The sequence below is a fragment of the Trichoplusia ni genome, chromosome 10 (genome assembly GCF_003590095.1).
Source record: "Trichoplusia ni isolate ovarian cell line Hi5 chromosome 10, tn1, whole genome shotgun sequence".
Lineage (NCBI taxonomy): Eukaryota > Metazoa > Arthropoda > Insecta > Lepidoptera > Noctuidae > Trichoplusia > Trichoplusia ni.
This window is the reverse complement of record NC_039487.1, coordinates 9,869,992-9,998,374: the sequence shown is the minus strand read 5'-3', so window position 1 is coordinate 9,998,374 and position 128,383 is coordinate 9,869,992. Positions and strand designations below refer to the sequence as shown.

General features: G+C 34.5%; 7 protein-coding genes across 8 annotated transcripts; 3 read left to right on the top strand and 4 right to left on the bottom strand.

Moving 5' to 3' along the window:
- The first annotated feature begins 7,092 nt into the window (after positions 1-7,092).
- Positions 7,093-42,546, top strand: LOC113498214 (endoribonuclease Dicer). Its single transcript, XM_026878152.1, has 32 exons — positions 7,093-8,700; positions 10,663-10,776; positions 11,836-12,013; positions 12,306-12,429; positions 12,834-13,026; positions 13,756-13,934; positions 14,425-14,561; positions 14,934-15,174; positions 15,674-15,792; positions 16,291-16,403; positions 16,570-16,675; positions 17,227-17,411; positions 17,926-18,041; positions 18,388-18,520; positions 19,024-19,298; positions 19,872-20,049; positions 20,559-20,638; positions 21,050-21,188; positions 21,569-21,786; positions 22,130-22,212; positions 22,415-22,511; positions 22,877-22,988; positions 23,403-23,587; positions 23,989-24,225; positions 24,578-24,713; positions 33,367-33,558; positions 34,962-35,066; positions 35,676-35,831; positions 38,219-38,430; positions 39,057-39,210; positions 39,716-39,900; positions 40,553-42,546. Exons 1-32 carry the CDS (start codon positions 7,285-7,287, stop codon positions 40,707-40,709), a joined length of 6,255 nt encoding a protein of 2,084 aa, XP_026733953.1. The 5' UTR covers positions 7,093-7,284; the 3' UTR covers positions 40,710-42,546.
- On the bottom strand, positions 25,046-30,415 carry LOC113498265 (juvenile hormone epoxide hydrolase-like). Of its 2 annotated transcripts, none has more exons than XM_026878216.1 (7): positions 30,235-30,415; positions 29,199-29,378; positions 28,592-28,984; positions 27,867-28,024; positions 27,372-27,559; positions 26,970-27,198; positions 25,046-26,212 (listed from the first exon to the last, which is right to left on the bottom strand). In XM_026878216.1, the coding sequence occupies exons 2-7, from the start codon at positions 29,376-29,378 to the stop codon at positions 25,996-25,998; spliced, it is 1,365 nt and encodes a 454-aa protein (XP_026734017.1). In that variant the 5' UTR covers positions 30,235-30,415; the 3' UTR covers positions 25,046-25,995. The 2 variants fall into 2 exon arrangements, with proteins under 2 accessions (XP_026734017.1, XP_026734018.1); XM_026878217.1 differs by lacking the exon at positions 30,235-30,415 and adding an exon at positions 29,620-29,694.
- Positions 42,547-43,604: 1,058 nt separating the features above from the next.
- LOC113498267 (60S ribosomal protein L18a) lies at positions 43,605-45,908 on the bottom strand. Its single transcript, XM_026878219.1, has 4 exons — positions 45,806-45,908; positions 45,109-45,285; positions 44,338-44,517; positions 43,605-43,818 (listed from the first exon to the last, which is right to left on the bottom strand). The coding sequence occupies exons 1-4, from the start codon at positions 45,821-45,823 to the stop codon at positions 43,660-43,662; spliced, it is 534 nt and encodes a 177-aa protein (XP_026734020.1). The 5' UTR covers positions 45,824-45,908; the 3' UTR covers positions 43,605-43,659.
- A 1,484-nt stretch (positions 45,909-47,392) lies between these two features.
- On the top strand, positions 47,393-51,502 carry LOC113497928 (uncharacterized aarF domain-containing protein kinase 1). Its single transcript, XM_026877742.1, has 6 exons — positions 47,393-47,977; positions 48,121-48,531; positions 48,857-49,030; positions 49,212-49,412; positions 50,097-50,303; positions 50,590-51,502. The coding sequence occupies exons 1-6, from the start codon at positions 47,540-47,542 to the stop codon at positions 50,704-50,706; spliced, it is 1,548 nt and encodes a 515-aa protein (XP_026733543.1). The 5' UTR covers positions 47,393-47,539; the 3' UTR covers positions 50,707-51,502.
- Positions 51,503-51,751: 249 nt separating this feature from the next.
- Positions 51,752-54,301, bottom strand: LOC113497929. Its single transcript, XM_026877744.1, has 4 exons — positions 54,053-54,301; positions 53,377-53,601; positions 52,959-53,099; positions 51,752-52,183 (listed from the first exon to the last, which is right to left on the bottom strand). Exons 1-4 carry the CDS (start codon positions 54,141-54,143, stop codon positions 51,951-51,953), a joined length of 690 nt encoding a protein of 229 aa, XP_026733545.1. The 5' UTR covers positions 54,144-54,301; the 3' UTR covers positions 51,752-51,950.
- A 201-nt stretch (positions 54,302-54,502) lies between these two features.
- Positions 54,503-57,776, bottom strand: LOC113497927 (ubiquinone biosynthesis O-methyltransferase, mitochondrial). The gene is made up of 6 exons (XM_026877741.1): positions 57,639-57,776; positions 57,350-57,532; positions 56,838-56,946; positions 56,351-56,485; positions 55,387-55,657; positions 54,503-54,886 (listed from the first exon to the last, which is right to left on the bottom strand). The coding sequence occupies exons 1-6, from the start codon at positions 57,680-57,682 to the stop codon at positions 54,771-54,773; spliced, it is 858 nt and encodes a 285-aa protein (XP_026733542.1). The 5' UTR covers positions 57,683-57,776; the 3' UTR covers positions 54,503-54,770.
- Positions 57,777-59,088: 1,312 nt separating this feature from the next.
- LOC113497926 lies at positions 59,089-65,067 on the top strand. The gene is made up of 10 exons (XM_026877740.1): positions 59,089-59,415; positions 59,518-59,681; positions 60,005-60,201; positions 60,527-60,727; positions 61,543-61,714; positions 62,113-62,290; positions 62,712-63,369; positions 63,436-63,551; positions 63,848-64,010; positions 64,180-65,067. The coding sequence occupies exons 1-10, from the start codon at positions 59,182-59,184 to the stop codon at positions 64,254-64,256; spliced, it is 2,160 nt and encodes a 719-aa protein (XP_026733541.1). The 5' UTR covers positions 59,089-59,181; the 3' UTR covers positions 64,257-65,067.
- The last annotated feature ends 63,316 nt before the right edge of the window (positions 65,068-128,383 follow it).

Below are 128,383 nucleotides of genomic sequence, written 5' to 3'. Positions count from 1 at the left end.
AAAGTTATATGAATTTTAAATTGTAATTGTTAAGGTAAATGTGTTCGATGAAAGACAAGACTAAGGATCAATCATCGATCCTCGTTAGGCTTTGTTGATCATATGTTTTTATTATTGAAATTGATGTTACATTTCTTGTAAATCAATGATGTTACTAATTATTGTTACGACATATATTGTTGAATGCGATTTATTTATTAGCATGGAAGCAAACAAGTGTGAAATGTTAATTTTCATTTTGACGTTTTGTTTTTCAAGCAAATTATGTTTCAAATGACTGATAGATTAGGCTGATTCTGTGACGAGTATATCTATTATTTCAATGAATAATTCGCTTACCCACCCTTTCTCATTTCCCTGTATAGTTCTGTTTATTGTTCTCTAACTAGATTATTTTTATTTTCGCTAATATTTTGACATCGCGAGTCCTGAAATGTAATATAATATTATTTATGACAAGTTACGTTTTTCATGTTAATATGAAGATAATGCAAAAACTACTATTGTTGTTTTATTTACTCTAAAAGTGCTTTACGCACTCACCTATACAAAAAGGCCATCGGCAGAGTACCTATCCATTTTCAGAAAAATCATTCAGAATTAAAAAATATTAAAATACAGGTTACTTTGATGAAAGTTAGAGACATCCATTAAAACCCTATAAATATTGTTAAAACGTAACTAAAACACCAACGATAACCCCTATTCCAAAACAACATCACTTAACTATACAAAGCCCCCACCCTACAATAACATACACTTGCATTATCCTTTATCGACTGACCACAGACTAAAAGACGCGGGAAAACAGAAAACATGTTTCCATTTTCCCGCCATTCGATAATTGAGCGTTGCAAGGAGGCCAACGTCACGTAGTTCTATCTATTGACCGAACCCACGTAAATTACCGTGCACGCACAGGTTACCCCACTCTATTTATTTAATGCTCGCACGTAAATACGCTCGGCTTGTTACTTTGTTTATTTTCCCGTCAACCCCTGTTTCCTTGGAATGTGAATTAGATATTTCTTTACAATCAGGAATTATGTAATTGGGTTTGTGATTGCGATGCTGCCTTTATGAGTTGGGTAATATTTGTACAGTGTTTAATGCATTCATAAATCGGTATTTACGTGGTGTACATTCGATAGATGAGAATTAACAGACATGTAACTTATTACTAAAGTACAAGTTTATGACAGATTGAGTGACTAGGCAAAAAACTAATAGAAGATTTAAAAAATTGTTCGTTTTGACAATAGCTGCAACAAAAAATCTGTAAATTCAATACCATTCAGTAAAACAGACTTTATTGATTACTTTTAAAGTAAAACTTGGTATCGGGGCTTAAAGTTTTGCTGCTTTTGTTCACTAATGGAAATGAAAAAGTTAGTTTTACTTTTTTCAGTTTTGTTCAGCTGTAGGTATAACTGGAACATATTAATTGGTTTTCTGGATAGAGAGGTGTTCGTTTAGAAAGTCAGTGAAACGCGCAAAAAGTTTAATTAGAGATTTCACTGAATTCAGTTTTCTGAGGGCTGCCTTGGAGTTTTATCTAAGTTTACGGGTTGAAGGTTTTAATTGAAAGGGGCTTTCGTAGTCTGATATTCCTCGGTGTGTTAATAAGTCGTCTATTCCTAATCTGTCTGGCATAATACGTACCAGCAATTGTTATTGCAAACAAAGGTTTATTTTTTATTATCTTAGGTTGGAAGTTACACTGCATACGTGTATAATATTGTTTTCCCTGGAATAATGATTCAAGACAGTCATCTACAAGTATTTTAACTTTGAATCCTTAACTTATTAATTATATTAATCGAGTCTTCATGCAGCTTTGTCAATTTTGTAGAGGGAGAACGGTACCTTTCGGTCTAAGCTCTGAATAGAAGTAGGTAGGTAATCTATAAATAAGGCCCAAATCTTCACAGACCCAAGGCCGCGATCTCAAGCATAGTCCTTAACCTTAACTATAAGCCCTCTAGACAAACATCTTAACCTTTAGACTTTTGGCAAAGACTAGAGGAATAGACAATAGACACGTTTTCTGATTGTTGTCTAGTCGATGCAGCATATCGAGAGCTCTGCACTATCTTGACCTTCCGATAAATATAGGAAGAAGAAACTAGCTATGTCCGCAGTTTTGTTAGACACAAGCGGCCTTTACATCATCAGATCCCACTTGACCCTATTAAACTGATAATTTGTTTAACAGACTTGAAGTATAGCTTCATAGGCCGATCAAGAGATGAGCTTAAGCTTGTATCTTAGAACTTTTTTTCTTGAAACGGTCAAAAATATCATGATTCTATACATATATACCTCATACTCATATCATAAAGCTATAGAGTCTATTTCTTCGTTTGCTTGTTCGCGCTCATCTCAGGAAGAACTGGTCCGATTTGTTTAATAGGACTAGAGCAGTGCAATGTTTCGTTACATTATTATTCCACACCGAACATACCAAGAGCAAACTAAAAGTATTAATACGAACAGCCATCAATCATTTATCTCCTTATGCTCATAGTTTGAAACAAACGACGAGCGATCTATATTTGATAGTTCAAGTTTCTAAGTTCTAAGTTTATAGAGTAAGCGTTGTTGAATTCAATACTATGTAAGACTAGATTGTTAAACGAGTTCAATAACTTGGTATTTGAAGAGGAAAATTCTGGAGATAGCTTCGAAGTTTAGGAGAAACTTCAAACGTTTGGAGGAGTTATCACACGAGGAGTTGTACTACTTAAGTATTATAAATGCAGAAGGAACTGTCTGTCTGTGTATCTACCTACCTACACGTTTAGTAGCTGTTGAACTTTGAATGGAACTCGATGTCATGATATTGATAAAGACTTTTTATATTCCTATATAATAGAATATGATGATTCATGATCATTGACGCGTGAGTTTCTCGTAGTAGCTGTTGCCCGCAGACCCGTTTGAAAGAGTAACAAATATCCATACATCCAAACATAAAAACTTTCGCGATTATAATATTCGACTGCAAGTAAACACGAGTGGTAAAACGTAGAGATGGTCTCCACATCAAACCAACTTTGCGCGATGTGAAACAGGATCGACCTCTCCTAGTAGGTACAAGCATTTTGTGATCCTTGAATGCTTGTTTTGAGTCTGGGTGTCTTGTACATGTGAATCTTTCAGGGACCCTCGCGATATGAGAATTAAATTCGGGAAATTAAGTGCGGGAGACGTTTAAAGAAAAACATATTTGGTTTCAGAAAATCCTCTCTGAGACTCTTCTATATTACTATATTATTGCTGTGGATAAATTTTGTTGAAACTAGATGTATGTAATGAAAATCATATAAAAGCAAATTTAACGTCGTTGCAGAGAAGTGAATCTAACGGAAATGTGAGTTCCTTTGCCTTTGACAACATGATGCATAGCTTCACAGACTGCCGTACGAAATGTAGTTTATCCTGAATATGTTGGATATATATACGAGGCTATCAAAGGACATGTAACATGCAACGAAATGATTTCTGGAGTAATAATTTTAGACAATATTAAGATGATTTTATTCAACAATATAAGAATCTACTTTGAAAATTAGAATTGGTCCTTCCATTCTGCGATAAGTCTGGTTTTCTTCGATAATTTTTTTCATATCCAAACAGTCTTCTTCATAAAGATAAAAGATAAAAGATAAAAGATAAAAGATATTTATTTGCAAATATGGGTATTTCATTAGTGGTGACATAAAAGTAACATTCGTTCAGCCATATTTTGCCAGTAGGCATGCAAATGTATACAATTAAAATATTCTAAACATACCATACATCTTATTACAAATTAACAGTATAGTTAAATATTTTAAACTTAAAGATAATCAACAAAATTATTCGTGCCTTATGTAACTGCATCTTACCTAATTAACACAGATATGCTTTTCCAGTAAATAATCAGAGACACTGTAAAAAGCTTTATCTACTAAAAAGTTTCGCAATTTCTTTTTAAAGAGAACCATATTCAAATCCTTTAAAGTTTTTGGTAATTTATTGTATATTTCCGGTGCCATGCAACAGACACTTTTGCGCATTAGTGTAGTATTGGCACTGCGAAGACATAACCTACTGTTATCACGTCTATTCCGAGGTACTACGTCATTTATTCGTGTGAACTTTTGGGGATTTGATTTGACAAATACTGCTATTTCTAAGATATATATACAAGGTAATGTTAAGATTTTATATTTTCTGAAATAAGGTTGACAGCTATCAGTTGATTTTACATTAAACATAGACCGAAGACATCTTTTCTGGGCCTTAAATGCTGTCTCCTTTTCGGTCGAGTTACCCCAAAATATAACGCCGTATCGTAGGTGGGATTCGACTATGCCATAATAGGCTGTTAGAAGTGCTTCAGTGGCAACTACTGGTGCAAGTGTGTGTAAGGCATATGCGGATTTGCTTAACTTTTTACATAACATTTCAATTTGGGATTTCCAATTTAATCTTTTGTCTATTTCCAGCCCTAAAAATTTTGTGCTATTGACTTCATTAATAATGTTTTTATCGTAATGGATGTTTAGGTTACTATCACCAAGTGTGCGTTGACTGAAATGTATTATTTTTGTTTTGCTGAGGTTTATTTTTAAGTTATTTTGATCTAGCCATGTTATCATTGAATTGAGAGATGTATTTATATCATTTTCGTATGTATCTTTATTTTTACAAGGGACTGATATGGTGCTATCATCGGCAAACAATGTTAAGGGTTGGTCTACGAATTTCGGCAGGTCATTAATATAAAGTATAAACAGTAAAGGGCCCAGTACGCTACCCTGCGGTACTCCAAATTTAACCTCACGTACCGATGATTCATAAATCTCTTCGTGTTTATTGACTTCATTGAGTCTATTAATCACAGTTATCTGTTTTCTGTTGCATAGATAAGATTCAATTAATTTTTGGATATTGCCTCGGATACCGTATGCATCAAGTTTATTTAATAGGGATTTATAGTGTACATAATCGAAGGCCTGCGTCATATCACAGAATATGGCGCAGATGGGTGTACGTTTATCGACTTTTTCTATTACATTATTTAAAAAATCATATATTGCCATATTAATTGTTCTACACTGTCTAAATCCCTTCTGTTCCTCACACAATATATTATTTTTTTCTAAGTATTTATATATTTCTGTATACATGTATTTTTCAAATATTTTAGAGATGATTGGTATGAGAGCTATGGGTCTATAGAAATCCACGATCTCCCTGTTCTCTTTTTTAAATAATGGTTTTATTATTGAAGTTTTCAACGCATCTGGATAGATGCCAGCACTTATGCAAAGGTTTAAAATGTAGCTAAGATGTAAGCATATATCATTTGCAACTGACTTAAGAACCTTTGTAGAAATACCATCGTACCCTACGCTATTAGTGTTTTTAAGGGACATTATTATTTTAAATATATTATACGGTTCACTAGGTGCTAAAAATATTGAATTTGGTTGTGTGCTTATTCTATGAGGCTTAGGATTGCTTCCGACGTCGATTTTCGGCTGTATTTTGTCAACAAAGTGATTGTTAAAAGCATTACATATATCTAAAGGATCTGAAATCTTAAAGCTCCCCAGGTTAATGTTATTGATCGGGTTTTTAGGAATGTTTAATTTTGTTTGATTAATTATTTGCCATGTTGTTTTTGACTTATTTTTAGATTGTTTAATGTTATAATTGTTTTGTGACTTTTGAGTTAGTTTTATAATTTTTTTGTATAATTTGGAGTAATTACTAAAGGTTACTTTGTTGACTTGGTTAGGATTTAATCTTAGTTGCCATAGAAGTAATCTTTTCTTTTTACTACATAATTTTACTCCTCTGGACAGCCATTTAGGTTTTTTAATAATATTTATTTTAATTGTGTAAAAAGGAAAACATAAATCATAAAACATCTTAAAAGTATCTATAAATTTGTTATAAGCTATATTTGGATCATGGGTTTCATAGATCTCCGAAAAGGTTAAACTATTCATACAATCCTTGAACTTAATTATGTTTTCATTGGCATAGTCTCTTCTGGTCGAGTACCAGAACTTATTAGTAAATACTTTAGGAACTGGACATTGAAGCAGCTGTGCGGTGTGGTCTGACATCGCAAAATCTAGTACGTTGGCCCTACATGCTTTCTTATAATTATGCGCAAAATTGTCGATGCATGTCAGGCTAGACAAACGAGTCGGTTGTTTCAATGCTAGTTTAAAATTAAAATTTAGTAGTAGGCACTCAAATGATATAGATTGTCTAGTTGATTTAAGCATATCAATATTAAAATCTCCAGCAATTACAATTTTCTTTTGACGTGCATTGGATACATCTTTTAGGATAAACTCAAGTTTTGCCAGACAGTCATTTAAATTATTGATATTTGGTACTCTATAGATACATATTACTATAATCTTATAATCAATTAGTTCGATTCCGCAGCATTCAAAAACTCCTGGTGAAGATATATTAGCAATTTTTGGCAATTCCTTAAATCGATGTCCGTTTTTTACAAGGATACAGGCTCCGCCTCTTTTTTTTTCCTTTCTGCTATAACATGCCGCTAGACAGTAGTTTGGTACATTTAACTGATTTTCGTAGCCTTTCATTACAAAATGTTCGGTTATACATATAATGTCTACATTTATTTGTTTTTCAAAGAGATCGTCTAAACAAACAGCTAAAACATCTGACTTTTTTAATAATCCAGCAATATTTTGGTGTAATATATTTAAATATTTATTCGAGAAAAAACATGTCATTCATTTTGTTACAAGAAGTAGAATGAGGGTACCCATTCTGGGTATCTGTACATACCATTGTGCTTTTCTTGGGTGTAAAGGGCGATTTATAATCATAAAAATTAATATACTGTTTTAAACTTTTATACAAACATAGAAACCCTCTTTTATTAAGTTTGCCAGTATTGTATGAAAACATGTCAAGAGAGACAGGAACATTTGTATCAAAGAAATATGCATATGTACAGTTCTTAAGTTCTAATTGTAATAGTTGATTAAATATTTCAACCTTATATATATCTGTTAGTATAAAACTATATATTATTATATAATTCTGGCTTCACATCATTCTAAAAATGATTTTCGTGGTTTCTGGAAACACACTAACAAACTTAAGGTTAGGCCGCCAATACCTGTGAGCGTTGGCGGTGTGAGTGAACCAGAACACATAGCTAACCTTTTTAAAGAAAAGTTCTTTGTTTCCTCGCCATTAGGACCATCAAGGTCGGTGCTCGATGTTGAGCCCGGCATGAAAATTGGAGTAACATTTAAGTCTAAAGATGTTGAAAAGACAATAAGATGTATGTCGCGAGGTAAGTCTCCGGGTCATGACGGGCTCAGCATCGAGCACTTGCGATATGCAGGCGCTCACATGTCTAGAGTCCTCTCAATGTTATACAATATATGTGTAGGACATAGTTACTTACCGAGTGATATGATGCGAACAGTAGTAGTTCCTATTGTGAAAAATAAGACTGGAGATCTAGCAGATAAGGATAACTACAGGCCTATCTCCTTAGCCACAGTAATCTCGAAGGTATTGGACAGCATGCTTAATACTCAGTTAAATAAATATTTATGTCTGTATGACAATCAATTCGGATTTCGTGCAGGATTGTCTACAGAGAGTGCAATTTTGGGTCTTAAGCATGCTGTAAAATACTACACGCAGCGCGCGACATCTGTTTACGCATGTTTTCTCGACCTATCCAGGGCATTTGATATGGTTTCCTACGACTACTTGTGGAAAAAGTTGCAAAATATCAAAATGCCCACTGAAATAGTTAACATCTTCAAGTATTGGTATGGGAACCAGATCAACAATGTTCGATGGGCTGGGGCTTTATCTCTTCCGTATAGGTTGGAGTGCGGGGTGAGACAAGGGGGGTTGAGTTCGCCTACGCTCTTCAACCTGTATGTGAATGAGCTGATTGGCGAGCTCAGCGGGACCAGGGTCGGTTGTTTCATAGACGGGGTTTGTGTTAATAATATCAGTTACGCAGACGACATGGTTCTGCTGAGTGCGTCAATCTGTGGCCTGAGGAAACTTGTGTCTTTGTGTGAGGAGTACGCCAAATCCCATGGGTTGGTGTATAACTGCAAAAAGTCTGAGATCATGGTTTTTGAGACTAGGGGTAGGACACATGATAATATACCACCTCTAATACTCAACGGAACAGCATTGAGAAGAGTATTCAGATTTAAATATCTTGGTCATGTGTTAACGCCTAGTCTCAAGGACGATGAAGACATTGAGCGGGAGCGGAGAGCGTTGTCAGTTCGAGCAAACATGATAGCTCGCAGGTTTGCACGGTGCTCACTTAAGGTCAAGCTCACCCTCTTTAGAGCTTACTGCACTAACTTCTACACATGTAGCCTGTGGGCAGGATATACGCAAAGAACATACAACGCTCTCCGCGTCCAGTATAATAATGCGTTTAGAGTGCTGGTGGGGCTGCCTCGCTTTTGTAGCGCATCTGGGATGTTTGCAGATGCACAAGTAGATTGTTTTTATGCAACAATGCGTAAGAGGTGCGCATCCCTGGTGAGCAGAGTGCGGGCCAGCTCCAACAGTATTCTGAACATGATAGCAAGCAGGCTTGACTGTGTGTACTTGGGTCGCTGCTGTGCCATTTCTCACGGGCTGTTATGGCGTACACAGATCTAAGCCCAAAATGTAACTACTAACATAGGTGTAAGTGTTACTAACAAGTTTTTGTGTTTTTGTGTTTACTGATATTTTTTGTATATTATGAGTCAAAGTTACTTTAAATAAATGTTATTATATATATATTAAAAAAAAAAAAAACGTTGCCGATTTTTTGAAGTTTAATTGGAAGTCATAAAACAAGGGTGGTCGTTTTTAAGGGCGTAAAAGGGGTTGCGGAGTGGGTGTTAAAGTCCTCTGATATTCAAAGTTATTTAAATTAAATCTTATATTTGTGTTACCTATAATCACGCGGACGAAGTCGCGGGCAGCATTTAATATTATCTAGTTAAGCATGATATTAAATGATTAGAAATGTCAGTGCTCTATAAATACTAGACAAATACTCCTTAGAGCTTAACTAATCCAACTAAAAGCCTCTTTTTTGTGTTTTTAACCCAAGACTGATCGAAAAAACGAAATTTCTTATCACGGTAACGTATTTTTAGCTATTTAGCTACAAACACTTTTAGAATTTTAGTTAATAAGAGGTTAACCAGGGAAATAATTACGTGGTTCTACAAGGTGAAGAAAAATGGAGACTCGCTCATCACGAACTGATATTTATTTGTCATCGGCGTCATAAGCATCAATTCGTAGTTAGTTTTCCTTCATCTTTATATAAACGTATTTATCTATTAATATCATTATGCTATTTTTAATTGACAAATAATTTGTGCTATTATTGAACCCATTTCATTAGAATTAACCTTGCTTTTAACATTCTATACTTTTGCCACCTGTGGAACACTAACATTGGTCGGCGGCTTGGCGCTAAATGCACTGAGGTAGGTGTAAATTAAAATTCGTTAAGAAAGTTAAGAGTGTCGCATGAATTGTGCTTTAAACGTAAAACACGGTATGAATTGAAAAGTGACTCATTTAAATTGTCGACAAACGTTAAGCCAACAGAACTCTGTTGTTATGGAGTTTATATTTCTGATAAGTCATAGGAACCTTATCTTATTTGAAATTTTATTGACTTCAACTCTGTGTTTGTACTATTTTAGGCTATTTTCAGAGAATTTTAACTTAAAAGAAAGTAGGTAACTTGGTTGTAAGTAATTGACAATTTTTATACAAATGAGTATCAACAAAATCAAATTAATGTTTGGCCTTGGTGTTTGCTAATTATCTAATGTGATGGAATTTTGCTAACAAATTATTTAACAAATATATCGATTGTTTACCACACCTCATGTTCCATTTCTAAAACTTACGGAATGCTTTTACTTTTTTAAGAACATTCTTGAGCCCTTATAATGCTATCATAACTCATTCGCTTACGCAGACCGTTCAAATAAGGGAGATGAAAGTATTTTGCTTCTCAACTTCATCGTTATTAGCCGGAATTTGCATGTTTTTGAAATTTCATTACACAACCGCTGATCACCATTTGTTCTCATGTTTGGAACTGCGATTGTTAGACTAGCTCATAACACAACAACAATGAAGGATTCTGGAGAAAAAACACTTTTTAACAAAAAAGCTAAAGAAAACTCAGAATTTTCGACTAACTAAAATCTCTTGTGAGAATCCTGGCGTAAAAATGGTAATGAAAAAAAGGTACTCAATTCCAGTTACATATATTCAGTTTGACGATGTTCTTGTAATGATTAGGGTTTCCTTTTTTTCTGTTAAAAGGTGTTTGTTATGTGTATTGTGTCATGGATCTGTGCTACTGATTTATAGATATATTATGCCATTTTTTTCTGCCTTGATTGTGTGCACTGAATATATCGAATTCTAGAAGGCTCAACTTCATAAGATTTTAAAATATTTACCACAACCATTCATGCACACACAAATCCGTTATACGTTGCTTGTTTTCTGAGTTTCGTAAAATAGGTTTATTACAATTGGTAATAAATCTAAGGAAACTAATCACGATTGTTAACTGAACTATTTCTGTTATTGTAGAAGAATGTAATAGAGAAGCTGTGTGCTGTATCTGGAGTAGGGGCCTACAGCAGCGAAAATGGCGTCGATTATTGGGATAAGGCGAAATGGGATGCTGAACTTGAGAAGAACCAGGTATGATATATATTCAAAGCATATATGCTTATATATATATACAGTTGCAGGCAGGTAGGTACTTAGTTAAAATCTTTTGTTAAATAAGGTCTACCATAATCCTTTTATTTCAACTAGCTTGCTATCACGGTACATAAAATAAAGCGTCGTGTCAGACATACTGCACACTGGGCAGACAGTTAGACATGGTACCTTAGTCCCACTTAGGGTTTGAATACAAGAAAAAAATATTACGTTATGTGCTTCGAATGATGTAGTTTTGTAATATTAATGAAAACGATTAATTAACTCGGATACAATGCTTATTAGTTAGTCAACTTTGCAGACGCAGAGCGCTTATCACATCACACTTATACCTAACATAATATATCTATACCAATTTATGACATTGGAGCTAAAGAAATGACTCACTGCAGTCCAGACTGACTGACTTGTTACGACATGTAATTACGTGTCCATACATCGACCTATTTAGTGCGAAACCCAAGTCCTTCTTGAGAATAATACTTCAATTGCTTTTGACGATTATTTCACTGAAAACATGTGATCTTTGTGTCTTACTTGTAATAGCTATAGTTGTAATAAAATATGATTAATACGTACTACTGATAAGCACCTTTATGGCTGAGACTTAAGGGTCTGTCTCCTATACCTTTTTTATTTTAAAAACAAAGCGTCTATGTTCATACAAAGACGCCTTTTAATAATCTTACGGGACTCGGTCACCTAACACGACCTCTTGGAGCCATACTCCTCTTGTGTGCGTACTAAAAAAAAGTAAACAATCTTATAAAAGAGATCTTGGTTAGTACTTATGTCATTTTAAAAAATAGACTGACCGATTGAAGTACTTAGATTGATTTATTTCAGTGGTAGGTATATTACATTTGGTAATTTTTAGACGCGCTTTTTATTATTACCTGATCAAGTGGATTGAGACTGTTGCAGTTGTGGAAGTACCTACCGATCAGCGTAGTGCTATGTTTAACTTCCTTGATCTAAGCACCTATTTTAAGTCTGGAAAAAATATTTTGTTTTCTAATAAGCATTTATTTACAGGTCATCGTGATGACGAGTCAGATTCTAAATGACATGTTGACCCATCAGTACATTAGAATAGAAGATATAAATCTTCTGATATTTGATGAATGTCACCATGCCGTTGAAGATCATCCTATGCGGGTCATCATGAAACATTTCGAAGGATGCCCGAAACATAGCCAGCCTCGAGTTTTAGGTAACGAAACAATTGACGATTGCCTGTGGATGGTAATCCTTATTCTATTATAATTATTTCAGAAAAAACGCACATACTATAGCCGTCCTGTTTTGTCTTACTGCAATGTAATAATAATATTGCTTACCTGCTGTTTACCGTGGCGGTAGTCGAAGGTTCCGAACCACCACCTATTAAGTTAATTTCAATGTATTAAAATATGGCGTTGGTCAAATAAGCCTACAGAAGTTATCGTATTATTAAATGATAATGTAAAAGAAAAATGTTTTCCATTAACCATTTTTGTTTTTAGGTCTGACTGCAACTCTGCTAAATGCTAATGTGAAATCAAGGAAGGTCGAGGACACGTTACACGACCTGGAAATAACATTCCACGCGACTATCGCTACAGTCGATGAACTCGGGAAAGTCTTGAAGTGTGTACCAAATAAAAGTAAAATTTACGTTAGTAATAAATTGATGGGTTTTTAGAGAGCCTTTGTGAGATTTTTGAATCTGGGTGTTGCGCAAAGCTCTCGCGACACAAGTATTACATAACTTTGTTCGGGGTCGCTTTTTGTTTAACTATATATTTTGTATGTTCAGTAGTTGGTCTCAATTGTTGACAAAATTTGGGTTGTTTGAAGTCTTGCTTAAAATCACGGCGGTTCGGGCACTACACCAAAGCCTTAGTACCGAACTCTTGAAAAAGTTATAACAAGCTTGTCCAATGTCTTGAATAGTGTTTTTGCATTAATGCCCATTTTTTTCCCTTCATTACTTCGTGTTCTATATAACCTTTTTCGATTACGTTTCGATTCGCTCCACTTTATTATTCCAGTTATTCAACGAATCCAAATGAAATGGTTCAGTTCTACAGAAGTTCGCCACCATCGGCGGTTACGAACGAAGTTATAAAACTCTTATCGGTCAGGCAAGAGCTTATTGCAAGTGTAAAACTACCCCGCTCTTCAACGAAGCAGACAATTACATTGAAACAACACCAAGAAGATATCAGCAACAACCCTAAAAAGGTAATCCAAAAGGCTTATTAGGATTTTTGGATCACAATCGTTTAATTCGATTAATTGTGCGCAAATATCGATATAACAGAAATTAGGGACAAAATCGAACTTTTTAGAATGCATCTATGCAGTTGTAAAATTTAATTAATCATTTCGCATGCGCAAGGGCACAAATAGACGCATACATGTCCTAAATTCTTTATGCATCTAACTTATTTCATTTTAAACTTTATAAGATACTAGCTGTTGCCCGCGACTTCGTCCGCGTGGTTAGAAGATATAAGATATGATTTATATCTACCCTGTTTTTTCCACATTTTCCATTGCATCTGCGCTCCTATTAGTCGCAGCGTGATGGTTTATAGCCTAAAACCTTCCTAGATGAATGATCTATTGAACACAAAAAGGATTTTTCGATTTGCACCAGTAGTTCCTGAGATTAGCGCGTTCAAATAAACAAACAAACTCTTCAGCTTTATATATTAGTATAGATTAAATTAAATTAACCCTTTTCTCTTACTACCTCCGTTGTCGGAAAATTGTTGATAGGGCAACAATTTCCCGAAAGCGGGATTTTCTCTTATCACCTGGTAAGAGAAAATCATTCCAAAAACAGAGTTGCCTTTAGAAAAGCAGAAAATTTTCTTGGTTCCTCTTGTCTAACATAAATAATCAAGCTATAATACAACAACAAGCAAACAAGCAACACCAGACTTTTCAATCAATTCAAATTTTTAGATCGTGAAAGCTGTTAAGAACATGATAAGCTCAATGATACTGTTTTTAAATGAGCTCGGCATGTACGGCGGTTCTTTAGGTATACTGGCTTATATAATATTGTTGGAACGACTGCGTCGTCGGGCTTCGTCGAAGGAAGAGGATATTCTTTACCAAAATGTCATTACATGCTGTATTGAGTAAGTTTTTTTGTTAAATTAATTATTAAAGTACTTAAAAGCAACCGGGCACCTTAATCGCCTCATGATTAAGGACTCCAGTTGGGTCTGGGTTGGAAAAATACGCCTGAATAAATAGTTGTTTATTTATTTATTTATTTGAATAGACGGTACAACACCAATTACACTATTCAATAAAAACAATGACAAAATTACAAAAAGAAAAAATGCTTTCAAATAAAGAAAGTAAAAAATATATGTTTAAAAAAAATTAATAACAAAATAACAAAACATATAAACGTTCAAATGAAAAATAAAAATCATAACAGAAATAACTACTTCCAAAATTATAACATCAACCTCTCAGCAATCAGCTCTCTCACAAAACTTTAAGCATTCAGACAAAAATAGCATCTTTTCACTCGCAAACACGTCACAGTCAGGTGTTGAGTCCAGCAATTGGTTGTTAAATTATTAATCACATAAAATGTTCTCGATTCAATCATTACAGTGCTCGAGCCAGACTTCTGAAAGCAATGAGCGATGTTCACGGCTATGAAAGGATTATTAAGTATTCTTCAGAAAAGGTTTTGCTAACTTTAAATATTTTAAAGGAATATAATCCTGCTTATCAAGATACTCCTGGAGGTAAGTTCAACTTTTTTCAATAGTAAAACTATTTTTTGTCGAGTGGTCTTAGGACCGCCTCAGAGTAAAAGAACTTGTTTATGATACTAGCAAATAGATTCTACAGCTAAGAAAATAAAGATCAAAATTGTTTGAGTATTGAAGGGTCAAAAAGGCGGGAGTATTTGTTTCAAGATTTAACTTTCGACCAGTACATTTAGGGTCTATTTTTGATTGCCTTGAATAAATTCACTGCTCGACTAGACAGCTAGGAAATGTTGGCTCCCTGAAGCTAAATACTTGTTAACTATATAATACAAAGTCTTTTTTATAGTTACAGAACAAACTATACATATTTCCTTTGAAGATAACCGACATACTTTTTGTTTACAGTTTTATTAAAAGTTAATCGCTCAAGAAAACCACTCTCGGCTATCATATTCACGAAACAGAGATTCACTGCAAAAGTGTTGTATAATTTACTAAAAGATGTTCGGGACTCCAATCCCGCGGAGTTCGATTTTCTCAAACACGATTTCGTTGTTGGTTTCAATGTGAATCCCTTGAAAAGTACTAGAGAAGAATATTATATTAAGAAGACTGGACAGCAAGCTCTCTTAAAGTTCGGAAATAAGTGAGTATAGCGAGTACTAACACTTGCTTCCGAATCGGTAACTAAAATATTAATGTTTCAGTAAAATAGGAAGGAAACAATTTATTTTATATTATTTTTTGGGAAGACCAGGACACGTCAAGACTTTTTGCTTTGTAACTTGCGACGTCAAACGTCGTGAAAGGCATTTATGTGTGTGTCTCTGTAAACCCTCCCTTTTTTGTTTACGAAATAACAGAAAAAATACGTATCCAATATTTTTGGACATCAGTCTTTGTGAATAAAAAAAACGCATTTTTTTTACTTTAAAATTAAAAATACATTCTCATTGCCAACTACCCTGTTATAATTGTCAGTGTGTCAATCTTATATGTTAATCAATCGAAACACTAAAGCAGAATGCTTTCTGGGACACCTTTCTTTTTTACTTTCAAAGCACTTCAAAATCTAAATTTTTTACGCTTACGTTCAGTCCATGGAAATCCACGTCAGACGTATTATAAACTGCGTTTATTTTCAGTGATCTAAATTGCTTAATATCAACAAGCGTCATAGAAGAAGGCATAGATATTCCGCAGTGTTTATTGGTGCTGCGCTATGATCAGCCTTTGGAATACCGATCGTACATACAGAGCAAAGGTTTGTATTTCATTCATTTTTTCTCTTTAATCAAACATCTTATGTGAAATTAAGACTTGCTACCTTCGTAATACAGTAGGTTTTGTTTTGATGACGCATGACTGGACTGTTGGTTTAATAGTTAGTGGTCTAGTCTGTTCTAGTCTGTTACACTTACACCAGAGGCCGTGGGTTCGATACCTATCTGGAACAAATGTTTGTGTGATAAACTCGTGAAGTTTTTGTGTGTCTGGGCATAATTTATTTGTTAAAAACTGTCGTATGTATTTATAAATATGTAAGTATGTTTATTCGTTGTTAAGTACTCATAATAAAAGTTTTGCTTAGTTCGAGACTAGATGGCGTTGTGTAGAATTTGTGGAATATTTGTATATTATCGATTCGGAATTAGTTTTTTTTTTATCAAGAGCAGTTATATAACTTCAATTCAATAATAGTCTTTAAGAATGATTCTATTAAGTCTATTTTAATAATAATCAATATATTTGCTAATTACAGGCCGTGCCCGAAGCTCCGAATCCAGTTACGTCATCTTAGTTAATAGGGAGGACGAAAAGAAATTCATGACTCTTTATAAGGAATTTCAAGAAACAGAACAACTCATTCAGCGTGTATGTAAATCAAACAACCTTTCAACCTATCATCTTAAGCTTAAAAATGTTTAAAATCTTTAGCCCAGTTCTATTTATATAAAAAAAAGATAAACCAAGTAGTAGGTACATTTCTGTTCCACAAGTAGTGTCATAAATAATAATAATATTTTTTTGTCAAAAACAGATATTAGTTGGCAACACTGATGATCGTGATGAACCAGCTCAAGAGAATATCGACAAGAACCTGTATCAAGATGAAGATGTACCACCATTTATATCACCGTATGGAGGTATGTTAAGGAAATCAAACTGCTTGAAACAAGTAGTGTACGGTATGACTAAAAATATCCTTGATGATTTCGAAGCAGTGCTTCAGCTGGCTTTATAACATGTTATATGAACAAAAACCTTAAAAGCATTTAAATTTCCATTCATTTCTTTAAAAAGTCATGATTTTGGTGAGACTTACAGACCATTGTAATTTTATATGTGGAAAATATCAGTTCATTCAAAAAAAAAATGAATGGCTGCACTAAATAAATAAAGTAACGACTGTCGAATATGTATAAACAACAGCCGGAACGCAAAAATTGACTTACCTTCAGAAACACAAAGCAATTCAAACTCATACACAAAGCACAAAAATCAATTCAACCCATCCACGAAACGACCACGACGTATCAAGCATAGCTTACCCTTTGATCGAAAAACTTGTACATTTATAGCTAAGCCGATCTCCCCCTTCTTTTAAAATACTGGAAACTAAAAAGTCAATAATAAATAAACTGCAAAAAAATCAAAATTATCCTTTTTTTATAATTCGTACTCATTTGTTTAACAGGTCGCCTAACAGCCACATCAGCTATAAGCTTACTCAACCGCTACTGTTCGATGTTGCCACACGATCATTTTACTATTATAACGCCTATGTGGATAAAGGAAACTGTAACCAATAAGCATGGATTTGATTGCAATCTCGTTACTATCGTATTGCCCATCGCTTGCCCTATTAAGGAGGAAATAAAGGTAATTTTTATGGATGGATTATACTTAGTAAATCTAAATACATATAACAGCTTTGACATTACTATAAGTAAAGAATAATCTTCTCGTCTTGAAAAATTCCGCCCTCGCTAAGGACTAAGACATTCCTGGATAACGCGGATTTGGCGTGATGACCTTTACCACTCGGCTGTCTGTGACCGATTTTCGTTGATAGATGACTTTATCAGACCTTGCAGTTTAGTCTCTTGTTAAGAGCCCCTCTCTTTAACCACTTGACTAATAATATATATAATATAAATAATTTTAAACCTATCCAGTTACATATAAGGCATGTCAAAGTATAGAATAAGAGAGACAGTCTAACCTGTGACGTGCCAATTGGTGAAGTGGGGGTACGTCTGCTTGGAATGTCATTGGCAACTACATTTCTACTGTGATGTCTTTGTCATTCATTATGGTATGCTGTACGGGGAAATATCCCTTCCACTGGCGCCTCAGAGTTTGAATATGATTGTAACTATTTTATTTATTTCAGGGAATGCCCATGTACAATTTAAAGTCAGCGAAACGGTCAGCTGCTCTCAATGCTTGCGTGAAACTGTATGAGGCGGGAGAGTTGGACCCCTTGACGATGCTGCCAATGCGTTACACGTATGTATCAATCAGTTATATTTGGTCAAGTTACTATTATGTCGACTAGTCATGAAGCGGTACTAGTCGGCTTGCTTTCGACTGAATTGAGTTATCTTTTAATCGAATCAAAATCAAAGAACGATTCAAACCAGTTTCGGGTATGGAAGCAGAAAGTCCGCAGAACCTTTTTACTTCAATATTCGATCTGCGTGTTGACAAAAAATTAAATTAACAGGCTTACAACGAAAGAGGTTATCCAAAAAAAAACTCTACTTTGTATTTTTGCTTGCTATTTTCTTAGACTTAAACTATACACCCAAATCAATATATCAATCAATCCCATTTAATAACAATAACATTACAGGGCAGTTGACTTCGATGATGCTGATGTGCAGTCATGCTTTTTAAATTGGCGCAACGATGACATGAAGCGGGTGGACGACCCCGACTACCCGGCGCCCGGGACTAAGGGAAGAGTGCGCAAGCATAGGATACAGGTATGTAGTACTATGAAACTGAGTTATGAAATTATTCTTATTAATAGCCACGATATGATAACTAATTATAAAATTATAATCATCATAAATATTGTTCTGACTTCAGAGTAAATTCACAATATTGTTCTTTGGTTTTTCTTACTTTTCTGCTAGGAAATGTATTTCTGCTATACAATAGTACAAAAATAAGTCAGTTTGAACAACTTAAACTCCTAACGACGAAAGTCAACTTTATTTGTTTGGAATAAGGTATATTTATAAATTATGCCATCAAACAATAAATTATCTACCGTCAGGTGGATTAATATTTATTTAATAAAGGATGATGAAAACATGATGACCATCATGATCACATCCTCAATCATTAGCTATAGCTTCGTTGGGCGAACGAGTCGATGTCGGTTTGACTCATGACCTCGCCGCTGCACAAACCTTTATGAAATAAACTTAAAAAATGCGTCAAATTTATAATTTTAGTGTTATTAATACAATATACTTTCCAGTTCCCCGCAGTATTAGACAGCGTTCCCGATGAAAGCGAATACTACCTACATATAATAAAGACTACAACAGCATTCGCGGAGCCCAAAGATACGCGGGAAAAAGCGCTGTACGACCTCCTTCATAGACCTGAAGGATTCGGGTTTATGACACAGAAACCTTTGCCGGCAATATGTGACTTTCCAATGTTCATGACTGTTGGTGAAGTATCAACGTCGTTGGATGTAAATTATGCGGTTATAAAGTTAGATGCCAAGCTTCTTCAGTTGGTTAAACAGTGAGTGCTTTTTACATTCTTGTACAAAATCATCATCGGCCTAGCCTTTTTCCAACTATGTTGGGTTCAGCTTCCCGTCTAAAAGGATTCAGCTAAGTTAGCTAAGTACCAGTGTTTTACAAGGAGTGAATGCCTATCTGACCTCCTCAACCCGGTTGGTTACCTGGGCAACACGATACCCCTTGGTTGGACTGGTTGTCAGACTTTTCAAGCTTCTGACTACTTGTAACGACTGTCAAACGTGTATGAATAATAGCCGGGACCCACAAATTAATGTGTCTTCCAAAAAGCCTTCCTTCATATACAAAATCAAAAAGTTTTTCTTTCCAATGGACCGTTTTCTAGGCCCTTTTAAAACGTTGTAGTAATGACTCTAGTTGTTCGTGTTCGCTTCTGAATTTCTATGTATGTCTTTATGTGCCAGACTAATACTAAGGCAAGTAAAGAAAACGGATTGTGGACTAAAATTATAAAATAACTGTATTGGTCAAAACTGTATTTATCATACCATTTTACACCCTGTGTGAGAGTTACATACAAAAATCAACCTTATCTACTTGTCATAACTTTCAGATTCCATTTCTTCATTTTCGAGCAAGTTTTAGCCATTGCAAAGAAATTTATTGTTTTCGAGGGTAAAGTTAACTGCTTGTATGTTGTGCCTGTGAAGGAAGATAATGGATACAATATTGATTGGGATGTAATGGCCACACATGATCAAATACAACCTGTAACGCCGCCGCCGTATGAGGTATATCTAGAACTTTAGATATTTGCACATTATCTATTGGCTAGGGCTGCGTCTTAGTACTTTATTTAGTTAGATTATATGTTATATTTCACAGTTGCAGTTGTACTTATGATCATTTTTTTTTTTGGTATCATACTTAAAATATTAGTGTCTATATCTTGGTGTGTCTATAAAATAAATTACTGATATTTTCATTGGATATTTGATTTGGTAATCTTTATTGTTGCTTTACATTTAATTTTTAATTTAATTCATTGTATGGATTTATTTAAGCTGAGTATATAGACAAAAAGACACACCAATATTGTTTGCTTACTAAATGTTGTTTATAAATTACTTAACAAATTGAATACAGGAGAGGCAGAGTTGAAAAGTCAGTGATAATTACCAAACAAACTATTTAGGAATGCATCTTGCGAATGTTATACATTACATCATCAATATATATACAAAACAATCAATAATAATTGATTAAATATAAAATATTTTTTTTTTATTTATGTGTTTAGGACAGGATTAATTTAAAGGTGACCCCGGAAAATTACAAGGATTGCGTTGTCACTCCGTGGTACCGAGTTCTACCGGATAGGTAAGTCTGCTATTCATATGCTTCTGTCATTCAGGACCATCATTTAATGGAGCAAGAAAGAGCATGGCTACTATCTAATTCGAAAACACTGGCTACATCGGTCAACCCGACGTTGATGCATAGTATTTCACATGACGTCACAATTAAGTTATTTTGTGCTTTATTGACGCGATATCATTAACCCTCATTTGTCTTTCCTTGTTTATCGTGTTCGTGTTATCAACTGTTGGAAATAAAAGCCTATGATCACATATGATCTTGCTTGTTAATAGGCTCCACAAAAATGAACCCTATTATTTGAGCCATAAGAATTAATCTCCAAAAGCTATAATTTATTTCTTCTATGCTATTATCCTGCTCTGCCATAGTTTGTTCACCTTACTGTATAATGACTAAGGTGATATTTTTCAGGTATATTGTGTCACGAGTACTTGAATTCATGACTCCTCAGTCTCATTTCGATTCAGATTCATACGTAACGTTTGCTGATTATTATGCAGATAAATATAAGTTAGAAATTATCGGTGATAAGTCTCAAGCTCTGTTGGAGGTAAGATTTATATTAATTTAGGTTTTTCTATTAGTTTTTATACCTAATCAAGCCCTATCACCACCTCTTAAAACCTCCACCTCCACATCGTCTTGTCGCTGTGGAAAAGAGATAGCTGAGAAGCTACGTACAGTGTAATGCGCCATCTCGCTTTATTTCACAAAAACAATAAACCTTCTTTATGAGGTAGTGGCAGGGCCTCTCGTTAAACATTTACAATCATGAATATTCAGCAATCGCAAGTAAATAAATGCACTCAGTACTTTATTATAATTAATAACAGAATCCTTGTTGATTTTTTTTAAGTTGCAGCCTCGTAGATTTTCGACCGTAACGCAATTAGTATACAGTTCATTTTCAATAACCAAAATTTTTTGTAGGTACGAAATATAAGCTCTAGGATGAATTGCCTGTTGCCTAGAGCGGCAACAATAAATTCCTTTACGGATAAGCAGAAGAAGCTAGTGTCCGCATCACAGGGCGATGATAAAACCAATAGAGGTTTTGCTGAAGTATTTGTAGCAGAGTTCTGTATCAAGTACGACTTTCCAGGAGTTCTGTGGTACAAAGCTATTATGCTGCCAAGTATAGTGCACAGGTAAGCTCACATAATATTACGTTCTTTGCTATGATTTCGACTTATGTAAGCTTGTACTTGTAATTTATATTTGCATCTCTTTTCATTCACGGGATAACTTCATGGAAATTGACATAGGACATGATGGACATAGGGCCAAGATCCATATTATAATTATTACTTTAATCGTACACTTTTATAATCGGTAGTTGCTAATTTAACCTTGACTTCCACTAGTACTTTTAATTTTGAATAGCGTACGCGTAAAAGCGTTGATTTAAGTAGTATTTTACGTTAATGTCACTCGAGATAGAGTGTATACAACATGTTAAAGTTAAAATTATATTATTAAATTTGTTTGCAGAGTATTCATGCTATTGGTTGCACATGAACTACTGACTGAAATTTCAGAAAGCACAAAGTACGGAAATCCGAAACGCAGAAAAGGCAAGTTTTTTTATCATTATGTAAATTAAATTTCTTATAGATAGAAATTATGAGCGAATTTGAATTTATTTTATAATTTTACTTGGTGTAATTAGAACAAAAAAATCTATACATAAAAACTTGTAAAAAAATAGTGACACAAGTATGAGATATATTTACACTGAAGTAAAGTGAACCAAAATAATCACTTTTTCAATTTTAGGCGAAGAATGGCGACCGGTTAGTTCGAATATGCAGATAGCTACATTGTCGCTACTGGCTCAAGTTGAAGAACCCACTCCCATCACATCTGTGGACAGGTAAATATAAAGAGGCTGAAGTACTTCAGGATCCAACCCAGAGCCTCCCTTTTATCTCGCTTTGTGGTGATTTGGGGTCAGTTCAGCTCAAAAGAGTTAAGTTCGTTCCAGACATCAACTTAAAATTCGTTGACTTAAAATGGGCTACTATCCTTTAGGGTTAACAAGGGTAAAGTAAATTAATTTTATCAATTTATAACTTTTTTTAATAACTCTCGTGAGACTAATTCATTCTTAAATGAGGCAACTGTTTACTGACGCGTATTTATCGGTATTGGCCAACTAACATTTATTCACTAATATTTATTCGGTTTCTCTGTCCGTTTATCTATAATCAATGTCCAATTATGCTGATTTTTTTTTAGAATTAACAACCCGACTGACGATGAAAACCCGCGTCGACCAAACATAATGTCGATAAAGCAAAGCTTGTATCAACTGCAGCAGAAGAAACTCAGCAAGGATTACCCTTGGGATGTAAGTTGAACTTTATTGCTATTGGTATAAGTATTCAATTTTATTAAATATATCATATAGAGATGTGTACTAATTACCGATGATTTTAATACGACTGTTATAGAAAATATTTTTACATTTTAAACAAAGTTGCTGCCGATATCTAATTAATTTTTGTTAGAATATTCCATCATAAGTAATTTTAGTGAGTAAGCCTAACCTAAAACAAATATTTAAAACTACATAGAAAGTCAGAGAAAAATTTGATCGCAATAATACAACGCCCAAGTCGGCCCATTGTGCGTCGGGTGGCTTTGGGAGGCCGTCAGTCCAGCCAACCCAACTCCCTCCAGAAGCCATCTTTTTATAAATAGGAAATAAAACCTGGCCCCAATAATTTGTATTTGGAGCAATATTTTACCTTTTCATTTGCAGGAAAAAATGGAGCCAATAGACATCGAGCGCAACCTATCGACAGTGACAGTGATGGACATCGAGTGTTACGACGAGTTCGTGTCGTCGCCGCTAGTACCCATCATGTCGCCCACGCGCGTACTGTCCCCGCCGCGAGTAGTAGTGGGCAGCAAGATATCTGCGGCTATCTCCGCGCCGCCTGCCAAGTATGTATGCGATATTAAGGAAAAAGCATAATCGGTATTTGTCTTTTAGGGGTTCACGAAACCTCTGCACATCATAAACAAATCGTCGGTCGCTTAACAGATACATTTTTGTTCCTCGTTTCGATGCAGATTTGCTGTCGTCGTACAACTGCTGCCTACGGAAACCGAAAAATATTTTTTGTCACTTTTTTTTTATAATTCATCGCCCCAATCTGAGTCCTTAGTCATAAGCTGTCGCAGAAGAGTCGTCCATTACCAAACCGAAACATCAAAAAATTACTAAAATAATATATACCGTAACGCTAGTAGCGCCATCTAGTTTCGATTAAACAAACCAGACTGACTTCTCGCATTTGTATAGCCTCTCAAACGCCGATACTAATATACATTTTCTTACACAGGTATAACGACAAGCTCAATATATTAAAAATGACTGCTACCGGTAACGGGCCTGAGTTACGTGATATACTGACTGCGCTAACAACCATCAAGTCACACGATACCTTCAATTTGGAGCGAGTGGAGACACTGGGCGATGCCTTCTTGAAGTTCGCTGCGAGCCTCTACTTATTCCACAAGTTCCCTAAATTCAATGAGGGGCAGTTGACAAACATCAAAGGAAGATTAATTAGCAACAGGTAAGTTTATAAACGCCGTATAAATGCCGTATTTTAGATCGTCTTTGAGTTTAAGTTTTAAGTGTCGTACTGCCTTTGTAAAAAAAAAATATTATAACTAAACCACGCCACCCAAATCACAAAAAATATTCTAATCAGTCGGCCGTTTATCAGTTCAGCGACTTACACACGTACAATAGAATTATGTGTATATGGATGTGTAATTTTAATGCAAATAATTTGAATCTTATGACAGATCATTACATCTCACATTCATCTAATTCGGTGAGCTTAATTTTTTATAAACGATGCCCGAAATGAACATAATAGGGAAAAGACAAGATAATATAAAGCTTATTTTTGTATTCTAAAGGAATCTATACTACGCTGGAGAGCGCTTCAACTTGGCTGGACGTATGAAGGTCGAACAATTTAGTCCTAGAAAAGACTTTATGGTGCCTGGATACTTCGCACCACCAGAAGTTGAAAAATTCATTGCGGAGAAAAAGGTAAGTTTTTATTAATCCTAAGCTATATTTTCTCATGTTTTTATACATTAACTTTATTTGTTTGTTTTTCGTTCCGGTTGGATTTCTGCAACTCAATTTTCGAGGCACTTCCCGATAAGCTAGCAGGCTGACATTTTCAGGATAGCTTCAAACCCGATGACAATGCAATTTACAACTATAAAACGCGATGGCGATAGATGGCGTTGTTTGATGAGTATCATGTCATGACTGTCCAAAATTCTCATTATATGTTTGATGACAGAAATGCAGTATGAAGAATCTTAGATAATTCGGTCATTAACTAAATGTTTTGGAGTAAAAATAGGCAACAATTTTCTATTAAATGTTTATTATTTATTAATTAAGTATCTTTTTCGTGCACCGTGTATTTTACAACTATTGACTGACGTAAACATAGCCATGTCAATTTATTAGTATAAAAAGAACAAGTTTACATTTGAAATATAAATGTAAACGGCTAGCTATACTCGTATTACAAAATCTGGATTTGATCAATGTTTTCATATACATTTTAATAAATACATTCATACGGAAATTTTAAAACTTAAATTCATACTTGGTTTGCGATTTGTCAATAATACGCAACTCAAACAATTTATCCTTTACACTTGTTTGTTACTTAACTTCAATTATGTACTTTATCACAAACTAAATTTTAATGTACAACAATACAAAGATCACAGTTGCAAGTAAAAGGGATGACGGCTAGGTATCAAGTAAAACTGGTTTTAGCCCATTAGATAGATAATGAAAAAAATTGGATACGTATTTTGCCGTTGTATGAGCAAATAAAAATTGCCAAGGACTAGAAATTTGCACATACGTGACGTCACGCACAAGTTCCATTCATCGATAGTTGATTTAATTGAAAAGAAGAAATAAGAATCCAATATTATTCATTAAATTATCTGATGGACATTGAAAAAATATCGTCAACCCTATTATAAAAAGAAATGTAATGAATTCACACGTAATTATACATAGTATAGTAGTTTCCATACACACTTTTCTTTACTTGTTTATAATTAGCGTATAACGAACACACTGTGCAAACAAATGCTAAAAAGGCAAAATTTAAAATTATTGAATTACGGTATGTATTACTGAGGTAATATTTATTTTATTTTGATATCAATAATAGGTAACTATTTCCAGTTTAAAAATATGGTACAAAAGTGGGCAGGCAAGTTTATCACATAATTAATCCGGTATATTTTACACATCAGTTATAAAAAATTAAAGAATCTAAAAAATATAAGTCTTATTTCTTTTGACTGTGGAAATTAAGGAACGCGGCGCCTGCAGCAAAGAGATCTTCAGCGAATTCTTTAGGCGTGTGTAAGGCAGCAAAATGTCCACCAATATCGTAAGATTTGGATCGAACTAAATTGACAAACTTATCCCTCAGTATCCAATCTGGGTGGTAGACTACTTCATGTAGAAACTTGACGGCGGCAGTTGGCACCTCTGTCGGAGTACTGAAAAAATAACAGGAATTAATAACAGAGTTAATTAACACAGTGATAAAAACCAGTGGCTAACTGTAAATTATGTAGCATTTAATTAATTTCTGATTTGAAATAATTATGTATTAGAAATATTTGTCGACTGATAAGCAAAATTTCTGAATTGCTCTTTAATTATTACTTTTCTTTTAAGTTTTTTGTATTGTTATTCATTCATTTTATAGTATAATACGTTTAGGCATATTGTTTTTATTTTCAATTATCTCTCAACACTAAAAGCACTACTTATGTATATTGCATTTATTTTAAATCACATACACCGTAATTTTTTAGTCGTCTTACAAAAGCAGCCCAGTTCATGTATCCAATGACTAAAACACATTCATGATAAAAAAAAATGGTATTTATGAGATTTGAATAAATCAAAAATGCAATTTTTATTCAATATTATAATGCAGATGTAGTTTTTTAGAAACACAGCTCTGTTGCGAGCGCGGTCCGAGCCTTGTAACAATGGTGAGGGGCGCGGGCGGCGGCGTTTTTATCATTTTTAAGATTTTTCTTGTTTAATTTTTAAGAATAATCGCGCCTAGGGGTATTTTACGTCGGATACATGAATTAGGCTGCTTTTGTAAGACGACTAAAAAACCACCGTGTATATAAAAAAAAATATATGGAGTTCCTATCGGGTTCTATAAATAGTCATTCGATTTTTTAGTCTTATTTAGAAATTGAAGCATCATAGTAAAATGTATACAAATAAACTTACTCTTGGAGTGCGTAATCCTCCGCCCAACGGAAGCCTTCTGAGTACAGCCGGGTAGACGTGACAATACACTCGTTCACCCAAATAATAGTTATAGTATCCAACACATCGTCCAGATCCAAGCTTTCCAAACCACCGTGTGGGGTGTCCATTTGATCTCTATTACTCACTATGGCCATTTTTTCCATAAGATATCCTGCTAAACCGGCTGGAGAGTCTGTAAGTGCAACGCCTAGAAAAACAGAAAACATGTTCAATTAATTGCTTAGTGTTGACCTCATAAATCCGTTAATACTAATTTTTGGGCGATTTAAGTACTAATCTGTTGTCTTGGGGCTACCAAACGCGACAGTGTCTACAGAACAGTATCTATCAACAAAATTAATATAAATGATGGTAACTCACCGATTGTATCAGGTTTTGTGAATTGCAGGTGGAAGTATCCACTTTCTCTCAAGACATAGGTGAAATATTTTGTCAGTGGATATACTCTTTCTGGGTGATCTGAATCAATCCAAGTTGGGAACAGGGATCCTAAGAGTAGCTTTACGATACTTATTCTTCTGATCGATCCCGCCATATTAATATGGTACCTAGAAGTAAAAACGTTTTAAATTAGTTCGCTTGTTGAGTATCAAACAGGTTTGCCCGCTTTTCATAAATGATTATTGTACTGAATAGACTTTGTCGTAGTACACGCATCTAGGTTCATTCACGCTTGACGTGAAGACACATTGTTATCGGATAAAACAACTGACTTACAAGGTTATTCCGCTTTTCTATTTTAATCGGTTACATAATTTTTTTATTATCATAATCTCAAGTTTAGTGAAGCGATACAATAAGGTAAATAGTTTGAAAATGATATCTGTCTGATAGCAAGAATATTAAGTATCTTACCCTAAGACGTTTTCGGGGAACAGAGTTACCATGTGAGTGGAACACTGGGAGCCCCAATCTCCAGCTTGGACGTAGAATTGTTTGAAACCCAAACGCAGCATCAAGTTTCTCATCATAACACCAATTTGAACTGGGTTTAGACCTGGTTTGTTTGTGCCCTGAAACGAAAAAGCCATTAAATTAAGTACGCAATATAAAATGAAGAGTTACGCTTGTAATTCTACAAGTGTATTTTTATCGATCCTCCCAAGGATCGAGATATTAGTTCTTTACGACTATTTTGATACAGAAAATGTAATAAATGTAGTCGATTAGATCCTGTTTTTTTAAATATCTTGAAACCGGACAACCATCGCCATTACGTAATAATTTACGATTGATGGTATTGACGTCACTACCTAGCTTTACGGATGGCCAATGTTGGATAAATAAAAAAAAATACACGTGGAATAGGCAATGGATTTAAGTCCAGACAAACAAATCTCAAGGTTTTGAATCATTTCGTTTTTTCGCCAGCGGTAAACTGTCTCAAGAAAATATGAAAATTCGTGTTGTGTTACAGTGCAAACATAAGCTAAATATGTATCAAGATTTCATTGTTCGTGTCGAAAGTACCCGTTGCCGTTAAGTTTTATTTATAGAAACGCGTTTTCATGTCATATCCTTTGCTGCTTAAATTTAGATCCCGATAACTGCATGCTACATTAATAACAAATTTTATTTACCTCTGAAAAGCCGAATCCAGGCAGGTCTGCAGCAATTACTTCGAAAACGAAATCATAACCGTCTTGCGGAGTCGTTAATGTTGGAATTACTTTAACGAATTCTTTCGAAGAACTGGGCCATCCGTGCAACATGAGGAGAGGCAGCACTTTTATGTTCTTGTTAACTTTCGGCGTTACTCTTATGTAATGTAAATCTAATCCCTGTATCCTCGTTTTGTAATGAGGGAATTTATTCAACAGCTCAGCTCTCTTTTTGAAGTCGTATTTCTCGACCCAATACGTCAGAACCTTATTTAAGTAATCCGTGTTCATTCCGTATTCGGATTGTATTCCCTCTAAAGGTTTTGTGAACCTCCGTCTGTTGATTAATCTTTGCTTCAAATCTTGGATCATCTGGAATAAGTTTAAGAACGGATTAGATCGACAAGCCCTCCGGAGTAATTAACAAATAGTATAAACCTGTTATGAAAGCAAACCAGCTGTTTTCATTACATGTAGAATTGAATTATATCTTGTAAACATAAATCAAATACCAATAAATATCAGAAGCTACACAGGAGGTACTATGCCTGTAAGTTATAAAAAAAAGCTTCTGTCTTTTACGTACCGTGTCATTGAAATCAATTTTGAAGGGCCTTATTGACTCGTCTTCCTTCGCTGGTTTCGAGCCACTTCCCCACCATCTTTGCGGATCTATCTTCGGTCGTTCTGGCACACTAGTGAGGTAGTTGTAGAAGATGCGTAAAGATATCGCGATCAACACCGATGTTAAAAGTAAAAACTTCATCTGGAAATTTTAAAATACCTGCGTTTATATTTGAAATTTTATCACTAAGTGCTGGTTTGTCTATATGTATACTATTCGGTGTTTTGTATGCATATCAAACAGTATGTCGTAATATAGTGCTTTGCAGGTCATATCACAAAAGTAGAAAACCTAATACTATTATAAGTAGGTATCCTAAAATTAGTACAAAGAAAATATGTTCAAATGTTTAAGAATGCCAAGCTTTTTCAAATATGCTTACTGTCTTGAAAGTTGATTCTGCTAGATTTATTATCGTAGAAATATAAAAAATTGTGTTCTTATTTTTTTTAAACCTTTTTTTCGCGGTCACTTATTTCGATTTACCTCCAACGTTTGGCACTTTATTAACGTATAGGAATGTTTAGCACTGGAATCTTACAAACGTTATTTTATATAAACCATTCGATAAGATAAATAAATTCTCAATCTATTTATAGAAATTATAGTGTTGTAATTTAATTGTTTCTGTGGGAACCTTTGTTACACAACAAATTGGAGTCTACCTACACCCACCCCAAAATTAATTTTATCTCTTCCTAATCTTATCATTGTATCTATCTATATTTACTCAGCAAAATTCTCTAAATCTACTTTGTATATAAGAGGCCAGGTAAAGTAACTTTTCCGGCTAAACAAGGTTCTTTCGTCAGTAGAAGCTATGTAGGTACCACAAAATATTACACGTCCCAATACTCATTAGCACAAAAATTACATAGTATTTGATACAAATTCGACACCTTTTCAGAGAATAAAATCATCAATTACCAGTTACAACCATAAAAGTTACAGGAAATCATTGTACCGACGAAGGAAAAAATATTTTAAAACTACTTACGTTTATTTACTGTTTCACCTACACTATAATACAACAATTAATTCACTTTCGTTTATCACGATATATTTAGCCTATTGAATTACACTGTCGAACACGAAACTTAGCGAACGGTTATCTTTTGTTCGCACTGTGGGTAACGTGCGGTGCCGGTGACCGCCGAAATCATAATGATGTGTTCGTCACACCGGCCGGCGTGTCCCCAACCTTGACCTTATTAAGCCTACATTGAATGTACGAAGCGTTTACGTAAATATACGCTACGTTTTATGTAAAACATACAGCTAAACTTGTTACTGCTATAAACTTTATGTAATTGTATTCTACTCGCTAATATTTACTTACGTACATTGTTGTTGTCTTTATGTTTTATCGTCTCAATCGATCTCTTGATTTATTTAATATATAATTATTAATAATGAGCTTGCTGCTATGGACAAAGGTTAATAATTATGTATATTAATAGCCGACTTGTATTACGTATACAAGTCGGCTTAAGTTGAGTTTGATCGTTAATAACTTTACTGAAATTAAAATAAGCAAATTTGGACAAAAAAAAATTATCCTTTGTGTCCGTCATTTGGGTCTTAATCAATAGCTATTTTTTGTTTAACATAGTTTTCCTTCCCCTTTTTTCTGGCTTCCACGAGCTGCTTTATTATTGGATACAAATCTATTTTGCCACTTGTATCTGCAATTGCTGTGTTATAAAATTGGAGACTCTTAAACAGTGAAAAGTTTTTCTAAAACACCGATCTTAGATTCTGGCTAACAAATTCTTGCCCGAAATTATCCGAAATACCTACGGTTAAGTTTTGACAATAATCTAAAGCAAAATATGATTAAAATAACATCTCAAATATCGAATCGTGATGTTAGTATAATTCTACTAACTACCCGCCTCTATGAAAGTTATTAAATTTAAGTAAAATTTCTGTTGTTGAAAGCAATTATTAAATTATTCTATCTTATCTATCAATTTTTTTGATATAATAAGTTGCAATAATTGACTCTGAACTGTTATTTGTTGTAAGAAAATCTTTATAAATGGCCAATGAGCGCAATAATATTTGACAGACACCAGTTACATAACTCTAACTTTGCACATGATCAAAAATTTGCTTCGTTTAAGAAAAACGGTCAGTTCTCAAAAACTGACTTTTTATATAAAAATTTTATCTACTGATGAAAATATTAAAGATAAATGCGAGGATAATATGAAAGATAATATTTCGTTTTTTTTGGTCTTGGTATGTAGTATTCAAAATATTTTGATCTGTGACTGTTTTATGCACCTAATTATTAAAAAAAAAACATGCCGGGGATTCACATATTCTTTTATGGATCGAGAGTCGAACTGTGACTCTTGAACTCGCGTCGTCTTTCAGGACTCAGGCTGAGTCCAAAACTAAGATAAGATAAATATGCGCGAGGAAAGTTATAAAAGCGTTGAATATCAGTGCAATATTATTTCGCTATTTATTAACATTTCGGATATCGATAAGCCGTAACCGATATCATAATATTTATTAATCGTTATCCGAAACTTATCCACAGCAAGTCAATTATCTAGAATGAATGATTATTCCACTTTTAAGGCAATGAATTGAATGTTACTGTGTTAGATCAAACGTACAAGGACGTTTTTACGATCTGAGATAATAATCATTACTACCTAGTTGCATAACGCTATTTTAAAGATCATTAACGAAGAATAGAACTAAGATTTACACGTCATTATTTTACTACAAATAGTTTCCACGCGAAGATACATGAGTTAAAGGTGCAGAATTTAATGACCATGCATTTTCCTGGGCTCAAGTAGGTCCAGAATTATTAAAACATAATGACCGCCACAAAAAGACTCCAATCAAATATACTTACGTTTGCGAGTTATCGTTAGTAAAAAGTAGGAAGTAGGTAAACTACAGATGAGTCAGCATGTTGATAGCGCGGCGAACTCAGTCTGCCGCTAGTGTTACAATCGGACAACGCTTACTAGCAAGTGTGGGACGACATTTGTAAATTACGCCTTTCTTTCGCTATCAGTCCTTTAACATGCGGTTCGAAGCCTTTTGACGTATTTTCAGGCCTCTCACGACCGTGCAAACTTTTTAAATACACGAGTCTATATTTACATTGGGTATACGGGGTTAGCGCTAAATAACATGAACAGAGATATTTTATGTCAACATAAGTTGATATTCGATATTTATTTATATTTCCCACTCACGCGACGGTCAGTAGATATCTCGTATCGGAGGTCTTTTAAATATAAACGTTTTATTTTTAGATGAACCAATTTTTTTAATTAACAGTATCAAAAGTGCCTAAAGGGAGTGTTGGTCACCAGGTTATATATCTCGTTAACCTATATGGCTACACACATGAATTTGTTATAGATGTTGTTTTTCTAGTCGCGCTAAACAATACCATGATCTTTAGCCTATTTGTAAGAAACTCTGTCTCTTACGTCCGCTTCGCACTTGACCGGTTTTCATTTTTTTACACAGCACGGTTAGAACTTTTCGATGATTTTGCAAAGACTGGAATAGGTCACCGCTCCAAATCCTCGTGCGACACCTGTCCTGGTTTCGATCCCTGCGTATGACAATCGTTTGTGTCATTCATGAATGCTTGTTCTAAATGTGTGCTTTGTGCATATGACTTGAATATGTTAACCGTCTGCTACACGAATTGTAAACGAAACAACGGATTGAATTTTTTAGTGTGGGAGAATTCTTTTATAATAATAATGATGAAAAACAAGCTTTTTTGGAATGATTTATCAATCTGTCAATATCAGAGTAACCCGTTTGAAAGTTTAATTAACTTAATCGTGAGCACGACATACTTTTAAGACATAAGTGGTCCTTTCCGTTTGCAATTTGACACAGTCCCAGGCTATGCCAATTTATGCAATTACAATTTATGTTCAGACCTTATCCTTCTTCAACACTTACATTTACAATTTAGGACACAGAATGGAAGGTGGAAGGTGCCTGTTTAAAAAATAAACGCCAGAATATAAAAAAAAGTCACGAAAATGTTGATGACAAATCCATCTGCCTAGGATCATTGTTCCATTGCACATTACATATTGATAAACGTGACTAAATGACATTTTTGTTACAGCTTCGTCCGACATTCCTCATAGGTGTTTACTTCCCTTCATCAGAAGCTTTTGATGGCAACTTGTCAAAGGAGAGCATGGCAATGGTACGAGACCGATTTGCGGACTGCGACGGTACTGCGGAGACCGAACCGGAATGTAGAGTGCAGAATGCCATGCAGCTGTATATTCACTCACAAGCGGTGGCCGATAAGGTAAGGAAACTGAAATCTGGTTGAAAGGTTGGAAAGAATTTTGGTGCTTCACCTGTATAATCTTTTATTTGAATAGTCTTTTGGTCTAGTGGTCAGTGGCCCTGGCTGCTAAATCGGAGGTCGAGGTTTCGATCCCCACCGGATAGCGGATTTACTAAGGGTTTGCAACCGTAAACTCGGTGTCAAGCTTTCAATACCATTCCCTATGCATCGGTTAAATACTATTATCAGTCAATGTAACTCTTTATATTGGTCCACTTCTTCGTGTCGCTATCCTCAGTGCTGAAGTTCGTCACCCCCTCTCCGCTGGAAGAGTTTCCCGCATATCAAGCGAAGCCACCTGTTCCAAAGAAGGTCCAGTAACGGATTTGATAGGATGAAACAGCTGTTTAACACTATTATTTCACTACTGATCCGTCACAAATGGTACTAGATTTTCCCTATTTATTAATAATATAATTTTATATCTGTATTTGACAGACAATCAGAGGAAAAAAACGTAATTAACTCTTTTCGGAAGTTTTTGCTCGGCCCATTTTGGTAAAGTATACTAAAAAAGTGGACGTCGATAAGCTTACCTAACAATAACTGTACTAACAACTTGAGATTTTGTTATGGACCTACAAAAACTTACACGTGCCATTTGAGATAGGACACTGACATTTCGGATTGTTTGATAAATAATTCATCTTACACGTGTAAGATTTACGTAATGCACAATATAAAAAACAATTGAAGCAATATCTACTAATCTAATATACATATCTTTGTTACAAAAACAGATTAGTCATGGAGCATATTTTTTTAATTAACTCATTTTTGTTTATCGTTTACCATTATATTGATGAGTCTATTGACGCAGTCGACTATGGACCATTCTGCGTTAAGTAGCACAGGTTCAATGCCCACACCACACATGGTACATTCGTTTTACCTATTTATAGATGAATTTTACGATTGTATTTAACCAAACAATTTTATGAACTTAGTCTCTTTTGAGATGTAAGAAGAATTCGGAGTTCAACTTTACGTCGACCTATCTAAAGTGACGTCAGAAATTCTCATAGTCTAACTAAAAGAACGGAGGAAAACACTGATACAACTGGAACTCTTTATAAGCTGTAAAAAGTGAAGATAGTATGCGTTTAATATTTGCCTACCAAAAATTTCTTCCACATCTGCAAAATATGTTGTGGTAGCTTAGGCCCTATATTCATTTCTTGATCGAGCATGAAGAATTGCTACGCATTGCCATGCACCGACGTCAAAATACTGAAGACGAAGCAGTTTAATTGTATTCAGCAAAAGGCTGACACTACCCGCTTTCTTCTCCCCCCCCCCTCCTGACTGAAAAATAGCCAAAAAATTAGTACGGAATTATTTAGTGTCTGATACATTTGCAGTCTGTTGCTGATTGCGTGGAAGCACTCATCGGTACATACTTGCTAAGCGGCGGCGTTTTAGGCGCTATCAAAGTCATCGAGTGGATGAGAATCATACCCCCACAGGTACGTAAAAAACTAGCAACATACGCACATACATACTTAAAACATACCTAAGAGACTAGACATCATCAATTTCTGTCAGACATACCTATACTTAAATTGCGTCATGTTCATATTAAGCAACTATACTATAATATATGCAAATAATATGAAGGCGTCAGGAACAGACTTATATAGAACCTAAAGGTAGAAGTGGACAAAATTCCCTATACTTTAAAATTAAAATTACCTTTACCGTCACAAGTAATCTGGGTTGCCTGATTTCCGGAGGCTGACTAGCTACTTTAATTTTCTGTCTTTTATATTGACCGGGTGACGGTTACTTAAACACTAAAGACCAGACACAGCGCTTGATTTAAGACTGACAGTTACCATATTTTCGCGTTGGCCAAATTTTTGGAATCCAGGGCTCAAAAAACATTACCTGTGTGTTAAATTATGTTTATTATGGATGAACACGAAGAACTTGCACATACATTTGTTAATCCACAATAATGATTTGGTTTATTCCACGTCCACTATTATTTCTCGTGCCACAATATTAAAGTAATTTTTAACATCTTTGAAATTAATTTCAAGGAACAAAAATAAATAAGTATCGCTTTGTTCTAGGACAACTTTGCGACATATTTGCATACACGAGTCTCAACGGTTCTGTCAGAAAAGCGGGCTACAGAATCAGACATCAATTTCTTATTAAGTCATTGCAGACCAGACGTCGAGAAAATCCTTAACTACAAGTTTAAAGATCCATCACATTTGCTTGAGGTAAGTTGGAAATTCTACTCTGGCGTATAAAATTCAACGAATCACGATATACGAAATCGAACTCCTCCGGAACGGCTCGACCGGTTCTCGTAAAATTTTGTGTAGGTACATATTCGGTAGGTCTGACCTACCAACATCTTATCTTTCATACCCCCATTTTTTTCGTTCCCTAGAACTAATTTGTATTTCAAAACAACGCGACGTTTGGCAGGACAGCTAGAGGCATAATATAAACATACGTTCAAGTTTTTTTTAAACATTGTAAAGTAATACCTTTTTAGTAATTAATATTACGAAAAAAAATGTAGACCAAAAAATACGAAGTGAAACATAAACTGAATAACATCGTAGTTCAGAACTATTTTGAACTTGATCCATAGGTACGCACATAAAACTTTGAACATTTTTTTAGTGCTCTGTCGCTGAGGAGTTGTATTTTCCATAATCTGCTCATTCATGTGAAATGATGTTTATGAGACGCAAATAATTATAATCAGTGCGTAAACAAGTTTCTTCTGTTGCCCTTCCTCTATATATTACCTGACTAGCTGTTGCCCGCGACTTCGTCCCCGTGGGTAGAAGATATAAGTTATGATTTATAATTGCCGTGTTTTTTCACATTTTTAATTGTATCTTCGCTCCTATTAGTCGCAGCGTGATGGTTTATAGCCTAAAGCCTTCCTCGATGAATGGTGTATTCCACACAAAAATATTTTTTCAATTTGGACCAGAAGTTCCTGAGATTAGCGCGTTCAAACAAATAAACAAACAAACTCTTCAGCTTTATATATTAGTATAGATATAGATTATATTTATCCAAATTTAAATGTGGGTAGTTATACCCTATCCAGTTGAAAAATCAAAATATTATGTTAAAATATGCGACGACTAATGCCGGTTGCAGACCAAGAGCTAAGTTAGTTAGGAAATGGTTGAAATCAGCACCCCAAACCCACCGTGTGCGTTGTGTCGCGGGCTCGATCCCGCGATGAATGATTTGTACGTTTACTTCCCTCGACGCAAGGATTAAATTCCTTAGTGCGGAATTCGTTTTTTTTTTAAGATAAAGATAGTTCTGTTTTATGTAGCATGAGTAGCAAATGCTAAGGGCCACGCGCTTAAACGTACGACAATTTAAAAACTTTGGCAGTTGAACACATCAGGAGAATTGGACTTCTTAAAGCAAACCACAGGGCTTCGAGTTCGCCACATTTGCTACGTTCCCCTCGCTGACATATACCGGCACGGGTTAGTTTAGATTATATTGCATAGTTCACACGTTGTTCCGTACTTGTGTGCAGACCTCGGTCTAACTTAGCTTAGCTCTAGGACTGCAATTGGACTTTAGCCCTGACCAATCAGCTTCGTCATCGACGAAAAACGTCGTGCAGAGTTTTCGGGGTAATTGGGTAATTTCAACGCCACCAGCGTCTAAATAATAATAAATTACGTAAACACATTATAAAGCAAATTTATTTATCTACTGTTATATAATATTTTGACGCTATTTTACACAACATTATGCAATATATTGCTTAATAATAATTCAAACGATTGTTAAAAAAATGATTTCTCATTCAAAGATTATGAACTTTGCAAGGATATAGGATAAAGTACAATCATAACCATTATTGATTGTTCGATGTAAATATAATATTAACATGATATTTAGTTATTTAAGAATGACAAGGTGTTTCTAAGTAGGTACAGCAAGCAATTCGCTACATCATGATTTTGAAATAAATTTACAACAAAAAGTTTAAAATAGGTAATTACTAAAATTATAATAACTTGTAATGACACCACTATAAGCAGGCAAAAATTAATTGGAACTGACGTGTAATATTTTTTTTAATGATTAGCTTATTATACTTTGTACTCTTATTGACAAGTTGGATGATCTAATGTAGACAACAGATAACGATAGCTGAGTGAGTTCACCCCGCCATTCCCTCTGTGCACGAGTTCGATCCCCGCGTATGACAAACATTTTTCTGATCGAACAATGCTTGTTCCTGAGTAAAATAAATAAATGCGGACAACATCACATACATTGTTCTGAACCCAAAGTAAGTTGCTAAAGCACTTGTGTTATGGAATTCAGATACAACGAAGGTACCACAAACACCCAGACCCGAGACAATGTAGAAATATGAATACATTGACTCGACCGGGGATCGAACCCGGGACCTCAGAGCTAGCGACACGACCACGGAGGTCGTCAAAGAGTCAGGGTGTCTTTGAGTACGTAACTTGAACGTTTGTAAAACCTCCCGCAAAGTGCGTTTGGCGCGGTGACGTGTGCCTCAACCTTTCCAAAATCTTCGAAAAAAAACATAGAAGGCACACTCACCATAGTTTTATTACAAGAGTGTTTTCTATTTCAGGCTTTATCTCATCCATCATACATACGAAACCGATTGACTCGTTCTTACGAACGCTACGAGTTCCTCGGCGATGCGATACTGGACTTCCTAATAACATCCCACGTGTTCGAGAACTGTGGCGATCTGAAGCCCGGAGAAATGACGGACCTTAGGTCTGCTCTCGTCAATAACGTCACTTTCGCGTCTTACGTCGTTAAATTGGGACTGCACAAGTGAGTTGACATTTAAATTTATTATTCTATTAACTTTTGTATGATGTTCTACCAGATATGAGACATATTAGAGACTTACTAGAGTTCATTAAAAAAACATAGTATACCTATAAATACATTCATAACTGAGGGTCTTAAAGTAAATAAAAAGTATTTTTTGTCTTATGTTTGTGGAACCGTGACATCCAAATACACGGCGCAGATCGACAACTATTCTACACCCGTAATAATGTTACTCTAAGACATGGCAGAAAAACTACCCCTATTTTTCTGTCCTGCCTCTTCCTGATCAGAAAATGTCATTTCCAAAAAACATTATTTTATTCTTTAACCGTAAAGACTTGGGAAATGGGGCGTGTCTTAATCATTCAGGAACACTCTTTCACACAACAGTAATTAATCTATCAAATGCTTGATTTAATTGTAGGTCGAATATAGGTATACCATATCTGTTCGGCTTCCAAAGATCGATGTTCAAAACGTACGAGAAGACACGTGACCAAATATTTAGAACGTTTTTCACAACGCAATCTACAAAAAATATATCATACTACAAAAACTAATCGAATACCCGTTTCATGTTACCGTAGCATATACTTCTCTATCTCCATGTTCGTTGTTTTCAGATTCCTGTGCTCAGAATTAAATCCGACGCTAGACAAGGCCGTCATCACCTTCGTTGATCACCAAGTGCAACGCGAACACCAAATAGTAGAAGACGTACTCTATCTGATTGATGAGGAGGAGTGTCATATTGCTGAATATGTTGAAGTACCTAAGGTATGTACTAATTAAACCTTTATTGAAATGAAACTATGTAAACCTTCATTGTTCAAGAAATCTAGATAGCTTAAGGCAGCAAGTAATTTTTTTTACTGGGCTATATTTGTGCCGCGCTTTCTCGCTTTTATAACAGTATATCTTTTAAAAATCGTGGTTGTTTTGTTGTCGTTGTCATTGCAAGTGTACCTACGGTCAATGTGATCGAGGAAAACATTTATGTATGTCTAATGTACTCCTTATAACTGCAATTATATTATTAATAACAAATATTTTGCGATGTCGCTGCCAAATTGACTAATGGTTTTTTTTGTGTATAATACCGTATCTATATTTATTTTGGTTCGCATTTGTATGTTAATCTGTACGGCTTCTAAACAAAACTAAATTGATTAAATGTTAGATAACAGTGATACTACATTACGATGTTCAAGTACACAAGTTGGGTTAAACAACGAAATACATCTACCATCGAAAAGATGTGATTTTAAATATCATATTACAGGTACTTAGCGATATCTTTGAAGCGTTAGTTGGAGCGATATTCCTGGACAGCGGCGGTGACTTGCAGACTGTCTGGGCATTGGTCTATCGCATCATGTGCAAGGAAATTCACGCCTTCTCCAGTCGCATACCGCAACAGCCAGTGAAAGTGCTCTACGAGAAGATACATGCATGTCCTGTTTTTGAGTAAGTATTTTATGTAGGGTATATGTGGAGGTCAAATAATTTTGGTTTGGAGAGGAGGGAGGGAGGCTTTGTTAATCTTTTTGGTATTTATTTTTAACTAGAAAAGCAGAACCTGATTACAGAAAGTATGTTCACTATGTTAATATGCTAATTCCACAAAAAGGAATTTGTCAAAAAATCTATCATCGCTTTTGCTCTAAACATTATACACGGTGATTTTTTAGTGGTCTCACAAAAGCAGCCTGGTTCATGTATCCGACGTAAAATACCCCTAGGCGCGATTATTATTTTTTTATCATCAACTAAGATAATAAGTACGAAGAAAAATTAACTACTAGAGAAATCTGAACTATACATATACTCTTAAAAATGATAAAAACGCCGCCGCCCGCGCCCCTGCATTTTAAATTTATTAAAATCTCATAAATACCTATTTTTTTATCATGACCCTGTTTTAGTCATTGGATACATGAACTGGGCTGCTTTTGTAAGACGACTAAAAAATCACGGTGTATGTAACACGCAACAAAATCAATTGTTGCCTAGTGGCACAAACGGCATTAAGATAACATAAAATTTAATATATTCTATTCTTCATCAGAAGAGACTTTTGGCCCTTAAAACCAATATTAATTTCTTAATATACTTTCAGTAAATCAGTTGTGATAGATCCTGACATACCGAAAATAAAGGTTGGTGTTACTATCACGAAGAACGACTGGCAGCACACCGTGTACGGAGTCGGCAAGAACAAATCTCAAGCCAAAAGAGCCGCTGCCAAAATGGCGCTCAAAGTCTTAGGCATTTAAGTTTCGTTTCGTAATGCAGGCGCTGTCAATGTCAAAATGTTTATTACATGCGAATCAGGCCCTGAGACAAATTAGTGAGGTATCGGGCAAAACTGTCTAAAATATAAAGTACTAGCTTTTCGCCCGCGTCGAGGTCGGTTATATCGCGTTTCCAAGAGAACTCTTCAAAAGTCCGGGATAAAAACTATCCTATGTTCTTTCTCATGGTCAGCTCTATCTCTGTACCAAATTTCATTAAAATCAGTTCAGTGTTTTAGACGTGAAAGCGTAACAGACAGACAGAATTACTTTCGCATTTATAATATTAGTAGGGATACTACAGAGCTGTTTTTATACTACATTATTATGTGTTTTAGATATACAGAACACCCCCGCAGACTAAAAACTTTAACAACCTATAGTTCGAATCATAGATTTATTGGTTCATATCAAATCGGTATATTGTGCGTACTTTCTAAATGATTAATAACCTGATTAAATTATCGGTCGATTAAAAGTTTTTAATCTGAGGGGACTCTAAACATTTTAGATATCTTAAGATTTGTCATGAAATTATCAAATATATTTATAGTACAGTAAAAAAAAAATTAAGTATAATATAAGGTAATATGTCCTTTATGGGTTTCTCTATCTGAAATATTGGGTAGGTAATCTCGTAGTGTGATTAGTAGCCAACTAAGTTTTTTAAGCATTCTAAATTCTACTGCGACCGCGGTGTCACTAGATACATAAAACAAAGTCATCCCCGCTGTCTGATGATTCAAGAGGAAGGTTTATATTTATAATGTATGCATAATATAGTAAAGATTCAGATACTTTTGGAGGTTTTGTAATGTATTGATTATTTTTACATTTTCATTGCAATTACTGGCATGAATCCTACGAGATAGATTAAAATAATGTTCTACAATATTGATCACCATAAAAAGATCTACAAAAAGTCTACGACAACATCTGTAGGGGTTAATTCACTAAAACCATTTTTGGCTAACCAATTTTGTTCTTAAACAACGCTTGTTTCCAAAGTTGTTTTTGTTTCGAATATCGAAAGAAATACTTTAACCGTTACAAGTACTCAATTTTAATAAAAGTTGCCCTATAATTCATTTAATTTCATTAAATACTAGCCTTGCCCACGACTTTGTCCGCATGGTAATTAACAAAAAAGTTGATATCGTTTTTTGTGCATTTTTATTTTATTATAATTTGTCTTTTTTTTATATTAGCTTTATTGAATTTTTGTATACAACATTTTGGTGTACAATTTTATTGGCTAACAAACAACACTACTGGCATTCCCCGCAAATGGTGAAACAGTGGTGTATTTTAGGGGATTATACTCAAGTGTGTCAAAAAAAACATTTTGCAATTGAATAAGGTCCTTTATATGTATTGATGTCGCCAAACACCATATTGAAAATATTTTTTTGGATTAGGTTACTTCCTGAAAGGAATTATAGCACATTTTCGACATTGGAATTTCTGTGATATCTGCACTTTACATTTGATAACTATTTATGTAGATATTTTTTTATTGGATATAAGGTTATGCAGGATTTTATCTTTTCAAAATTATTGTCATGTAGCAAAGAAATATATACATTTTAACTAGGTAAGTATCTTTGTCTCTTACCCCCTAGTGTAGTGGATCACGTCACTGGATATAATTGAATAAGTTATTTTAATTAAAGTTGCGGACTACTTTGATCTACTGTTACTTTTTATTACATTTCGCTTTTAGATCATAACATAAATGTTAGAAAGTTTAAGTAAGAGTTGTATACCTAGTAAAGTCAAAAATATATGTATTTTACAATAAAAATTCTTATAAAATTAATACCGTTTAAATAATTGTATCCCCTTGAGTTGTCATTACTGATCCACTCAGCAAAGCTGATCATTGATGGTATAATATGCCAAAAATATGATCAATAATGCTTAATAAAGGCTGCGTAGAGATGTGTGATAGAAATGTGTCGTGTGAGGAAGTCCGCTGAGCCCTTACCACCAGAGCTGTGCTGACCGAGGCCAGGTAAATGCAGCGATTCTATTAGTTCTTTACAAACACATCCTCGCACGTCGCTGGTGTGGAAACGCCGCACTCAGTCCGTGGTTGCAATGATTTTGTATGGGTTGTTTTTTATTGAAATTCAATAGGTATTTAACTTATTACTCGTCTACGTAAAAAAAATACTCACTGCTGTCTTTACTTAAAAGCGTCAAACTAAAATACCTATATACTATCAATGAATAAGTATTTAAGACAGAATAAGACTCAGGGTTCCGAACACGCTAAAATATGCCAAACTCAGTATACACGTCGTATGGTTTGAGCCCAGCGTAGGACAAGTATATGTATGACCCACGAACTTAACTGAATTGTTGTGGTTATGTATCTTCCGCAACACTAGGATAATTAAGTTCCTTTGAGTGGGAGTAGTTATAAATAACAATTAGACATCCATTATATTATTATTTATGATCGTCGTACCCATCGCTGCCTATAACCTCAATATTTTATTTGTTGTATAGCGTCATGAGATACAGCTTTGCGACAGACGGACAGATAGCGGAGCCGAGCAGGTTCCGTTTTAACACTTTCTATAACGAATACAAGCATGATCAAGATGAAATAGTGGTATTTGTTTCATTTATCTTAGTATTTTTTAGAAATGCAGACTCGTCTAACGTCGCGTTCGCGTGAAGAATGCGGATTTCTAAGGTTCGTTCTTAAAACATCGAAAGTTGCTTTACGTTAACTTTCACTGATAACATTGACTGATAATGAATACGTACTTTTCTAATTTCCTACAAAAAGTTAATAATTTATTTTAGCCTGGTTCTATGTTAGTTCTGTAACACAACACAGACGGATACAAAATAAAAAAACAAAAATTTGTTCCCACATCAGGATGCGGATTTTATTATTATTGTTGCATACATAATAAAATTAGAGGAAGTAGGTGCTGGGCCTCTTGTATGCGAAGGTGTTGAGGCGTTTGTGGTGGTGCACGCGCTTGGGCAGCGGGAATCTGATGTTGCTGTTGTGGAACTGTTTCACCTGTGGCCGGCGGCACGCTGAGGCCTTGATAACTTCCACTTTGATGATCTGTGAAAATACATTTATTAATTTACTATTTTTTATTAAGGCATCTAATTAGAAATTAACATCAAGATGTTGAATTATCTGCTACCGTCAATCTAGTCTGCAAAACCTTGTACTACCTTACTTATTTAAATTTAAAGTTATTGACATATATTTTGAAAAAAAAATCCCTTCAACAGCACTATGTTGCACAAACAAAAAGTAATAGACCTGGTGAACATTTAAAATAGAATACGTTTATGACTCACAGCTGTACAAATAAGTCAAGAATGTATCTAGAAAATGGTTTCCTAAATACCCACAAATTGTAGGTCTTTATGAAGACATGGTTAGCAATTGATTTGTTTACAATAAATGGCTGCAAATGAAGTGGCTATTACAGATTGCTAAAATAACAAAAAATACATTAACAATTAACCAACAACATAGATTGGTTATCCAGTTGACCTAAACTTCCAGAATGCTTGCTAGAACCCAAATTGTGTGGTTGCTGGAAGATAAAGATTTAAATTGATAACATACCTGGATGGAGTGTGCACGGGCTCTGTGCCTGGCTCCCATGTCGCGGTAGCACTGAGTGACGGCGCCACCGACGCTGAGGTCGCGGTACTCGCGGTACATGTTGTGTACACCAGAGCGAGACTCGTAACGCAGCCAGATGCCGAAGTTCTTGATCTTCACCGGGCTCTTCTCTGGGATTTCCTGAAAATGATACATTTCATTTATTAGTTATTGCTACGATATGGTAAGGAAAGTAGGCGGAATGATAGTGAAAACTAATATTTAATATAGTTTGTTTTTCATTACAGATTGAAGAAACCTCATTACATGGAAGTAGAAGTCTGGATTAGTTTATGCAAAAATAATTTCTACTATTTAATTCAGAATGTTTAAAAAAGTTTTCATTATGACGAAAAAAAACCAAAATAATAAGGGCAGTGCCAGCTCTCCTTGAATTTAATCTCGCTAATCAGATTGGAGCAGTTAATCGTAAAATAAATCCATTTAAAGTTACACACTCCACTAAAAGAATGTTATAAAAACTTCTTATAGAAGCAATGGTAAGATTCAAGCACAAAAGACTTTGATAGCATAGTTGGTATACCAACTGATGAGTTAAACGAGGAGAAACATTGAAGTAATTTCTAAGGTTTAAAATTATCAATTTTAAAATAAAATAGTACAACCATAGTTTTGCAGTATCAGTGCTACATTCATTTTTACATGAGTATTTGTACCGCACAAATCAATAACAAATTGCTGCGGCATGAACATACGGTAATAGTTACTAACCTTAATGGAGACTATTTCACCAGTAGTCTTCTTGAACTTCTTCAGCTGACGCAAGAAGTACCAGAAACGGGACTTGGCCACAATTTGGTCCGGGGAGAAAATCCTCATTTTGTATAGAGGCGGCTTAGGCTCGCTCTCCGAAGGGAGCTTGCGGCCAATGACCTCATATTCCTTCAACTGCAAAAAGCAAGAGATCTATATTTAAGACTTTGAATTATTACCCAAACATTTTTCAATTATAGAAGAAATAATAAGCATGTTTGTGATGGAATATCGTTGACATAAATTGGTAATTAAGGACACAGGAGGGACACATTCTGTGAATTTCCTGACATTATTAACTAGACACATGCAGTATGAACAAACAGCATCACAACATGACATAACCTAAAAACACTTCATAGTGGACGAGCCACATCCATCATACTTTTATGTATTTATCAACATAATAAATTTGATATTAAATATAAATGAGTTTGTGTACAAAATGTGTACATTACATCTTGCGTGTTTAACAAAAGAGCGTTGAGATATTGAAAACCAAATGCACCGACAACGTGTACGGCTATCGTACCGACAATATCACTTTCAACTCACTGTTTTATATAGGTCAGTCACTGATTTTGTGTTCGTAATAAGAATAAATCATATTTATGCACTATTTTTCACTAAAACCATGCAAATTATCGAAACTTACCTCTCCCTTAGCCTTCATATTCGGAGGTTTTGATCTGAAAGAATCTGTCAACGGAAGCGGAACAGTGACGCGAAAGAAAGATGGCGCGTCGATAGTGTTGTAACACCAAAAAAATGCTGATCAAATTAAGAAAATAAATAGAAAGCTTAGCAAAAATATTGTACCAGGTTTCAGTATCAAAATTTATTAAAATAAATGTACTACAGCTTCTTTATATTTAAATATGAGCATTTGATAAACTGCATTTATGTATTAAACATAAAATAGAAACAGCAGAATATTATGTACTTATAATAATTTCATGTTACAATTATTTATTTTGTTTATTGTTAACCATTAGTATTCCACTGTAGGGCAACCTCTCGGCTTAGCCTCGCCTTTAAGATTTCAAGAATCTGTTGTTGAAGTGTGTATTCATGTGATAAAGTAGATTCCCGAAGTCCCGCGGGTGTGTCGCTAGTATCTTTGCCAATGCATAATTATTTTAGTATTGAAATATTTTAGTTCCCACAATTTTCCGCGTTCCTTCACTCGTAAGACACAGTTAACAAATAATTAAATAAAAGGCCTCCCTTTCCTCGCTCCAATTGACTCTGTCTATGGCTAAAAACGTCCAGCTTTGCGAAAGGAAATCGAGCTCGTCCGACGATCGTCTCGGCCAGCTACAAGGTCAATATTCCTACAAGTAAATCTATTCTTGATATATAAGTGTGTAGTAGAGCCCTTTGAGAATGAAGGATGATGTTTTACCCGCTCCTTTTTACATTATTTTATAATCTATCAAGACGTTCTTTTCAAACCGGATAGAGAACAGCATTTAATGACAACAGATGGTGTTAATAGCTAGTCGAAAGTTTTACGGCTTTGCTTATAAATAAGACGTTGGCGTTAGCCGCGGCGGCAGAGTGATAGATAGATCAATATATAAAATATTATTTTGCATTGTTTTATTAAACCTAATAACAATATTTTCTCGGGAGTTGTAGCTAAAAATGACGCGACAAGCGAAGTACTCAACAAATTTAATATTAATTTGAATGATATAACTTGAAACATGGATAAAAATGTCACAATTATACACAAAAATGTACCTAGCAAGTAATTTATTTCGCAGGAATATAGATAGAATAGCCGTTTTAGGTTCACAACTCCCAATCAGTCGCTAATTTTATAATTCCTGCCGAAATATGTTAAAATATTATGAACAAGCATTACATGATCTCTGTTTAATGTAACTCACGACGAATACAAGCGTTGCCTGTGCATTAATTTGTTATTGCAATATATTAATTTACCAATTTAATATTAAGAATATGTGTCTTCATGTATTTTACAATTTACAATCAATGAATTTAATTATCGCATTAATTAATTATATTATTCTGCAATATATTTCTTATGTAATTATAGTTGTGTAAGATGTTTTGTGGCCTGGCATTCAAACGTAACTCCATTTGCCTTTTATCACATGCTATAATAAAAAAAATAAAGACAGGTTTCTTGTACTCAGCACTGTAATTATTGTTATTTACTTAGAAGGTTATTTATATAGCGCTCTCATGTTGGTCGTCTCTGGTGTCATTCAAGTTGTCAACGTCAGTTTGGCAGTAGTGATAATGACATTGGTTGGTTGTTCACGTTCTATTTGCATGCGCCGTAGAGTGCTGTTACGTAGAAAATAATGATCTAAACAGTAATATGTGACTATTACATAGTTGAGAGAAGCTATCCAAAATGTTCTCTAGAAAGGTATCACGCGTGGTTAAGTACGGGCTGTACGGAAGTGTAGCCATCGGAGGTTCCGTTACTGCTGTCAAACTTCATGATGGTGATTACGACTCCTTGGCGATCGTCAGACTTACAAGAACAGCATGCACTGCTGTGGAGATTGGGAGGACATACAAGAGCATGCTATACAGCAAGGAATGGGATAGAACCTCAAAAGAATATTTGGAGGTCAAGAGTCAAGCTCATCAAATTGGGGCGGCGAAATTGCTTGAGCTATGTAAAGCCAACAAAGGTGTGTATATCAAAGTCGGACAGCATGTCGGAGCGTTGGACTACTTATTGCCGAACGAATACGTGACTACTATGCGTATTTTGCATAAGGATGCGCCGCGTAATACTTTAGATGAATTGTATAAAGTTATGAAAGAAGACCTGAAGAAGGATGTGAGTATGATGATTTATATTATTAATGTAACAATGTAAAAATTACTGTATCACCGAGATTTCTAGGTTTTTCAGTTTTTTTAATACATACAGAAGTCATTATAGCAGTATTACACAACAATTTCACATTTATATTTTTCTAGCCAAAAGAGTTGTTTGAAGAATTTGAGCCTGAACCCCTTGGGACTGCGTCATTAGCACAAGTACACAAGGCCAAGTTGAAAGATGGCACTGAAGTAGCAGTTAAGGTGCAGCACTACTTTGTCAGGGATAATGTGAAAATTGACCTTAAATGGATGGAGTTTATAATCAATACTATGTCAAAAATATTCCCTGATTTTGAAATGCAATGGCTAATTGATGAGACTAAGAGGAACATTGCTAAAGAGTTGGACTTTATACAAGAAGGTCGTAATGCTGAGAGAGTATCTAGTTTATTTAGTAATTACAAGTGGTTGAAGGTACCAAAGATTTTCTGGGAATACAGTACTGAGAGGGTTCTGGTGATGGAGTATGTGAATGGAGGGCAAGTTAATGATGTAAAATATATTGATGTAAGTAAAGTAGTTTGATATTTCACAACATAATTAGTTGTTGCTTATACATAATTAGAGATGGTTATTCATTTACTTAATAACTGCTCATTATTAAATCTAAATTATGACTAATCATCTGCAAGTTTTTCCTCTATCTTTCTCTAACAAGCTGAGGTTGTTAGCATCCCGCACAGTGTATGCTTCTTGCATACCACCATACAAATTGGTACAAAAAATATATGAGATGTAAAAATTATTGTGAGATGTTAAATGTAACAGCAGAAACTTATTTATAAGAAAAATAATATCAATTTAATAAATTATTACTATTATTCCATTTTAGGAACACAAAATCAACAGATTTGATTTATGTAAGAAGCTTGGCGATCTTTACTCCCACATGATCTTCATCAGTGGATTTGTGCATAGTGATCCACACCCGGGTAATATCCTTGTAAAGAAGGATCCTAAGGACAAAGATGTCACAGTCTACTTGCTGGACCACGGTTTGTATGCTGTAAGTTGTAGATAAGTACTCAATATGGGAGTTGATAACTGTTTTCGATTGTTTTTATAATAATTGAAAGGCAGGTACTCCATACTTTTTTAAGGAAATGCTTCCATTACACTAATACAAAAAATATTTTCTTTTCATTTAAGTTTGCTTCAATTTAATCACACTAGGATTTGTTTTTCAGCAATTGTCAGATAAATTTAGGTACCATTATTCGAAGCTGTGGCTATCAATAATTGATCGAAACAGGGAACAGATGAAAGAGCATGCGGAAGAGTTGGGAATACGCAAGGAACTTTACGGATTATTTGCGTGCATGGTGACGGGACGGCCCTGGGATTCAATAATGAAAGGCATTGGTCGGACAAGACCGACGTCAGATGAGGCAAGTACTCTTTCAGACAGTCACACATGCTCGAGCGATCACGAGATTATCGCTTATACAGTAGAAGGGGCCGGGGTCTTTTTTGTCGGTGAAAGTCCGGTATTTCTCCACGCTCTGTGCCCTCGACTTGGCTTTCACGCCGAAAAATAAATAAAAAAATTCTTCTTCTCATATTTTCCCGGGATTATCCGACAGTTATATGTACGTTATAGGAATAAATCGTGCGTAGAAGCGGTGGTAAGAGCGACAACAACTTCAACATTACTTATACAAACTGTACACCGTAGGAAAGTTACTTAAAATCCACCGCAAATTATTGACATTCCAAATTATAGACATTGCGTTAATTTTGAAACTACCTATTTTCCAAAATGTGAAATCTACACTTATTTGTTTGAATTTCGTCAGTATGTTTTATTTTTATGGTAGTTACTCAGAACTTTAGGTGAGATTTTGCGGTTTTTTTTTTATTTGACCTGAATTAGCAGCTATTTTAGAGTAAAGACTTTTTCATACAGCCTAGTAAGTTTCTAGCTAATATATTATGTGTATGACTTTTAGAGCAAATTTTTGTTGAAATAATTTATTATGGTCTAAAATGGATCAATTCCCCAGGTGTCCGGTGTAGATAATTGATCCAATATATCTTTTATCGTGAAACTATAACTAAATTTCTCTTTTCAGAAATCAACATTCCAAAATGAGTTACCAAACATTTTGCACTATGTTACACAATGTCTGGAGCATGTAGACAGGCAGTGTTTGCTTGTTCTCAAAACGAACGATCTTATCCGTAGCATAGAGTACGCGCTCGGAATGCAAGACCGTATGTGCGGCTTTGTGGTCATGAGCCAGTGTTGTGTTCAAAGTGTATACAACCTTGAATACAGCGTAAGTATTTTCTTTTAATATTCTGATCATGTTAAAGGCATTGGCATTGATTTTTTTTTTAATATTCATTGATATTCGTTTTATCTCATTGAAGGTCACTAATATTCTTTAGTTCGTTAATGTGAAAAATTTATTTACAACACTCTCAAAAGCAGAAAATTTTGCTTATTTTTGCTATTACTTAATCTGAATTAATTAATTCTATCACTTCTAAAGGTTAAAAAACGTAAAATCCAATATTATTGTCTAGTAAAAACAAATTATCTAAGTATTTTTTTTGTTTCAGAATTCCACCTCGATATTGAAGAAGTCATTATTAAAGTTGAAGTTCAGATGGTCATTAGTACTGTTATATATGTATAGTTTCTATTTAAATTTACATTTTAAATTTTCATTGAAATAGTAAAATTTATTTATTTATTGAAATGGTAAAGGGGTTGCAAGTCTGAAAATAGTCACAAGAAGCTTAGGCTATGTTGTACCTTCTTAAATATTTAGACAATTAGCTTTCTTACTTTTTACGTTGAAATTAAAATATATACGTTATTATTTATCGTTAAGATTGCATTAGGAACAGAATATTTGACAGAGTCGAGAATTTTTAGACCAGAGACAAACTAACTTACATAAATTGCGACTAAGACGAGAAACTTACGTTTTGTATAGTCCGCTGTTGCTGGAAGATATGAAATAGAAGAACAGACGACACAATGAATGAAAGCATAATAAACTTAAATTAATTCTGCACAAGTCTACAGGTATATAATATTGAACCTCATGTTGTGCCTTTTTATAGACGCTAGAATCCCATCAATGTCTTAGTTTTATATTTACACCAACGACTTTTACTAGTCCTATGTGTTTTAATTGAATGAGCTTGTTTCATTTGCTTAGATTTTTTATTCTTTGAAATGTATGTTCATCAAAGTATATTTAAATGAAGAAAAGGATTTCGATAATAGGTAGGCACGAAAAAAATATGCTTTGATACCCGACTAGACAATTTAATGGCCTTATATTGTGACTACCTAAATAGAATGACATTCATCATATTACCGATAGCATATGTTTAGATACACTAGTCCAAATAGTACCTCGAATGAACAGGTATTTGTACATAACCTATGTAAAACTGACAATTGTAAATAATAATCAAATACCATGTATAATAAAAAGGTTGTTAAACTCTATTTTTAAAATATACGTATTTTATTTATTAGAAAATTAGTTTCATTGTAGGCCTTGGACTTATGAAAGAGTATTCAAATACAAATATTCTTGTTTTGACGTATGAAGTCTGGAAACGAGCGTTTCGTTCAACTGTCAAGTTTGGAAGCATGTTTTGATAATTTTGATGCATCCTTATATTTTTAGTATGTGTACCTTGTATATTAGGGATTAAAGAGGAGTAAGTCTGGGTCCTGGGAGGAGAAAAGGAAGAAAACAAATTGAAAACGCACTTTTTAATTGTTAAGTCAACCCATGACTGCAGAACCATTTGAAAGACATCATTAAGCCAAGTCTTTACAACACAACATTCTCTCGTAATAATTTAAAGTAAGTACGATATTCGTAGCTTTGCTCGCATTTCTCTTTTGACTTAACAGGTTGATTGACAAAAGATTTTGTCGAATATCCATCCACGAACTAAGAATATGTTTTCTCCACTTTCATTAATAAACTGTCGAGTTTATTACCTAACATGTTCAAATCATTTTGTATTCTTATCAGAATATCGGCGAAATTCTCGCGACTCTTCTTACCGCTGAGTTTATTATCCCACTTTCTGAAGTCAGTTATAAATGTGGTTGCAGGTTTTTGGTGTTGAGACACGTGGAGTTTGTTCATAGCCAGGGTTTCATTAGATAACGTAGATTGGGCTGAAAAATTGAAATTATTGTTGGTAACTTGCTCTCGCACATTAAGAGCTCCGTATCTATAATAACAGCAAAAATCATATTTTTTTGTACAGTTTAAATATTTTTATAGTTGATACAATTTCAACGGACGGGTCGACAGGGTAGTGCTAGAAAAAAAAAAACTAAAAAAGTTATTTGCCAAGATTGTTAACAAACTTCTCAATCTACTTTATGAGTTCTTGCAGCAAGTACTATGTATCATAAACAGACGTTTGTGCAAAGTGTGTTGAATGTTAAGGCCCTTTCCAATATGATAATTAGCGGATAGTTTGTTGGAAAGCGCATAAATATTTAATGTCTTGCTGGCTCACTAAGAATCATTTTACTTTCATTTGACATACAAGGACGAAATCAGGTAAGACTTTCAACGTTGCAACAATATTTTACTTCTGCGATGTTCACAACACAATATATTTTCGAATAGGTAAGTCTGTATCTACTTATACAGTATGTATTAATAGATAAGTTACTAGTCTAGATTAGATACGAAATCAATTTGATGGAGCCTAGTATCTGATGACAATTTTAAGGTCTATGCACACTTATTCAGCTCCATTCGCGTTCGCTAAACGCTTTTGGTCGTACTTATTCAGCGTAGGGCGTCGTAGGAATGAGAATAGCCGTCATAACGTCATTATATCTCCGCTGAAACGCTTCTGTCGGCAGAATGGGCGTGTAAACGTCTCCATACAGAATTGTTAACCCTAAACCCTCGGTAAATTGTTAAGAAACTTACAAAAGCAGTTTCCATAGATGTCGCCCTCAGCTTCTAGATTGCCGTCGCATATCGTGTTAGTAGAAGAACCTGTGTTACAACTCGGTATCCGGTCTTCCCCATTGCCGATAGTTAATAGTTTATTGTGTATAAACGTTGATGCTGTTAAAAGAAAAATAAATATAATTTTAGAATGTTATGCTTTTCCAATATTTTTTGGTTTCATTAAATCTAGATAGGTGAATACCTTACCAAGCAAATATTAAGTTTATATTAATTTTGGAATATAAATTTTGGTCTAAGTACCTTTAAAATTTTGAGACATGGCGACAATTTGTAAATAGTGTAAAACTCTGCACTCGTCATCTATATACTTACTAGTCTTACTACAGAGAGCAGTAGAAGGATATAAAGGTATAAACTGAAACGAAGATCTTACATGGTTTCCGCTTCCCGGGCAACCATACTTCAAGTATGAATGGATGATGTGGATCATTGCCGTGCCGCAGCTCAGCCAATGGTACCACAGTGTCAGAATTTGATTTAAGAACGATTATTTCTTCACAATAGTCTGGCAAGTCGAGTATGTGCCATACTTTTTGCCTTAGAACTGACATGGACGCGGATGGCTTTACAGCTATGTATCGGAGTCTATCTTCAAATACTAAAAAAATAATTTGCGAAGATTATTATAACTTGCTGTAGATAATAGTTATCTAGTCTGCTTTAGTAAACGATAAATTGCAACAAGCATGTTAGTGATCGGAATAGACTCACTACATTGCTAATTGTCTTGGCAATCAAATTAGAGGTACCTAAATATTACCATTTAGGAAACTTTTCAACGTGTTTCATACAAGGCTATGCTGTTATAATCGCGGTAATTAAGGTAAATTACTATTCAGTCGGTCGGTATAGGAAATTAACTCCGTAAGTAATGCACTTTCTACCACTACCTCTGAAAGAAAAACTGTTGGTGTGGAAGCGAGACCACGATATAAACGAAGTAGAGCGGCATCTCACTTTTATAGTTGCAGAAGGTTTGAAATATAGAGGTAAGTTCTAAGATATCCTAATACTATACAAGTTTAATACCTACAAGTAACTGTACTTACCGCTCAAGTCATACCGACGTATGACAAGGAACGTTATGACTTCCTTCCTAAATAATTTTATCGGCGCTTTCAAGAGTTTAGTCAGTGACATGATGGTACATATCACTATAACTCTGCTTAAAAACTAATAAATTAATTTCTTTCATCACGTTATAGCATTTTTACGTTTGCAATTTTGTATTCTTCGGTTTCTTCAAACTGTCAAAAATTTGACCACTTACTACACTATAGATAAATAGAGACAGCATAGATCCAGGAATTAATTATTTCATTGAGGTCAGTTAAAAAAGTAACGAAATAAAAAGTTTTATAACATTTGAAAAAAAACTATATTTTCTTGGTTTTCATAAAATTTATAAGTAGTTAAGTAAGTACATATTATTATAAATACCTATTCGCATTAAAAATAAATGTATTGCACTAGTTTTTTAATTACATCTACCCCTTCTCTGTTTAACACTCCATTTGCTACATATTTCTTTTCGCATGAGTTTTATGTAAGTATATTGCTTTAAAAAAATAAAACTATTTATGACATTCGAGCTTTATTCTTCAAAATGTGAACCGAAATACTGTTCATACAGGTATAAATTAACAACCAACAAAATAGTTCTTATTTAGTCCTTTGTCTTTTTTATCAACATTTTCAGCAAGTTTTTGATTCATTTTGACCCTATTCAAAATGTAGATACTTGTTACGTTTTATTGGTGAACCAAATTAACTTAATTTTACAGCTTGGATAGCGTACTGGAGATGTTGGTACGTAGAGAAGTCCCATTTGCGAGATACAGGATTGTAAAGAATACCGTAAGTTAATTCCACGTGGCAATCATCTGAAAAAGAAGTAAATAGTTTTAAAACATGTTGAAAATAATAAAAAATTGGTCACGTGGGAGTTAGGGTCGCCTATAAAGGGTCCCATGCAATAACATAAGTTACTAAAAAATACAAAAATATTATGACAATACAATAAACGATTATACACTAGCCAGATAACCAAGCAGTTGAGGGGCACCACGCCAAGCCCACTTTGTGCGACGTGTAGCGGGTTCGATACCCGGGTAGAACAAGTATTAGTGTGATAGATGAATGGTTCTCCTGAGTCTTGTGCATGTGACTTGAATGACGAATAATAGAAATAATTTGGACAGGGAGATGTAATTCACAAAAATAGAGTAAACATTGGTTAAGTGACAGAGTTTTATAGAATTTAAAGATTAAACAAAGATACACGGTTCAAATAATTAATAACCTGCTGGTTTAGAAATAATATAGTGTGTTCTAAATGTAAAAAAAAATCAATGAAATTAATAAAATGAGTCTTCATACTTACTTCTCTCTAATATAAAAGTGAGTTCGTTAGGCGTAATGAATTTCTCATACTGATGTGCTCCTTTAGGTATAAAATTAAATACATTTTCGCTAAGAAATATTACAAAGAATTGTGACATCTTAGTTCTGTTAGGCGTTGTAATAAATATCCGTCCACCTGGTTTTAAAGCGTGTATGCATGACTTAACAAATAGCTCTTGGTTGTTAACGTGTTCTATCACTTCAGAGGCGACGACGGCGTCATAGTGGTTGGCTACCGACTTCGCGTGGTCCTGAAATAAATAAGACATGAAATTAGAATTTTTGCACAACTGCCAAAAATTTAGTTTTTTCTGGGCTTATCTAAGTTTGTACGTCATTTTTATTGTTCACCAACACTTTTGAATACCTACAACAACTTTTCTGAATAATGTGTGTGTTTTTTTTATCATTAGGACTGACATGGACCACTTATATTTTATTTGCATAAATATAGCTGCTATAAAAAGCCATTCTCTAAATTATTATTTGCATTGTACTTGAGTGTGTGAGAACAAGACCTTAGCAAAAATTTGTTTTTTTTTTAACAAGCAGATTGTACTAGAAATATATTTTAAGAGTTGTAAACTGAATGAGGGATTGGCAAGTTATAGATTTAAATGAAAATGAACAACAAAATACAAGTAATAGTAACAGAAAAATGTCATATCATTTGACTCATTGATTGATGTATAATAATAATCAGCCTTCAAATATCAAAATGATGCACACATACCACTTTTTATATGTACAATCAGTACAATGAATGGAACATGTTTGGTAATTATGACCTGGAACGTTTATTAAATACAAATTCCAATGAAAAAACTCAATTCCTTAAAATACTATGTCTTTCTATTCGTCAATGATAACTTATGATGGAAATCCATTCGAAACTGAACCATTATCTGCAGAATTATTCAAAGATTAAGTTTAAACATATTTACCTCTATGGTGCAATTTATATAATCAGGTTTGTTATTCGCTATTTTAGGGTCTACATTTCTGTGCTCCTGAGCTAGGGCTATTAAATCCTTGCTTGCATCAATACCTGTGACACTAGCACCAAGTCTTGCTAAACTCTGAAATAAATAATGATATATAAGTTTCACACATAAGCCAACTAAAGTTTTATTTAAAAAAATTCTGGCATCTATGAGGCGCTACCACATTTTCTGAGACAAATTATTGTGGAAGCATGACAGCTACTTTACAGATTTACAGCAGTCATTTTAAGAGGTGAAGCTTGTCTTATTAGACAATCCAGTTATTATCGGTTACTAATTGAAGAAGCCGTAATGTTGACAAATTATTTCCCAAATGTATATATTAAGATAAATAATAAATAGTTTGTTTGACTCTCATAAGTCAGGAATTTGTTTATAATTTTAAGACAGAAACTAGTTGACTTAACATCCATATAAAATATGTTACCTCAGAGAGTATTCCACCTCCACAGCCAACATCTAAAATCTTTTTATCTTTTAGTGGGTACAAATCTCTTTGTGAAGTATTGACTAGACCATCTCTTACAAATGGAACTCTGGAAATATAGACAATAGTTTTATAAATAAATACTCTTTTTGTGGTGCATGTATCTGATTGAGAGTTTATACTACCCGTAAAAAAATTTAGACAAAAAGTTTAAAGCACAGGGTGCTTGCTCTTCAGATTAATGAGTTACGTTTTTAAGTTTGCTTTTGAATAATATTTTTTTAATAATAAAGCTTTATTCACCCAAGGTAGACTCAATCTCACTAAGTTTCTCAGCCAACCTCTGGTGTAAAAAGGCAATGCCTATGGAAGTGCGGTGAAGAGTCAAGAGTTTTAATGGTAGGTTTTTTTTTATACTTCTATTAAGTTGCAATCCAACAAATTTGATTTTAACCAATCACAGTATAATATCATAAGTGTACAAATGAACTGAAGTTATTTTTTTTACCTACCTTAATAAATTAAATGTATGTAACAAGGCCATTGGTCCGTCAGGAGTCCACCAATCCTTCATTTGTTTAGAAAATAGTTCCACATCTGAAGTATCGATAGTAGAATGTGTAAGACGCTTCGTGTCTGCTACTGGTGCAGATGACTGTGTCGAACACCAAACTAGCTTTTTTATTCCACTATTTCTGTAATAATTACAAATTTCAATGAAGTGCAAAAATAATTCTGGAAAGACACACAATTTTCTTTACTTTAACTAAGAAAGAATGAAATAACATGTAATATACATACCTAGTCCCATTTAAAACACTTCTGCTCAATTTGTAAGACCACATTTTCGTGTTTGTGTGAAATTGATAAATAAATAAACACCGGTAATGAATGTCTTCTTTGGTTTGACGTTTAGCTTCACATAACCTCGAATTTATGTCAAAATAAAATTGCCTATTAGAAAATTTTACAAAAAAGTTAGGTAAATATTTAATTTTGCATATAGAAAAAAACTGTGCTTCTAGAATTGTTCAAGAATCTGCACAGACCTAGTATATTTTCTGTGAGCGAGACATTCACTCGAGGCTAAATTAAAAACTAGACTAGATAGTCGTACAGGTGTGTTCGTTAGTACGAACAACGATAATTGTCTGAAGAAATATTGTAAATTACGTATTTATATAATGTCGGTATTGGTATGTATTTATAATTATTTTACGTCATTTGATTCGCATGACGCTGTTCCTAAAGGTTGGTAAAAAAAATAAAAATAGGTACCTGTCTGTCTAGCAAGGTCAATACTCCGCAAGGGTTTATGACCAACTTGATATCATTAAAACATTTCTTTTTTTAACAATTTATTAGTTGATTCCTTGAACAATTTAATCGCAGGGTAAAACGGTCTTTGCGTTTGCTATTTTCTGACTGAACATGTTAGGGGTTAAGTTATAGGTTACTAGGTACACTAATAACAGTCACTTACCTATTTAAATATTCAATAACCAGGGGATTAAAGATTTTTAATATCACTGGCTCAAGCTTAGAAAGAATATGGTGTTCGGCAAATTAATCTGATCAGTCCGTTAGATTTCAATAAATATTGAATATTTTATTTTTTACTCAATCAAAAGAATTTAGGAAGAGTAATAAGATATTGAAACATGGAAGTGGTGCTTATAACGTCATTTGTCGGCAGAAGACAACACTGATAAGTGACGTCACTTATGATTTAAACTTATTGTAGGTATCCTCATAATTTTAATTTAGCACGATAAAAAATACGTAGGTACCTAAGGTACCTGTTATTATGTGTTAATCTATCTAACGTACTCCTTAGATTTCTTCAATCAAATACCCATTTTGCATTTGCAATCTACCTTGAGACAGTGACAACCTTAGAACGGACATTGCGTAGTACCCATTAAGATAGATTGTGGGTGTTAAATTGGCACACAATTTATGTAAGTACCTACGCCTTTCCGCTATGGATACTAGACTTGCCTTTTTGCAATAAATACCAGGGCAGGCGCTCGGTTTTCCTTGCAAGAAGGCTAAGCTGAACAAAACAGACGTATCTACTTACATAATAAGATTATTAATTTTATTAAAAGGTGGTTCAGCCACAGACTGACTCTATTGTTTCTTTAACCGACATTGACCTCTAATAATAGTAATAATATAATGGAGGTTAGTGTTTGCCGCCCTAAGAGGCCATTAATTATCACTGCAATTGTACTGTCATATTATGTACGCAAAAAAAATAAACAATATGACAATGTCACAAATCAGATAGGGTTGTTTATACAAAATAATTATTAAGAATTAAGTATATTAATTATTTACGATGAGTAAAGGTGAAAAAGTACCGAAAATCCCAATTGTAGACTTGTCCAGGTTTTGTAGAAGTTCTTTTACAGTGACTTTTGTAGTTGAAGTTGTTGGTATCGAAGTTTGGCATGATTGTAATGAGGGTTGGCTGGAGCTGGGACCTGTTCTCACTGGATTCAAAATAAACTATCAGCTTTATCCCGGACAAAGTTTCGATATAGATATTCTGATATGGCCACATACAGCCAAGGTATCTAATCTTTTTATTTGCGTGTGGCTGATGTTGGCATTCTAGTGTGTCTGTAAACCGCCCTTAATTCTTTTTTTATACTAAATATTGTTGTTTACACAGGTGTATTTTGGAACCAACTATGGTTGGGTTCGAACTTGGCAATTTTTGGAAAGAAGATGGTTAGCTTTCTCGATACGACATTGGTTTCCTGTACGAGTGACTGACTTACGACACTACGTTGCCACTGTGACTCCACATGCAGGATTACTGACCCTTAGTGCCCAGTAAATACATACTTATATTAAATATACGTATCGATGCAGTAACCAGGTTGATAGTCCTCACAACCTTTAAAAGTTTAGTTTTGATTATCAGTCAACCGAAGTACCTACTAGCAAACATATCCTGAGCTTCAAGTTATCAGTTCAGCGTATCATGGTCCCCGCTGAACATAGACTTCCCCCCATGTCACAAATAACACCTGGCCCTACGCCTACCGCTTCCAGTCCGAGCCTGCTGCTACCTTTTTTAGGACATTGCTATCCATCACCACGAACATATTTCCTTGCGTTTACTAACTGTATTTTCCTTGTTCTCTACGACCTAGTGCGAAAACCGACAGATCCACTGATGTATTTCTTCCTTCTCTGACGTTTGGGCAACGTCGGCAATTCGCTCCTGTTTTGGAACCGGACGACAAGACTTCGCACGAGTTTATCACAGAATTGATTTGGAGATGCGTCGTCTATCACATACCAATGATGTATGCAGATCTACTGTTTGACACGCCATATCCAGTTGCAGGTATAGACTAAGACACGCTAAGACCAACAGCTGGTTGAATTGTACTCTGAGATTTTAGCATATAACATGCAAAACAGGTTTTATTCATGTTTATTCACATTACGCAGTCCCATGGCGTGGCGTTGAAATTGCAAATAATTCTAGATTTATTCACCTAACGCTAGCAGAGTAAAGTCTGTCTTACCTTAATTAAATTTTACGGTTGAAAAATGTCATTTCCATTTGAAAGTACCGGGACAAAACACCGCAGATCTCAGTTAAGTAGTAAGGCGTGAAAGTAGCCTTTCTCGTGTATTTAAACTTGTATTTTTGTCCCTTTCTATAGAAATTAGACACCAAGATGCAGCACTATACCACGTACGGGATGCAGTTTTGCATCGCGCAGAAAGAGACGAAGCACACGCGCATGAAATTGAAGAGAAACATAAAACTAAAAGCGAATCAAAATTAAGAGATAAGAAAAAACTTCAGGAAGCCCAGAAACTTAAATACGAAATTAAGTTATCCGGGGATACACTGCTAGCTGGTAAATATGAAATCAATACGACATTTTTGCAAAAAACGTAGTCTTAGTTATACTTCCTTATTTCATAGTCACCGAAATGCATCATCCGTGAAGAAATTACTTGTTTTATGTTCATCTTTATAATATAAGTTAATACTAGATATTGTTGCCTATTATAAAATAACTAATATTGTATCAAAATAGCGCGAGAGTAATCTGGTTTCTTTTTGCTCATGACACTAGAGTAATACAATTTTTTCGTTTACATTGAAATAAATAACGCATCAAATTGTACCTATACTCAATATTTTTGTTGAGCCCCATAAATCCTAATATAATTGGAAATCTCGAACCAATTTATTTATTTTGAGTGGTCGAACTTGAGGTCCATAAGTACTTCTAATAATATTTACCCTTACAAGATCCTCAGAAAGAGGTAAGTGTACCTATGTACATACATATACGATTCGAAAAATCCGAGGTTTGATGTGATGGAAACCCTACTCCAAAACATTTGACATAAGTTTGTTAAGATCGAACTACGCAATCGATTATAAGTACCTCATGAAGGATATTAATTAATAGAAAACCGACAATCGTAAAGATCGGAAGAATACAAACAGTTAGTTCGATTTATCAGTAAAAACGACTCCCGTACACCGGATAGGAATCCTCGTGTCACGGGAGGTTTCACAAACATTCAAGTCACATGCAAATCACACCCAGACTCATTACATACAAGCATTCGTGAATCACGAGAAAAACCGTTTGTAACGAGTGAGGCAATTCCGTATTCAAGAAATAATATATTATTATAAAAAAAAATATTTTTTAAGGTATTGGACGAATAACTCCATTTGAACTCTATGGAGATAGGCCTGCAGATCAAGGAGAAGTTATAGCTCTGATAAGTAGCACCAATGTGCCAGCTCAAGATGATCTGCCAGTTTTTTTTGTCAACGTTGGACTTCTCTCAGATTTTCCAGTAGAAAATTTCAAGAAAAACGGGTGAAACATATTTTATTGTTTATCTAACATTAATAATATCAACCTATTAATGACCCACAGCTGGGAACTGGCCTTTTCCCATATAGGGAAGGTTTAAGCAATATCATCACGCTTGCTTACTGCGGGCATAACGGCGATCACAGATTTGGAATTCAAGTTTCCATTTTTTGGAAAAAGCCACATCATTCTGTATTTTGCCTGTCTTCGGATGGAACCTCCAACTTGGGAAAACAAAACCACGCATCGACAACTTTAGATAGATAATCATATTACGAGAGCAAAAAAAAATGCCATTGTATTTTGATTAAGTGTGTGAATAGTAATAAAAACAGTGACAAATAATCTGATGTAACTGATTTAAAACGACATTGATATATTTAATATGAATCTTTTTGCAGAATAACTCATCTTTACACGAGGTGGACATTGAGTGATGAAGAACATAGCTCTGAACATATACCTATATCACCGCCCAAAACAGAAATGAACTTTCACGATCATCATTCAATACCAATGCCGGTTATTATAGCGTCGGATGTCATGGCTTTATTTACTGATGATCCGTTTGAGATTGAGGTACACAACTACATACTAGGCAAACAAACACTTCACTCATGGTTTCTTCTTTACGTCCGTTTAACGCATACCTATCCAACCGATAATTTTAGCTGTGTCGTGGATGAAGTCGTACATATAACAGTATACGCCATCAATGAAAAAACTTATCCGATAAAATGTGAACTGGGTAGTATTTTAGTAATAAAAAAAAACTTAAAAACGACCTACAGTAGGGAATGTAATCTTAGTGTCACAGGAGGCTTCACGAACATTCAGCATGCACAATACACCATGTACGATGTGCTTTGTTGTTTGTTAACTTACCTTCTTGGCACGTAAGCAACTTTGAGGTAACAAGTTAATGCCGAAAAAAATATTTCCTTCCATCAAAATATTGATCAGATAATAACAACTTGAATTTAATTTATATGCATTCTAGGTACGTGGAATTAGAACACCACCCCCATTATATAATAAACCAAACTTTTTCGGTTATGAAAACAGAGATCGTGATTTTGGTATGTCTGTGCCACCTCCTTTACCTAATCAGGATACAGACGTTCTTATTGCAATAGCGAAGATTGACGCTAAAGCATTATCAAAAATAAATGGGTCCGCTTGTGGAGAATATCCATTATATCCCCCGAAACAATCATACGTAAAATTAGAACGTGAAGGGATTTGTACCAATGACATAAATGCAGTAAGAGCTCAGGTTTTTCCGGAATTGTTTATACAACCGGGCAATATCTTACAAGCACAGATGACTTTAGAAGTGTCGCTAGGACTGGTTGGTTGTAAGCCCCAAAATGTCCATCAGCGATATTCTAGATTATTTTGTCTCATAAGCAATCAAGAAGCAATAATGACCATTTTACGACTGATTACACAAATAAACGAATCCGTTATGCTAACGGGTAACACAGAGTGTTTGTTGACTGGATTCGGATTAGATACAGGCGATACTGTCATGTTGTATGTGGAAGGACCAAAAGACGGACGAATTTTAAAAGTCTGGGAACTGACTGAAGATTTTTATCCAGGCGTAAAGCCTATTTTTTGTACTGCAGCCAAATATCCTTGTCGTTTGTATCCTGGTGAGTAAACTAATTTAATAATCTTTTATCGGAAAGAATTTTATTGATTTCGATTTTTTATTTCAGAGTTACTATTGGCTGCTATGCCCTTTAATATTTTAAAGATGTTTGTGCCGCTTGCTGTGATATTATCTTTGGCACCAATATACGCCCGCCCAGCTCTACCGTTACCTACTCGTTCTGTAAGTAATTTTAGAAAGTGTTGTTTATGATGCTGTCGTGAAATAAAACAATCCTGGTCCAATGACACGAAATTGGGGGAATTTGAGCTATGGGTTTCACGAATAAAATTCCAAAGATGATAGTTTGGAGTAAGTTATATATTTTGGAGGTGCTTGAGTTTAGGGGAGCGAGCTAAAAAGTCGCTTAACACCTTGACAAGACTGATAGCAAGAACTCACGTTGCAAGTTTTCATATTTTCGTGGGGATAATCTATTGAGGTAATTGTGACAAGTCATCGTAATCTTTTTGTTTCAGGCTGTACTGAAACTTGCACGTTTGATTGCGGGCAAGTTTCGGGACGTTCCGTATCATCAGGACATGCCAACAGGGATGGAATTGAAAAGTTTTCGGCTTGAACTGTGTGTCGCACCTCGACCCCCTCCTGTGCCCATCCCCGAGATACCGTCATCGAAACAACGTAAATACTAATATTAATTTTAGATTAATTTAGTTTAGAGCCTTTTATCAGTTTTGCACTATGTCGATATAATTATATTTGTATTTTAATTACTTTTAATATTATTAATAATTATTTTTAACTATTTTACTGTATCTTTTAATCAGTTATTATTACGGTTTTTTCCCAGTACAAAGTAATGATCAGCCAAAAGCAGGGTCAAGTGCGACAAGAATTAATTGGGAAACTAAAGACGTACAAAAATAGATTTTTCTTTCGTTACTACTATTTTTTGTTACAAATATATATGTACATTTACTGTTTACTACTTATTCTTCTGTTTTCTTTGGCATTAGGATGACGTGAACGGAGAATGATAATTGGAAAGTTACGTTATCCAGTAGCCACTTATTTTAATGGTTTTTTGCTACGAAAATCAGAGCAGTGATAACCAGACCAGTCCATTAATGTCTATTTAACCACTTTTGCGTATTACAAGTAACTATCATTACCTAAAAACGCTGAAAAAATTAATCGTAAGATACCTTCCTGGCCCCGCTATGTACAATTGCCGTATTGTCCTATACATTTCATTCATCGGTAATTATTAATAGTGGAATACGGGCCCTGTACCAACCAGGGTCCCTAGACCTAATAACACAACAGTAACTCATGGGTTTTAATTGTGCTCAAGTCACTGATCCTATGCGAGGATTGAACCCACGATACGTCACTGTGGGCTGAACGTACCTACTTTCACCACGCAGTCCGTGCAGTCAAATTGTTTTAACTATTGTTCCTAGCCTTACATTAATTAAAAACATATTAAGTTACGTCACTCAACAATATGAACTCCACAATTGTTTAAGTTTGGTTGTGTAAGTAAAGTTTGTAGTTACGCGACTTCTCGGCTTCTAAACCAGGTAAGGAGCTTAGTACGATGGTTTGGTTTAAATGTGAACAAGTCCACGTAAATTCAGTTGACGTAATATTTCATAGCACTCTTGTACATCTTCTGTTGGTCGTTTTTTATATTTTGTTTATACTAAAGCCTAAACTTGTAATGCCACACGCGACATTTCTGAAAGATTATGTTAATAAAAACATTTATGATCATAAAACGGAATGAATTATAATAATACTAGTCTATTAACGTCCCGGTAAAGCTGGACATAGCACACTTTTCAGGTATGAAAGAAGTTTGCGCATTGGAGCAGAAAAAAGAGGATTTACTAAGATTACTTTACATTAGAGCCCAAAAATGTTTTACAAGTAAACTTCGAGCAATTGTGATCATAAAAAATAGAATTAAGGATTGCCCCTGCAATAAATTTGTGTGTCATAAAAATGAAAACGAGATGGCAATAAAATCTGTCATCTTAAGTAATACCGTCGTGTTTTAGGCTTATCTGTTAACGACGACAGCAATCTTCGCCGCCCGTGAAATTGGTAAGATGGTAAAGGAAGATTTATTGCGCCTTCTGTCACCCAAATAACCTCTTCTTGTAACTTAATTAAACGACATTCTGTCTTATATTGTCATAGGTTGTGTTTCAAATGTGATTTTCAGGGTTTTTCTTAAAATGATTGTGTTACTAGATTATACTTTTATATATTTGTTTCTGAGGTGCAAAGTCAGTGTTGACTGCAACTGGGGTATAGTATGTCAGACTTTCAGCGACTAGCGACGTCCCGGACCTTTTGAAAATCTTGAGCTAGGGTCACGAGATCTGCTCGACTCTCGATGGTACCTGCTTGAACTTGATGTTCTTTTTTAACCTCCGTAAATAACGACGTGTATCGAGTTTTACGTGTTTTTCTGAATATGTGGGTCTGTCTGTATTGTAGCTCAGAGATTTTGATTCAGATTTTGTTTTGATATCTCAAGAAGAGGTATCTTAGTTAAAGTGGTTGCCTTGTCATGTATTTAATGATTTACTTGCTTACTTTCTTAAACTTGTACAGTTTGTAGCCCAAATTTTACCAGGTAGCTACAGAGTACCTAATAACTAATTAATAAAATAGCCTAAAGCATTTTCAAAATTAGCCAAACGATCTAAATGTCAGAAACTTTTCAAAGAACTTAGTTGACAGCAATACGGCATCACTTATTCACAGTAACACACTAAGCACTTGAAGCGATAATCGTTACTTAAAACAGAGTAACACATTAAAACTTCAACGCCGCCGGTAACTTAATATAACATTTTGCACACCAAAGCGAAATGAAGTTAATAATTACACGTAATTTACTTTTACAACTTTGTAAAAGTTTTGTAACAAACAGGTAAACTGGAGGTGTAAGTTACCCATGTCTTGAGTTCATATCTTTGGCGTTATCACTCTTTTGTTTTACGCCCAGCCTATTGTTTTGTAAACGAAATTTACTTGCACGTTTATTTACAAGTTTGGGACGTTGCTTGTGAGCTTTGGGAAGGTACAAGTAGTATGAAAGCAATGTTTTTTGTTAAAGAATTTTCATTACAAATATACATCTAAAATTAGAACAAGTCTAAACATATGAACCAGAATCGATGTTTTCGAAATATGAGGTGTCAAAGGTGGTGCCAATTGATTCGTATATTAAATATCGATGTATGTAAACGGAACCTAAACTAAAGTGCAACTGCGCTAGTCACATCTGCCGAATGGAAAGATCAGTTCTAGGTGAAGGCAACCACACAATAAGCACAAGAACCTCGCGGCAGCCCCAGAAGAAAATGGCGGGAGGAGTTCAACTCTTTTGCACGAAACTGACCTCTGTTTGCTATAAATAGTCCAGCAAAATATCTTATGGCTGGGACACTAATGGCTGATAGTTATAGTACGTTTGCAAAGCTTGATCGGTATTGCATTTAAACGGGTTTTAATAGTGTTGTTAACGTTTAGTTATTCTTTGTTCGAAGCAGGTATTATGTCTAAATAATCGTTTAATTATGGCCAGTCGTTTAAAACGTGTGCTCAACGCGGCAAGGTCACTCGTGTCAGATATAATTGCTTCTGCAAAGCAATTATATAATAAACTAGCTGTTGCCCGCGACTTCGTCCCCGTGGGTAGAAGATATGTATAAGTTATGATTTATACCTGCCCTGTTTTTTTCCACATTTTACATTATATCTTTGCTCCTATTAGTCCCAGCGTGTTGGTTTATAAAGCATCCTCGATGAATGTTCTATTCAACACAAAAATAATTTTTCAATTTGGACCAAACAAACAAACAAACGAACTCTTCAGTTTTATATATTATTATAGATACTACGCATTCGACTGTCTACACCTTAATTATCTACCCTCGATTAGTTAAAGATTAAATCGAACACTTTTCAATTTCAATCTATAAATCTTTCGTTGAACGGTGACTTTAAGGGCTCGGGAATCTTAGACTGATAGCTAAACATCCCCTACTAAGATTAATTTGAGTTTTTCGAAGTAGATTTATGTGGGAGGTTGGATCGCGAGCACGGGCGTGCGCGTCGACCGATCCATTCGGCCGATCATTTGTCAGTGTCTCGGCTTTATCTGAACCGAAAACTGAATGAATTTTGGCAAGCGCTCTCAGTTCTGCCCTGATTGGATCAAAGCAGACATATGTATGCGGTATTTGAGATTATTTGAAACGCATTTACACTACGTGTGTTTCATTTTCATGCTATATTTTTTTAGACGTCCTCACCTCATTTTTAACCAAATAGGAGTAACTTTATGTAAATTCAGTGCGAAAGAAATAAGATACAACTCAAACTTGGATAGCACCAGTAAATCTAAAGATTTAACCACACCACTTTCTATTTTAAAACATGAAAGCCAAAGTCAATCGTAAATAACTCGTAAAGGTACAGGGGCAATCATTATCTTTTAAAACAATGCGAAAGATAGTCGTCTTACAAGACATGGGGTGCCGCAACCCGGCGGATACCCTTTTCAACCCTTTACGTGACAAGCCTGGGTGTTATTTGATTTTTATTATAATTAATTTTTATTACATTTGTGAATACCAGGAGATATGTGTGATGACATGAATGTATGATGTGAGTTCCTGTTCGTGCTGCTGCAGGGACTGTTGAGTGGTTTATTGCTTTGTTGATTTTCATGTGGGGAAGGTTTAAACATTGATTACTAAGTCACAGCAGTTAAGTTAGAGACAGTAAGAGTCTGACACAACTCATTTCCTCCCCCAAGGGTGTCCATGAGGACTCCCTCGTCTTATCAAAAAAAATGTAAGTCAGATTACAAGAAGTATTTTCCATCCTCCAAATTTATTTGGGTTTCCCCTCGATTAAGGGCAGTGGCGTTGTCCGAGAGGGTTACCGTAAGAAAGACCGATAAGAAAGGAATAGGGGTGGGTTTAAGTCAGTAGAAGTCTGGGACTCTCTTCCACTCAACCCAAAGCGGAAGGAGTCATTTTAAAATTTTGCATCTAAGAGAAAAGGTTTCCGCACGATCCGTTATCCATTCATCAGCCTTTGGGTCCGTCCGTTTTCAGGCTCAATCTCAAGAAACGTGATAGTTTAAAACCTTCAATTTTTACAGATGACCAGTTTCTGTTGCCGCTATAACAATAAATACTGAAATAGAGATCGGTGTTGCAATCATAAATTAGTTGATGGGTAACAAATCAATTTGGTTTTCGTTCAACCGATTTGCGTATTTGTACGGAACTTTTAGTGTTGGGACAAGGAGTCGCACTTGACTGTTTGTTTGTAATAAGATGGTCTTAGAACATAATACATATAAATGTTAATATTAAATTATCTAGCTTATTTGCATGAATTGTAAAACATAATTGCAAGTAGCTGCTCAAATTCTTTGTTTTGTTTGATTATTCACTATACTTGTAATCAAGTCTCCCTCGTTATTTGTTGTTGTTGTTTATTTTCATTACCTCCCGATAAACTTTATTGATGCAGAATTTGTTTATAAGCTATAAAGACCTCAAGATCAGGTTATAAATAAATGTATGATTACACCTCGTAAAACGTCAATCGAAAGTCTTCAAAGTGCGAGTCGGACTCGCAACACTAGAGGTTCTGTACAAAGGCTAAATGTAAATAATGCTGGGTACCTCTAAACTTATTTGTCACCCACCCACCAATTTAGGAATGTATACATCACCTGTGAAACCGTATAGCTATTCACAGTAGGGATGATGACAAATTTTTTTGTAGTGTCCGTCTTGTAGTTTTTTGTATAATAATGGATACGTATTTTTTAATTTATCCGGCAAACATAAATTGACCAAATTACAGTGAATGAAACTTACGCGTGACGTCACGATTGAGTATAAATTTTACAATATCGTTACGTCACAAGCCCCCTCTCCTAACCTTTAAAGCAGTTAATCTTTGTCAATTCTAGTTTTTCTGAAAAAGAAAAAAATACGTGTCTCATACTTTTTAATTATCTAACTGAGGGACTAATGAGATTTTTTCTTTTTATACCCAGTCATCATCCCTGTTCATGCGATGCAGCCTGGAGACTTTTTTTACCCTTAAAGTACTTTACTATCTTACGTTATTTGTTTTACGAAGTTGTTGTTGTTATCCTTATGTAAATGTAATTTGATAATAAATAATACGCAGATGTGATGAGAAATGTGGATTGTGGGCACAGGGATCCTACAACCACCTCTTTAACTAAGACACGGGTAGTGTAGAGTCGACTTTACGCCACTCTACACCTCTCTTTCACAACTGCAATAATATTTGTTCCACCTGTTAAAGAAGGCAGCTAGGCTCTCTGATCACATGAATACCTCTCCCAACAAATCGTTACGCAGCGGCTTTATTGACTCGGTACGGGGATCAGTGTTGACGCCAGTCCATGTCAGTTTCCACGTCTCAGCCTTAACGCGGCACGAAGGTAGGATACACCTACATGTATGTATATGCTACTTTAAACCTCGACAAAGAAGTTTCGTGATTCAAAAGTGCCGAGGCGTCGGTATAGAATAAGTGGATAGAAAATGAAACACATTTGCTCCCGCAACATGGAACAATAGGGTCAAATTGTGGAAAATAAAAACTGAAAATCAGCATTTTTCTGAAGCGTGCAAGCAGGCAAGCTGCCAGAATCAGTGTTTGAACGGGACTGCAGAGTCACGGTGTCTCATATCCACGGACTACGAACATACAAATCCGATGCAATAAGTCATTTTCACAACTTTTTACGTCGGGATGTCAGGAGGCAATTTGTGAGACTTGTTTTGTGTGCGTCGTGATGCTCACTGGCGGCTACGGCACGCGATTTATGAAACTGCACGCTAAAAACTACTAACCTGCATACTGCTTGACTCTTACTCCACTGTGTTAGAGGCTATTTTACCTCGATTCCAAAATCCTAGTTTCATTCCACAGGCAATATACGGAGAGCTGAATAACGGTCGGGTTGTCTGCGATTTATGCTTCGCAAAATCTGTTATTGGGATCGGGCATAATAGACACTATTTATTATTTTAAGTAGGTGTTTAAGTCAATGAGGGTTTTGTTTATCCTGTCTGGTCAAATATGTTTTCAGGTAATGTAATGGCTTACATTCACAGATAAACACTAAGGTAATTTAAACTTCCATTATGAATTTTGGCCAACCGGTTTAGAATATCTCATTGTTGCGGTCACACCATTGGCCTTTAAAATTACCTTATTATCGTTCGTCAGTTATTATAATTTCTCCTAAAACCTCTTATATTCTACCAAGAATGTATTAACACATTAGCTGTTATGAACCTAACGCAATTTACCACCATTTTTTAACGGATTCAATTCCACTGTTCCAAATTATATTCTCGTCATTTCAAGAGCAAAGGATCCCTTGCTTACTCGCAAATACGAGTACACTAAAGTCTTATCCCAACATGCATAGGATAGTGAAACGCAAAAAGAATAATAAATTAGGGTAGCCGAGGCGCGGTTAACGTGCCATGACGGGAACATTTTAGATGCATTCAAACGATCCGGTGCGATGTCGGGAGGAAGTCTTTAAGAAATGTTTATCCACGCAAATATAATACTGGTATCATTTTAGTTTTAAATACTGTTTTAACTTATCTTTCTTATTTTGAAAGTTTTTAATGTGTGTAGTTCCTATTGGTTTTCTGAAATTCATGCTCAGAGTTTTGAAGCAGAAGAAGTTTTATAGTGCCTTTTATTGGTAATATCGTTAAAATATTTATGATTATTTTCAAGTAGTGCTATCCAAAATTTTAAAATAAACTAAGAGACTAGGGATTCTTCATCTCTTGTGCAGTAGTTTTAAAATACGTATAAATTGCTATTTTAAACAAGGTTCAAAATGAATACTTAGCCGTTTATCTTAAACTTTATGATAAGAGTAAGCGGCGAGACGAGTATCATAAAATAAAAATAAAGTGTTTTTACTTTTTGGAACCAAAGAGTTTTTAATTCCTTATCTCGGCTTACCTAAGTACTTTTTTATATTTTATAAAGTGTCTAAAATCAAGGTTTTTGACCTGTGCACTGTGGTTTTATAAAGGGATGAAAAAATAATTACTTAAAAGAGACAGATTAACTCCTACATGAAAAACCAAAATAAAGACTGTGGTAAACTACTATCAACAAAACAATATTGAATATAAAAAAAAATGTTGACAGCCATGAAAACTTTGCAAATATGAAAATATTTAACTATTTGTTTCTTTTTTAATTTGAATATATTAGATACTGTCATTTTTACAAATCGATGAAGGCTTTTTTATAGAAAGATTCGACGCTTGTTTTGATATCTACAGCCTCAACTTAATAACCACGCAATCGACCTTCATGCTTACAATTATAAACATAATGTTGTTGCATTTACATAATGTCACATAATTGCAAACTAGCTCACAATTATGTTTTATTATGCAAGCCTTTAACCAAATGGGGTTCTGCCAAGTAGGTTTAGTGCAAGCGCGCTAAGCTCCTCTTCGGATTCGATTCCCATCTTAGGCCAAATTTTAATTTCGTGGTTTTGAGGCTTACCCGGGAAAATGAGGGGAAGTCAAGGACAAAAAGAGCGTATCCCATCGTACCGCAACGAGGTTGTTCAGCTTACTTATGACCTATATAGATTATAGATATTTGCTTCTATATAGACAGTGAAATACAAAGAAATTTTATTCTAGTCAATCTGGTAACATTAGAATCTTGGCACACATAAATCGAGCTACCAAACGTTGGCGGTATTTAGGGCCTCCCATAAATTGTTCGCACATAGCAGACATTCGCAATACATAGCTTTAACCTAGAGTGACGAATTTCTTGTTTGCAATTCTCATGTGTTATCAAATGCTTCGTTTTGGCTGTAGCTACCTATTTCGAATTGAATGTCTTTTAACAATATTACTGTAATTAAATTACAAAGTGACGCACATTCTAAACTAAGCCATAATTAGTCGGGTTTATACTAAGCGCTGAGGACGTATTCATTATTCGCGAAAGAAACGCGTAACAAAAAATATTTTAGTTCACTTAGTTTTACGTAAATCAATTTTAGAAATATTCAGTTTAAAATACAGTTCGTCTGTTTTTATTTTATTACGGCTACACCAATTAACTGTCTCCGATAAAACTTAAAAGGAATGACCTTCAAACCTATTGATGGGCATGAACTACATTTTTTCGGTTTAACAGACGCATAAGTAAATAGACTTTCGAGATAAAGCGTGTGCGTCATCAAAAACAAAAAAATCAGTTTGCCTTTTAAATGTTGACAGTTATTCGTTCAATAAGTCACACATTATACTAAATTACTTTTGCTCTAGTTACCGCCGGCCGTTCATAATTTTGCGACAAAGCTCAGTGAATTTAAGTGGCTATTAAGTTGAACGGACACAGCCGTCGACGGAAAATGTACATCATTGCTATTAAATAAAACGTTTTCCGTATTACCGTTGTGGACATGGGAATTTACAATTTTATTTAGGAAACTAGTTGACGTTTCAGTGTTCATTCGATTCGTGGAGGTATAAAACTTTATCTTGCCTGATAGGGTGCAAAGTTATGAAGAGCTTTGATCAAGCCTTTCCGTGTCAAGCTGATAGAAATCAAATAAACTAGATTGTTTATTGCAAAAACATCTAGAATAGGGTAGTATTATGTCTTGAAGGAAGTCAGTAGCTGTTGTGGAAGTTAGATGGTAGAGGTTCAGAACATTCGAGTCACATGCGCACCGACACCCAGACTGAGAAAACATTACTACTGCTGTTTTAATGTTTAACGGCTTAGAATCTATCTAACACCATTTACTACGAAGGATTAAAGTGCTTGGTGTAGGAAACGGTTAAAAAACCATATATAAAGCAAGGTATGAAGATAATAGCGTTGTCTTTTAGTTAAAGTTTATTTTTATGTCTTCCATTAAATTAAATAAAAAAGTATAAAGACGTCGCGTCATACTGTGAACTTTTAAAGTGATAAAAAATAATGAAAGAACGTGTATTACGATTACTAGACGATTACGATACGACGTACATTAAACAGTGATACAAAAAAAAACAAAATAAACTGACATATTGTGTCCACAGAATACAATTCAAAGAAACAAAACAAACAATATGTATCCAGTATCTTTTTCAACACAACAATAATATTTTGAGTAAGTACAGATTACGTGAAGGACAGTGGGATACTTGTGATAAGGAAGGGGTTCAGTAGATTCGAACATAACCCAGCTTTAATATTTTTGTTTTATCTCGACCCAAATATTTTTTTACTAGCTTTTCATCATATTAGTCTGTTTATGTTTACTGGTATTACTCTGTTTTACATAAAACTTGGGGTTGTGATAACACTATTTATAAGTTTTGTGTTTTAGAATCAAAAATGAAAGAATACTTTCTTAGGCTTCTGTTCCCAAAGGGTTAAAATAATACTGTAGTACTAAGGCCCCGCTTTTTGTAGGTATATCTATTACCAGACCATCTCATACCCCGTTATAGCTAAATAGTAAAATATTCCAATGCCAAGTTAACAACAAATAAAAAAAAATACCTAACTGAAACGATTCAGAGGATATAGCTTGATGATGGACGGAGAGAGCAGAACAGACACGGAAAGACGATGTGGTTGATTTGGCAGTCAAGACGCACGACGAAGCGTACGACAACTTTGACAAGGTTAATAAAATAATAACACTATTATCTTTTATAGATATTATATGAATAATACAAATTGTAAATCAACTGTTTTAGTATACGTCAAAAACCCTGTCACAAACAAAAAAAGGTTTATTGTTTTCTCCATTGCGTAATAGCGAGGACAATAAACATTGTCTCCGCAGATTTCTAGCAACAAAAATAATGTCTCCATTGTCTTACCGACATTAAAATATAGGTGCTTATGTAATTCACGTTGCAGAGACTATTGCACTAGTTTCCATCATAGCGTCTCGTCGAAATTGCATCGTGCCCGGAATTAATTCGAGGAAGCATAGCGGAATATTTAACGAGCTTATTACGTATTTTCTGGTACATTCGTTTTAGCTCTCTACCAACCCTTATCAGGTCGTTACGCTCACCAGTGGGATGAACTAACATCCTGACAGATGCTAATTGATAGCTGGATAATTATGACTGTTTTATCTTCAATTAAACGTAGAATAGTTTTAAATATATTATGTTCTGTTCTTTAAAATAGAGTATTTTATTCTTGATATTGTGACTTTAAGCCCGCGCAGCGCAGAAGTTTTGTCCTTAACATAAAATTCTGGTTCACTCGGGTTTTATTACGAGACTCCAGAAATAATTCAATTAAATGCAAAACTCGCTGGCAGACGAAATTACCTTGACACTCCTAATAAAAACCAATTGTTCGAAAATTATAGAAGTAACACGAAACTAATAACCATTTCCTTTATAGAGAAAGTTGAGGCTTGATATTGCTACAACGTTTATCGTACTGTTATCTACATTGTTTCGACTGTATGTTTCGGAAAAGTTGTTATCTCGCGTTCGCATATCCACTTCCTATATGCAACCCACCGAGCTCACACATAATATACCATGTTTACGTCAAATTCCATATTCCTATCTGATTAAAAGTTGTCCAAATCCACTTGAAACATCTTATAAAAGTTAGGGGTGCTTTGCAACGCTCGGAATGTTCTTGCGAATAAATTTGATTTAGTTATCAGACCCTAACCTGCTTTACAAAGGACGTGACCTGCATACATTTAAAATAGATTCAAGCGGAATCGCTTTCCCAAGTTCCGTATAAAAATATAGAAATGAGCCTCTACATTATGACTGGTTTTCATATCAAACACTCCGATAACAGCTCATATTTTGTTATAAATGGGAATGGAAAATATAAAGTTGAGTGTTGAGGGCTATAATCAAAATATTACTTATCATATTTTTACTGGTCCCTCGTGATGTGTGTCAGATTTTCACTTGACTTGGTAATTTTTACCAGCACGTGTGAATGTTAGACAAAACCTCTGCAATCTTTGTACAGATCAACGGACTGATTTATTCGCTCAAATCTCCTGGGACCAGCTTCGGAATTCATGTTCACGAGGTATATGTGAACGTCGGCGTCGACTGCTTCTGTACCTGACTTACGTGTAATAAAGTGCTTATATTGTTGAGTAATACGATTAGTTATGGCTGGATTACCACTGGGACGTGTTAGACGATTTGCAATAAAATTCACTTGAAAGAATAATGCTCATTCGAGTTACTGAGAATATTGAATATGATTTCATAGACAAAAAAGTACGTTTAAAGGTGAACTAATTAAATTTTTACACTTCGTTGTATTCCAAATAATTGAAACTAAAAAGTTTATAATTATACCTGTGACATTTATTATTGAGCAGAAAATTCAATACATTCATCACTATAAATAATTTCGATGAATTTAGTGTAATAACAAAAAGCTAACAATTACGATAATTGAATATTCATATCCGAACATAACACTCGAAATATATCACATTAACGATATATTTATTCGCCATTTACCGCCGTAATATTTATGAAATAGCATCACGTTTCAAATTTGTATTCGTCCCAACGGGAACATTATTTGCGTTAGGTCCTGGACTTAATTAGGGGTGGCTTAATAGACTCGTTCGTAATTTACGGGCCACTTTGACGGACAAGATCAGAATTCCTTAGTCTAGCTAGTCTCAAAGGGACAACAGCCTGTACTATAAACTGAGAAAGCCCGTCTATTATCATTGAGCAAGCGAGACGGCGTTCTACGTTACACTTCGCGCTCTCTAGCTTCCACAATCACTACATTCCCAGATCTAAGACCTCGTGGTACATACGTAAAGTCCTACAGAAATTATTAGGCAGTCTTATTTGTTTAGAATTAAGTTTTCAGACACAATAAAACATAGACTTGACTTTACTTAGGGTTGGGCATGTGTTCTTTGTTATTATAAGTTTAGTTTTGGTTTTAGTACTTTACACGTTCTTAGTATTTTAATGAGAACCTGTTTATCTTTGAAAATTGCATGGTTTTTAATTAAGGTCTATTAACTTTTTACATAATATCATTGGAAATACGTAGGGGTATAGGTAGGCATTGAAATATTGCATTAAAAAAAAACTTTATTTGTAGGGGCATGTTTCCGGCTAATGACGTAACTTTGACACGTCAGTTTAGTACATTAGAGCGATTCAATAGAGTCAGTACTTAGACAGATGTTATTTTTCTGCAGACCTTGAACTTTGGTCCTGAATATACATGCAGATGTTTTCATGTCACCATACCGGCACACATTTAGCCCAGTGAACCAATAAAACTAGACTACCACAATTCGGTACAGAATGAAAACCCACGTTCTTTTAAATATTGAAACAGATTCCGTGAAACAATGTAAGTGGAATAAAATAGATGTGTGGTGTGGGCTAAATCAATCCCGAACAAACAAAACTATCAGTGTGATATAAGCGTTTCCGCGAAAGATTAATTTCGCGTGTTGCGCACTGTAAACTACCCCGCTACGATACAGCACGGAAATCGACACTAAACGTGAAAAATGTAGCGATCCACAGATTTAGTTTCCTTCCTGTTGTTTTTATAACGCACCGCGGTTTTCGAGCGAGCTTTTGTTTATCTGAGCCTTCAATATGCTGTCGATCTATTGTGTTTTAGTTATGTGCTGCAACATTTTCAATGAAGTCTTGTTTAGTTTTTTTGAGGATTAACTTAGGCGTTGTATTGGCGCCCAACGTGGGGCAATTTGTGGTGATTTTTCTTTTGACTAAGATCTGTCTTGAGGAAAGTAAACATTATTTTGCATGTTTTATGTGTTTTAAGTAATCTCTTAAACTGCCAGTACTTCTCAAGTACATTAATCTCATGTTAAATGTAGAGCTTATAAACCTTCCAAGACAGATTTCTTGGAAGTCTATCAACAGTATCAACACTTCTAGAAATGAGCTTAATTGTATTACATTCGTTAGTATTAGCATATATTAGTACACTTGTTAAGTGAATTAAAGTGTTAATTAGGCTTAGCAAACCTCATTACAAATACAAAACATGAACTCTACCATTTTTAGCGTTATATTCACCTCGCGTCTGGTGTTTTCACGTATTAAGTAAATTGAGGGAGCCTGGTCCGTCTTTGTTGATTATTATCTTAATTTGTTAATGTAAATGTTGGTTTTGCGATGTTGTCTTAAGCCTACCGGATAGCCATTGTAATGACGGGTATTTTGACTTGTCCCTGCCCTTTGTTGTTTAATAAACAGAGGACTTTAGAACGAGCTCAGATAAGTTTTATTTGATGCACAATTTGGGTTGTGTAAAAATAATTTCAAAGATCACCAAAAAGGTTGGTAAAGTTTTTGTTCGATTAAAGTCAGTTCTTTATTCTAAAAATATAATTTGAACGGAATTTTTACACCGTCTGACAAATGATGAATTTTCGACTGATATAACCGACGGAATCATGTAATTCCGTTAAATGTCGAAGAATATAAAACAAGATGATAACTCTTTTTCTACTGTGCACTCGACGACCCATCCAACTATTTAATTTTATTCCATTTCCATAAATATGAAAACAAAAGAGATTAAACGAAAAACCAACAAAGCGCTTTACGTTTATTACACTCACTGAGAGGAAAAACTTTTATTATGTGCAAGCCAATATTTCTTGTCTGTACTTGTCACTCAGTTTGCACTGCTGTTGGTTTATTACAATTCTTGTCGCCAACAAAAACAGACGCTCAAAGGAAATCAAGTTAATATCGTTACTGAGGCAATATATTCTTTACGCACGAAAACACGTCGCATCGAGCCATTTCATTAGCTGTATCCGGATCCCTCGACAGATTACACAAAGAGAAAACAATAAAAAAACATATTTTTCACCTTTACCACTTATCTTTGTGAGCGGCACCTTGTGGTTATATTGTTATGCCAATGTTTTGACGATATTGTTTACGTTCCATTGAACTGAGCGTCAATGAATGAATAACCGAACGATGTGCATAAAGACTCTTTTCTGGAATTGTTGTCGTATGGCAAGTTTGAGTGTCGTATGTAAAATTTCATATCAACCGCTGTGATTGGTTTTAGTGTTAGTCATGTGGACAACTTATAATAGTCAGATCCTATTGATAATATAGCATTTAATTCGATTTAATTGGATATAAACAATAAATTTCGCTGATTAGACGACGAGAAATTGGACGTAGATACAGAAAAAGAAAATTCATAATTTTCTTGAAGATTTCCAATAATTTAATAGAGCCAATTAAACAAGCTAATTCCATTCTTCACAAATGATATAAAATATTTTAAAATTCCTTTTATATTTCCGTAAGAGGTAAAAGTTTAAAGGAAAATTACTGGCGCTAGAAACTTTAATACTTCCACAAGAAAATATTATAAAAACACTTTAAAGATACTAAAAATATTCCCTTACTATCGCAGTCTGATGGGGTGGCAATTTGACACGACTGAAGAAAGATTAGACACCCACGGCTTCGCGAGAAGCGACGTTGTGACCTCCTGAGCTAAATCGATGTCGTTTTGTTATTAATATAAAAATAGCTGAAGAGTTTTCTTAGTATCAGGTATCTATACAAGTTGTTTAAACAGGAATTGTTCCTTTTCCAATAGGCAAACACCAGTACAGATAGACTGAGGAAAAATAATACGGTTGGGTTACAATTAAATTTGTGTTTACTGACCCTCAAATTCATTCCACCGATAAATTGGTAGGAGTTGAATTACTTCGGTCAGGTTTTTAGTATTTTTGTAATAGAGGCATCAAAAATAGTCCTTATCGGTCTGGCTATTGGTTATAAAGAAAACTGCTAAGTAACCATCGATAAGAAACCATGGGTGGCTATTTTTGGTTTTCTTTAGACATTAAGTAGAACCCACAGAGTCGCGGTCCGCCTCACACTTCACTGATTTTTAAACACAACTTTCACGAATAAATGTAAACTTAGTTTATTTTCGTATCCCACCTCCTCAATATTGAATTTAAAAACGACCCCAGTCTGTGCAAACACTAATAGATTGTAGATGTTTCTATTTTTAAGCTTAATTCTTTTAGAGGCTTGCTGTTTGTACCTATAATTATAATAGGTATTCGTATGAGGAACGATGTTAATACTGTTTTCATTTGTGTTAAATGTATGTTATGCTGTTGTTATACCTAATACATAAATAAAGGCTTTCTCTAAACAATACCGGGCATAGTATAAGTAAAATAAACTAGATTTTCAAATAGATTTTCCAAAGTAGCCCCTTCTAGTCGTACATTTGTATGTAAGAGACCCATATCACGGTCTATTTAATTTTATTCCTCGCGATTAACTGATATACTCCAAGCATTCCGATTTTCAACACAAAGTTCGACGGAATTCCCCGGCTTTAATATGAGAAGTATAAATTTTATGACACCAAAGAGATCGAGAAAAGTCAAGATAAAATTTTACAACGGACTAATGCGGATTTAAATTTTTTTTCGTTAATTTTTTTTTTCGGGCTTATTTTTTGTCGGTGAGAACTTTCTGTGATTTTTTTAAATGCATTCCATATTGGACCAGGTATTCGCCTTGTGGTTTGATATTAAATTACTTAATTAAAATGTATGGCAGCTTTTGTGTGAATGATTCATGCTTAAATGGTACCTCAGTTTACTCACGCGTATTTATCGGGGTCGTCTGACTAGTTTCGGAGCCAACTGGAGTCTGATAAATACGGATGAGTATACCATGGCATTATTAAGGTATTCTTTAAATTGTCCTGGTCATTCTCATATCGTTTAAAATAAAGTACTCTACATATAACTTCGAAATTTTTATGACATACCTAAATAAACCAAAACTTTTGAATGGTCGTCTACGGAAGCAATAAAAGAAGAATAATTTTGGATTCTTTTAAAGGACCCTTTATTCTTACGTTAATGGCACGTTTTAATTTATTTAATCGTATTAACTTACTGAGCCACTGAGGGCGGATTTGGATCGTAAGGCATGAGTTGAGTGGGGTATAGATGCTCTCAAATGGACATAAAAAAAATCCTTTGCCCTACTGCCTACTGTAAATATAATACTATTTTGATTTGGTCATTAAATAACTTAGAAGCCTAGTCAACATGCTGCTATTAGTGTAATGAATGCTGTCTAATAATGCATATTTTTTTTCTATATAGGAAAAAATTCCAATTCATCAAATTGAGATGAGGAGATTGATCATAGGAAACATCTCATCAAAAATCTGTCTGGTGAAAATCAAACATCTAATATTTTCTATCATTCGTATTCCATCCACGAATGAAAGTGATCAAGAGGAGAGCTAGGAATATCGGAAAGCACGAGTGCTAGGTCCCAGGGGTGTCACTAACTATAAATGTCACAACGACGCAACCCCCACAGCTTGTTGAAACGGTTTATGGACAATAAATCGAAGCGTAGCAACCCTGTTAAGTCCTCTGCTTGGTCAGACGTTGAAATGTTTTATTCCCGACATTAAAAGGGTGAAAACCTTTGGAGTAACAAATTATACGTTTTATTGAATCTTAAATTCAAGTACTTAGCTAATATAGCCAGTTTTATGTTTGGGGACTTTGTTGGGAGGCCTAACACCAACGCATAATGTCAGACTGTTTAGCAATCGTGAGTGAAACAGTGAACCGCACGGCATAAAGCGGTGTCTCGCTTCCACGGATGCGACTGTCTCACTTTAATACTTTTTAATACACAGTAGTAGGCCTCCAGTCCGTTAATGATACGGTTTAAATCAAGCGGGGTATTATCGTCTGCGTTTGTTTCAAGCAAATACCCTGAAAGTATTTCATTTGTTTTGTGACGTTGGTTTTGCGTGCCCCTTTCTGCGGTTGACTTGAGGCCCCTTAAGTATTTGTATAGTGGATTTGTTGCTATGTGAAGATAGTGGTTGACCTACGCACGGTTGTGCTTGGCCTCATCAAGTATCATTTTCTGAAAACCTTCTCGTAACCACGGCTTGGCACAAAAATATTTCGGAGAAAAGTTGTCGCAAAATTGCTTCAAAAGAGGTTTTATTTTTGTTTTTACTATAGAATAATAAAAATAATCGTGGTCTTTATTTTCTTCCAGTAATTCCAGGTATAATATAAAGGTCGGAATTTTACTTAATATTACTCGGGTTTCAAATGTGAAAGGTTAGAGAATTTCAATATCTATCGATGAATGTATTGATGAATGTAAAAGAACGTGGAGCTTTTGACTACCAAAATAATTTCAAAAGGAAATAATTTATTCGATGTAATATAATGTGAAGGATTAGTTTGAGGGACTGTAAAGAGCATTCGTTTTGATTTTTTTGTCGCTATTTTCAATTTCATTTCATTATTTTTGTTGCTTTATATTACAGCTCATAATCCTTGCATATAGTACACATTGAATTTAAATATTTCATTTCGCAGATTAAAATTATCAAATTTTAATATGATTCACGTAAAATCGGAGCACATTGTACTAAACATTTTATTATAATTTATGATTACCATACACGGCGACATGAAGACAATTAGACCGGAATCAAATTCGATTTCCAAGATACGTGAGATCGGCCATTCATCATTCCATGCGGCGAAACAAGGATTCAGAATAATTAATGGGATTACAGTACGCACTTAGCCAGCAATGTTCTAGCTAATTCACTTTAAAATCAAATTTGGAAACAATTGACAAAGTAAAAGGACAAACGGGTCGGGCGATAATTAGTTTCACCATTTAAATACGGAACACACATTTTGTGTGACAGTTACCAGCCAGTCTTATACTCCTCTGTTATATAATTCCGTTTACAAATGTTTAAAACCAGCCTAGCTTTGTGTAATACTGTGAAGTCCAAACCCACGTTGAGATAAGCCTTCCCATTGCTTCGGAAATTTAGTTTAAACCCGTCACATCCCTTCGTTAGTTACTGAATAAAAAATATGACCGTACTGCAAACTGCGTAGTTTGTAAAACGTGAATCCTGGGATTTAAACTTCGAACGCAGGTATTCTTTTTAATCTTGATAGCTTCCAAATCTAAATCTTATAATTTAAAAGTATAAAGGTGCAATATCTACCACCAAGTTCATTGTTTAAATGGTAAAAACCTCTTTTATGTCTGACTGCGTGAAATTGAATTAAAAGTAAATAGATTTCGTTGCGCGTCGATTTTCACTAGTGATGTTATCGAAATAATTTATTACATCGTTAATGCGATTGGTGGCGATCTTATCTCTATAGATTATTGGATGGAATTACTGGCTGGTTGAAATAGGCCTCAAACATAGTTTTATGGATTATGTACTTCAAACGTAATTTTATTACTTTCCAGTAAACATAGTGTCCTTTTTAGATTTTCTTAGTCACATTTCGACGTTGTGCATTTGGTATATTTGAATATAATATTAACAAATAAAGTCAAATAAATTTAATTCTTAATAATAAACCGATTGTTATATCCACTTTAAAAATAGTTTAATGTGTAACATATTTTGCGTCCCATTCACAATGCATTTAATATTAGTGCCTGACTTACTATCGTGCGTTTAAAAAAAACTGTTTTTCTAACAAATTCCTACTCCTGTTTCTCCCTTACCTATACCCAACCAAATACCTACAAAATGTATTGTCTTACCTTAGAGACTGCACATTACAGCGTTTAAGATAAATCTCTGAGTTTGCGATTAATAGCTACTGCTATCAAGAAGCAACGTCTGGTGCAAATTAAATTAATACGTTGTATCTCGAGGTGGGTAATACGTGTCTTGATACGTGACTAAGGCACTGGGAGAGTATTATCTTTTAGCTACTTGGTTTTTATCTACGAAACTGTTTTGTTTTTTTTGTTTTTTTATACAAATGTCCGGGTGATGGAGTCGTGGCAATTAAGCTGTTCAAGAAGGTTAATCGCCAGATATTACATGAACTTGGCTCGGCACGCTGCCGTGTGTCTTGATGATACAAATAAGTAAGAATGTAACGTTATTGATAATAGGGTAGGTATATGAAAAAAAAACTCTTTAGTCCGTCTAAATATTGGATACGTTTTAACTGACTCGCCGTATTCTATCTGATGATGTTTTTCCGCTGCCGCTCTAACAACAAATACTTAAAATTGATGTGGTTACAAATTGATTTGTCACACACGGATTTGTTTTTTTTAATATTTGTACGGAACCCAATGCGTCGTGTTTCCTTAAATTTCAAATACTACAAAAAACAACGTTATACAAGAAATTCCATGGCAACACAAACTCTAGTACAAATTAATCCTACATTCAATTCTCTCGACGCTACAACATGCAAAGCTAAACACGGCGCCTTGAAAACGGCACCTAATTTTAATAAAATCGCTTCAGACGAACGATAGCGAATTCAATTTGTCGCCAATAGACGCAAACTTACCCCGTCATCTATTCCGATTGCCTTCCTTCTTAGCAAATTAGATGGATATGAAAATTTAAACCAATTACGTCTAAATCCTGGCTTTGGTAACTATATTGCTAATTGAATGGCAACGAATGACCTACTTCTCGTTTCTTGAGTATATTACTTAATAGTTAAAGCTGAGGTCAAGTGAGTTTGTGTGAAACGTGAGGCAAATTAGAGAAATAACTTGCGTTGTTTGTTGAATATTAATTCGGGAAACTTCCGCGTAAGGAGGGCTTGTATCGAGCTCGAGTTTGACGCGCTTAATAACTGCGTACATGCTTACAAACTTCAAGTTTACCCTTAATTATACTTAGTTTTCATTGAACTGTTAAATTAATTTGAACTAATAAACCGTATTGATTAATAGATTGTGTCAAAGTCAATCTGTATGTATGTCTACTCCTTATATACTTCATGCCCTATTAAATGATGTAACGGTTTACTCACGCGTATTTATCGGGGGTGCCCGACTAGTTTCGGACCCAACCGGAGTCCTTATTCATGAGCAGACGCGTACTCTGCAAATACGCGTGAGTAAACCGTTACATCATTTAATAATGAATCAGTCTCACGATAGTTATTATAAAAATACTTCATTCCCGTTCATTAAGTTCTCATAAAGTACGAGTGTCTCAAAATGCAATTGCAGAAAGTCAAATATTTGGGTTAACAGTAAATGTGCTTCCAAACCCGTCGAGTAAAGTTTTCACTACTTACAATTCAAAGACCAATCCAGTGCTATTCGTGCTATTCCCTTCTCTTTCATTAAATCCTATTACTACCGAGTAGCGAGTCGAAACACAAACATTTTCGCTAATTTGTAGGGGCGACTAGTGTAGTAATACCGGCGTTGTGAAACTACATACATACCAATTACGATTATTATTCCCGAAGGCGATATCACGTGCTCACAGATTGTGACTCAGAATATCAACATTTTAGTAAATGAATATTAAGGGTTGCACGTCACAAGAGGTCAACTCTAGATTATGTTAGTTTTTCCGATTATGAAATTGCCAGAATTTTTCGAGTTATCGTTGTTTGTAAAATGAATTTTCAAATTAGTTTCATGCTTTTTCATGTTTTTTTTAGTACTAGCCCGCCACACATGCCCAAAATTACATCTACTGTAAGCCAGGATCTACAGTAAAACCGACGTAAACCACCAAAATACTTAAGCTCGATGCATCCCAGGGAAAATGAGTAACTGTCTTTTTCATGTTTATTGGATGTTACCAATTCTATTTCACTATAATCTTGTATAGTAGAGTGGATGAATGCAGAGACAGAGAAGTATTCAGCCAAGGAGTCTTGTAGTCGTTTGGAAACATAGTCCGATTATATTTACACGAGAAAAAGAAACGGAAACTCTAAGCAGAACAGAATCGGAATTTAGAATATATCGTTCCTAACATAAAAAAATAAATTAATGCTACAAACGTCGTGGCGAAGGTCATGTCACCTTGTAAAGTATTAAAAGTTGATGCGATATGACATTTAGACGATAAAACGATTGCGATGTGACACTTAATATTTTTTATTTGTTGGTCCTCGTATATACTTATTTCATGATAAAATAAATGTGCCAGCAGTCGTATCCTTCAATGTGTTCAAAAATCGGTAGTATTAGTCCATGGCACAGTAGGTATACGAACAACTACATCGGAAGTAAAAAAATATGAAAGCAATGTTGTTTCGACGTGCGCAACTGTCTCAACGGAATCTATCTCCAGACAAATATTGGTGTAACAGAATCGGATTTTACAGGGAACTATAAAAAACATTATTGGGGATTGATTATAACGATCGTCGGATGAGAGCTACACAAAAAAAAACATTTGACGTAAATGTAACAGTTGTTACGTAGGATAGAAAATTTAGATTTGGAACACGTTTTAAATTTTTTAAATTCTATAGTTTTGATCGGAATATTTTTAATAGTTTTCCATTCCCTTCTGTTATTTTTGGGTTACACAGTACTTTAAAAATGCATGGTTATTTTAAGCTAAAAATCTGCTTTCTAAAATGGGGCAGCTGTATATTATTATTTGTAGATTAAATTATGAGTTCGAACTTTCATCTAATTAAAATAAGAAATAAAATAACGCAATTATTTTATTTTTTGTGAATAAAATTTTACGTTCGCAAACATATTTCGAACTTAATATAATTAAGTGAAACTAATATTCGTAATAAAGTGAGGGATAAAAACAATATTAAAAATAAATAATAATATGTCCAACAATCGAAATACCAATTTTTAATTAAAGACAAATACAAAATACCAATACAAGTATTTATAGCTTATTAAAAATAACAATATATTTCTTGAACTTCGTAATAATTTAATATACATGAAATTGACTTTGTGGACTTGTTTCTTAACACAACATAATAACTAGGTACACTTTTATTATTATTCTTACATACACAAAACTTGTATTAACTTTTTTTTGTTTATGCCAGTATTATACGTACGTTCTTGTAAAATATTCATTGCGATTATTTTATATTTTAAACCTGTTTTATTTTTATTTTTTAATTAAACAAGCAAACGTAGTTTTTTTAGATGAGCTTCAAATATAAATTGATTAGAATAAGTATAATATTATATTTAGGTACATTTCCTTGATATTATATTTTTGAGTTTAACAAATGTATAAAAATGTCTCTCAAACAAATATAACTTTTCCTCCCCGAAACGTAATGCTACAGCGGAATAGAACCGGTTAATAAACGTAATAGAATTAAGAAAGAGTTTCAATCCCGTTACTTAGGATTGAAGTTGTTGACAGTTAAAATACATCTTTCCATGAAATACAGCCTGGTGACAGACGGATGGAGGAACGGACAGATAGATAGCGGTGGCTCAGTAATTCCATTTTTACCCTTTGGGTACGGAAGCCTAAAAACGAATAGAAAACTTCAAATATATCCTGATCACATTCCTTTTCGACAAGGTGTGACTTTGACTTGTCAGTTCAATAATTGGAGGGATTCAATCTGCGTTCGAGGTCGGAAAATTTTACCTTACCTACAGGCCTTAGATATTTTAGTACATAGAGACTTTGTTGATATAGTTTGGCAAAATTCTTCTTCTAATTATCGTACTTAATCGTTTAAGGGGTAAAACCTTAAAAATCAACAGATTCGCTGAACCCCTGAATATGGGAGTTAACGTTCTACCAAGTGTTCCCGATCTTATCTAAAGTATCTCGCAAATGGCGAGTCGGTGAATTAAATAAAGGAGAGATTAACCCAATCTGCGAGAACGGCCTTAATGTGAAAACATGATAATACTTGGTTTATGACGTCACTATGGAAGGGTAATGCGATAAAAATAGGTTAAAACAACGCCACCTTTGGTGTGTTCAAAAATAGCTGCACTATTACTTATAGGTTTACTATCATCTCTGTAAGTAGTGTCATTATGGTTTTGGAACGTGACAGCGCGCAATATGACTGCAAGAGATTACCACACAAAGTCCATAGTGCGCGACAGGTTGCAGGATCCACCTCGCGTAGGACTAGCGATTGTGTGCTCTGAATCGGGGTATATTTTATGTTATTGTTATATATTTATGTATTTGAATACGACCCAAGGAGTAAACTACTTACAACAGGAGTCGTTTTTCTTTTAATGAAGAAATGTGCTTAGGGCTGTTACTCTCTTCTTTCTCTAGGCTCACAACCACTTATTTATATAACGAATTTCGAGTATTTGTAGAAGCGAAGCGGCACACTGCTTTATGCACATTGGCGTCTGTCTTCCTCACTTGCAACAATCTTAACTTCAGTTGAGAGGGTTTACCGATAAGCACATGCGAGTCAATTCAGACCCGTTCAACCATTCTGCTACGATCAACACTTTTACGCAGCACAAATAATATCAGTTCCATTTCGCGGAACATAAGCATCTAATCATATTCTTTGCTAACATACCAAGACTTGTATATCGAACAGTCATTTAGCTACATTGCGCCTTGGGGTTTGCATATTCAAGCACAATTCTCGATTGCTTCACAGGTGAACTGTATTGAAATTTCGAGTGTGTGGGTAGAACAATACCGCAGAAACGTTTGAACCTTTATTGAATCGTTGATATTAAAAACTGTGGCTTTTCAGCGGAATTTCACAGTTCTATAGAAATAAAACAGTAATAAATAATATAAAATAGTTACGTCATTTGCTTTTATTTGGATTTTCTGACTTTCCAATAATATAAACGCAAAGGTTTATTTGTTCTTTGTTACCCTTTTACGTAATAACTACTGAACAGATTTACACTAATTTTAATCGACACTAATTTACATAGATTTCGAATTAGAGTTTTCATAGGTTTGCGTATTTGCACAATACCTCATAGTAATGGTACGGTTTATTTATTATTTATTTATTTAATTATCAAACTAATCTACCATTACAGGTTACTAAACCTAATGCGGCAGCTAGGACTAAACAAAGGTGAACTAGGGTTTCAAAGATTGAATTATTATGCACATAGTTGCAGGTCTAAATTCCAGCAACTGTTTTAATATGTAATTTTCTGATAATTCTGATATGCATAGGCAATAAGTTAGCCTGATACACATGCCCATCATTGCTCCTCCTGGAATTGCTTGTTGCTTCATCCACTTTTCTCCTAGGTATGAAATTAAAAGTACGCTTGTGCTACTTCCACAATTTGAGTTACTTTTGTCAAGTACTAGTGTCTCAGTTTTGTCAAAAGTTAACTTACTTGTATAGATGTCACAGAACTGTATCAAAACACTTACATATTTAAACATAGAAGTTCAGTAACACTGAAACCGCATGTTAGCGATAACATTTTAGTGTTCCAAATACGAAATCTGCCACATTTGGCTAGCAGTTGCAACTTGCAAACGTCTGTAGCATGCAGGGACCCGATTAAACGTACAATTTAAATGAGCTGTTATTTCGACTGGGAAAACCTTGGAAAATGTCAATTCGACATTTAAACTTGCAACTCGTGCAGATATGTAGATATAAACATATAACATTTATAGTTGTAGAAGTAACTGGAGTTCGGGTAACGAGTTCATATCTATTAAACTCATATTTTAGCAGTGCTTCCATTATCATCATCATCATCCTAGCCCTCTCCCAACTATGTTGGTGTCGGCTTTCAGTCTAACCATATAACTATTAGAGTTCTATAAGGGGCGAACCGACTGCCTATCTGACATCCTCAACTCAGTTACCTGGGCAACACGGTACCCCTAAGACTGGTTGTCAGACTTTCTAGCTTCCAATTACACATAACAACTGACAAAAAGGTGTAGATAACAGCCGACAGTGGTTCCAGAATTACAGTACTGCTGCCTCAATTATCTCTATACAAATACCTCCTAGAGCAACACCATTATAGTTGTGGAAAAGTGACGTCACTATACGTCAGTGCCTCTCTCTTTCACTCTATTACTTCAAGATGTGGTATCAGGACCCCTGGTATGTTCCATGGTAACAAATTATTCAGTGGCTGAGTGTAACATAAAATGTTCGAGTCCGGAGATGCACTTCCCCTTGTTATCAGAGCCACTTTACTTCGAGATGTTTCAGATGCGATTTGAACGTTTGACTGAGATTTTAAGTGCCTTTTTAAATTTTATATTCCTTCGAATAAATCCTCTTATCGAACTCAATTCTAATGTTTTGTTTGTTTTTATATTGAACTTGCAATTTGAATGAGTTCGTAAGTGGTATTGAAGGCGATTGCAGCATGGAAAATTGGTACATTATACTTTAAGTTGCCAGTTGCTTTTTCTAGGTAATTCCTATTTTTCTCTTTAAAAAAACTAATGGAGCGCTAGTTACTTGCACGAAGACATCCAGAGCCTGGATAAGAATTTGTTCAGCAGACAAAAATTAGTCATACGCGGGAATTTAACCTGCGACAACGACACAAAGTGCGTTTGTCGTGATGACCTCAACTACTCGGCTATCCATTCAGTCAAACTCAGAATTTTAAAAATGTAAATATTATACCACCAACCATGTAAACCAAGCTAAATATACTCCAAGGAGTTTATATCTTAATTTTGTGTCCCTTTTATAAAATCAATGTTCACTCAGAATCAGAAAACGTCAAACTTATGTGACACGTAGTTCTAATCAATGTAATGCATGCCCAATCGCTATAAAAATCTATTTCCCTACTTATCTCCGACACATTACACTTTATATTAAACTGTTTGTATCGAGGGCCACGATGTGTGTCCCGTACGGCCCACTTGTGTCCAATCGATCTACATAATTGCTATCACACGATTATGAACCCTAACTATGTGTAACTTAAGTGCAAAATCATTTTGGCAAAGTATTGAACGGTAAGTGTTGCCGATAAAAATGTTTTAAGCTCAAGAGGATGCTTCATACGCATACGCCTACACTTTCTTTGAAGCTGAAACATTATTCTGGGGTTAAAACTTGGGTGCTTGACTTGAGGGCTTTTCGATAGACTTTCAAATATTATATTTTGATGGCCGACGTCGGGAAAGCGACTGAAAAGTAATCAATTACTTACATCACGTTTTTGAAGATTCACACTTCGCAATTATGCCTTAATTATAGCTTAGTTAGATACGTTGATTTAATTAATGTATGCAGTTCAAGTCCAAGTTATTAAAGGTAATGTAAAGTTAACAAATGTAAAGGGCATGATGTCCATTTAAATTATTGCTACAATTACTGGGAAATCTTTTTAACAGTTTAATAAAAAGTGCCTGTATTTTTCTGTTCTTCCATTCGAATTAAAAAATAAAATGTCACCAATTTTAACCCAAACTGAATAATATTCAAAGTATCACAAAAAATAGCGGCAATCCTTTGCATGAAAATCACTAAGCCGGTACGCAAATCGAATCTGAAAGCAACACCGCATACGGAATGCATCCGCTAATATTACCCGCATATTTCCTAAGAAATTATTCAGAACTCTTGAAATGAAAATCTTTGGAGAAAAACTATTTGAATGTAAGCGTTGAACGCGGTCGGAAAGGCGCAGCCACATATCACTTTGTTTGGGTGGGAGCCAACACACTCACGAGTAAGACCCAGTTGACTTCGCGTCACTATTTATTATGTACCGGACCAATCTTTGTTTTACGTTTTAGGTGTTCAAACCATACTCCAGTTCCGAAACTACTTGTTTATTTACTCAAAAGATTTATCGCTCTTAAAGTTTGTGTGAATTGGAATTTTGGGAATATATTAATTTATGTTTATTTTGACGCTGTTATTTACAATTGTGGGATAGATCGAAATAATTTATTTGTTTAACTTTGGCTAGTTAACTGAAAACCCGCTCTCAATGTAAATAAAAACTAATCTGAATCACTTAGTTTTTCAGTAAAATACATTTTGGTAAGTGAAATTCCGTAATGTCATGTTTTCCTCTTGTCATATTTTTTTAAAGTCTGGTTGGCCTGTGCTATTTTTGGTAAATTAATAAACACTGTACATAATTTGTCCATCAATTAAAGCGGAGAAAATTATGAACGAAAGGCGAGAGTTTTAAAGCCCAAAATTATTTATCGGCCGTAAAATTAACTGTCATCCGGGAGCTTTCGACGATCTCGGGCAAAATTTGGGTCTGCTATATTTTAAATGTTTCACTGATTTAGTTTGAATTTATGAAGTCACCACAAAATTGTGACACTTCAGCTGAAGTATGCAAATTCCGATAGCTATGTTTAAATTCTAATTCGAAAAAAAAAGGTTTTTTGTATCGATTAATCTATAAATATGAACTGAAGGAATATTAAGCTAATGTATTTACAAAACAATGTTCAATACCATTTATTGCTTCAAAAGAAAATACAATAATATATCTAAATTTAGTTTCGCTCCTTGATTTTCTATAATAAACTTTCTAAAAACCAATTTTGTTGGCAAATACCCTGAATTATTTATAAGCGTTTTGCTCCTATGAATTTTGTGTTATGAGAAAACTTTTCACAACACATTTTCCGCTAGCTACTCATAATTGATTTTGTATTATTACTCCACATGCCTCTCATATCTGTCGATAATAAAATATTTTTTTATTTGCATTAGGATTTTAATCAGAGTGACTGGTGTCCAGTCAGGTTCAGGTATTTCAAACCAAAATATCACCACGCCGTTTCTTCTAATATTCTCGTGTCAGTGTCCCATTTTAGCAACTAGGACTTGAAATAACTGGGTAGTGCAATGAATGTTTCCCTTCCATTCCCAAACCGGCATACAAACTTCATTGCATGAGTGTTCTGTTTGCTTTTATCTGTGCGGCGTTGCGTGACAACAGTCTGAGTTTATTTTTCATTACGCTTGAAAATCTCATTTCATACTTAATTAAATACGACAAGTTATGACAGGGTACGTTCTGGTTTACCCACCGCAACATAAATATATGTGTATAGGTTTGTATGTTTCAGAACTGTCACGGCTGTGGTCCCTTGGATGTGAGAGATTTACTGATGTACCTTGGTTCTTCGTTGACGAAATCCGCTCCCACATGGTCGAGGGTCGCGATAATTGCATTATTTCAATTACCAACAGTTGGGGGATGTAACTAACCGTTTCATAGTTAGCCAATCCTAACTGGTTTTAAACGGGTGAATTTCGGATTTCGACTGGATTTTGTTGATATTTTGCCGTCAAAACTACTCTGGTTTAAGTTAAGGAAATTACAAACTTTTAGGCTTGATTACGATTTGATGATAAAGGGCCGCATCCTTTTAGACAAACCACTAATTAGAGCAAAATTTCGTAATAAACTTACTCTCTGAGTGCACTTTCTCTTTTTGTTATTATTTATCGATAGCTAAGGTAAATCGATAAATAAGTTTTATCTCCTGATGTCGCCTGAAGTACGTTAAATACTGTTTGGATCATTCCCGACTCTATAATGGGTGTCGCCTGCTAAATACACACGTTAAATCGAAATTAACTGCTACTAGTAAATTGGATCCTTACTCCTAATAGACGAATCTTGAAATGCCGACTTAGCATCTTCATAACAGACATGCGAACGTTGCATTCCCGAATAATTGGATGATGCAATAGCATTGTCGTAATTGGTGTTTTACGAGCTGACAGTTTGACATGGAGTTTTTAGTTTTGAACTGAGTGCTGCAATCAGACGTAGTGGATTTATGGCGTCGTATTTTTGATTAAAAAGTTTTTGGGTTGGTGTTTTCGTTTTGGACAAAACTCTTTATTAAAATAATGAGAATTGTTTTTATTTCGGATAGCTTTTTTCCAATTTTAATTACTAGCGTATAAGTTATACTGATAGGTACCTATCTCCTATCCATCTATCGATTTCCTCAGCCATTTGTTTCTTCCGGCTATTTAACTATTACCCATTTGCTAATTTGGATGAATAACTTTTTAATTACAGTTTTTTTTGTAATTATTACATTATTTTTTAATATTTCAATTTAGATTTATTCCGTAAGTAAATTCCCTATCAATTTTGCACGTAAAAATATATCGTAATTATTAGAGACTCAAGATAGAATCGTAAAGAAAATTATTTTGTGATATAAGTTTGAAAATGAATGCTTATCCCACATTTGTTGCTCATATGTTTTGTGCTTCAGCCGATTATTTATATGGGTATGAGTGTACGAGTGTACGTTGTCTCATTTGTGTTGCAGCCCAAATCCGAATATTGCCGCGATGTGTCTGCGAGATAAGCTCATTTCTTATCACACAGGATGGGGTATGAGAGTAACATATGACACCATTAGTGTCGCACCGTGAAATTTGTCATTGAGTACAATGATTCCGTGCGTAGGCCAACGTGTGGGACGCCGGAAAAATGTTGAACGTGATAAAAGAACTATCACTTTATTAAAGAGGTTTTCCGTAATCTTATTTCGTGACGTGTTTATCGTTTCTATTCCAATTCACATTCACAATGGTGAGGATGATATTAGAGGTTGGTTTTGCTTTTATGATAGGTCTTTTAAAATTTTTTTTTAGTTAAATAATAACATAAATAAATCGTTCAAAAACTGATACAGTTTAGCTGTAAAGATTTTTTAATGAATTACCTATACTATTGGAGTCTTAGCAGGAGCATTAGGTAGGCAGGTAGGTAGACAGTAGGTAGATATAAAAATACTGTCTCATGTTACTTACCAGGAATATATTATGTAATACAGTTATCGGTAAACAGGGAAAAATTATACATATTTGATGTGTTTGATGATTCTAGGAAGGTAATACAAATATTGAGAGTATTTTTTTGCAAAGGAGATACCTTACTCGTGACTTTGATGATACGAGTAAATCAAGACTTCAAAGGCATTACAAAAATATGGAATCCCTAGTACAAACAGAAGCCAGATTTTCTAATCATTCATCTTATTTCGTGTATCGCAAATACTTACTGAGTTATATTTACTCTACAGTTGAATTTACGAATCATACAGAAATGATTGACGTATTTTTTATGATCCTTGAATCACATCCTACTAATATTATAAACGTGAAGGTTTGTTTGTATAGATGTTTGGATGTTTGTTCCTCTTTCACCCAAAAACCACTAACTGCTTAACGGATTTAGCTAGTAAGATAGTTATACAGATACTTTATAACTAGGATTAACACATAGTTTTTATTCCAAGATTATGATCCCATTAGATCATAATCGATTCACATTTATTGTTAGTCTATGTGTAAGGTGAGTTTTCATCATAAGTAATTTTAAATTTTAAAAGTAAAGAAATAAAATCGAAAACAGAATGTGTTTTAAGATGACCAGTTTCCTAAAACCTCCTGATTTTATTTCGTACAGGCCATTCAAAACCACGTAAGTGCTATCGCCATACGAGAGCAGAGTATTTCCGTAGAACGAGCCAATTTCAGCAAAAGCGAAGGAATACTAAGAATTGAAGAAAATTGAAGTCAACAGCTAGGCTTTAGAGAGCCAGTACATTTCGCTTCCCGAACATTTTATTACGTGAACGGGAAATGTAGACGAACAAGTTTCACGCTCGTCTCTAGAAGAAAAACCTGAGTGCTTATTTTGCAAGAAATTACATAACAAGTATATAAAACAACGAGTAGACCTGGCAAAGTTTGTTTTGCCATAAAAAAGAAATTTCTAGGAAATTTCTGGTGTAAAAGAAACATTATTTATGAATATATCAATAAATAATTGTATAGGGTGGACAGCCGTTAACACTTAGAGATTCTTAGATAATTCTTAGAAAAAAATCATAAAAATGGGTCAGTTTCGGAGGAGTATGGTACCTGGCATTTTGACACGAGTATATTTTATACTTGACTATACTTCTACGACACACATTAAGAGAAAGATCCTGCGCGCTAAAATAAAGCATCTAAATGGTGGTGGGTTTCTACAACAATGGGGTTGTTTAAACGAAATAGCGCACTTAACTGCTCAGTATGGTGATAGCTGGATAAGAGCAGCTGAAGATAGATCTTGATGGGGAGTAATTGGAGAGGCCTATGTCCAGCACTGATGATGATAATGATGATGATGATCATTACTGCCCATTATGGGATCTCGTTTAAGCGACGATGCACGACCATCTCACTGTACAAGTTCATTGTGTGCCTACCACTACTACTATATTTAAAAGTGTATTGTTACTAAAGAAAATAAAATAGCTGTTCAATAAATATCTACAAATATTTTTGAATATAAACATAATTCCGGCATCCCTTAAGCACATTCTAACTACTTTAGTTCCTAAACTTTGACAAGTCTGAAATTGATGACACGATATTGAAAGTTTAGCTTACCTCTTCTTGCTGTATCCGCTTAAACTTATATTAAACCGACACGAGAGCAAGTACAGTAATTATTGTACAAGTTTTTTGCAATGTCCCATGTGGTCCTTTATTAAAAGTATTTAAAAGTCGAGATGGTTTGTAAGTATTTTTACACGTCTTCTATGGATAAGAATAAGAAGCTGACTAGCGATTATTGTGGGATCATCTGACCAATTTAAGTATTGATTTATCGTTTGTACTGTAATGCTAAAATTCTTATTATTTTTTATCATTTTTTCTTCTGTCGAAAAATTTTCAATTGCCTGCTTATTGCTGAAGTAAATAATAACTGTTTGACGTTTGTGTAATTTATTTAAATAAATGATCACATTACAATTTAACAATAAAAAAATGGTTCCATATTATCCGAGAGGTTCTGTAATATAATATGTGCACAATTGTGACATGTAATTATTATTGTAACCTGTGTAAAGGATCGACGTTTTTAAAAATACCTAGGTAACAAATTTCCAAATATCACATCTCACATAACAGAACCAGGTCACATCCATCTGAAATCTTTTTAATTACGAATCACGTCACGTCCCTATTTCACACCGTAAGACAGGTTTTTAATCCATTTATCACTGAAATTAAATTCCAGATTTGCTTGGTGAGTGGTGTGAGTGGTGTGCTGCAAAGCCTTTGGTCACGGCCTAGACGACTGGCTACAAGCCAACTCTGAGGGCCATGGAAATAGGATGCAGCGTCAAACAAATATGGAACATGTCAGAATTCATATTGCGTCTCCAAGAAGCTGGTAACTATTTCTGAGAATTTAAAGAGGTTGCATGTTAACTTCAGGTATTCGAAGGTTAGGGTATCGTACTCAAGTATATAACGGGATTGGCATTATTGACGGTTTGTGTTATTTCTGTTTATTCCTCTAGCAAGCTCACGGAAATGAACGGCCACTACGATAAAAAAATGATTAAAAAAAACCTGGCCAAGTGCGAGACGGACTTGCCCGCTGAGCGTTTCGTAGTTGGTTTTTCTTAGCTTCAAGCGACAGTGGACCTAAGTATTTATAAATTACAGCTTGGAACACCACGTATTTTTTTAAATAGGGTCTTGATTGGGAGACAAACGGACACATGGACAACAAAGTGATTCTATAAGAGATCCTCGTTTTCCCTTTCAAGGTACGGAACTTTATAACATTTAGTTAGGTTTTTAGCAAATATACATCATCTGTAAAAATTCAAACTATTTAGCTAGCCTGGTTCATGACTATCTACAGCCTAGTTGCAAATGGACGGACAGACAGACAACTGACAGACGAGCCGTACTAATAGGTTTCCGTTTTTACCCTTTAATACGGAACAACGTCAAAAGCAGTGAATTCCTTTTCAATAAATGCAATCAAAATCAAAAAGTAATTTATTCAAATTAGGCTACTAAGTAGCACATTTTGAAGGTCAAATTACATTGGACAGCACCCAGTTTTGCCCACCCGTCACCGCTTCCTAAGTGCTTTTGCTGTGAGAGAAGAAACGGCGCGGCGCAACAAACTCCTCAGCAGCACGCTGTCTTTCCATTTACAATATTATTATTAAAAAATATATCAAAATAAGTGTATAGGTGCCGTGCCAAACAAAAAAATATTTGAGGTCGTGGTACCTAAGCCACTATGAACTTAAACTGTCAACTACTCGGCCAAGGTCAGCAGACCAACCAGCCACCGCAAGCAGCACCCGTTCACGAGTATGACGCAAGGGTCAGCCATCGCCTACCTCGCCATATTAGAGGGAAGGAGGCGACCCGACCCAAGTCGCCACCGCAGGCAGTGACAACTAAGGGAGCATGACGTTTTTATCATTCAAGTAATCATTTATTGTATAATAAGCCTTCTTGCATAGTTTATCTTTAACCGTTGATTTAAATGAGTTGAATGGCAATTCCAATAAACTAGGAGGTAGTTTATTGTAGAGGCGAACACTAAGTCCCACAAATGAGTTGTGTACCCTATGTAAACGGTGCGATGTACCAATTAACTTATGTTTGTTCCGTGTATTTATACTATGTACATATATCACTCTCTTTTGTAAGACGAATATCGCTTCGATATCAGCCGCCTTACTCCACAGAAATATGCCATAGGACATAACGCTATGGAAGTAGCTGAAATAAACAAGACGAGCTGTGACCACGTCAGTAATCTGCCTAACTTTTCTAACTGCGTAAGCGGCAGAGCTGAGTTTATTCGCTAGGTATGCAATATGCGCCGACCACTTTAGTTTTGCATCAACTGTAACGCTGAGAAAAACCGTTGATACTACAGTCTCTAGCACTTCATTATTTATAACAATATTTGGAACAAGATTCTTAACATTGTGCATCACGAATTTAATACATTTGGTTTTCTTGGCATTTAATACTAAATTTTTAACTGAAAACCAATGTGTGACGCGAGTGAGTGCATTATTTATTTCGTTAAAATCATTTATGTTCCTGTTGACTTTAAATATTAAAGAAGTGTCGTCTGCAAACAGCACAACGTCACACATGCCTTTTAAAAAGAACATCATGCTCATACAAAACCCAAAGTTTTTAATGAAAATCTTTTCTCGACATGAACTGAACGCAAAAGCTTTTTGTAATACAGTATTGTTTTACAAAGAGAGTACCCACTTACGTTAAAACAAGTTTTTTTCTTAATTCTGTAGCTTTAAATGAAACTTGAATATAAGAATTAACTTAATTTTATTTTATAGAGGTGTTAGGTCGCGTTCGCATTTACTTACCGTGATAAAATTAGAATTAGGTATGGAAACAAAAAGTTTTTATTTGATTAAGTTCAATACTTGCTTAAATAAAATCTAGAGCACTTACAAGTTATAATTATTAAATAAAATTCTTATTAAACAAATATAATGCTATTATACTAATTCAAGTACGTATTGGATCTTTTAAAAAAAAACTATTACCGTTCATAGCTCTTATTTTGTTTATCGAGCCTTTGAGAATTTATTTTTAAAAAGTTTTATTTAATTATTCTGTCTGTCTGTCGGTTTGTAATCAAATCTTGCAAGTTGAATTTTACGTACTTCTCGGCTTCCGATGCAGCTGCAATTTTGACAGCATGTGTAAGACTTTGTGATTTCATGGCGTAGAGATGTTTGAAGTAACTGGTAGATAGGAACTCCGCTAAAAAACACTAACAAAAACTAACAGTTTTTATTCAGAGCACAACCCTTAGGTGCATTTCACTTACTATAAACAGCGAAGCGCCCTAGCACAGATTTTTTTCACACTTGAACGAGGATCTCTATGTAAATTTAAAATTAATCACTTTAAAATAGTCGTTAATAATAAAAAAATACATTATACCGCATCCAGACTTTCTCAACTCTCAGGTCTCTTGGTACATATTTACTGTAGCGCGCCACCTCTGACAGTTGCACTTGCCACGACAATCCCGTATTGGAGCATTCGAGTATTTTACGATCGAGAACATCTGCTTGGAGAAAACAATTTAAATGGAAACGTGAACGGATATGTTTCAATTATCCTCGTAATTAAATGGAACTTTGTAACGAGAATCGTATTTTTCAAAGAAGATGAAAAAACAACAAACGTTTTTATTGAGTCCTGGACCCCAATTCCGCTATTTACGATTGTCGATGAGTGTGAATTTATTTAAAAAATTAGAATCAAAATTAATTTGTTTAAGATAGGGTACAAAGGAGCAATTTTCGAATGTAAAGCAATAGATAAATAGCTTTCTAAGTTGTGGAGATAAAACGGCACAACAAACTCCACAGCTCAGCACTCAGTAATATGAAGTAGTTGAAACAGAATGTGTCCAAGACAAAGGTCTTGAGTTTTTGGTCTCCAAGGCAACTGATCCCTTTCCGATCATGTTCGATTGTCGACTCGTCAGGTTACGAGAGTAAGAGAACCGAGAGTACACTTGCACACACTGCGCGGGACATATTATAGTGCACATGAACACGCATGTGCACTATAATATATCCCGCATAGCTGGCTAGTGTCTAGTGACACTAGCCACTTTGGCCGAAATCAGTCAAACCAATCATCATTATCATAAATTGATGTTCTAATGCAATTTAAATTGTCAGTTCTGTACTCTTAGAATCAAGATCGTATTTGTTCAAGAGTCTAACAATTATTCGGGTCGATGGATTCGATTTTGGGAAAGCCACCATGACTTGGCATGCTTACAGTAACTTTGGCGTTGACTCTTACTACCTGAGCTTCTGAGAAATACAAGCGGAATTACTAGAATTAAATTGGGTTACAATGGAAATAGTTTACTTTATGGGTACGATATGTCAGATCAGTTACTTAAATTTTTAAAGCTTCAGAGGACTTTGCTATAATTTATGTTTTTAAAAAGTGTTTCATATCTTTAAGTATGTTCATTCACTTCATAACGCTGTCTTAGTTCTTCCGGTTGCACAGTTGCAAAATTATATTGTGATGGTTAATCGCCAGGAAATTCGACAAACATGTGAAAATAAATAAAATATTTGGCAAATAGGATACGTCATCATATTACCATTCCATTTTTTTAGCACCCAGAAATTAAAGAGGTTCGTGACGTGAGAAAGATAATTAAAATTAAAAAAGACATTCATTTTCAACATTATGTTCCACAACATATTAAAGAGAAAAATAATAAATTATAGAATGAGTAAAAAGTTTTACTGTTACTGTTCATTTGGTACAGTCAGCAAAATAAGTCGTTTAAAAAAATGTGCCAGTATTTTTCAGTGACATGTAGAAATACGTGTTTACTATACTCATGAAGCCTATTTTGTTACCTGATAGCGCTACAGCCATCATTTGAATTTGATTGCGTACAGGCATTTTCTTAGGCGATGGGTCGATTTTGCAGACCATACGTAAAAATTCTTATAACGGCAACTATGTCGAGCACTTAACTTTTTCTTCATGAATAATAAAAATCCGAGTCAAGCGTCCTCCTCAACTTATAAAGTCTTTGCTAAGTATCTATTGAAATAGTTGGAAAAGTCGAAGGATAAAATTGTCTAAGCTAATGTAATTTATAACTTTTAATCCTTTTAGCTCTATTAATAACTCTTTTATAAATTTATTGGTATAGTTTTAATTTTAGGTATGTTGTACAAAATTTAAGGTCTTGTTTGGAATTAAGTTGCCTTTATTCCTTCATTAGTCATTGAAAACTGCATCAACATTATTATGTCCGCAGTCAAAGTAAGTATGTATCTACGTACATGTTTCGTTGTAAATTGTGAATACACGAACAGTGTTAAAATATCACCCGAAAAACCATTTATTTCGGTGCAGTGTGTTTGTGAAAATTCAAGAGATAAACGTACAAAACTTAGGTAGCATCGTGCAACCATTTTGGAAATTTATGCCAGTTGTGGAACTACAAAAATAACTGGCCACCTACAGTGAATGCGACGTTATTATTTTTGTTCGGATATGAAAACTGAATAAATTTGCCGTTACTTTGTAATTAATCATACAATTTAATATTGCTGTGGGAGTGATTTATCACTATTCGTTTGTTTTTGGAAATAAGTTATTAAGTGTCTAATAATTTTTTTTGGAAGTTAGACTAGGTGTTTTGATTTATATAAAGGCAATGAAAACATAGCTTCCAAGAAAGCAAAATGTTTTTTATTTGTAATATTCGCCATTTGTTCAGTCAATATGCTTAGGTCACCTTACAAAATTAGTCTCTCATTCCTGTCCTTTTTGTTTTAATACTGTCAATACACACACATATAAAATTAGGTTCATAGATCGTCAAATACCATAGTATGTATATACAGTATTCGGACGTTTAACTGACATGTAAACACTTGGCTATTAATAAAACTCAACCAAGCGAAGCCATAATTTAAATATTTATACTCGTAGTAAAATAAAACCTCATCATATTAAAATTCATACAACATTCACTCCAATTTGCTTCACGACTCATGCGTAAAAAGTGAACATACGAGGGCGCTTAAGAACAACTTAAAAATAAATCTCCGTTTTATATCACAGTAATCAGTTTATTCTGACATCCTAACCTATTTCCCCGTCGCCGAGTGAGCTGAGTTTTCATATCATTACATTAAAATTAATAACGTAAATGTAGGTAAAGTGAGTTGACGTTTTTGGCCCTAGAAGTGAGATGAAACGACACAAGATTGATGGGTAACATGTTCTCAATATGTGTCTGGTATTCCAGAAATATGTGCGAAAGGAGGTTAACAGCCTGTGAACAATATTTTAAGGAACATTGTCATTCAATACGTTACTAAAAGAAAACCGGCGAAGTGCGAGTTGGCGCGATGTTGAAGGTATCGTACAAATAGGCCAAAACCCATTCAAGTGCGAGGACTTGTGACGCTAAGGGTTCCGTACAAATAAGCTGAAGAAAAAACAAATTTAGTAATGGTGTCGCGTTTTACCCTTTGGGCTGGTTTCACCCTAAAGCAACAAACTGCTTCACTACTTGCATGGCATGAAACACTAAGATTTTATTAAGGATAGTTAGCTCCTTAAGTCACTCACTTGTGTTAAATACACTGTACTTAAAATATTATGATAGTGTTAGTAAATTCCGCAATTAAACGCAAAACTATTTGATAAGAACTTTGATCGTTCTTTTTCTCAAAAAAAAAAAATATATATACATAACAAGTTGTTTCTTACATCAGTCTATACAGGATACGGTATGAAATAGTATAAAGTATTTGAGAAACATGTTTACTAGAATATTTGGCCAATATCTGGGTCATAGAAACAAATATCAGAAACGTTCACGTAAAACGAAACTTCGCATCGCAATCGACTTCAACATACTTACACCGAGGTTTGAACGCAAGAGTTATTTCATCGTGTGAGCGGGACGCTGATATGTGCAAAGTAGAGCTCTGTCTCGCTTCGACTGCTATACGCGTATTGCTTTTGACATCACGATACAGAGACTTAGGTATAAAGTGGTAAGGAGTAATATCTGGTGAAACGTTTAACGTTGTTGAACGGATTCTTTTAGGGTTTGCTACAGGGTGTTCTCAAAACTTGTAGGAAATTGAATTTATTTTTGGAAAGTGGTTTTTGATTTAATGGTTAGCGATAAGTATCGTGTGGTCATGAAAGTTTAGGTAAGCTAGCCTTTTTGTCGGTATATTTAAAAGTCTAGTTAATACTTAGAATTTGGCCAAGGGCTATATCAAACATTGTAAGAATATCTCAATCGATGCATCACTTACTGAGATTAGCCCGTTCAAACAAAAAAATATTTGAATTCTTGTAATGTTTTTACTAAATAATTTATTAAAAGATTTCTTACTTGCCCCTTAACTCTGAACATTATCTGTTAGCATCTGTTTTTTTTATTCTTAACCTTGCAGTATTCTGAATCAGTTTCACCAAATTATATACACGCACCTATTAACTCCGACGTCGATCAAACTAATTACACCCCGATATAATCAAACATCACCTTATGTTAATTATACAATGGTATCCCGTACGTTCCTTGTGACGCACTTAAGCCTACTCGTTCTGGCGATATGAGTACGTGCCCCGAATTTCGGGAATACGATGCCAGCGGGCTACAAACGTAAAGTTATGGGCACAATGCGATCATTTGTTTCCTAGTCCCTGTACAACGTGTATGCAGGACAGAGGAAGGTAATATCTGTGAATGCTACACCTAGTATAGATATTTTCACCATTCAACTGGTTTTGTTGGTCAAGTGGTCTAGCTTTGCTATAGCGTCGTGGGTTCGATTCCCACCCAGGACAAAATTTTGTGTGTTGAGCACGATCATTTTTTCTGTATCTGTGTGCAATTTACGGATAGTATATATATTTAGAAGTATGTTTATCAGTTGCCTAGTACTCATAACACAAGCTTTGCTGAGTTTGAGACTAGATGGCGTTTTGTGAAAGTCGTGGAAAATATTAAATATTATAATATTACACTACAGCTTAAATTATTGCAGGTGTGGAAGAGAGACGCTAGTTAACCCTATTTAGAGCGATATCACGCTTCGAAAACTACAATAATAAGTCATTGAGGTGAACACTGAACTTTGACTGTTTTTACTCAAAAAAGGACGCAGCTCCCAATTCGATTTTTTTTTATCATTTCAGCAGCAATTCGGTCTGGATGCAACGATTTTGTTGATTCTTTATTTTATACGTGAAATAGCTGTCCTTTGGACCCTTATAAAATCATCAAATTTGGCTTGGTAGTTTTTATTTGAATTCGGTAGTATATTTTTGTTGTTAAAAAATATCATAGTATTTTCTTGAGTCTGCAAAAATAATAATCTTACAGTTAAATTAATTTCTTATTTACTGGTAAATTCTAAGCAAAAAAGCCGCTTATGAATAAATCATGTTATAATTACACTCAGTGTGTCACAATATTTAGAACAACTATCTCCAATAAAGTGCCTCCGCGTTGTATTACCTTGATACCTAGCCTCGTACCTACGGTCTTACTTGATAACGAAGTAGAAATGTAGATTACACAGACTAATTTAGAAACGAAAAGTTTCTCTGGTAAAGTTAGAAAACATCTGAGTAGGTAGATTGAGGAATTCGTTGTGACGAATATTTTAATTTTAAAACGGCACGTGTATTGGGCCACATTATAAAATCTTGTTCTGTAATGAAACAAACATTTCTCCACAGGTGTATAACCCTTAACGCATTAACGTTGGATATGTTCATCTAGAGTGTAGTAAATCATCAACATTGGTCCAGCAATTTAAACGTTAACAACATACAAACATAAAATTAAATATGATATAATATAATATTCTTAGTTATCCGTATTGTCTGAAACTTTCTAATTGCTTCGCTATCTTATTTAGTTAGGAGGGATAGAAGATGCACAGCCAATGTCATTCTAATAAAGCACGGCTTTTGACGAAATAGGGTGGTATGTATTTGCATCTAGAAATTTAAAACGTTTTCCCTTTTTTGACACTTATACAAAGGAGTTGTGAACCCCCCGCCAAAACAGCTCATGATTAATTTATCTTTATAAATACGCGTGACTAAACCGTTATTCAATAAATATAACCTTGGCCAACCTTGGCGTACAGTAAATGACCTCTAAATTTCTTATCTAAGCCTGGCTACCTTTAATATCAAAAGTATCATTATCGCTATCATTAATCACTGCATCAAATAAGTTGGTTCCGATATATCGAGCTGTCTCCAACATTTATCAATACCATCGATACGTATAAGTTCAGAAATTAATTTGTCTCTGATAGGGTGACCTATACAACGGCGAAACCGAATAGGGCAGTTAGGAAAGAAAAATAATGGCTCATATATTTTAGGTGTTCTTTTTGTATTTACGGGTATTGCTTTACGGTTTTTAGGAGTCTTATATCATGAGTAAAGGGTATTTGGACGTGAGATATTTTCTAGGCTAATATATAAAAAGTATAATTTCAAATTTGGAAAAATTGAGACACTCAATTATGAATATTTCTAGGTATAATATTCTCGTTACTAACCATACTCCTACGAAACGAATCGATCTATTTTTATGAAATTTTATTATCACATTCAGTAGGTCTTAGAATCGGCTACTTTCTATTTTTCACATCTCTAGGGTTGTCTATTCCAAATCTTTACTTATTGAAATTCCATGGAATAATTTTACATAGCCAGACAATGTTTGGTGAGACAGCTAGTTTTCATGTTAGTAGATATATAATAAAAACATGCCTATAGACGTTCCACAGTTGATGACACCATTCTCTGCGAATCGGCGATATCAGATTCTAAAGTTTTAAGTCCACGATTCCTCACAATATTTCTCTATGCCATTTTTCAGTGGCGTTTGAGAACAAACAAACTTTAAGTTACCTTATCAAAATGTTACCTAATTTGCTACTTTATTACCTTTTAGCAACAATGACAAATTTCAAGTCTATGAAAGTCCGTAAAATGGCTAATATTTTGTCACAATATCATATTTTCTAATCTGGTAAACCCAGACTTTTATCTCGCCTCGTCAGTGTCATCAGAATGATAAATGAGTTCTGTGTGTGACGTCAGTTAATGGACCACAGATTTTCTAGACCAAAATACAAGTACAAATAAAAACAAAAGTTCAAAATTCTTCAGTGATCTTTAACTTTTTCACCATTTTAAATTCATGAGCATTTTGATAATTCAAACTTGCGTCTAAATCTAGTTTAATAATTATAAGAATTTTACTAACTGATATTTTGAACTTTCCTTAATTAGAAAGTTTAGACAAATTGGACGTTTATTTAGCTTCAATAAATACATCACAATTACTTGGTAATTGGCAATCCATAATTATGTATGTTCGAGGTAATCCATTGAAGTAGAAAAAATGCCGTTGTTTTTTTAATTGTAGCTTTAATTAAAACAAACTGACTCACTGCATTTGCATAAAAAATAGAATATTCTTAATTGTGTAACTATACCCAATTATTATAATAGAATAACGTTCGACAATTAAAATAAAAAAATATTCTTCAGAAAAACAATTGGTCATATGATAATTCTGACTACACCGACTAAGAACAATGATCATTAGCATTCTATTCAGATTTAAACCTAATTTAATTATGGATAATAACACCTGAAATATCACAGCCTCCGCCCGCCCTCACAAAAGTTTCATAATATGAATGCATGACCCAGATTCGAAACGAAGTTCATTTCTTTTTCCACATAACTTGTGATGTGGGCCGTACATTGCACAAATGTCATATGTTTTGTGCACCTGACTTTGTGTTATTGCTCTAATATAACTCTTTTGGGCCATAGAATTTACTGTGAACTTTTGTTGATGCAATAATTTAACGTTGTAGATTATTTACGATAAATCTGTGTCTGGTTCGCTTACAATTTTATATAGGTACATTTATAGATTGATTTTTTATAGACTGGCCTGTTGGTCTAGAGGTTAGTGGCTCTGAATGCTATACTGGAGGTTGTGGGTTCGATTCCCGTCCAGGACAATGTTTGTGTGTTAAGCACGATCATTTGTTCTGTGTAATTTATTTATGATATGTATGTATTTAGAAATATTAGTTTTCTCAGATTATCAGTTTTCTCTTAATACAAAATTTGCTTCGATTGATACTAGATGGCGTTGTGTATAAGATGTGTATGTAGTGCAAGTATGTTTCTTAAGTTAATTAATTTTGATTACCACAGGATAATAGGAACACAGCTGTTGCAGTTGTAGAAGCGAGACGCCGCACTATAAAAGTAGCGTCGTCTCGTTTACTGAACTAGCTCTGGATAGTTTTGAATCATAAGGCACAGTATGAATGTCTAAAAGATAATAAAGACTTACTAAAGAAAATATTAATGAGTTTAATTTAGTAGTTGTGACTCATACCAATGACGCATCAAAATTTGATTGAAACTTAGTTCTAGAATACACGTAGGTATCATCGTTTTCAAGAACCTAGAGAACAATACGTCGATAAGTTGTAGAGAATGTAGATAGATTATAGATTTAAGTGTACGAGCGAGTACTGAACGATTGAGCGCATGAAAACTGCAAAGGAGATATGCATTTTAAAATACGTTTCTCAAAAGTTGCCAGTCCAAAGCGACTATATGACTCTTAAGGTGTGGATACACTAAAGCAATTCCTAGAAGAGTTTCTTATAAGGTAAAGTTTATGTGTGCTTGGCGGTGTTCGGAGAAATGTTTTCACAGCGAGTTGGCACTTACCTGTCACATTTTTCATATGAAATCATATTATTAAATGATGCAACGGTTTATTTACGTGTATTTATCGGGATTGATTCTGGTTACTATCAGATCATATTTCGAAAGCTCCGCTGTCAGTTCGTCTATCATCTGGCTGTATCTTATAAACCTCTATAGCTAGATGAGTATTATTTCCAAAGATAACGTATTTATGTCGCTTAAAAAAGGAAAATTTAAAAAATCTAGGGTCCAACTCTCACATGAACAATCTGTTTTTGCCAAAATATCGGAACTCAAGCATCGCAAAGCGCATCCACCGCACTTGTGAAAAATCCAACGATGGTCATCATTGGCCTAGCCTTTTCCCAACTATGTTGGGGTCGGCTACCAGTCCAACCGGTTTCAGCTAAGTACCAGTGTTTTACAAGGAGCGACTGCCTATCTGACCTCCTCAACCCAGTTACCTGGGCAACACGATACCCCTTGGTTAGACTGGCTGTCAGACTTTTTCAAGCTTCTGACTATCTGTTACGACTGTCAAAGATGTAGGAATAACAGCCAGGACCCACAATTTAACGTGCCTTCCGAAACACGGAGGAACTCGTTATGACAAAGATGGTCACCCATCTACGGACCAACCGCGTCAAGCATAGCTTAACCTGTGATCGAATCACTTATGCGGTTATAGCTTAGCCACGAGCTCCACGACGACTCCAAAAATCCAACGATGGTATTTCATGAAATACACTAGAGCATATCAGTGAGCGGATCGTTGTTCTGTTACAAGCAAATGCTCAGGTGTATCATCACCATTAGAGAACACAAATATGTTTCAATAAGAATATCTGATATTACGAAGAAAGCTTTCTTCTTTCATGCACTGAAAAGTTCAGTAGTAATACTCCCAAGCACCACTCCAACCGTTAACAATTCTTGAAGTTTTGAAAACGATTGTACAACAAAAGTCGCTCACCAAGACCATTATTTCCACAACTGCGAATATAAAATAAAGCCCGCAAAGTAAATATAAATATTTGGCTTTAATGAAAACTTCATTAAAACTTGCTATGGCTTAACCGACAGACGTCCAATTTGTTTACGCAAGTGGTGCAAGGATTTAACGCTTGTTTTTGTAACCGAAATGGCCTGAGGTCAGACTTGGTATATAATTTAATTGTATTTTGCGAGTGTATAATATCAGAGTAACTGTTTATCATTTACTTATTGATGCAAAACGGATAATTACGATATTACATATTTCTGGAGTAAAACATCGCATATTAATATTACAGAGGTGTTAATTCATGAGGCAAAGGAAGAAATATTCAATTTTAATGACCAACTAACAGTTTATAAGATAAACTTAGGCTTTTAGGGAGGTACCTAGTATCTCCATAAACATTTACCTAAAGCAATTAATGTCTAATTATGCCTAGAACTTATAATAATATGATTAAGAGTTTAAGTACCGAAACTCCAACAAAAATCCAATTCAATCTGAAACTTAGGGAAACTAGCGTCTATCTCCCTAACTAAACAATCAATTAAGAAGCCGTCGTTTATTTAGGAGAGGTTTATTTAAGTAATAATTTCACGTTGAAGCGTGGCAGTGTCACGTTACAGGATACACGTATGATTAACGAGTGAACTTGCCACCTTTAGCCGAACTTTTGATGGACGAGGAAACAGTTGCCGTCTTGGCCTACACCAACTGTTGGCTTGACTTGACTTTTCTTAATGTGTTAATCTCACTGCTAAGAAACCTTCAAATTTATTAAAGACCTTGAAGAATTTTTGGTGACGTAATTTGAACGTAGATTTCTAAACCAAGCACTTTTAAATGATTTTTTTTTAATGTGATAATGACGTCAGCTGCTTTTGACTTATATCAAATTTAAAGAAGAAATTATTTCATTGTTTTTTCGTTAGGTTGAAAACCTATGCTACGCAAGAAGCATCCTTGGGAGATGTTTCACGACAGTTCATTTTTAATCAGTAAAGTGTCTGATACTAACCACTTCCTCCCTCAAGGAGGTTCGAGGAGATTCCACCGTCTTATAAAAAATACATTGCTTTACTCACTTTTACAAAATTGTTCATACAGTGCATGTGTTGATATGTAAATACAGTTTAGTCTAGCAACTATAACCTAACTTTGCAGTCTTGTTCTTAATCTTAATCCTTACTAAACTTTGAATAAGTTTGATAGTTATCTTAAGTAAACATATTTAGGAGATTTGAGAGTAATCTGAGATAAGAGAACTTGCTTATTCTCTTACGATATTATCATCTGAGTATTTAAGACTAGCTGTTGCGCGCGACTTCGTCCGCGTGGTTGGAAGATATAAGTTAGGAGTTTTTGAACGGAAGCCCTCGAAGATGAATAATTTCCCCTGTTTTTTTTCCACATTTTTCATTTTATCTTCGGTTCTATTAGTCGCAGCGTGATGGTATATAGCCTAAAACCTTCCCCGATGAATGGTCTAATCAATTCAAAAATATTTGAACCAGTAGTTCCTGAGATGAGCGCGTTCAAACAAACAAACAAACTCTTCAGCTTTATATATTAAGTATAGATTTTATTAGCGCGCACTCTTAAAACACACACATGAATAAAGAAGAGATGTAATTTAATATTTTTTTAATGATTTTTTCAAAGCCTATGTTATCTATTCTATGCATGAGTGACTTGGGCAGAATACCAGCTTTGGTGTAAGTTTGGTGCCAACATTATACTGTGAGTCCGATATATTTGTCACAAAACTTATGTTGTTGGCCGTTAAACCAAGTATAACAATATGTGCTGTTCCTGTATTAAAACAATTACAATTTTTCATTCTTGTTGTTTGGGTTTTGGCTGGAAATAACATAATTTTCGAAAAGATCACGGCTTGTAATTTTTTTTCTACAATTGTATACCTTCCGAGGGTCATGTTTTAAGGAAGTTTCATTATAGGTGTTGAAGAGAGATAGTGATCAAAGCTGTAATGTGTTGTCTCGCTTTCTCTAATGCAATAAGTTTTGGCGGCGGGCACTCAGGTGTCATGGTCCTGATTATCCAACATAGCTTTTTTTAACTATTACTACTATTAATACTAACTATTATTACTATTTTTTTAACTTTTTTACCTATTATATTCAAATTGCTACACAAAAACCACACAAAATCGAATTCATTCAATAAGTTTAATTAAATTTCCGTACATTGGATCTCTATTTCCCAATAAACGTTGCGATCTACCTTTCGTATGCAGGAGTCACCTTTTACTGTTGGAGATTAGAAAATTCAATTTGTTGGGTTCCTCTGGCTAGCAACATGTGAGGCACGACCGAAAGTGAATTGGACGAATGCGAATGTAATCGATACTGAAAACGATTTCAATTTACATGTAGATATTTAGTATCGATATGAATTTGAAATTCGAATGGCGGTTTTGATGTTTTAAATGTCAGTGGCTGAATGTCTGTCTATTATTTATTGTATTGACTTGTCTGTTGGTCAGTGGCCCCGTTTGCAATATCAGGGGTTGTATAGTGGGTTTGATTCCCAGCCAGGATAAAAATTATTGAATGTAACTCATAAACTTTAGTTTGGGGTCTCACTATCCAATAAATATTGTAATTAAAAAATGAATTTAAGATATAAAGAGATAATTTCCAATCCATGTATTAATTTTTGCTCGGAACATGAATCATACAGGATTAAACAAATATGTTAAAATATATTTTTATATTATAACCTGTTAATCAGCGATCAAGTATCAAATCATAATGATTGTAAAGCTCAACGGATTTGTCGATAAACCATTGCCTGAATACCATTTTAATTAACCGTTCATCCGTATTATCCGAAGTCCTCGAAAAATTGGAGCAAAATTTAAACCTCTTTTTTGGTTCATACATACGTTATAATAAACGCAATATGATGTATCAGCAAAACGTCTATTATGTAGTATATATATAATACTATTTCTATACTTTAATAAGAAACGGTTATAATCCAGCCTTTTCCCAACAATGTTGGGATTGGCTTCCAGTCTAACCAGACAAAAAGAGACGGTAATAAATGACAATATAACCTATGAAGAACACTCTATTTCTAGCTTGCTTTGGAATCAATGCATTCGTTAAGACAATCCAAACTTGGATTCGTTTGAATTGTTGTACTTGTTGGGATTGTATCGTTTTATGCGGAGTTACGATGGTCACCGTCCAGCTTCAGTACCTACTCAGATCCATGTACTATATACGTCACACCATGACATATGCGTGCAAAATTGGATTCGTGAAGTAAATGTGAAAAAATAAACGTGTGAAACGTATACACAAAGTGATTAAATTAATTGATTAAGTAATTAGTAAATAATTAATTGTAATTAAGTAATAGAAACTGTCTGACAGTTTCTATTACTTAATTACAATTAAAAGTGTCATAAATGTGATTATAAATATCCCAAACCGCTAAATCGAAATGAAGAACTACCTGTCAGCTCTATGCATTTATTTTTTTGTAAAAAACACGTAACAGCATTGAATGACCGTCAGTGTAAATAAAACGCATATTTTCTTTACATTACGATTATACTTATGTAAATACGGTTCACCTTTCAAAATGATTCCTTATTTTTTTACAAATCAAAGTAAATATCTGTGAGGTAAGCCTTAAAACCATCAAACAAGAATACGTTAATACAGAAATCCGGATGTGGGTTCCCCTTAAATCCCTATAGAGATTCAATATCCAAAATATTATAATGTAGCTGTTAAAATCGTATCCCATTACGGAATTATTAATTGACCGTTATCAACAGATGTTGCTGCTGCTATTATCGTAATAATAACGATGTACTAAATTTTCCGTTGTTCGATCGATTCAATTGAAATATATTTTGACAAGAAAGATCGGTATTGTGTCCTCTCGAATCAAGAAAGGTCTTTTTTGGCCACAGATATTATTTTCTATGATTTCTAAAAGAAACAATTTGTTAAAAAATCTATTTGAAAAATGTTTTATTTTTAATAAATGTTGTCTCACGAAGCAATTTGGTTAAAAACATTTCACATAAACGCACCCAGATTCAGAAGTTCAGAACAAGCATTCCTGTGTCACAGAAAAGCTTGACTCGCTCGAGGATCGAACCTCCGAAACGTCGCAAACAGCAGTTTTGGCTTGGGGAACTGTACCACTGAGCTATCTATGCATTCTATCTTGAAATATACATTGTATAAATAAAGTATTTTTTAATTGCAGGTCTTACGTGTATATTAATGCGCAATTATCTATACTTGTTTGAACGCGCTAATCTCAGGAACTACTGGTTCAAATTGCAAAAATCTTTTTGTGTTAAATAGACCATTCATCGAGGAAGGTTTTAGACTATATACTATCACGCTGCGACTAATAGGAGCGAAGATACAATGGAAAATGTGGAAAAAGAGGGTAGATATAAATATAATATAACTTATATTTTCTAACCACGCGGACGAAGTCGCGGGCAACAGCTAGTAATATTATAAAACGACGACTTAAATATAAACATATGTAGAAAACTAGAAACCCTTCTTAAATAAATACCAACACAGAAATGAAATATTCATTCTGTGATTTATTATATTTTTTCAATCAAATGTGGACCTCTTTTCACGAATTCACTGCAAGCCTTAGTATATCCAAGATACTGATGTTTGAATGATGTGTAAAAACCGCTTCACGAGGTCTTTTTATATTTTTAACAGCATGTCAAGCTTTGATAGAATTTCCCTGGAGAATAACATTGTATTTTTCCGAACTAGGTTTATAAACTACTCGCCGTTGATGAACATTTTGATTAGTCTATTCATATTTAAAATGTGGACAGGGTTTTTGATTTAGTGACGTCATTCGTTTGCATTAGCGCTATTTATATTTAATATAATTTAACTCACATTCATATACGTTATCTAACGTTCTCACATTAAATCACACAACTAAGTAACAGTTAATGCAAATTAATGTTTTACAATTTAAGTTAAGTAAACTTGGCTATTATAATTCAAATTGCAATCTTGAACGAGACAAAGATCTAAACGCGCTAACGAAGTTTTCATAGCAAGAGAGTGAACACACAAAAAAGTATGTATATGTCTCAGTATCATTTATCAAAACTTTAGCACAATACAAACAAAGAGGTATATATAACAATACGTTAAACAAATGAATGCTACACGTAACTTTGAACATTTGTCAAAGCATGTTATCGAACAATGGGCGACTTATCTTTGAGCCTAAAATTTGAATTCAGACTGGTATTAAAGTGTGTTTTTATTTTGCATTCAAGTTGCCAGACTCAAGGGACTGCATGTCTTTTGATAGTTAGTAAGGGCAATGCAGTAAAGGCATTTTAGTACATATTTTGTTTACTTACTTCAGAAGATTGTGGTCGTTTTAAACTCTGACGATAGGTTGTTCATCAACCATACCGAAAAAAGCAGCATCTACTTTAAATCATTGAGGCTCAAAAATATTTCTTTCTGCCGCTTTAAACAGTGCGTACTCTTTCAAAAACTGTAACGGTATTAGTTTCGTAAAAGTCTTCAAAGTATTTTTATCAACATTTCCGAAGTAGGTACTATTTCGGTCTAATTGCCATCGATCAATTACAGCTTGCTGAGAGCTTCGTGTCTAGATGAGATGACTGTATCAGATGTCTTAGTCAAAGGACAAATGTGATTCAACGTATCGATCTTAGGTAAAGACGTATCTTGGAGGTACCCTATTGATACCCTTTAGTGTCTGTAACCAAAGTAAATGAATCGTTTGACAATTAGATCTAGAGCACAATGCCTAACAATTATAGACCATTTCTAAGGGTTCAAATATGGGTTGATAATATTCATACCACAAGGCCAAGTACTTATAAGTCAACCTTCAGTATCGTTTGGAATATATTCTTCTTTTAAAATATTGCCTATTTTGTGATCCTTGAAATAATAAATTTCAATAATAAAAAAAAAATGCACATAAAATGCACGGTACGGCTAGTATCCAATCTTTTTTTAGCAACAACTATTAGAAAATGATTGTTAGTATATATACAAAAAGGAAAAACGTTACATTTTAAATTTTTCAGCCAAAACAAAAACCTTACACGTCCTGAAAACATACGTTTGGTCAATTAATCGGTGGAAAAAGTATTGCCTTCCACTGTAAGCCAAAAATAGAAATGTACGCTAGCTAAACAAAGCTCAATTGGTTTGGCTTTTTCTCAATCGGTTTTGAAGAGAGGACATATTTGTGTTCCATTGAATGTACCTTTATGGCTGTAAATTGCTAGGGATGTAGTTTGACAAGAGTCCGTCGAACCAGTCAGACTACGCTTGGACCTGAAAGCAATGATAGTAATTTTATTATGCTTATCTTTTGTTTTTCGGCTAGATTCGGACTCACAAAGATTATAGCACTTTGATATTAGTTTCGGCAATATATGCATTGTAGAGACGCCAGCTACTACAGAAGTCAACCGAAATTATTGCAATATTTTCAAAGCGAACGCCACTTAACATCGTAAGTGGTTTTCTTTTCAGGTAATATTTAAAAGATACGAAACGAGCCCGAAGTCGAACTGAGTCAGCTCATGACTAATGACTCCAGTTTTGTCCGAAACTAGTCAGGCAATCCCGATGAATACACTCAAGAAAACTATTGCAGCTTATCTTCACGAAAGTTACTACTAAAAGATTCGCAGGATAGGGTCATTCGGACAATTAAATACTTTTTTGTTTTCATTCATGAATATTATATTAAATATCGCTTCGCTACACAGGGCAATCGGGCTTTGCGCCGCCACGTTACGTAACACTTTCCAAAAAGTGACGGCAATTAAAGGGAACTGACATTAATTCGAGTAATTGCTGACCAACCGCTGTAACCAACGAAACATTTACTCGCGAGAGGTTACAACGTCACATTGAGTGTTGCGGCCAGAATAAAAATTAAAAAGCCTGTTTGTAATCGTTTACCTTTAATTATCTTTTATTCCTAAAATTACTACGTTTACTGGGTTATAGACATGTCATATAACAAAATAAGCGTTGCATAAAAATATCACATTTAATAAACAAAGTCATTTGCGGTAGTGTTGCCAACACACAATATTTCTCAACATTAAATGATGACAAATATATACAAACTTTTTTCGCAATTACGCTTTAAAAAAGGCCTCGGTGCAGAACACCCACAAAACTATTTAAAAAGGCTCGTTTGCACACATCGAACGTAAGCGTGTTTCGAGAGCCTTTCCCGAGGGGTAGCTCGTGACTGGGACAAAGACTTCGGAAATCTGGAGCACAACAATTTTTAAAACTTTCCCCCACAAATATCTTCTTTGTGAACGGGTCGGAGAATCGTGGGATTTATATTGAGAAACTACGGTTAGTTTGTTCACTGGTTATTGTTTCTTTTTTATACTCCCCGCGGTATACATATGCTTTGCGATTGTAATTTTCAAAGATTGTCTCTGGAGTTTGCGTGAGTGAAATGATCGCTGGTTTGTAACCATTAGATACATAAATTACGTTACGTCTGACCCTGTTCCAGACTAGAAGCTCTCAGATTCAAGTAGCATACCAATACTTCTTTAAATTTGAGAAAAAGAAATACGAAATCAAAATCAGTTCATGAGTTTGAGGGCAACAGTGGTACTGGCAAACACACGAAGCTACTAACGCTAAACGTATCCATCAGAGGTTAAAAATAAAAAGTCTTGTATGAAGTCATAAAGATCACAATTCTAAGTGATTTTTGTAGTCATCCGACGTTAATCGAATCGTAAACCAGACTTGTTGACGTAAATTCTCGCAGCAGCAACTTGAAGTGGTAAAGGGCCAGCCATTTTGAATTAAATTAGGATAAGTACCTTATTCCAAGAAATAAGGATATTTATTCTTTGATTCCGATATTTTGTAAATTTTTTTTTTTAGAATAATTAATCGTCGGGAATTTATTTAAATATTTGTTTTCGGTTTATTGCATCTTCCGTTTTAAAGAAACATTCTACAGCAATTCCAATGAAAAATAAGCTAAAAATCACAAGCACTACAAATCCAGTACAGAAAACCACATCAAAATCGATACACCCGTTTTCATGATGTGAGTTCCGTCCCATCGCGGGTTACAGTAAAATGAAAGGCTCCTGTTCTAAATATTCTTTTGTTTTCTGTTCAAGGGCAGTTTTATTTAAACCCCTTCTGAAGAATGGTGGTACTTCATTGCCAAAGCTTAATTAAATACTGTTATTGTTCCGACAGACTTTGATGTTGGAAAAGGCTTTCTTTTTTGTTAACCTTAAGTTAAAAGCTTAGAAATTGATACTGAGGTTCAAATGTTCCGAACATTTGAACCAATTATTTTTATGGGTGTCAAATAAAGGAAGAAAAATTTGCTATCTCGAATTTTGTATTTGTAATTTTAGTGGAGGATCAGATGTGATTTTGAAATTTGGAGGAGGCCTATGTCCAACAGTGGATTTTGTTCCATTTTGCAGTATCTATGTCAAAATTTTGTTGCCTGTTGTTACGGAATCCTAAATTCATTTTTTTAAAAGCATTGTAGTTATAAAGCCTTCTGTCTTGAACTCCTGTAAAAGTCTATATTAAATTGATTAAAGATGTCCAGCAATTTCTGTGCTTTGTCCAGATACCATATACAGATAAACAGACAAAATGTAAAAACGATAGTTTTGGCCTCAGTATTGTTTGCACTCAACAACTATTTACAAAATATTTCATGTATAAACAACGGAACTGATACGCCTGCAATGTAGCTAAATTTATTATGATTAAATAATTAAATTAATTTAGCTTAAACAATTTCACTTTAGTATTCATATAATAATGTTAAACCACTTAATTAAATTGATAATGTAGTGCGCATATTTTTTGGAATAGTTTATGCTGCTGTTGCTTTGTTGGCCGCTCACAGTATTATGAACAGCAATTTTGTTTGACGAATTAAATATTTAACATAACATAATTCCTAAAAAGCGAAAGCATGGATTGTGATATGTAATCAGATAAATTTATTATCCAAACCCACAGAGCGCGACGAAACACGACATGTTTATGATCCAAGCTAAGGTCAAGCATTTGTGAGATTTACCAATGATTGTCTTAAGTCTGGGTAACTTTGTGTATTAAAAGTATGTGAATGAAATATTTATGATGTAGTATTAATTAATGACGTCGTTTTTTTTTAAGATTAGACTAGTTTTCTATGTCATTCTAGTTTCGTTTGCACGAGAGCAGATTCTCTTTTCATGCCATTCTCCAGCTGTCCAGCGAGTAGGCACTTTAACCAGAACACACAAGAACCTATTGTATAAGTTCTTGCGTCTTCGTTCACTAACAATAACAATATGGTGGCTGACAGATGCACTTGTCACGACAATCCGGTTATTGGTGCATTGAAGTATTTTAACAGAACATTTGCTAAGACGAGAGGGTTATTTTTCGATTGTCGTCGTAATGAAATGAAAGGTTGAAAAAATGGTATCGTAATTATCAAAATAAAAAAAATGTTTCGTTATGAATTGTAATGTTTTTAGAGAGCAATTCGTATTAAAATGATGCAATTATTCTTATTTTTAATTTGGATTTCCGACAGATCAGCTCATTATTAAGTTCAAACTAGTCAGGCAACCCCGATAAAAACGCGTTGGTAAACCGTTGCATCAATTCAACATGGCCGTAGCATTTTTTTGGTCTGTCACCATGTCTTATAGTATAGTTGACGAAGGGGAATACCGCTCTACATAGAATTTTCTATGTCGTTTCCAGGGTAACAAGGTTTGTACAAATATATAATTGTAACAGTACCTGTGTTAGCGTATCACTCGTAACCCTTACGTTTAATAGTTTTCCAAACTCGATTGTCTGTAGTAAAGTTTTACATAAATGGTACAGAGCAGAAGCAGTTTCGTTAAGTGCACTAACTCACCAGTCAACTAGAACGAATCTAGATCGTAAAGTACTTTCTTACTTGCAAACTAACTGAACTTTTACTTCTTATTAGCGACGTATCGGAAACATTAAACTTAGTAGGGGTTACATAGGAGCAAAGATTGAGGTCATTGCTAAATAGGTAACTTTAAAAAAAATGTGAAATAATTTAATTAAAGGATTTATTTTTCATCATCTACGGGTAATGCATTTACCACATGTAGGAAACGGAACACAATTAGAGAAATTCAAGTATATGTATCAAGCTTCGGAATACCCACAAAATGCTACTAACTGATTTATATATAGAGTCAATTCAACCATGAAGATCAATTTTGATAAGAACCGTTTGTTGTTTTGTGAAAATACATTTCGCTGTGTAACTTTGGGATTCTGCGGTTTAGTTTAAAAGGTTTTAAATTACTGCGAATCCAATGCAACCTACCAGTGGGCACTCTACCTAATCAAATGATCGAAGCATGCGGCGAGCGGGCTATTCTCGCAGTGAAATTGCACTATCATCGGCCTTAAGCGAATCGCCCACTACAACTGAGTTACTAACGTAGAGTAGAATAGTTGTTTTTGTCTTAATGCACATTCCAACCACTCAACACTTTACACTTTCTTTCTTGTTACGTATTGTTCGATCTTACGTTTTATTTTACAACTACTACTACTAGATACTTACCTACTAATTCTACACCATTTCATGTAATTCAACTCCAATTTTTGACTCTTGGTTGAGAGGCAAAACAGTTCCTTACAGATAAACAAACCATTATTTTTAACTCAAAAGAAGCAAGTACGTCATTGAGAACAAAATTTATGGACGGACATAAAACGAAAAATCATTTACGTTAAATTACATAACACTCGAAATGGTAAGATGATCAAGATGAAATGTGCAAACAAATCCCGAAGCAAAACGTAAAAGAAGAAAACGACAAATCAATATTTTCAATATCCTGTAGGTAGACTCTTAGAAAATACTTAAGGAAATATTAGAGATCACTTCTGGGCCCTTCAAAGACGCCTTGCGGTCCTAAAGGGCATAATAATCTTTCGGGGCTCTACTCCGATGGGCTTTTATTTGAGAAAATTTAATATTACGGCACATGGAGAAGATATTTAACGCTATTGAAAGGATAAAAATCCTACCCAGATGGATCTAAGTACATAATATGTGTGGGGATCGATAAGGATAATGTTCATAATTGGTAGCTTTATAAACCTAGATATTTAATGGAAAAAATGTTTTTTAGTTATCTTATCAAATCGAGCCAAACGTTTCGCAATTACTATAGAACGTGCTATGTCAGTTTACAATCTAAAATAACTACATGTTTTTTTTAGACATACGATAATATATAGTAATGAGTGCACATGTGTAATTGGTTTCCATAGTTATAAGTTCTTTAAAAAACAATAAACCATCTGATAAAAGTAAGAACCACATTTACACACTTAAGTTTCAGTCTAAGCATTCTCTTAGGATTCATCTTGACAATTGTTATTATTCAGATGATAACGAAAAAATTATCAGTTTTCTTTTCTGCCATCAAAGTGACTGAAAAAAACGCAACATAGACTTAATATCTCATAAGCAATTGAATTTCATGAGGGATACCAAGGGATGGACGGCCAACGAACGTAAATCGAAGAGATACTAGCCATTCATTGTCACCAATGTGACTTGGTAAACTTGTATATTTCATTAACTGTAAAAATTACTATTGAAATATGTTAGGTTTTATTTTAAAATGTATATGTAATTTTAGTCAATGAGTTTATTTATTTGCCAGTAAGCCAGTGCAGTTCTCAGTTATAAGTTTTGACACTACACGTAAAATAGGGTATTTTATTTAACCTAATTAGGCAGACAGATTTCCAAAAATATTGAATAAGATTTTTTTTTAACTTAACGCATCCTTAAAAAGTTAGAAAGATAAAAAGCCGTTAAGATTTTTAGTGGGGCCATAAAAATCACTTGCTAGTAAAAAATACTAGCAACTGACACCACATGAGATTTTAAATCACTGTGTCCACTTAACCCTTACAACAACCCCTACAAAATTGATGATAGAATAAAGAAACTCACAAAAAACAAACTTCTTTGTGAACTAGTTAAAAAAAAACTTTTCAGCACGTTCCAAAATTTCATAAAATCTCTGTTAAAGTCTCTCTGTAAAAGTACTAACACTACACTGTAACACATTCGTTTCTTTAATATACTCTCTGTATGTCCAAAGACCATTATTCACGATATTTGTGCTTCACAATGCACCACTGAAAAAGCAATAAAACAAATTGCAAACGTAGCGTTCGATGCTATCGTCAAAGAAGCTACAGTTAGCTCTACATTTAGACTTAAATATTCAGCCAAACAGACATGATTTGAATCATAACTTGCCTTTTTGCATATTTTTATCTTTATAGTTATACAGATTTTATAGATAAATTTTTTGCTTTCCGTTTTTAGACTTAATACAGCTTAGCTTATGTCTTTTTGAATTGTTCGGGTCTAACAAAGAGTTTTAAATTCATAAATTATCACTTTTGCTATAATTTTGACATACACGTTATTGTTTTGAGCATTATTATTATAAGGAGCAGAAATAATGATATACTCATAAAATATGTTAAAAAAGAAATTATTAATAACGCTTATAAATATTTAAATCTACATTAAGACTTCTTCATAAACCACAGGAATGGCGGCCATCCCGAGGGTAACTTTCTTTATCAACAAAAGCGACTCATTTTGAAATATTAATAACGAGAAATAATTTACAATCACACTTCAGTCATTTTGTTTACAACTTCGTCACTTTGAGTAAGTAATTGTTTTTAACGAAACAAAAATATAGCAATCATTTCTGGAAGCATTTTTTTGTAAAGATTGGTAGGTATTTTCTTATTTCAGTGATTGTATTTATGCTTTGAAATTATTTTCCTTTTAATAAAGTAAAATGGACCAAAGAAGATTTCTTAAAGGATTAGCGCCCGTACCTATATAAGCAGCGTGTCTACGCTTGGTCTTCATGATTGATTAGCATTGGTAGCAACCTCAACTTTTAAATGTCAATATCGAGTCAGTGCCATATCAAAACTTGGCCTTTTATACTTGATTTTATTTTTTAACGGCGGTTTTAGAAATATTTCTCTCATCTCTTGAAAAATTCAACATTCCAGCTACCATTAAATACAGCCTGGTGACAAATGGTTGGACAGATATCGCAGCCTTAGTAAAAGGATTAGAGGTATAAAACCCTATCACAGATAAATGAACATTCTTGCATCAAACCAATTTTCTATCCATATACCACCATCATATAATGGTGAGATTGCTTCAAACTTTAAACCATTTTCTAATAACGGGTAAAGATTGTTCGCTTAAGCTTTTATTGGTGAAACCAGTACGTGTTCTAGCATTCCTTAAGAACCACTAACCCATGAATAGTTGGCGCCTGAAGCAGGTACAGGCCCTATCTTAGAAGGACGTGACTTGTCGTCCGCAGAACGGAATATAAATTTTAGGTTAAAGAAATCTGATCAGGTTTGGAGTTTGAATAACAAACGGTTTGGTTATGCAGAAAGATTTTTTAAATACTGTGAGATAGATAAACTCTATTCAGGAAAAGAGATTTTATTTTTGTTTATCAAATTGTACGAAATAATAATTTCAAGAAAAAGAAAATGCCCAACTGTATAGCAGATTATTTTCGTGTCCTTAGTTTCCACTTTAAGAGTTCGTCGTAAAGATATCTTGACCTTCTTTTAAAGACATATTTCTTATCACAAGGTAAATACACATTCTTATTTGGTTAAGTTGACCAAAACACAACTTAAGTCTCTAAAAATCCTTACTTGAAATACAAATTTTATTATAAATTTACAATTCACGATATTTTTAGTTTTATATTTGATGTTTTTATGCATAAAAAATCTATCAACATTGAAAACAATAAAGTCATAATTATCTCTCGTGGCAGCCGCGTGTCAGATAATGTGGGTTCCAAAATTTTATCAATGAACAGCTGTGGAATTCATTTCCAATATTATAACAATGACAAAAGAAAACATATAGCTTTAAATGATCACAGCGGTTATCCAAATTAATAATTTTACAATTGAATTGTTTAATTGGCGGAATCAATACAGATAATTTTTATTAATTTATGTGAAATAAATTTTTAGTATCGAGAACTATGAGAAAGCAATAAATAAAGTTTTGAATTAAATTAAAGTTTTGTTAAAAAGCCTACATGCTTGTTGCCAACGCACTGACTATCTTTTATTTAATACATAAAAAAAGGAACGATTGATTGAAAGGAATCAATTTTCAATTATTGAAGCTACAAGGATGGGCTATATTGTTATATGTTTGGCGAGAAAATGGCAAGAAAATTGAAAAATGACTCTACATTCCGTCCCTTCGATCGAGCCCTTATTACATCAATATCCTCGGTCCACATAGACTATTTATTTTAGGATAACGTCAACCTGGTCAGGTATAAATTTTGTGATTGAACTGGATTTCTAGTTATTTTTTTACTAAATCTGAGTAAATTATCTTTCTAGATGTAAGATTCTTTTACGTTTAAGTGCAAGTCGGACACGTACATCACTGACGGTTTTGAACTAATAGGCTAAAGGAAAATCTATTTTTTTTTAAACATGGTCACCCATCTAATTTCTGAATGCGCCAACTATTGCTTGACCTCGATTTGTAGTATAATTGCAGAACTACAACATCTGTGTAGAGTTAAATTGTTTCAATAAGATACGTCGCATACAGCCGGACTAAGACCAGGTGAAGAGACCTTGCCCTCGGAATAGAGTTTCGTTGCTTTCGTAAGCTGAAAAAGGGAACGTTAAGCAGTAGAGAAAAAAATTAAATCAAAGCCTGAGCATAAGCTCAAAGCAACCGACGAAAAATATTTTTATAATAACTATCGTGAGACTGATTCATTATTAAATGATGTAACGGTTTACTCACGCGTATTTATCGGGGTAGCCCGACTAGTTTCGGACCCTCGACACTCCTTCGGATCGCGAGTCGAGTTCGACTCGCGATCCCGCCGCGTCTGCTCATGATTAAGGACTCCGGTTGGGTCCGAAACTAGTCGGGCTACCCCGATAAATACGCGTGAGTAAACCGTTACATCATTTAATAACGACGAAAAATAATTCTAAATTTAACTCAAATGAAAATCAATAACAATTATTACAATTATTTCTTCATTATGCCCCCTATAAAAGGTCAAAATCAAAAGAAGAGACTGCAAAAATCTATAAGTAAAACTGTGCCGTTAATAGACCCTGCGAGAGTTCAATTTGTAACTGCCACAGAGGTCTAACATCAGCACCAGAATTCCTGCCCGAAGCCAGGTAAGACAAATAATTTTTTATTACCTATTTCGTACTTTCTTACTTTTTTGCTCAATCGTAAACAGAGCGAATTGACAAAGCTTTCGTTCCTATTTTCCGAGCCGTTAAGAGTCTGACTTGTCTTAATTAAGGTTGATTAAGACAGAGAATTTAATCTTATGTCCCGTCGCTAAAATTTCGAGTAAACATTGTCATGAATAATTAAGGCTAGCATATTATTTAAACAGAAACTGAAGCTGTAATAAGGAAAATGTTTATATTAAATGTTATTTACTGCTTATAATTTTGCTTTTTTTTATTAATTCGGCGCGCTGCCAATTAACTATTGTAGTAAGACTGTAGGTACTCTTGGCCTCTCCGGCCAAGTGACAGGTAACGTGAATGTCAATAGCAAACAAGCCTATGTATTTAAATGTCATGTCAAAGGCACGTGACGTATTAATACGAAATGTCATTTCCATACAGTTCGGCGTTTTCTTAACTTGTTGTTTGTAGCCTTCACTTGGTCAGAGCGGCTGAAGCGAGTTTCACTACTATGTGATGGCCGTAGCTTAAATGTCCACGCTACAATACTAGAAATAGCCATAGTGAATAAATCCGTGCACAAAAATAATCCTCATACCAATTCGATCATGTTCAAAGATGACAAACTTAAAACAACCATTATATAACACACGATCTGTTTATTCATCGAATCGAATTAAGTGAAACAGTGATAGCTGTTACTACACGCGTTTTCAACATTATGTTATGAGTGTTTAACAATACGCCGCCGACATACAAACTTAACTAGACAAATCAAATTATCTTCACGTAGCCAACAACAACGGTAAAGTACTTACATAATTACACACTATTCAAACTTACAAGTTGCCAAACAACCGAGTTTACGCTAAACAAGACGAGCTCTACTTACTTGTAATAATCGGTTTACGGTTTATAAACTCCTCATACTTTAGACATCAACAAAATCAAACTCGTATCTAGTTCCGTAAGCTATTGGACTTACTACTATAAGTGCTCCTTCATATTATCGTTCAATGAGAGCTTAGATGTCCCAGAACAACGAAATTGTGTGATGTCTGTATCGCTTTAACACAGTGGTCATTTGAAAGAGGAACTTTCAAATGAAAGCGCAGTTACAATGTAGGCGTTCTAGCAACTGTATGGCTGTAATCGTGGCGCAGAACGACACCATGCGCCGCGGCAACGCATCATGCGTGTGTTCTGTGTTAGCTCTCAATGAGCGTCTCCTGTGGGGAAATGCAAGTGTAAATGTGACCTTAATAGTTATAAAGTAGTCCAAAATTTGAAGCTTAGTGTGAAATTTTATTAGCACAAGTTTTATATTTTTTACAGTCGTTTCAGAAAGTCTTGCAGCCCAGTTATATACTGGGCTGAGGACGTCAGATAGGCTGTTCACTCCTTGCCAAACACTGGTACTTACCTGCCGCTTGCACTCCAACATAATTGGAAAAAGACTTATGACGAATTTGCAGTTTAACACTAAACTTGATATACATTATTTGCCTACATTGTAATATGACTGATGTGTTTTCCTTCTCTCACATATGACAATTCAAAACACTTCTTACACCACTTTATACACGTTCTCTCGATATGAACCTACTAACATACATTTTAATCTCAAAAATAGAAATGACAACAACACAAAATAATAGCAAAGTAACCTCAAAGTCTCCTACAGCAGAGCAAAGGCCTTTTATTTCAAGAAGGTTGGACAATGATCAAAGGACAAGACCAGTTGAAATTAAATATAACAATATTTGTAACAAGTATATTTGTACGGTTCATAACTTAATAGATATTTCTTACGACGGCGAAAGAAAAATTGCGTTCGATTTGTTTCAACGTCTGTGCATTTGTGAAACATCTGATCGGTTCGCTCGGATAAATCGTTCGGCTGGTAGCCACACTTGTATCCAGCGTTTAGTACCTATTCCTCAATGTTCATGTTTGAAATAAACGGGTTCTCTACTACCGAACTACACAGGCCCAAATACTGTCTACGGCAGTGCCACTGTTGCCAATTTCCAGTGATCAACTGAAATCGGTGAGATCGACCACTTCGGCGACGTTTCTACCAGTGATGTTAACGATTGCGTAGTGAGGAATATGTTTGTAAGGAACTAATAGAATCCCCCTTATTTATCTACTTCGGATTGGTCAGCTCTGTTCGAAACGGCTCAAAGGAATTTTATTTTTGCGTATACAAATGTAGCGAGAAATGTTTGTTAAGATAGCCATCATTAAAATGTCAAGAAATTGTGAAAAAATTCAAAACTGAAAAGACAGAAAAAATACCTCGAACCCTCAAAACAGTCAGAATTAATTTCAGATATCAAAACACCGTTACCAATCATGCAAATAAACCAACCATTTGGGTAACAATTTATCCATTAACAATACGGTCTTTTCTACGTATAACTTGGTTCATTATCAGTAAATTGGGGCATCGGCATCGATAGCTCCAATATCACGTGTAGCCAGGTGACGTGATTAATGAACTCCCTTAACTTCTCTTGTTTCCCAAGTTCAGTGCAAGTCGAGTTTCATGTTCGAGTTAATAAAAGCGATCACTCGTATAATGATTAGATGGTAGATGTTTCCTTGGTTATGAGGAACTTGTGGTCGGTTTAGTATTTTTTAGTTTTAATGTTTCGTACAGAAATGGTAAAAACGGTAACCTGTTGATGATGCACCGCTGTCTATGTGTCCGCCCGTCTGTTTGTCTGTCTGTCATCAGGCTGTACGTTCAGACTGTTAAATTATAAAGAAAATAATGTATTTTTGTTATCGCTGTAACAACCAATACGAAAAATAAAAGTCAGGATTAAGCACTGTTTGTACGGCCAAAAATTTGACAGATACCCAATTTTTTTTTTCATACCTTTTTTTCGGATCTCAATCACACTTGACTGGTTTTAGAAAAACTTGAAAGATAAGGATTACTCATAAATCGTACTAAAGCGAGTTACTTCTACTTACAAGTTTCTTCTAAAGCATTTTCCAAACAAGGGTAAATATTTTTTTTAATGTTTCAACAGAATAGCGCCAAATTTTTTCCGAATCCCAAAATTAAATTTATCTCTTTCTATTGGAATAATATCAATTTAACCCAAATTATCTAAAAAAGACTTTTATTCATTGAACCAAAAGGCTTTAATCCCGAGAATTTACAGCCAATTAAAAGCTTTAAAATCTCATCAAAGCTAAAACGTAAATTGTAAATTAATTGTACAATTACTTTAATTTTAGATTGGCTTCTAACTAATAAACAGATTGTGAAAGATGGCAACAGGAAGTATTCATTAAGTATGAAGGGAAACTGTAATACCCGTCTATTTATTATCCAACCACAACTAAGAAGTTTGCTCTAGAGTAAGTTAAATTCAGTTTATGCCAATCAAGCCGGGATTCTGAGGCTACATTAATCATCTTAACGACACCATAACTCTCGCAAAAGTTATGTTTTATGGTCTGCTTTATTTCATTATTGTGCTGTTTTTTTTTTGTTTTACTTATCAATGTGTGTTTATAAAGGTCACCTCTTCGCAAAATTTATTGTATGCTTAATAAGCTAGGCTGAACTTGAGACAACAAAAAAAAAATTGGCGATAAATATTTGAAACTAATTATATTTTTTAATTGGCAAAAAATATTTCTAATCTATTAAATTGATAGCAGCAGAATACTTCATCTGTAAAAATCAACTATCTAACTATCACGGCTCATGACATACAGACTTTTGACGGATAGACGGACCGATAGACAGACGACGAATTCTTAGTAATAGGATTTAGTTTCGACTCCAAAACTTACTTCATTGTAACGTTTTCTCTTCTCTGGATGTCAGTTTTTATAGAAAATCATTAACATTTTGCTATTTGATACTTGTTTTGCTTATTTACGCTGTTTTTGCAGACATTCATTATAATGTAAAATGCTACTGTAATATTTTATTTTGAAAAGAGTAACTTATGGAGTTTCTTGCCGGTTCTTCTCCATAAGAATGACATTTTGGAACCGTGCAACTAGAGTCAGTAATGTAACGTTTTAAAAGTGCCTGAGAAACGGCCTATTTGAAATAAAAACTATTTAATTTTGATTTTGACTCTTACGGAATCGACGTAATACAAAAACATCATATTTAGCAAAGCACAAAATCACCTCAAACTTTGACCACATTTTAATACAACAGTAAACGTTCACATAATATTACTCGGCAGTTATTTGATTCGGAAAATTTCCTGGAATATGTTGGATCCAGCAATCGTATGTTTTGCGACGACATATCCAATTTTCCGGGTGGCACTACTGCGTTCAGTACAATGGTCAGGCGGTCTTTGTTGAAGCTCTGCAATACTGCACCGAGGCACTTGTAACTCTACACGGTGGGATTACGTAAATATGCATAACTGACCGTTTCATAAATAACTATATTATTAAACGGCTTTTATAGCATATTGGGTGTAACCTGTATGTATGTGTACTTTTGATAGGAGCTATTGTTTTTATTTTATTTCAAAATCGTGTTTTTATAGTAAATTTCATGAGTGATGCAATAAATATACTAATAAAACTCCAGTGATGCAACGGTATTTATCGAGGATGTCGG

Excerpts from the sequence above, each read along its gene's own strand:
- LOC113497929 (XM_026877744.1), bottom strand. The coding sequence starts at position 54,143 with ATGTCACTGACTAAACTCTTGAAAGCGCCGATAAAATTATTTAGGAAG. Across the intron at positions 53,602-54,052 it reads ACGTCGGTATGACTTGAGCG|TATTTGAAGATAGACTCCGA; the intron begins GTAAGTACAGTT and ends TTATTTTTTTAG. Across the intron at positions 53,100-53,376 it reads GCCCGGGAAGCGGAAACCAT|CATCAACGTTTATACACAAT; the intron begins GTAAGATCTTCG and ends TTCTTTTAACAG.
- LOC113497927 (XM_026877741.1), bottom strand. The coding sequence starts at position 57,682 with ATGTGGTCTTACAAATTGAGCAGAAGTGTTTTAAATGGGACTAG. Across the intron at positions 57,533-57,638 it reads AGTGTTTTAAATGGGACTAG|AAATAGTGGAATAAAAAAGC; the intron begins GTATGTATATTA and ends TAATTATTACAG. Across the intron at positions 56,486-56,837 it reads GAGGTGGAATACTCTCTGAG|AGTTTAGCAAGACTTGGTGC; the intron begins GTAACATATTTT and ends TATTTATTTCAG.
- LOC113498214 (XM_026878152.1), top strand. The coding sequence starts at position 7,285 with ATGAAAATTGGAGTAACATTTAAGTCTAAAGATGTTGAAAAGACAATA. Across the intron at positions 12,014-12,305 it reads TAGCCAGCCTCGAGTTTTAG|GTCTGACTGCAACTCTGCTA; the intron begins GTAACGAAACAA and ends TTTTGTTTTTAG. Across the intron at positions 15,793-16,290 it reads ATCGTACATACAGAGCAAAG|GCCGTGCCCGAAGCTCCGAA; the intron begins GTTTGTATTTCA and ends TGCTAATTACAG.
- LOC113498265 (XM_026878216.1), bottom strand. The coding sequence starts at position 29,378 with ATGAAGTTTTTACTTTTAACATCGGTGTTGATCGCGATATCTTTACGC. Across the intron at positions 28,985-29,198 it reads AAATTGATTTCAATGACACG|ATGATCCAAGATTTGAAGCA; the intron begins GTACGTAAAAGA and ends AACTTATTCCAG. Across the intron at positions 26,213-26,969 it reads GAGGATTACGCACTCCAAGA|TACTCCGACAGAGGTGCCAA; the intron begins GTAAGTTTATTT and ends TTATTTTTTCAG.
- LOC113497928 (XM_026877742.1), top strand. The coding sequence starts at position 47,540 with ATGTTCTCTAGAAAGGTATCACGCGTGGTTAAGTACGGGCTGTACGGA. Across the intron at positions 48,532-48,856 it reads ATGATGTAAAATATATTGAT|GAACACAAAATCAACAGATT; the intron begins GTAAGTAAAGTA and ends ATTCCATTTTAG. Across the intron at positions 49,413-50,096 it reads CAAGACCGACGTCAGATGAG|AAATCAACATTCCAAAATGA; the intron begins GCAAGTACTCTT and ends TTCTCTTTTCAG.
- LOC113497926 (XM_026877740.1), top strand. The coding sequence starts at position 59,182 with ATGAGTAAAGGTGAAAAAGTACCGAAAATCCCAATTGTAGACTTGTCC. Across the intron at positions 60,728-61,542 it reads CGGGGATACACTGCTAGCTG|GTATTGGACGAATAACTCCA; the intron begins GTAAATATGAAA and ends ATATTTTTTAAG. Across the intron at positions 63,370-63,435 it reads TCCTTGTCGTTTGTATCCTG|AGTTACTATTGGCTGCTATG; the intron begins GTGAGTAAACTA and ends TTTTTATTTCAG.
- LOC113498267 (XM_026878219.1), bottom strand. Across the intron at positions 44,518-45,108 it reads GTGAAATAGTCTCCATTAAG|GAAATCCCAGAGAAGAGCCC; the intron begins GTTAGTAACTAT and ends TATCATTTTCAG. Across the intron at positions 43,819-44,337 it reads CCCGTGCACACTCCATCCAG|ATCATCAAAGTGGAAGTTAT; the intron begins GTATGTTATCAA and ends GTATTTTCACAG.